This window comes from Anomaloglossus baeobatrachus, chromosome 2, assembly GCF_048569485.1.
Source record: "Anomaloglossus baeobatrachus isolate aAnoBae1 chromosome 2, aAnoBae1.hap1, whole genome shotgun sequence".
NCBI lineage: Eukaryota > Metazoa > Chordata > Amphibia > Anura > Aromobatidae > Anomaloglossus > Anomaloglossus baeobatrachus.
The window spans coordinates 358,979,783-359,123,961 of record NC_134354.1 but is presented as its reverse complement, the minus strand read 5'-3'; the positions used below and the strand labels follow the sequence as shown (position 1 = coordinate 359,123,961).

General features: G+C 43.2%; 32 non-coding genes across 32 annotated transcripts; all 32 read right to left on the bottom strand.

Moving 5' to 3' along the window:
* Positions 1 to 20,013: 20,013 nt before the first annotated feature.
* On the bottom strand, positions 20,014 to 20,086 carry TRNAV-CAC (transfer RNA valine (anticodon CAC)). The gene has a single exon. It is a non-coding gene; the product is annotated as a tRNA-Val (tRNA).
* Positions 20,087 to 21,252: 1,166 nt separating this feature from the next.
* On the bottom strand, positions 21,253 to 21,325 carry TRNAV-AAC (transfer RNA valine (anticodon AAC)). Its single transcript has one exon. It is a non-coding gene; the product is annotated as a tRNA-Val (tRNA).
* A 15,185-nt stretch (positions 21,326 to 36,510) lies between these two features.
* On the bottom strand, positions 36,511 to 36,583 carry TRNAV-AAC (transfer RNA valine (anticodon AAC)). Its single transcript has one exon. It is a non-coding gene; the product is annotated as a tRNA-Val (tRNA).
* Positions 36,584 to 36,999: 416 nt separating this feature from the next.
* Positions 37,000 to 37,072, bottom strand: TRNAV-CAC (transfer RNA valine (anticodon CAC)). Its single transcript has one exon. It is a non-coding gene; the product is annotated as a tRNA-Val (tRNA).
* A 1,905-nt stretch (positions 37,073 to 38,977) lies between these two features.
* Positions 38,978 to 39,050, bottom strand: TRNAV-UAC (transfer RNA valine (anticodon UAC)). Its single transcript has one exon. It is a non-coding gene; the product is annotated as a tRNA-Val (tRNA).
* A 43,469-nt stretch (positions 39,051 to 82,519) lies between these two features.
* On the bottom strand, positions 82,520 to 82,592 carry TRNAV-UAC (transfer RNA valine (anticodon UAC)). Its single transcript has one exon. It is a non-coding gene; the product is annotated as a tRNA-Val (tRNA).
* Positions 82,593 to 85,538: 2,946 nt separating this feature from the next.
* TRNAV-AAC (transfer RNA valine (anticodon AAC)) lies at positions 85,539 to 85,611 on the bottom strand. The gene has a single exon. It is a non-coding gene; the product is annotated as a tRNA-Val (tRNA).
* Positions 85,612 to 86,027: 416 nt separating this feature from the next.
* Positions 86,028 to 86,100, bottom strand: TRNAV-CAC (transfer RNA valine (anticodon CAC)). The gene has a single exon. It is a non-coding gene; the product is annotated as a tRNA-Val (tRNA).
* Positions 86,101 to 100,918: 14,818 nt separating this feature from the next.
* Positions 100,919 to 100,991, bottom strand: TRNAV-UAC (transfer RNA valine (anticodon UAC)). The gene has a single exon. It is a non-coding gene; the product is annotated as a tRNA-Val (tRNA).
* Positions 100,992 to 102,645: 1,654 nt separating this feature from the next.
* TRNAL-CAA (transfer RNA leucine (anticodon CAA)) lies at positions 102,646 to 102,718 on the bottom strand. The gene has a single exon. It is a non-coding gene; the product is annotated as a tRNA-Leu (tRNA).
* Positions 102,719 to 103,634: 916 nt separating this feature from the next.
* TRNAV-AAC (transfer RNA valine (anticodon AAC)) lies at positions 103,635 to 103,707 on the bottom strand. Its single transcript has one exon. It is a non-coding gene; the product is annotated as a tRNA-Val (tRNA).
* Positions 103,708 to 104,123: 416 nt separating this feature from the next.
* On the bottom strand, positions 104,124 to 104,196 carry TRNAV-CAC (transfer RNA valine (anticodon CAC)). The gene has a single exon. It is a non-coding gene; the product is annotated as a tRNA-Val (tRNA).
* A 914-nt stretch (positions 104,197 to 105,110) lies between these two features.
* TRNAL-CAA (transfer RNA leucine (anticodon CAA)) lies at positions 105,111 to 105,183 on the bottom strand. Its single transcript has one exon. It is a non-coding gene; the product is annotated as a tRNA-Leu (tRNA).
* A 425-nt stretch (positions 105,184 to 105,608) lies between these two features.
* Positions 105,609 to 105,681, bottom strand: TRNAV-UAC (transfer RNA valine (anticodon UAC)). Its single transcript has one exon. It is a non-coding gene; the product is annotated as a tRNA-Val (tRNA).
* Positions 105,682 to 106,347: 666 nt separating this feature from the next.
* On the bottom strand, positions 106,348 to 106,420 carry TRNAV-CAC (transfer RNA valine (anticodon CAC)). The gene has a single exon. It is a non-coding gene; the product is annotated as a tRNA-Val (tRNA).
* Positions 106,421 to 107,333: 913 nt separating this feature from the next.
* On the bottom strand, positions 107,334 to 107,406 carry TRNAV-CAC (transfer RNA valine (anticodon CAC)). Its single transcript has one exon. It is a non-coding gene; the product is annotated as a tRNA-Val (tRNA).
* Positions 107,407 to 108,570: 1,164 nt separating this feature from the next.
* On the bottom strand, positions 108,571 to 108,643 carry TRNAV-AAC (transfer RNA valine (anticodon AAC)). Its single transcript has one exon. It is a non-coding gene; the product is annotated as a tRNA-Val (tRNA).
* Positions 108,644 to 109,796: 1,153 nt separating this feature from the next.
* Positions 109,797 to 109,869, bottom strand: TRNAL-CAA (transfer RNA leucine (anticodon CAA)). Its single transcript has one exon. It is a non-coding gene; the product is annotated as a tRNA-Leu (tRNA).
* Positions 109,870 to 110,536: 667 nt separating this feature from the next.
* Positions 110,537 to 110,609, bottom strand: TRNAV-CAC (transfer RNA valine (anticodon CAC)). The gene has a single exon. It is a non-coding gene; the product is annotated as a tRNA-Val (tRNA).
* A 2,030-nt stretch (positions 110,610 to 112,639) lies between these two features.
* On the bottom strand, positions 112,640 to 112,712 carry TRNAV-AAC (transfer RNA valine (anticodon AAC)). The gene has a single exon. It is a non-coding gene; the product is annotated as a tRNA-Val (tRNA).
* Positions 112,713 to 116,754: 4,042 nt separating this feature from the next.
* Positions 116,755 to 116,827, bottom strand: TRNAV-AAC (transfer RNA valine (anticodon AAC)). The gene has a single exon. It is a non-coding gene; the product is annotated as a tRNA-Val (tRNA).
* A 7,431-nt stretch (positions 116,828 to 124,258) lies between these two features.
* Positions 124,259 to 124,331, bottom strand: TRNAL-CAA (transfer RNA leucine (anticodon CAA)). The gene has a single exon. It is a non-coding gene; the product is annotated as a tRNA-Leu (tRNA).
* A 665-nt stretch (positions 124,332 to 124,996) lies between these two features.
* On the bottom strand, positions 124,997 to 125,069 carry TRNAV-CAC (transfer RNA valine (anticodon CAC)). Its single transcript has one exon. It is a non-coding gene; the product is annotated as a tRNA-Val (tRNA).
* A 174-nt stretch (positions 125,070 to 125,243) lies between these two features.
* On the bottom strand, positions 125,244 to 125,316 carry TRNAV-UAC (transfer RNA valine (anticodon UAC)). Its single transcript has one exon. It is a non-coding gene; the product is annotated as a tRNA-Val (tRNA).
* Positions 125,317 to 126,970: 1,654 nt separating this feature from the next.
* On the bottom strand, positions 126,971 to 127,043 carry TRNAV-UAC (transfer RNA valine (anticodon UAC)). Its single transcript has one exon. It is a non-coding gene; the product is annotated as a tRNA-Val (tRNA).
* A 2,386-nt stretch (positions 127,044 to 129,429) lies between these two features.
* Positions 129,430 to 129,502, bottom strand: TRNAV-AAC (transfer RNA valine (anticodon AAC)). The gene has a single exon. It is a non-coding gene; the product is annotated as a tRNA-Val (tRNA).
* Positions 129,503 to 130,168: 666 nt separating this feature from the next.
* Positions 130,169 to 130,241, bottom strand: TRNAV-AAC (transfer RNA valine (anticodon AAC)). Its single transcript has one exon. It is a non-coding gene; the product is annotated as a tRNA-Val (tRNA).
* A 416-nt stretch (positions 130,242 to 130,657) lies between these two features.
* Positions 130,658 to 130,730, bottom strand: TRNAV-CAC (transfer RNA valine (anticodon CAC)). The gene has a single exon. It is a non-coding gene; the product is annotated as a tRNA-Val (tRNA).
* A 176-nt stretch (positions 130,731 to 130,906) lies between these two features.
* Positions 130,907 to 130,979, bottom strand: TRNAV-UAC (transfer RNA valine (anticodon UAC)). Its single transcript has one exon. It is a non-coding gene; the product is annotated as a tRNA-Val (tRNA).
* A 918-nt stretch (positions 130,980 to 131,897) lies between these two features.
* Positions 131,898 to 131,970, bottom strand: TRNAD-AUC (transfer RNA aspartic acid (anticodon AUC)). Its single transcript has one exon. It is a non-coding gene; the product is annotated as a tRNA-Asp (tRNA).
* A 666-nt stretch (positions 131,971 to 132,636) lies between these two features.
* On the bottom strand, positions 132,637 to 132,709 carry TRNAV-AAC (transfer RNA valine (anticodon AAC)). The gene has a single exon. It is a non-coding gene; the product is annotated as a tRNA-Val (tRNA).
* A 1,655-nt stretch (positions 132,710 to 134,364) lies between these two features.
* TRNAV-AAC (transfer RNA valine (anticodon AAC)) lies at positions 134,365 to 134,437 on the bottom strand. The gene has a single exon. It is a non-coding gene; the product is annotated as a tRNA-Val (tRNA).
* Positions 134,438 to 144,179: the final 9,742 nt, after the last annotated feature.

Sequence of the window (144,179 nt, the reverse complement as noted above, 5' to 3'; positions counted from 1 at the left end):
CAAGCTTGAGAGTGACTTTTTATCCTCTTGTCCTATCAGGCCTCTGGCCTACTACCGTTACATTGACGATATTTTAATCATCTGGACAGAGTCTGAGGAGCAGCTGAAGACCTTCCATGAACACTTTAATCAGTTTCATCCCACCATCAACTTAACACTCAGCTACTCCTGCACGGAAATCAACTTCTTGGACACCATCATTAAACTACGGAACAATGAAATAGAGACATCCCTGTACAAGAAGCCAATTGACCGTCCAACATACCTGAAATGGGACAGTTTTCATCCAAAACACATAAAAAACTCTATTGTATACAGCCAGGCTATCAGGTATAATCGGATATGTTCCAACAGTACAGATAGAGACAATCACCTTGAGGGCCTCAGAAAGACCTTTCTGAATCAAGGCTACCACCCAAGAACAATTGAAAACCAGATTACAAGAGCCACCAGAATATCAAGAAACCATCTCCTACATTATAAAACTAAAGAAGAAAACACCCGGGTCCCTCTTGTAGTCACCTACAATCCACATCTGGAGGTGTTTAGAGGAGCTGCACGGAAACTACAACCATTACTGCAAAAAGATGCCCGGTTAAAATCTATTTTTCCAGACCCCCCACTTCTGTGTTTTAGACAGCCCCCAAATCTAAGAAGCATCATTGTCAGAAGCTCCCTGTCCTCTCCAACACCAACAGGAACATTTCCCTGCAACCAGAAAAAATGTAAGACCTGTCCATTAATATTGACAACGGACAAGATAAAGATTCCCAGATCACATCAGGACTACAAGATCCCAGGTACCTTCAGCTGCACCACAACCAATGTGGTGTACTTAATTATATGTACCAAATGTCCCACTGGGGGTCTGTATGTAGGGGAGACAGGACAACAGCTCAGGACAAGGATGAATTCTCACCGCCACACAATTAGAGAAAAAAGGATGGATCTACCTGTGGCCAAACATTTTTGTAACTCAGACCACAGCATCATGGACATGAAATTGCTGGTATTGAAAGGAAACTTCAAGTCCCAGAGAGACAGGAGACTTTGGGAATACAAACTTATGATGACCTTTGACACATTCAGAGCAGGGATGAATGTGTCTCATGGATTCATGTCTTTTTACATCAGTTAAAAGATGTGCTCCTCTGACCATCCGAGCGTGTCACAGCCCGGACTAGACCCTTATCAGAGGACAATAAAACTTTCACACTGAACTGCAGCAAAATTTATGGCCACAACAGTTTGCCCCCTGCCATAGAGACAGTTCTGTTTTATATAACTTGTTTTTTGGTTCTTTTTTTTTTTACTGCCCCATTCTATGTCCTGTTGTGTATAAATATGTGACTCTTCAGATTTTGTGTTATACCATGCCTGATGAAGAGACCTGAGTAGTCTCGAAAGCTTGCAATTATTACCATCTTTTCAGTTAGCCATTAAAAGGTATCAACCACTGAGGACTCTCAGTTCTTTTAAACAAAATTTTTTTATTACATTGAATGTGTTACTTTTTTCCACATAGTTTAGTTGTTTGCTTTTGTATTTAAAGGAACTATATATTTTGAAACAAACAGGATTTTTATAATATGGGATTATGTTTTCTGCTAAAATGGTCAATAAAAAATAAACCCAAAATCGTAGTTCTCTTGGTGATGGAAGCCAAAATATATTATCAGTTGGCAACAAAACGAAGAATTCCATCTGTTACAGGTTGATAGCAAATTACTTCAACAGCGAAAACGACTTGTTTTTACTGGGGATTGAACCCAGGACTTTCTGCGTGTGAAGTAGACGTGATGACGACTCCACTATGAAACCTGTGAAATCCTGCAAAGGAATGGCATTTAGAGACAAGTTTTGACCGCCAGGGGAAAAAAAAAAATAATTTGTAGTTCTGTTTGTGATGGAAGCCAAAACATCCCGTAATTCGGCAACAAAGCCGAGAACTTCATATATTGTAGTTGGATAGCATATTATTTCAACACTAAGAACAGATTGGTTTCACTGGGGTTTGAACCCAGGAACTTCTGCGTGTTAAGCAGACGTGATGACCACTACACTATGAAACCTGACGAAAAGTTACTGTGTATTGGCTAGCAGAGCAGAGGGAAAGGGATTTTGCTTAAATTGAAGTTTATATTGAATGTCTTACTTTTTTCTCCATAGTTTGGTCTTTTGCTTTTGTATTTATGGGAACTATATATTTTGAAACAAATAGGATTTTTATAATATGGGATTATGTTTTCTGCTAAAATGGTCAATAAATAAGAAACCCAAAATCGTAGTTCTCTTTGTGATGGAAGCCAAAATGTATTGTCATTTGGCAACGAAACCAAGAATTTCACATATTACAAGTCGATAGGAAATTACTTCAACACCAAAAACAGATTGGTATCACTGGGGATTGAACCCAGGACTTTCTGCGTGTGAAGCAGACGTGGTGACCACTAGACTATGAAACCTTTGAATTCCTGCAAAGTAATGGCAATTAGAGTCGAGTTTTGACCGCCAGGGGAAAAAAACAAATTCGTAGCTCTGTTGGTGATGGAAGCAAAAACATCCCGTTATTCGGCAACAAAGCCAAGAACTTTATATACTGCAGGTTGATAGGGGATTATTTCAACACCAAGAACACATGGGTTTCACTCGGGATTGAACCCAGGACTTTCTGCGTGTAAAGCAGACGTGATTTCCACTACACTATGAAACCTTTGAAACCCTGCAAAGTAATGGCAATTAGAGACGAGTTTTGACCGCCAGGGAAAAAAAAAAACAAATTCGTAGCTCTGTTATGGAAGGAAGCCAAAACATCCCATCATTCAGCAACAAAGCCAAGAACTTCATATATTGTAGTTTAATTGAGTATTATTTCAACACCAAGAACAGATCGGATTTACTAGGGATTGAACGCAGGACCTTCTGCGTGTTAAGCAGACGTGATGACCACTACTCTATGAAACCTGATGGAAAGTTACTGTGTATTGGCCAGCAGAGCAGAATTGTGACTGACGGGGCCTTTTTATTGCTGAAGGAAAGTATTTTTGGTTAATGAAACATTTACAATTTTTATTACATATTTTACCAGTTTTATTCCTACAAAGGGATTTTGCTTAAAAGGAAGTTTACATTGAATGTGTTACTTTTTTCCACATAGTTTAGTTGTTTGCTTTTGTATTTAAAGGAACTATATATTTTGAAACAAACAGGATTTTTATAATATGGGATTATGTTTTCTGCTAAAATGGTCAATAAAAAAGAAACCCAAAATCGTAGTTCTCTTGGTGATGGAAGCCAAAATATATTATCAGTTGGCAACAAAACAAAGAATTTCATATGTTACAGGTTGATAGAAAATTGCTTGAACAGCGAAAACGGCTTGCTTTTACTGGGGATTGAACCCAGGACTTTCTGCGTGTGAAGCAGATGTGATGACCACTACACTATGAAACCTTTGAAAACCTGCAAAGTAATGGCAATTAGAGACGAGTTTTGACCGCCAGGGGAAAAAAAACAAATTCGTAGCTCTGTTGGTGATGGAAGCTAAAACATCCAGTTATTCAGCAACAAAGCCAAGAACTTTATATACTACAGGTTGATAGGGGATTATTTCAACACCATGAACACATGGGTTTCACTGGAGATTGAACCCAGGACCGTCTGCGTGTTAAGCAGACGTGATTTCCACTACACTATGAAACCTTTGAAAGCCTGCAAAGTAATGGCAATTAGAGACGAGTTTTGACCGCCAGGGAAAAAAAAAACAAATTCGTAGCTCTGTTGGGGATGGAAGCCAAAACATCCCGTCATTCGGCAACAAAGCCGAGAACTTCATATATTGTAGTTGGATAGCGTATTATTTCAACACTAAGAACAGATTGGTTTCACTGGAGATTGAACCCAGGACTAGAGATGAGCGAACCGGTCGCGGTTCGGCTCGAGTCGGTTCGCCGAACGGGGGTCCCGTTCGAGTTCGGTTCGTCGAACGTTCGACGAACCGAACTCGAACCAATAGGCTATAATGGGAGGCAATCACTAACACATAAAAATGAATTATAAATGTACACAAACAGTTAATAAACATTGCCATAACACTTACCGGTCCCCGCGATCCCTCCTGTACTCTGTCTCTTGCCGCTATTCCATCCGATGATCGCTGAATCCTCCCCGTGACCAGCACTGCCAGCAGAGATGCAGGACCTATCATGACGTCAAAATAGCCATGTGACCAGTCACGTGGCTATTATCTCATTGGCTATAGACTGGTCACATGACTATGACGCGTCATGTAGGACCTGCGAGTGCATCTCTCCGGTACACGGTGCACATATGTGTATCGCCGTGTACCGGCGACATGCTCTAGCACACGGTCGACTCCCCGTTCCGTTAGGGACCGGCTGACACAGCCGGTCATTAACGGAGATCAACGTTGCCATAGCAACGCAGTTAGCGGTGACGTCACCGCTAATCGCGGCTCCGAGAGCACCGTTGCTATGGTAACGCGTCTGTCAGTGTTACCGCTGTTACCGGTGACAGCCAGCACTGATCACTCACGGAGTGAAGGCTGCACGCTTCTTCCCGATTGTAGTGAGGATTGTAGTGAGGATGAGGTTTCTCAGCCCAAAGTGATGAGCTGGGTAAACTCATCCTCACTACAATCGTCACTACTACTACACTAGTGAGGATTGTAGTGAGGATGAGGTTCCTCAGCCCCAAGTGATGAGCTGGTGAACCTCATCCTCACTACAGTCGTCACTACTACTACACTAGAAAGAAAGAAGACAGAAGAGCAGGATCATGGAGGGCTGACAGGGGGTAATAAAGATGGAGTCTCTAATGTGTCTGTGTATTTATTTCTATTAAAGTATTTTTTTCTCTGTGTGGTGGTTTTTTTTAACCCTTTATTGGAGATTCTTAATGGCCGGGTCAAACGTGCCTGACATTAAGAATCTCTGGCTTAATACTGGCTAGTAAAACAAAGCCAGTATTAACTCATGATTACCCAACAAGCCACCCGGCTTCAGGGCTGTTGGAAGAGTTGGATACAGCGCCAGATGATGGCGCTTCTATGAGAGCGCCATTTTCTGGGACGACTGCGGACTGAAATTCGCAGCAGAGGCGCCCAGAAACCTCGGGCTAACCTGTGCTGCGGATTCCAATCCCCAGCTGCCTAGTTGTACCCGGCTGGACACAAAAAATGGGGCGAAGCCCACGTCATTTGTTTTTTAATTATTTCATGAAATAAGTGAAATAATTAAAAAAAACGGGCTTCCCTATATTTTTGGTTCCCAGCCGGGTACAAATAGGCAACTGGGGGTTGGAGGCAGCCCGTGGCTGCCTGCTGTACCTTGCTAGCATACAAAAATATGGCGAAGCCCACGTCATTTTTTTGGTGGGCAAAAAAATTCTGCATACAGTCCTGGATGGAGTACGCTGAGCCTTGTAGTTCTGCAGCTGCTGTCTGCTCTTCTTCATACAGACACACAGCAGCTGCAGAACTACAAGGCTCAGCATACTCCATCCAGGACTGTATGCAGAAGTTTTTTGCCCCCTGAAAAAATTATGTGGGCTTCGCCATATTTTTGTATGCTAGCCAGGTACAGCAGGCAGGTACGGCTGCCCCCAACCCCCAGTTGCCTATTTGTACCCGGCTGGGAACCAAAAATAAAGGGAAGCCCTTTTTTTATTATTTCATGAATTTCATTAAATAATTAGAAAACAAATGACGTAGGCTTCGCCCCATTTTTGTGTCCAGCCAGGTACAACTAGGCAGCTGGGGATTGGAATCCGCAGCACATTTTCCATTGCCAGTGAAGGTAACACCAAGCAGTGGGGGTTAGCAGCCAGTAGCTGCTTGGATTACCCTTACCTAGCAATACAAAAAATGCAGCGGGAGCCCATATATATTTTTTTAATTATTTATTTAATTAACTAAAAACAAAATGGGCTTCCCTGTATTTTGTTTGCTGGACATCACAGTGCTGTAAAAATAAATCTTTAAAAAAATGACGTAGCGCTCCGCGGTATTTTTGATTCTCAGCGCAGATAAAGCAGACAGCTATGGGTTGCCACCCCAGTCTGCCTGCCGTTACCTTGGTTGGCAATCAAAATACAGGGAAGCCCATTAATTTTTTCTATTTAAAAAATAGTTAAAAAAAAAATGACGTTGGGTCCCCCCATTTTTGATAGCCAGCTAGGGTAAAGCAGACGGCTGTAGCCTGAAAACCACAGCTGGCAGCTTTACCGTGGTTGGGGATCCAATGTGGAGGTCCCCTCAGGCTCTTTTTTATAATTATTTTATAAATATTAATAATTACACAATAAAAGTAGGGTCCCCCCCAAATTGGATCACCAGCCAAGGTAAAGCGGACAGCTGTGGTCTGGTATTCTCAGGGTGGGAAGGTACATAGTTATTGGGCCTTCACAGCCTAAAAATAGCAGGCCGCAGGCACCCCAGACGTGGCGCATCCACTAGATGCGCCAATCCTGGCGCTTCACCCCAGCTCATCCCGTGCCCTGGTGCAGTGGCAAACGGGGTAATAAATCGGGTTGATACTAGCTGTAAAGTCACCTGAGATCAAGCCCAGCAGTTTGTGATGTTATGGCGTCTATTAGATACCCAACATCATAAACTGTCAAGTGCAAAAGGTACATAATTTTTATTGAATACACAACAAGAAAAAGGTTATAATTAAAATGGTACACTACCAATAATTCCTAGGGATATCAATAATTAGGACTAAACCAGTTTCAATAGCCTATCCAGTGGATCAAAAGATTAACTAGTAGATATCTATATAAAAGGCGGCTATAGGCCTGGGAAGGTCCAGGTAGTTGGTATGAATATTCAGGAAATGGGGGGGCTGCTTTATAAGATATAAGGCATAGTCAGATCAAAACCATGGTTTCCCACCAGGTGTGGGTAGGAACTCATGGTGATCCTGCTGGCAACGCTGTTGCTGAATACCAGTGCACAGCAGAATAGGAGATAACATACAATAACCATGTAACACAAGTGTGCAGGATAAGGGAATTCTCTTACCTAAGGTGCTGAAGTGCAATGCAAGCCAGTACAGGGCAGCCAGCCACGATAAAAAGCAGTCCCAATGAGATTAGGAAAATATCCCTAAGAGAAGCCAAAGGTCTCCATCCGACGCGCGTTTCGCGAGGATAGCTTTATCAAGGTGGAAAACCGAGGTAATAACCCCATGACCTACATGCCTCCTATATATCCCCCTCCTAATGTGGAATCAAACAGCTGGGTGGCTGGGAGTGACGTAGAAACCGGAAGTGACCTATCACACCTTGACAACAAGCTTTGATTAACACCATACCTCAAGGTGGTTAAAACCTGTTCAATCTAATCATCCATGGTGCGTCCAGGCTAATCTCTATTAAGCCACTAGGTATTTAAGCCCAGAAGCCATAAACCAGATAAGCAGTATCACTATCAGAGCTCCAGCCCGGTCTGTATGGTAACTACAGACGCACTTCCTGATAATAACAGGAAGTCGTCATAAGTCCCTGAAGTGGCTTCTCACTAGCGCCGAATGAGTGACGTACAGGTTAGCCAATAGCAATCAAGTTAAAGATTACTCATAATGAGTAGTGCTGGCATCTCCCCTGCTTAATTTTGGCAGGCTTGGTGCCCATAAATTAATGGCTCTTTATGTGAGTTATGTTTTGTTAATATGTGTTCCTGTGCTTCTGACAGATTACTCGCATTCAAGCATGGATTTTCGCGCCCGTGATCGGGCCTGGTCAGTACATTTCGATAATGTTCTGAATGACCACAACAAGGATACCACTAATGATGTCAATTCGCCCAATTGTGATATTTTGATTTTTAAATATAAGGAATTACTGAAAAGGAGATTGAGAATCTGTTGGAACCGTGCATTGCTCTCTAAATACCTTGATAGAGACATGATCCCTCGGGGCCTGCGGGTTCAGATATTCCCATCCTTTCCGGTGGAAGACCCTTCCTTCCGTGAGAGGTGGGAGTGTCTGGCCCAAACATGCTCCTTGGGATTTTTGTCTCTGTTGAAGGAACATAATACAACAACTCTCTCCACTATGGAGGTTGAATCAGAGGAGCTTGAGAAAACCATTAAGAGTAAATGTACAGCTGATGCTGTCCTTGGGATGGAGGCCGAAATTGAAAAAGAGCTGTCCAAACTGGAGAAAGAGGTCTGTGGTCAAAAATTGAAAAAATTCAACAGAGATTTGGGCGACTATGCCGGTTCCACTGCATACAGATGGCAGACCAGATCCAGAACAGGCCCTCGAGGTAGAACCATTTCTCGCGGTCAGTCCGCTTCCCTGTCATCCCTCACTTCGCTTGGCGAGTCATCGGAGGCATCGGGCGGCGGTAGTGAGGCTGAATCAATTGTTGGTGCCCGAGTAAAAACTACCCGCAACAAGCAACAGGCCACCAGACAGGGGGGAAGGAATAGACTCCAGGTGATTAACCTCTCTACACATGTACTCTCCAATGATCAGTTGGAGGTATTATCAAGGGGTCTAACCTTTTCCCTTGTCACCAATTTTGATTTCTTTACAGCTTTAAAAGATACCCACCTTTTTGCACGCAAGCTGATACTTAAGAAACTTCACCACAGACGGGACAACACGGGCTTGGATAGTCCCGCGGAGAGGGAGGCTCTGCAGGTACTGGAGGACCTGCTTGAAGAACAGTCCAGTGCTACAGTAGGTGTGTTTCCCAGATCACTACTGCCCAGATCCACAAGTTTTCCCCCCTTGTCTCTTTGTCCAGCTATTGAGATTTTCACCCGCCTAGTGTCTAGTGACCTTAAACAACTTCCATCGCGGAGACGGCATGATAATCTCACTTATAGACAGAGACTAGCGCTAGAGGAGCTAAACAATATATCGGATATAGTAATAAAACCAGCGGACAAGGGGGGAAACATTGTGATCTGGGCAGTAGAAAATTATGAGAAGGAGGCTTTGAGGCAGCTGCGCGACAGGAGTACTTATTCTAAGTTATCATACAATCCTGTGCAGTCCTTTTCTCTTGACCTATCCAAGATCCTTGAGTCGGCATCTGAGGTCGGCCTAATTACTAACAAAATAGCGTGCAGGCTCTCCACCAAATATCCTAAGATACCCACTTTTTATTTGTTACCGAAAATCCATAAAGATGCCCTCTGCCCTCCGGGGCGCCCCATCGTGTCCGGCATAGGAGGCTTGTGTGACCCCATCTGCAAATTCATCGATTACCATCTGATGCCCCTAGTAGAAACCTTGCCCTCCTATGTCCGCGACACGACTGACGTGCTCCGGCGGATCGACGGCATCTTTATGGATCATAACATGCTGATTGTTACGGCTGATGTGGAGAGCCTGTACACTTGCATTTCCCACCTTGATGGTTTGGAGGCCACCCGCCTTTTTCTGGAGATGGGCAGTCGGGATGGCGAACTCAATAAATTTATCCTTGAGCTGCTCCACTTTGTCCTTACACATAATTTTTTTATTTTTAAGGACCAATTTTATCTGCAGCAGCGCAGCACTGCCATGGGGGCGGCCTGTGCCCCCGCGTATGCCAACCTCTTCCTCGGCATGTGGGAGAGGTTGGTGTTCGGCGAGGGTGGCACCAGGCTTAGCTCCCATGTGCAGTGCTGGCTCAGATATATTGATGACGTTTTGTTTTTTTGGCAGGGCACAGTGGAGCAGCTCGACGAATTTATGGGGCATTTGAATACTAATAAATTTAACATCAAATTAACATACAAGCATAGCAGCAGGTGCATTGACTTTTTGGATATTAACATCGAGGTGGACCCTATGTCGATGATTCAGACTAGTGTCCATCGCAAATCCACTTCAGTCAATGCCCTGCTGCATGCATCATCTGCCCATACATCTTCCACAATACGCGCCATCCCGACTGGCCAGTTCCTAAGAACGAGGCGGATTTGTTCCACTGATGAGACATTTGAGTCACAATCGGCCGACCTCAGAGGTCGATTCAGGGATCGAGGATACAGCAATCGCTGTGTCCGGAAGGGATATTTACGTGCTAAGCGGACCCCCCGTCAGCAGTTGCTTCAGTATACTCCTAAATCTCAAAAAACTGATCCCCCTATTCGTTTTATAGGCACTCACAACGACCACTGGCAGACCATGCGAGAAATTTTAAGCAAGCACTGGCCTGTTCTTCGATCAGATCCTGTCCTGGCTGATGTCCTCCCTCCTGGTCCTCTTATGACGGCTCGTCGTTCTAAAAACCTTCGAGATATTCTGGTAAGGAGCCATTACGTACCACCTATTCGTAACCCTTTCAGTACCCGTGGCCCCTTGGTTGGGTGTTTCCCATGTGGTCGGTGTTTGGCCTGCCAGAATATCATCCGCACTTCCACATTTATGTCATCCAATGGCACTAGGACATTCGACATCAGGTGTTATATTACGTGTGCTACTACATATGTTATCTACTACGCCACGTGTCCGTGCTCCCTCGTGTATGTCGGTCTCACTTCACGTGAGTTAAGGGTACGCACGAGGGAGCATGTGCGGGACATCAGTGCTGCTAAGGATACCATTGATCCTACCACGCTGAAAACACTCCCTAGGCATTTTTATAAGTTCCATGGGAGTAACCCGTCTGGACTTAAGATCCGGGGCATCGATCATGTTCGTGGTGGGTCTCGTGGCGGTGATTTGAAAAAACGATTAGCTCAGGTTGAGGCTCGATGGATCTCCACTTTGGACACCTTGGCCCCTAATGGGCTCAATGAGAACATTAGCTTCGTGTCCTTCCTATAATTTGATATCTTTTTAGCGTCATAATCTCCTCTCGTCTCCCTTTTCTGTAATTCCTATTTTTAACCTTATCGTTTGTGTTTTTCATGAGTGTTGTTTTTAATTGTTTTGTCATCTATATTTTTATCCTTGCACTACTATGAGCAATGCCTTGCTCACCCTTGTAGTGATCTCTGACCTGATATTAATTATTGATACATTACTTTTTAGACCTATCCCTCCTCTATGCTGTTTGGGTGATTAATTGTTGTTTGGCTGGTCTACGACTTGGAATTCCGCCGGACATATCATATTTGGGATACCTGAAGAATCATCATTCCATCCTCTTATGGCGAAAATTTTACGATCTTCAAGCCCCGGTGGTCTTTTTCGCGTTCAAGATTCAGAAAAATCGAAGATTTATCTGCACGTCCTCAAGTGGCTTTTTGAGTAATTTTAATTGTACCACTCTTCCATCTGATCCTCATTTTTTATGTGGTATTATCTACCTGAGCTTTGGCACTTTTCAATTGTACAATAACAATATTGTGATATGTATCGTGAACTACTTTAATTGCTCGGATTTATATTATTCCCCCAGGGCGTTCTTTGGCACCTGTCTGACACACATGCACACTCTGTCTCCGGGGATACGCGTCCCTCGGACCAGGTGGCTGGTGGGGACAGGGCTCAGGACGCAACGGGGGGTTTCCTGGTCCCTTTTGGTTCTGTCGTCCTGATTGGGAATGGTGGGGCGTGGTTGTGGGGTTGACGCGTCCCCAGTAATCACGTGGGACCTTTCCATCAGGTATGAAGGCCGATGATGATATATATTTTTCCTTTTGGACCATCAGTGATTGAATTGTGTAGCATTTAAATCTCGGGAGAAGTACGTTCTAGATCTCATGACTACTTCCGGCCCTACCTATAAATAGCGTCCCTAGTTACCATGCTAATTGGGTGGCATTTTCGTTAGCAGCCCTGATCGTGTAGGTTAGGTCTATATGGTATGATACATCACGAATATTTTTGTGGCTTTTGGTTTTATTCCTATCGACCGGGACTGGTGAGGCGTGTCTGTGGGGCTGACGCGCCCACAGCGTTCATGTGGAATCTTCCCTCTTACCTAGCGGCTTAATAGAGATTAGCCTGGACGCACCATGGATGATTAGATTGAACAGGTTTTAACCACCTTGAGGTATGGTGTTAATCAAAGCTTGTTGTCAAGGTGTGATAGGTCACTTCCGGTTTCTACGTCACTCCCAGCCACCCAGCTGTTTGATTCCACATTAGGAGGGGGATATATAGGAGGCATGTAGGTCATGGGGTTATTACCTCGGTTTTCCACCTTGATAAAGCTATCCTCGCGAAACGCGCGTCGGATGGAGACCTTTGGCTTCTCTTAGGGATATTTTCCTAATCTCATTGGGACTGCTTTTTATCGTGGCTGGCTGCCCTGTACTGGTTTGCATTGCACTTCAGCACCTTAGGTAAGAGAATTCCCTTATCCTGCACACTTGTGTTACATGGTTATTGTATGTTATCTCCTATTCTGCTGTGCACTGGTATTCAGCAACAGCGTTGCCAGCAGGATCACCATGAGTTCCTACCCACACCTGGTGGGAAACCATGGTTTTGATCTGACTATGCCTTATATCTTATAAAGCAGCCCCCCCATTTCCTGAATATTCATACCAACTACCTGGACCTTCCCAGGCCTATAGCCGCCTTTTATATAGATATCTACTAGTTAATCTTTTGATCCACTGGATAGGCTATTGAAACTGGTTTAGTCCTAATTATTGATATCCCTAGGAATTATTGGTAGTGTACCATTTTAATTATAACCTTTTTCTTGTTGTGTATTCAATAAAAATTATGTACCTTTTGCACTTTACTCTTGTTCTCCTATTTATTATTCTCATAATGAGTAGTGCTGGCATCTCCCCTGCTTAATTTTGGCAGGCTTGGTGCCCATAAATTAATGGCTCTTTATGTGAGTTATGTTTTGTTATCATAAACTGTCAGTACTAACAAAAAAAAAAAAATCGACAAAAGAAATTTATTTGAAAAAACAGTCCCCAAAACATTTCCTCTTTCACCAATTTATTGTAAGAAAAAAAATAAAGGGGTCCCACGACGACTCTGGACCGTCTAGAATATGGGGGGGAGACACTCAGGGAACGTATCCCCCATTTTCTAGGAGTGCGGACCCTTCTTGTGAGGAGTGTGGGTGCAATGAATCTGCACTCACTCTCCCCGGGTCCACAGCAGCAGAGTCCATGTCGTAATGGTTGCTACCAAAGCTGCAATGCCCTGCTCATGAGGTAAGGGCATGCCTAATCAGGAGAACTACTGTAGAGGAAGCTCTGCTCACTGGTATATAGGTGCTCAGAGGTAATAATAGATAAAATTAGTGAGTAGCCTCGGCACTCTAAATCTCCCAGACTAAGTCAGTAAGTCACAACGGATAGTAATGCAAAATCACTCTTTATTGGTCCGTATTAAGAAAAAAAATTTTTTCATAAGCATATATGTTTTTGTCCAAAACAAGTTACAAATCACGTTTCGGCCTGAGCCTTCGTCAGATTGGACTTATCTGCATGTAATCATGAAAAATGACAATAATCAGTATCACATAAGAGTGAGAGAACAATAACATAAACTCGAACAATGTAGAGGTACAATTGGGATGTAGCAAAAAAATTGCAACACAGCAAGAAATGAAACACATGATACAAATGTCATAATACAGTACAAGGACAATATAGTAATGACAAATATGGGGTCAGAGTAGGCTTAGACAGCTCTGGTACGAAAAAGATGTCAATCATAAAGTAACATGTGCAGTAGGTGTAGAGCTACAGTATGCATGGCAGAGCTAATGGGTAGACCGATTATAGAAAAAGAACGGAGAAAAAGTGGAGAAAAAGTGGAGAAAAAATGGATAAAAAGTGGAGAAAAAGTGAAGAAAAAGTGGAGAAAAAGTGGAGAAAAAGTGGAGAAAAAAATGGATAAAAAGTGGAGAAAAAAATGGATAAAAAGTGGAGAAAAAGTGGAGAAGAAGTGGAGAAGAAGTGGAGAAGAAGTGGAGAAAAAGTGGAGAAAAAGTGAAGCACCCTTTGGTGCCTTTCATGTGGCACTAAGGGGTGCTTCGCTTTGTATTTAGCCAAAAAAATGAAAACAAAATGACGTAGGGTTCCCCCTAGTTTTGTAGCCAGCTAGGGTAAAGCAGACGGCTGCAGCCTGCAGGCCACAGCTGCCAACCTCACCTTGGCTGGTAATCCAAAACTGAAGGCACCCCACGCTGTTATTTTAAATTAAATAAATAATTAAAAAAAAAAACACGTAGGGGTCCCCCAAAATTGGATCACCAGCCAAGGTAAAGCAGACAGCTGAGGCCTGATATTCTCAGACTAGGGAGGTCCATGGTTATTGGACTCTCCCCAGCCTAAAAATAGCAGGCCGCAGCCTCCCCAGAAGTGGCGCATCCATTAGATGCGCCAATCCTGGTGCTTCGCCCCAGCTCATCCCGCGCCCTGGTGCGGTGGCAAACGGGGTAATATATGGGGTTAATACCAGATGTGTAATGTCACCTGGCATTAAGCCCTGGGGTTGGTGAGGTCAGGCGTCTATCAGATACCCGACATCACCAACCCAGTCAGTAATAAAAAAAAATAGACGACAAACACATTTTTATTTGAAAAAACACTCCCCAAAACATTCCCTCTTTAACCAATTTATTAGAATGAAAAACAAATCCAGGTCTGGTGTAATCCAAGGGGTTGCCATGACGATCCACACTGTCCCAGTTAATGAAGAGCAGGATGTTCCCCATTGGCTGGGAGAGCAGTGCAGTGACCTGAGCTAACATCAATGGGTCAGCCCAGGTCACTGCAGGGGATGACAAGTGCTGCTGTCAGCGAGGTACATTACCTGCGCTGATCTCCAGCACACTGACAGCCCCTGTCACTGAGTTCAATGACCGCCGCCTTCACAGCCAAGAATCGCGAGAGGCCCGTGACGTCACCGTTAGTCAGTCTCGGGTCGGAAGCGAGAGAAGGTGATGTGACAAGCGGCGGCCATGAAGGACAGTGACAGCGCTGAGGTCGGGATGGCGGGACTTCATCACCGCAGGCAGGGCCGGCTCCAGGTTTTTGTGGGCCCCGGGCGGAAGAGTCCCAGTGGGCCCAATAAACACGCAGACACATACACAGATACATACACGTACATATACATATTTAAAGACAAACACACAAAAACACATATAAACAGACAAATCTATACAGTCATATACACTGACATACATAGATACACATCATACATGCATACATACAGAGACACACACTGCTATGCTGCATACATACATACATACAGACACACACATACTGCTCTGCATGCATACATACATATAGACAGACACACACACACTGCTCTGCTACATACATACATATAGACAGACACACACATACTGCTCTGCTGCATACATACATACAGACACACACACACACTGCTCTGCTGCATACATACATACAAACGGACACGCATACTGCTCTTCTGCATACATACATACATACATATAGAAAGACACGCATACTGCTCTGCATGCATACATACAGACACGCATACTGCTCTGCTGCATACATACATGCATACATACAGACAGTCACGCATATTGCTCTGCTGCATATATATATACATACATACAGACACGCATACTATTCTGCTACATATATACATACATATATACAGACACGCATACTGCTCTGCTGCATATATATATATACATGCACGCATACTGCTCTGCTACATATATACATACATACAGACACGTATACTGCTCTGCTGCATACATACATGCATACATACAGACAGACACGCATATTGCTCTGCTGCATATATATATACATACAGACACGCATACTACTCTGCTACATATATACATACATACATACAGACACGCATACTGCTCTGCTGCATATATACATACATACACGCATACTGCTCTGCTGCATATATACATACATACATACATACAGACATGCATACTGCTCTGCTACATATATACATACATACAGACACGTATACCGCTCTGCTGCATACATACATGCATACATACAGACACGCATATTGCTCTGCTGCATATATATATACATACAGACACGCATACTACTCTGCTACATATATACATACATACAGACACGTATACTGCTCTGCTGCATACATACATGCATACATACAGACAGACACGCATATTGCTCTGCTGCATATATATATACATACATACAGACACGCATACTACTCTGCTACATATATACATACATACATACATACAGACACGCATACTGCTCTGCTGCATATATACATACATACAGACACGCATACTGCTCTGCTGCATATATACATACATACATACAGATACGCATACTGCTCTGCTGCATACATACATGCATACATACAGACAGACACGCATATTGCTCTGCTGCATATATATATACATACAGACACGCATACTACTCTGCTACATATATACATACATACAGACACGTATACTGCTCTGCTGCATACATACATACATGCATACATACAGACAGACACGCATATTGCTCTGCTGCATATATATATATATATACATACATACAGACACGCATACTACTCTGCTACATATATACATACATACATACAGACACGCATACTGCTCTGCTGCATATATACATACATACAGACACGCATACTGCTCTGCTGCATATATACATACATACATACAGACACGTATACTGCTCTGCTGCATATATATACATACATACAGACACGTATACTGCTCTGCTGCATATATACATGCGTACATACAGACACGCATACTGCTCTGCTGCATATATACATACATACAGACACGCATACTGCTCTACTGCATATATACATACATACATACATACACGCATACTGCTCTGCTGCATATATACATACATATAGACACGCATACTGCTCTGCTGCATGCATACATACAAACACACACCTTGCTCTGCGGGGCCCACACACGCGGCTCCGGGGGCCACACACACGGCTCTGCGGGGCCCACACACGCAAGGGGGGACAGGGAGGGGCGGGGAGGGAGTGATGTCCCACATACTGATCAGGTCACGGTGCAGATGGGGCCCACACAGCACCGGAGGGAAGCGATGTGCTGGGGGTCGCTGGCTGGCACTGTGACTCCTTCATCTGTGCGACCGAGCAGGACGCCGGGCGGTAGCTCCGCCCACAGATGATGCTCAATGCAGGAGAACACAGTGAACGCTGTGGCCTGTGGGCCTTAAAGGGCCGGCAGCCACAGTTTCCAGTGCCAAGGACTGCTGCCCCCGGGCCGACCGCAGGTAAGCCGAGCAGGACCGTGTGTGTGTGTGTGTATACGTGTGTACGTGTGTACATGCCGCGGGCAGGAGGGGGCGGAGCGAGCTGAGCGGGGAAGTGTGGGCTTCCTGCACGTAACTAGGATAAACATCGGGTTACTAACCAAAGCGCTTTGGTTGGATACCCGATGTATATCTTGGTTACCAGCTTGTGGCAGGCTGCCAGCGATGGCTCCTGCACACTATAGCTGTAAAAAGCCCTGCTTTTTGCTGCTAGAACCGTTCTCGAACGTATCTAGAACTATCGAGCTTTTGCAAAAAGCTTGAGTTCTAGTTCAATCTCGAACAGCCCCCAAAATCACTCGAGCCTAGAACTGGAGAACCTCGAACTGCGCTCAACTCTACCCAGGACCTTCTGCGTGTTAAGCAGAAATGATGACCACTACACTATGAAACCTGACGAAAAGTTACTGTGTATTGGCTAGCAGAGCAGAATTGTGACTGACGGGGACTTTTTATTGCTGAAGGAAAGTATTTTTGGTTAATGAAACATTTACAATTATTATTACATATTTTACCAGTTTTATTCCTACAAACAGATTTTGCTTAAATTGAAGTTTATATTGAATGTGTTACTTTTTTCTCCATAGTTTGGACTTTTGCTTTTGTATTTATGGGAACTATATATTTTGAAACAAATAGGATTTTTATAATATGGGATTATGTTTTCTGCTAAAATGGTCAATAAAAAAGAAACCCAAAATCGTAGTTCTCTTTGTGATGGAAGCTAAAATGTATTGTCATTTGGCAACGAAACCAAGAATTTCACATATTACAAGTCGATAGGAAATTACTTCAACACCAAAAACAGATTGGTTTTACTGGGGATTGAACCTATGACCTTCTGCGTGTGAAGCAGACGTGATGACCACTACACTATGAAACCTTTGAAATCCTGCAAAGTAATGGCAATTAGAGTCGAGTTTTGACCGCCAGGGGAAAAAAACAAATTCGTAGCTCTGTTGGTGATGGAAGCTAAAACATCCCGTTATTCGGCAACAAAGCCAAGAACTTTATATACTGCAGGTTGATAGGGGATTATTTCAACACCAAGAACACATGGGTTTCACTGGGGATTGAACCCAGGACCTTCTGCATGTTAAGCAGACGTGATGACCACTACTCTATGAAACCTGATGGAAAGTTACTGTGTATTGGCTAGCAGAGCAGAATTGTTACTGACGGGGCCTTTTTATTGCTGAAGGAAAGTATTTTTGGTTAATGAAACATTTACAATTTTTATTACATATTTTACCAGTTTTATTCCTACAAAGGGATTTTGCTTAAAAGGAAGTTTACATTGAATGTGTTACTTTTTTCCACATAGTTTAGTTGTTTGATTTTGTATTTAAAGGAACTATATATTTTGAAGCAAACAGGATTTTTATAATATGGGATTATGTTTTCTGCTAAAATGGTCAATAAAAAAGAAACCCAAAATCGTAGTTCTCTTGGTGATGGAAGCCAAAATATATTATCAGTTGGCAACAAACGAAAGAATTTCATATGTTACAGGTTAATAGCAAATTACTTCCCATCATTCGGCAACAAAGCCAAGAACTTCATATATTGTAGTTTAATTGAGTATTGTTTTAACATCAAGAACAGATTGGTTTAACTGGGGATTGAACGCAGGTCTTTCTGCGTGTTAAGCGGACGTGATGACCACTACTCTATGAAACCTGATGGAAAGTTACTGTGTATTGGCTAGCAGAGCAGAAATGTGACTGACGGGGCCTTTTTATTGCTGAAGGAAAGTATTTTTTGTTATTGAAACATTTACAATTTTTATTACAAATTTTACCAGTTTTATTCCTACAAAGGGATTTTGCTTAAAAGGAAGTTTACATTGAATGTGTTACTTTTTTCCACATAGTTTAGTTGTTTGCTTTTGTATTTAAAGGAACTATATATTTTGAAACAAACAGGATTTTTATAATATGGGATTATGTTTTCTGCTAAAATGGTCAATAAAAAAGAAACCCAAAATCGTAGTTCTCTTGGGGATAAAAGCCAAAATATATTATCAGTTGGCAACAAAACAAAGAATTTCATATGTTACAGGTTGATAGCAAATTACTTCAACAGCGAAAACGGCTTGTTTTTACTGGGGATTGAAAACAGGACCTTCTGCGTGTGAAGTAGACGTGATGACGACTTCACTATGAAACCTGTAAAATCCTGCAAAGTAATGGCATTTAGAGACGAGTTTTGACCACCAGGGGAAAAAAAATAATAATTTGTAGTTCTGTTTGTGATGGAAGCCAAAACATCCCGTCATAAGGCAACAAAGCTGAGAACTTCATATATTGTAGTTGGATAGCGTATTATTTCAACACTAAGAACAGATTGGTTTCACTGGGGATTGAACCCAGGACCTTCTGCGTGTTAAGCAGACATGATGACCACTACACTAAGAAACCTGATGAAAAGTTGCTGTGAATTGGCTAGCAGAGCAGAATTGTGACTGACGGGGCCTTTTTATTGCTGAAGGAAAGTATTTTTGGTTAATGAAACATTTACAATTATTATTACACATTTTACCAGTTTTATTCCTACAAAGGGATTTTGCTTAAATTGAAGTTTATATTGAATGTGTTACTTTTTTCTCCATAGTTTGGTCTTTTGCTTTTGTATTTATGGGAACTAAATATTTTGAAACAAATAGGATTTTTATAATATGGGATTATGTTTTCTGCTAAAATGGTCAATAAAAAAGAAACCCAAAATCGTAGTTCTCTTTGTGATGGAAGCCAAAATGTATTGTCATTTGGCAACGAAACCAAGAATTTCACATATTACAAGTCGATAGGAAATTACTTCAACACCAAAAACAGATTGGTTTCACTGGGGATTGAACCCAGGACCTTCTGCGTGTGAAGCAGACGTGATGACCACTACACTATGAAACCTTTGAAATTCTGCAAAGTAATGGCAATTAGAGACGAGTTTTAACCGCCAGGGGAAAAAAAACAAATTCGTAGCTCTGTTGGTGATGGAAGCTAAAACATCCCGTTATTCGGCAACAAAGCCAACAACTTTATATACTGCAGGTTGATAAAGGATTATTTCAACACCAAGAACACATGGGTTTCACTGGGGATTGAACCGAGGACCGTCTGCGTGTAAAGCAGACGTGATTTCCACTACACTATGAAACCTTTGAAAGCCTGCAAAATAATGGCAATTAGAGACGAGTTTTGACCGCCAGGGAAAAAAAAAACAAATTCGTAGCTCTGTTGGGGATGGAAGCCAAAACATCCCATCATTCAGCAACAAAGCCAAGAACTTCATATATTGTAGTTTAATTGAGTATTATTTCAACACCAAGAACAGATTGGTTTTAATGGGGATTGAACGCAGGACCTTCTGCGTGTTAAGCAAACGTGATGACCACTACTCTATGAAACCTGATGGAAAGTTACTGTGTATTGGCTAGCAGAGAAGAATTGTGACTGACGGGGCCTTTTTATTGCTGAAGGAAAGTATTTTTGGTTAATGAAACATTTACAATTTTTATTACATATTTTACCAGTTTTATTCCTACAAGGGGATTTTGCTTAAAAGGAAGCTTACATTGAATGTGTTACTTTTTTCCACATAGTTTAGTTGTTTGCTTTTGTATTTAAAGGAACTATATATTTTGAAACAAACAGGATTTTTTTAAAATGGGATTATGTTTTCTGCTAAAATGGTCAATAAAAAAGAAACCCAAAATCGTAGTTCTCTTGGTGATGGAAGCCAAAATATATTATCAGTTGGCAACAAAACAAAGAATTTCATATGTTACAGGTTGATAGCAAATTACTTCAACAGTGAAAACGGCTTGATTTTACTGGGGATTGAACCCAGGACCTTCTGCGTGTGAAGTAGACGTGATGACGACTTCACTATGAAACCTGTGAAATCCTGCAAAGTAATGGCATTTAGAGACGAGTTTTGACCGCCAGGGGAAAAAAAAAAATAATTTGTAGTTCTGTTTGTGATGGAAGCCAAAACATCCCGTCATTCGGCAACAAAGCCGAGAACTTCATATATTGGAGTTGGATAGCGTATTATTTCAACACTAAGAACTGATTGGTTTCACTGGGGATTGAACCCAGGACCTTCTGCGTGTTAAGCAGACGTGATGACCACTACACTATGAAACCTGACGAAAAGTTACTGTGTATTGGCTAGCAGAGCAGAATTGTGACTGACGGGGCCTTTTTATTGCTGAAGGAAAGTATTTTTGGTTAATGAAACATTTACAATTATTATTACATATTTTACCAGTTTTATTCCTACAAAGGGATTTTGCTTAAATTGAAGTTTATATTGAATGTGTTACTTTTTTCTCCATAGTTTGGTCTTTTGCTTTTGTATTTATGGGAACTATATATTTTGAAACAAATAGGATTTTTATAATATGGGATTATGTTTTCTGCTAAAATGGTCAATAAAAAAGAAACCCAAAATCGTAGTTCTCTTTGTGATGGAAGCCAAAATGTATTGTCATTTGGCAACGAAACCAAGAATTTCACATATTACAAGTCGATAGGAAATTACTTCAACACCAAAAACAAATTGGTTTCACTGGGGATTGAATCCAGGACCTTCTGCGTGTGAAGCAGACGTGATGGCCACTACACTATGAAACCTTTGAAATCCTGCAAAGTAATGGCAATTAGAGACGAGTTTTGACCGCCAGGGGAAAAAAAACAAATTTGTAGCTCTGTTGGTGATGGAAGCTAAAACATCCAGTTATTCGGCAACAAAGCCAAGAACTTTATATACTGCAGGTTGATGGGGGATTATTTCAACACAAGAACACATGGGTTTCACTGGGGATTGAACCCAGGACCTTCTGTGTGTAAAGCAGACGTGATTTCCACTACACTATGAAACCTTTGAAAGCCTGCAAAGTAATGGCAATTAGAGACGAGTTTTGACCGCCAGGGAAAAAAAAAACAAATTCGTAGCTCTGTTGGGGATGGAAGCCAAAACATCCCATCATTCGGCAACAAAGCCAAGAACTTCATATATTGTAGTTTAATTGAGTATTATTTTAACACCAAGAACAGATTGGTTTTACTGGGGATTGAACGCAGGACCTTCTGCGTGTTAAGCAGACGTGATGACCACTACTCTATGAAATCCGATGGAAAGTTTTTGTGTATTGGCTAGCAGAGCAGAATTGTGACTGACGGGGCCTTTTTATTGCTGAAGGAAAGTATTTTTGGTTAATGAAACATTTACAATTTTTATTACATATTTAACCAGTTTTATTCCTACAAAGGGATTTTGCTTAAAAGGAAGCTTACATTGAATGTGTTACTTTTTTTCACATAGTTTAGTTGTTTGCTTTTGTATTTAAAGGAACTATATATTTGGAAACAAACAGGATTTTTATAATATGGGATTATGTTTTCTGCTAAAATGGTCAATAAAAAAGAAACCTAAAATCGTAGTTCTCTTGGTGAGGGAAGCCAAAATATATTATCAGTTGGCAACAAAACCAAGAATTTCATATATTACAGGTTGATAGCAAATTACTTCAACAGCGAAAACGGCTTGTTTTTCCTGGGGATTGAACCCAGAACCTTCTGCATGTGAAGTAGACGTGATGACTAGCGATGAGCGAGTACTAAAAAGCTCGGGTGCTCGAGGCTCGGGCCGAGCATCCCAAGATACTCGTGTACTCGGCCCGAGCAACGAGCCCAATGTTATCCTATGGGAGACCCGAGTATTTTTGTGAAATGACCCCCGGCAGCATGGAGAAACCCTAAAAATAGTCACAAAAGTCTCAGAAGAGTGCTCAAATGACATGGCAACAGCCTGGGGAAGACCCCTTGAAGCATTTATCACTCAAAAGTCACAGCTGTGAACAATTTTGTCCGCGTTTTACGCCATTTTTACGGACTCACCAGAAAACCTTCCAAAATGACCCCAAAATGATTTTTCATGGCAGAAATGTTAAGGGCACATACCCAATAGTGAGATAGAGCTGGTGTATGTTACTTTTTGAGATTAATACATGAAAGATTTTACGTAAAACATTGTGTGGCACTCCGATGTCCCTGAGAAGAGACGTACATGAAGGCCTCTTGAGTCTAATGTGCCCATTTTGAGGAAGTGAGTCTTTGTAGTATTTTCCTTTGGCAGGGCAGCCAAAAATTGGGAGGTTCACCAATGCCCCTGCATACAGACGTGCATGAGGGCCTGTAAACCTGAAGTGCCCATTGTAAGGAAGTGGGTCTATTGTAGTATAGCCCTTTGGCAGGGCAGCCAAAAATTGGGAGGCGCCACATTGTCCCTAGATAGAGACGTGCATGAGGGCCTGTAAACCTGAAGTGCCCATTGTAAGGAAGTGGGTCTATTGTAGTATAGCCCTTTGGCAGGGCAGCCAAAAATTGGGAGGCGCCACGTTGTCCCTAGATAGAGACGTGCATGAGGGCCTGTAAACCTGAAGTGCCCATTGTAAGAAAGTGGGTCTATTGTAGTATAGCCCTTTGGCAGGGCAGCCAAAAATTGGGAGGCGCCACATTGTCCCTAGGTAGAGACGTGCATGAGGGCCTGTAAACCTGAAGTGCCCATTGTAAGGAAGTGGGTCAATTGTAGTATAGCCCTTTGGCAGGGCAGCCAAAAATTGGGAGGCGCCACATTGTCCCTAGATAGAGACGTGCATGAGGGCCTGTAAACCTGAAGTGCCCATTGTAAGGAAGTGGGTCTATTGTAGTATAGCCCTTTGGCAGGGCAGCCAAAAATTGGGAGGCTCCACGTTGTCCCTGGATAGAGACCTGTTAGGTTCTTAGTGCCTCCGTGCTTGCATTTAAAAACCGCACGTGTGTGCCTGTTGGTGGCAGCTTTCCGCTGCACTTGTGTGCGTTTTGCAAAAACTTGGATATAACGCACAAGTCTAGTGAATACACATCAGCACAGCATTGCAAAATGCGCAAGGGCGTTGGCAACGAACAAGGAAGTGGACGTGATGGTGGTGCAGGCGGAGACCGAGGTCGTGTGCAAGCTCTAATTTCGCCACAACAAAGGGCCACATCTACTCGCTCGCACGCCCTGTCTCAAATTCTTGGGGACCGCAGCAGTACACCGCTCTTGAACCAAGACCAGTGTCAACAGGTTGTTAGTTGGATAGCGGATAATGCTTCCAGTCAGATTGGCACCACCACAAACACTCTGTCTTCCACACGGTCAAGTGTCAGTAGCCGTGATACTGCACCGCACATTTTCGAACCTGATCCTCCTTCCTACCACCAGGCCGAGTACACGTCCACGGACATTACTGATCCCACACTTGGACACTCGGAAGAGCTGTTCGTTCACGTTTCCATTCACACATTCTGGCCTCTCGCCAGCTCCTGTTGAAGTGGGCCATGACGAGATTGTATGTACAGATGCCCAAATATTTGAGCAGCCATTTTCTCACGAAGTTGGCAACGTGTCTCAACAAGGGGTGGACGATGATGAGACACAATTGTCAGGAAGTCAGGAGGAGCAGGGTGCGGAAGAGGAAGACGACGTGGTGGATGATCCAGTAACTGACCCAACCTGGCAGGAGGATATGCAGAGCGAGGACAGCAGTGCACAGGGGGAGGGAGGCGTAGCATCCCAACAGGCAGTAAGAAGCAGGGTGGTGGCCCCAGGCAGACGTCAGGCAACTGTTCCCCGGAACAACACGACACAAGGTGCCTGTACAAATGTTAGGTCTTCCCGAGTCTGGCAGTTTTTTAAGTTGGCTCCAGATGATTCTAAAAAGGCCATTTGCAACACCTGCCGTGCCAGCATCAGCAGGGGTACCAAAACTAGCAGCCTGACCACCACCAGAATGATCAGGCACATGTCAGCCAAGCACCCGACTTTGTGGGATGTACAACGGAGTCGAGGAGCAGTGCTTGCTGATGTCACTGCTACATCTTCGCTTGTTGTGCATGCGAGCCAATCCCCTGTCCATGCTGCCCGCAAACAAGCCTCCTCCGGCCCTGCACCTGCAGTTGCCCACGCAGAAATAACACCATCATCAAGCACGTCCTTGTCCCAGCGCAGCGTTCAGTTATCCATTCAGCAAACCTTTGAACGCAGGCGCAAATACACTGCCAACGCCCCACATGCCACACTTCTAAATGCTAACATTTCGCGACTGCTTGCGCTGGAAATGTTGCCTTTTAGGCTGGTTGAGACAGAAGCATTCCGCGACCTGATGGTGGCAGCTGTCCCACGTTACTCGGTCCCCAGCCGCCACTATTTCTCCCGGTGTGCCGTCCCCGCATTGCATAACCACGTGTCACAAAACATCACACGTGCCCTGAACAACGCTGTTTCACCCAAAGTCCACCTAACCACAGGCACGTGGACAAGTGCATGTGGGGAAGGCCGCTACATCTCGTTGACGTCACACTGGGTTAATATTGTGGAAGCTGGGACCCAGTCTGAGCGAGGGACGGAACACGTCCTTCACACACCAAGTTTTGCAGGCCCTACCTCAGTCAGGGTTTCACCCACACTCTACAGCTCCGGAATGGCATGCTCCTCAGCCTCCTCCTCCTCCTGTGCATCCTCATCCACTTTACCCTCCACACCAGTCCCAAGCTGTAAGTGTCGCGGGCGGAGGAGGGGACGCTGCGCTCTCCCACTGCTCGGGTCCGGCTGCCGCTGCTCTACGGCTGCTGCTGCTCGGTGGCTCGAGCGATGGCCGGATCCCGGTGGCTCGAGCGGTGCTCCTCGCCCGTGATTGAAAAGGGGTGGTTTGGGTTTTGGGGATATTGTCCGTGACGCCACCCACGGTTGTGGTGATTGTGTGGACACCACCGCTGCTCTGGACGTGGATCCCGGGAGCCTGTGACAGGGAGCAGCTTTGTTGTTATTTCTCCCCTCCGTGGGTAGGGGGGTTGGTTGTCCCGGGGCCCGGTGATGGGGTAGAGATGGATGACAGGCGGGTTGCGGGGCCTGATGAAGTGCACGGTCGCAGGGGCAGCGCTGTGCCGCACGGCACGGAGGTACTCACTCAGCCCAATGATGATGACACAGTTCACGGTAAAACAAGTGGCTGGATATACGGGTCCCTCGGACGGCTGCGGATGTTCCTCCCTGCAGGTTAGTGATGACTGTCTCTCCCTGCACCTAAGTTCAGTGTTGGTAGTGATGGTTTCCCACCGGTAACCCGCTCCCCGACCTGGATATGGGCCGGAGGAGCCCCTTTTGCCCACAGGCGCTGGCCCTGGGAGACGGTTGCCCTTGGCGGTGGCGGTGTCTCCCCTTCACGGTTGGACGGTTGCCTTCTATCGTGACTTGGCTGTTTGGAAACCCTGAGGTCCCCTTCACTAACGGATTTGGCAAATTCACGGCGACACCAAGCCTTGCCGGGATCCGAAAGGCCCCTGCCAATGGTGCTGTCTTCTCTTTGTATACCGGTCCGGTACGGCCGGGTCACCACCCGTCCACGGTCCTTACGGCAGACTCCAATCGGCCTCCACTGCAGACGGTCACCACATCCTGCCAACCTTGCTATCCTGTCCGGGCCACACACCCGGACCAACTTCAGGCTCTTTGCTGTCACTTTTCTCCTCTCTACTACTTTCCTCCTTCCACTTCCTTAGCTTAACTCTCACTGCCTGTGTTTTCCCTCCTCCTTGGTGGGTGGAGACCAACCGCCTGGCTCCACCCCCTGGTGTGGACAACAGCCCCTGGGGAAGGCAACAAGGATTTGGTGTTTTGACTATGATATGCCTGCAGGGAGTGTGGGGTGTGTAAGTGTTGTGCTCTGTGGCCCCTGGCTTGTCCAGGGCGACACAGAAGCACTGCAGCACTGCCTCGGCGAAGCGGCAACAGGCTGTGCTGAAGCTAATCTGCATAGGTGACAAACCCCACAATGCAGAAGAGGTGTGGACAGCTCTGAAACAGCAGGCAGATCACTGGCTCACACCTCTGAACCTAAAGCCAGGAAAGGTTGTGTGTGACAATGGCCGGAACCTGGTGGCGGCTTTGAGGCGAGGCCAGCTGACACATGTTCCATGCGTGGCCCATGTGCTCAACCTCGTGGTTCAGCGGTTTCTAAAGTCATACCCAGAGCTGTCTGATCTGCTGGTAAACGTTCGACGCCTGTCTGCACATTTTCGAAAGTCACCTACTGCTTCAGCCGGCCTTGCCGGCTTTCAGCGCCATTTGCATCTTCCGGCTCACAGACTGGTGTGTGATGTCCCCACATGTTGGAATTCAACTCTGCACATTTTGGTCATGATATGTGAGCAGAAGAGGGCAGTTGTTGAGTACCTGCATCACCTAAGCTGTCGGGAAATGGGTCAAACTCCACACATAACACCTGAGGAGTGGAGATGGATGTCCGACCTATGTACCATCCGCCAAAAGTTTGAGGACTCCACCAAGATGGTGAGCGGCGATGATGACATTATTAGCGTCACCATACCGCTTCTCTGCCTTCTAAAATGGTCTCTGCTCAAAAAACAACAATGATGCATTGCAGGCGGAGCGCGATGAGTTTGAGCAAGAAACAGTAGTGGGTGTGGGTGATAACACACAGCCCAGCCTCGTCTCATCACAACGTGCAGTGGAGGACTATGACGAGGAGGAGGATGAAGACATGGAGCAACTCTCTGGCCAAATTGAGGATATGACATGCAGTCATATCCTTGGTTCAGCGTGGCTGGCCAGAGGACAGGGTAGATGAGGAGGAGGAGGAGGAGGACAGCATGTTCAGTCATCGTGTTGGTCAGGATACTGAAGTGATGGCTGTTAAGAGTCTGGCACACATGGCTGACTTTATGGTAAGCTGCCTGTCTCGTGACCCTCGTGTTAAGAACATCTTTGCCGACAATCATTACTGGTTGGTAACACTGTTAGACCCACGCTACAAGGAGAACTTTATGTCTCTTATTCCCGAGGTGAAGAGGTCTGGCAAAATGCAGCAGTTCCAGAAGGCCATAGTCACGGAAGTAGGCAAAGCATTACCCTCACAAAACGCTAGCGGCATAGGTCAGGAATCAGTGGACAACCAAGCCGTGAAGCCGAGAGGGGAACAAGTCCAATCCGCCAGAGGTAGGGGAACAGTCTTTAAGATGTGGGACAGTTTTCTCAGGCCCTCACATACCACAGCCCCTGAGGTGCAGGGTAGTGCCACAAAAAATCCTAAGTTTGCCCAGATGCTCAAGGAGTACCTTGCAGATCAAACAACTGTACTCCGACATTCCTCTGTGCCTTACAATTAATGGGTATCCAAGCTGGACACGTGGCATGAATTGGCTCTCTACGCCTTGGAAGTCCTGGCCTGCCCTGCCGCTAGCGTTTTGTCAGAGCGTGTTTTTAGTGCCGCAGGTGGAATCATTACAGATAAACGCACCTGCCTGTCAACTGTAAATGCTGACAGGCTGACTCTGATCAAGATGAACAAGGGTTGGATTGGGCCAGACTTCACCACACCACCAGCAAATGACAGCGAAATTTAAAGTTTGTAACGGGAATTTGCCATGTACCTCCACTCACCCATGGTAACACACTTCTGGACTTTGGCTAATCGCTGGACTGCTCCTCCTTCTCCTCATGCGCCATCATGATGACCGTTACAATAGTTAGGCCGTTGTTTCAGGTATACCCCCAGTGATAAATTTTTTCGACCATTCTTTCAGAATGGGCATTACAACGACAGGAGACCCGCTCCTTTGCAATGGGAACAATGTTTTGAGGCCCTTATGCACATCTCTATCCAGGGACAATGTGGAGCCTCCAAATTTTTGGCTGCCCTGCCTAAGGGCTATACTACACAAGACCCACTGCCTTACAATGGGCACTTCAGGTTTACAGGCCATCATGCACGTCTCTATCCAGGGACAATATGGAGCCTGACACTTCCACCTACTGCCACACACGTGCGTTTTTTAAATGCAAGCACGGACGCACTAAGAACCTAACAGGTTTTTAGGAGCGACAATTACTGAGAAGTCTGACACTATCAGCCACTGCTGACTAGAGTTGAGCGCGGTTCGCGGTTCGAGGTTCTCCAGTTCTAGGCTCGAGTGATTTTGGGGCCTGTTCTAGATCGAACTAGAACTCGAGCTTTTTGCTAAAATTCGATAGTTCTAGAAACGTTCGAGAACGGTTCTAGCAGCAAAAAGCAGGGCTTTTTACGGCTACAGTGTGCAGGAGCCATCGCTGGCAGCCTGCCAGAAGCTGGTAACCAAGATAAACATCAGGTATCCAACCAAAGCACTTTGGTTAGTAACCCGATGTTTATCCTAGTTACGTGCAGGAAGCCCACACTTCCCCGCTCAGCTCGCTCCGCCCCCTCCTGCCCGCGGCATGTACACACGTACGTACACTCACACACACACGTACACACACATACACACACACACACACACACATGGTCCCGCTCGGCTTACCTGCGTTGATGAAGTCCCGCCATCCCGACCTCAGCGCTGTTACTGTCCTCCATGGCCGCCGCTTGTCACATCACCTCTCGCTTCCGAACCGAGACTGACTAGCGGTGACGTCACGGGCCTCTCGCGAGACTTGCTGTGAAGGCTCCGGTCATTGAACACAGTGACAGGGGCTGTCAGCAGTGCTGGAGATCAGCGCAGATAATGTACCTCGCTGACAGCAGCACTTGTCATCCCCTGCAGTGACCTGGGCTGACCCATTGATGTTAGCTCAGGTCACTGCATTGCTCTCCCAGCCAATGGGGAACATCCTGCTCTTCATTGACTGGGACAGTGTGGATCGTCATGGCAACCCCTTGGATTACACCAGACCTGGATTTGTTTTTCATTCTAATAAATTGGTTAAAGAGGGAATGTTTTGGGGAGTGTTTTTTCAAATAAAAATGTGTTTGTCGTCTATTTTTTTTTATTACTGACTGGGTTGGTGATGTCGGGTATCTGATAGACGCTTGACCTCACCAACCCCAGGGCTTGATGCCAGGTGACATTACACATCTGGTATTAACCCCATATATTACCCCGTTTGCCACCGCACCAGGGCGCGGGATGAGCTGGGGCGAAGCACCAGGATTGGCGCATCTAATGGATGCGCCACTTCTGGGGCGGCTGCGGCCTGCTATTTTTAGGCTGGGGAGAGTCCAATAACCATGGACCTCCCTAGTCTGAGAATATCAGGCCCCAGCTGTCTGCTTTACCTTGGCTGGTGATCCAATTTTGGGGGGACCCCTACGTGTTTTTTTTTTTAATTATTTATTTAATTTAAAATAACAGCGTGGGGTGCCCTCAGTTTTGGATTACCAGCTAAGGTGAGGTTGCCAGCTGTGGTCTGCAGGCTGCAGCCGTCTGCTTTACCCTAGCTGGCTACAAAACTAGGGGGAATCCTACGTCATTTTTTTTTTTCATTTTTTTGGCTAAATACAAAGCTAAGCACCCCTTAGTGCCACATGAAAGGCACCAAAGGGTGCTCCACTTTTTCTCCATTTTTTCTCCACTTTTTCTACATTTTTTCTCCACTTTTTCTACATTTTTTTCTCCACTTTTTCTCCACTTTTTCTCCACTTTTTCTACATTTTTTTCTCCATTTTTTCTCCACTTTTTCTCCACTTTTTATCCATTTTTTCTCCACTTTTTCTCCACTTTTTCTCCACTTTTTCTACATTTTTTTCTCCATTTTTTCTCCACTTTTTCTTCATTTTTTTCTCCATTTTTTCTACACTTATTCTCCATTTTTTCTCCACTTATTCTCCACTTTTTCTCCACTTTTTTATCCATTTTTTCTCCACTTATTTTCCACTTTTTCTCTACTTTTCCTTTACTTTTTCTCCACTTTTTATCCATTTTTTCTCCACTTTTTCTCCACTTTTTCTCCACTTTTTCTTCATTTTTTTCTCCATTTTTTCTCCACTTATTCTCCACTTATTCTTCACTTATTCTCCACTTTTTCTCCACTTTTTCTTCATTTTTTTCTCCATTTTTTCTCCACTTATTCTCCATTTTTTCTCCACTTATTCTCCATTTTTTCTCCACTTATTCTCCACTTTTTCTCCATTTTTTCTCCACTTATTCTCCACTTTTTCTCCACTTTTTCTCCACTTTTTCTACATTTTTTCTCCAATTTTTCTACATTTTTTCTCCACTTTTTCTCCACTTTTTCTACATTTTTTCTCCACTTTTTCTTCATTTGTTTCTCCACTTTTTCTACATTTTTTTCTCCATTTTTTCTCCACTTATTCTCCACTTATTCTCCACTTTTTCTCCACTTTTTCTCCATTTTTTCCCCATTTTTTCTCCACTTTTTCTCCATTTTTTCTCCACTTATTCTCCACTTTTTCTCCACTTTTTCTCCACTTTTTCTACATTTTTTCTCCATTTTTTCTCCACTTTTTCTCCACTTTTTCTCCAATTTTTCTCCACTTTTTCTACATTTTTTCTCCACTTTTTCTCCACTTTTTCTACATTTTTTCTCCACTTTTTCTCCACTTTTTCTACATTTTTTCTCCACTTTTTCTTCATTTTTTTCTCCACTTTTTCTACATTTTTTTCTCCACTTATTCTCCACTTATTCTCCACTTATTCTCCACTTTTTCTCCACTTTTTCTCCACTTTTTCTACATTTTTTCTCCACTTTTTCTCCACTTTTTCTACATTTTTTCTCCACTTTTTCTCCACTTTTTCTACATTTTTTCTCCACTTTTTCTTCATTTTTTTCTCCACTTTTTCTACATTTTTTTCTCCATTTTTTCTCCACTTATTCTCCACTTATTCTCCACTTTTTCTCCACTTTTTCTACATTTTTTCTCCATTTTTTCTCCACTTTTTCTCCACTTTTTATCCACTTTTTCTCCACTTTTTCTCCATTTTTTCTCCACTTTTTCTTCATTTTTTTCTCCATTTTTTCTCCACTTATTCTCCATTTTTTCTCCACTTTTCCTTCACTTTTTCTCCACTTTTTATCCATTTTTTCTCCACTTTTTCTCCACTTTTTCTCCACTTTTTCTACATTTTTTCTCCACTTTTTCTCTACTTTTTCTATGGTCGGTCTACCCATTAGCTCTGCCATGCATACTGTAGCTCTACACCTACTGCACATGTTACTTTATGATTGACATCTCTTTCGTACCAGAGCTGTCTAAGCCTACTCTGACCCCATATTTGTCATTACTATATTGTCCTTGTACTGTATTATGACATTTGTATCATGTGTTTCATTTCTTGCTGTGTTGCAATTTTTTTTCTGCATCCCAATTGTACCTCTACATTGTTCGAGTTTATGTTATTGTTCTCTCACTCTTATGTGATACTGAATATTGTCATTTTTCATGATTACATGCAGATAAGTCCAATCTGACGAAGGCTCAGGCCGAAACGTCATTTGTAACTTGTTTTGGACAAAAACATATATGCTTTTGAAAAAAAATGTTTTTCTTAATACGGACCAATAAAGAGTGATTTTGCATTACTATCCGTTGTGACTTACTGACTTAGTCTGGGAGATTTAGAGTGCCGAGGTTACTCACTAATTTTATCTATTATTACCTCTGAGCACCTATATACCAGTGAGCAGAGCTTCCTCTACAGTAGTTCTCCTGATTAGGCATGCCCTTACCTCATGAGCAGGGCATTGCAGCTTTGGTAGCAACCATTACGACATGGACTCTGCTGCTGTGGACCCGAGAAGAGTGAGTGCAGATTCATTGCACCCACACTCCTCACATGAAGGGTCCGCACTCCTAGAAAATGGGGGATACGTTCCCTGAGTGTCTCCCCCCCATATTCTAGACGGTCCAGAGTTGTCGTGGGACCCCTTTATTTTTTTTCTTACAATAAATGGGTGAGAGAGGAAATGTTTTGGGGACTGTTTTTTCAAATAAATTTCTTTTGTCGATTTTTTTTTTTTGTTAGTACTGACAGTTTATGATGTTGGGTATCTAATAGACGCCATGACATCACAAACTGCTGGGCTTGATCTCAGGTGACTTTACAGCTAGTATCAACCCGATTTATTACCCCGTTTGCCACTGCACCAGGGCACGGGATGAGCTGGGGTGAAGCGCCAGGATTGGCGCATCTAGTGGATGCGCCACGTCTGGGGTGCCTGCGGCCTGCTATTTTTAGGCTGTGAAGGCCCAATAACTATGGACCTTCCCACCCTGAGAATACCAGACCACAGCTGTCCGCTTTACCTTGGCTGGTGATCCAATTTGGGGGGGACCCTACTTTTATTGTGTAATTATTAATATTTATAAAATAATTATAAAAAAGAGCCAGAGGGACCTCCACATTGGATCCCCAACCACGGTAAAGCTGCCAGCTGTGGTTTTCAGGCTACAGCCGTCTGCTTTACCCTAGCTGGCTATCAAAAATGGGGGGACCCAACGTCATTTTTTTTTTTAACTATTTTTTAAATAGAAAAAATTAATGGGCTTCCCTGTATTTTGATTGCCAACCAAGGTAACAGCAGGCAGATGGGGGTGGCATCCCGTAGCTGTCTGCTTTATCTGCGCTGAGAATCAAAAATACCGCGGAGCGCTACGTCGTTTTTTTAAAGATTTATTTTTACAGCACTGTGATGTCCAGCAATCAAAATACAGGGAAGCCCATTTTGTTTTTAGTTATTTAAATAAATAATTAAAAAAAATATATATGGGCTCCTGCTACATTTTTTGTATTGCTAGCTAAGGGTAATCCAAGCAGCTACTGGCTGCTAACCCCCACTGCTTGATGTTACCTTCAATGGCAATGGAAAATCCAGGGAAGCATTTTTTATTTTTGTTGCCAAAAAACTACAAAAAAATGACGTGGGCTTCGCCATATTTTTGTATGCTAGCCAGGTACAGCAGGCAGCCACGGGCTGCATCCAACCCCCAGTTGCCTATTTGTACCCGGCTGGGAACCAAAAATATAGGGAAACCCGTTTTTTTAATTATTTCACTTATTTCATGAAATAATTAAAAAACAAAATGACGTGGGCTTCGCCCCATTTTTGTGTCCAGCCGGGTACAACTAGGCAGCTGGGGATTGGAATCCGCAGCACAGGCTAACCCGAGGTTTCCGGGCGCCTCTGCTGCGGATTTCAGTCCGCAGCCGTCCCAGAAAATGGCGCTCTCATAGAAGCGCCATCATCTGGCGCTGTATCCAACTCTTCCAACAGCCCTGGAGCCGGGTGGCTTGTTGGGTAATCATGAGTTAATACTGGCTTTGTTTTACTAGCCAGTATTAAGCCAGAGATTCTTAATGTCAGGCACGTTTGACCCGGCCATTAAGAATCTCCAATAAAGGGTTAAAAAAAAACACCACACAGAGAAAAAATACTTTAATAGAAATAAATACACAGACACATTAGAGACTCCATCTTTATTACCCCCTGTCAGCCCTCCACGATCCTGCTCTTCTGTCTTCTTTCTAGTGTAGTAGTAGTGACGATTGTAGTGAGGAAGGATGAGGTTCACCATCTCATCACTTGGGGCTGGGGAACCTCATCCTCACTACAATGCTCACTACAATCGTGCAGCCTTCACTCCGTGAGTTATCAGTGCTGGCTGTCAGCGGTAACAGCGGTAACGCTGACAGACGCGTTACCATAGCAATGGTGCTCTCGGAGCCGCGGTTAGCGGTGACGTCACCGCTAACTGCGTTGCTATGGCAACTGTGATCTCCGTTAATGACCGGCTGTGTCAGCCGGTCCCTAACGGAACGGGGAGTCGACCGTGTGCTAGAGCATGTCGCCGGTACACGGCGATACACATATGTGCACCGTGTACCGTAGAGATGCTCTCGCAGGTCCTACATGACGTGTCATAGTCATGTGACCAGTCTGTAGCCAATGAGATAATAGCCACGTGACTGGTCACATGGCTATTTTGACGTCACGATAGGTCCTGCATCTCTGCTGGCAGTGCTGGTCACGGGGAGGATTCAGCGATCATCGGATGGAATAGCGGCAGGAGACAGAGTGCAGAAGGGATCGCGGGGACCGGTAAGTGTTATGGCAATGTTTATTAACTGTTTGTGTACATTTATCATGCATTTTTATATGTTTGTGATTGCCTCCCATTATAGCCTAGTGGTTCGAGTTCGGTTCGTCGAACGTTCGACGAACTGAACTCGAACGGGACCCCCGTTCGGCGAACCGACCTCGAGCCGAACCGGGACCAGTTCGCTCATCTCTACTGCTGACTGACGTGTATTATTCACTAGACTTGTGCGTTATATAATAGTTTGTGCAAAACGTGCACCTGTACGCTGCCACCGACAGACACACAGGTGCTGTTTTTAAATGCAAGCACGGACGCAATAAGAACCTAACAGGTTTTTAGGAGCGACAATTACTGAGAAGTCTGACACTATCAGCCACTGCTGACTGACGTGTATTATTCACTAGACTTGTGCGTTATATAATAGTTTGTGCAAAACGTGCACCTGTACGCTTCCACCGACAGACACACACGTGCTGTTTTTAAATGCAAGCACGGACGCAATAAGAACCTAAAAGGTTTTTAGGAGCGACAATTACTGAGAAGTCTGACACTATCTGGACGCTTTTAGACTGTGTACACCAGCCCCAGATATGATGAAGGCTGGTATACGGTCACCACTAGGAATGGCTATATACCCTGCCTGCCTGCCTGCCTGTATACTGCTACAATAGTCCTGACAAGGACTCTTCTGGTCACTAGCCTGTATTCCGACCTGGCTATACCCTGCCTGTATATAGCAACAATAGTCCTGAGAAGGACTCTGCTACTGTACTCCGACCTGGCTATACCCTGCCTGCCTGTATACAACTAGAATAGTCCTGAGAAGGACTTCTGGTCACACTGTTTGCAGCCCTGCTCCGGAACTAACTATAAAGGGCCGCAAACCTTTCCCTGAAGCAGCGACACTCTCCCTGCACTGACTGTCTGGATAGCTGTGAGCAGAGCACAGCGCGCCGGCCGGTATAAAGGCTCGGTCACGCTGTGTAGGCCGGCCAATCACTGCAATTCCACAACTAACAGGGTTGTGGCATTGCAGTGGTCTGCCAGCCAATCCCTGCATGAGGGCTGGCTCTCAAAAGAGCGCCAACATGCAGGGATGAAGACCACGAGTACAGCACGAGTATCGCGAGATTACTCGGTCCCCGCTGAGCAGCCCGAGTACAGTGATACTCGTGCGAGTACCGAGTAGTAACAAGCATGCTCGCTCATCACTAGTGATGACCACTCCACTATGAAACCTGTGAAATCCTGCAAAGTAATGGCATTTAGAGACGAGTTTTGACAGCCAGGGGAAAAAAAAAATAATTTGTAGTTCTGTTTGTGATGGAAGCCAAAACATCCCGTCATACGGCAACAAAGCCGAGAACTTCATATATTGTAGTTGAATAGCGTATTATTTCAACACTAAGAACAGATTGGTTTCACTGGGGATTGAACCCAGGACCTTCTGCGTGTTAAGCAGACGTGATGACCACTACACTATGAAACCTGACAAAAAGTTCCTGTGTATTGGCTAGCAGAGCAGAATTGTGACTCACGGGGCCTTTTTATTGCTGAAGGAAAGTATTTTTGGTTAATGAAACATTTACAATTATTATTACATATTTTACCAGTTTTATTCCTACAAAGGGATTTTGCTTAAATTGAAGTTTATATTGAATGTGTTACTTTTTTCTCCATAGTTTGGTCTTTTGCTTTTGTATTTATGGGAACTATATATTTTGAAACAAATAGGATTTTTATAATATGGGATTATGTTTTCTGCTAAAATGGTCAATAAAAAAGAAACCCAAAATCGTAGTTCTCTTTGTGATGGAAGCCAAAATGTATTGTCATTTGGCAACGAAACCAAGAATTTCACATATTACAAGTCGATAGGAAATTACTTCAACACCAAAAACATACTGGTTTCACTGGGGATTGAACCCAGGACCTTCTGCGTGTGAGGCAGACGTGATGACCACTACACTATGAAACCTTTGAAATCCTGCAAAGTAATGGCAATTAGAGACGAGTTTTGACCGCCAGGGGAAAAAAAACAAATTCGTAGCTCTGTTGGTGATGGAAGCTTAAACATCCCGTTATTCGGCAACAAAGCCAAGAACTTTATATACTGCAGGTTGATAGGGGATTATTTCAACACCAAGAACACATGGGTTTTACTGGGGATTGAACCCATGACCTTCTGCGTGTAAAGCAGACGTGATTTCCACTACACTATGAAACCTTTAAAAGCCTGCAAAGTAATGGCGATTAGAGACGAGTTTTGACCGCCAGGGAAAAAAAAAACAAATTCGTAGCTCTGTTGGGGATGGAAGCCAAAACATCCCATCATTCGGCAACAAAGCCAAAAACTTCATATATTGTAGTTTAATTGAGTATTATTTCAACACCAAGAACAGATTGGTTTTACTGGGGACTGAAAGCAGGACCTTCTGCGTGTTAAGCAGACGTGATGACCACTACTCTATGAAACCTGATGGAAAGTTACTGTGTATTGGCTAGCAGAGCAGAATTGTGACTGACAGGGCCTTTTTATTGCTGAAGGAAAGTATTTTTGGTTAATGAAACATTTACAATTTTTATTACATATTTTACCAGTTTTATTCCTACAAAGGGATTTTGCTTAAAAGGAAGTTTACATTGAATGTGTTACTTTTTTCCACATAGTTTAGTTGTTTGCTTTTGTATTTAAAGGAACTATATATTTTGAAACAAACAGGATTTTTATAATATGGGATTATGTTTTCTGCTAAAATGGTCAATAAAAAAGAAACCCAAAATCGTAGTTCTCTTGGTGATGGAAGCCAAAATAAATTATCAGTTGGCAACACAACCAAGAATTTCATATACTACAGGTTGATAGCAAATTACTTCAACAGCGAAAACAGCTTGTTTTTACTGGGGATTGAACCCAGGACCTTCTGCGTGTGAAGTAGACGTGATGACCACTCCACTATGAAACCTGTGAAATCCTGCAAAGTAATGGCATTTAGAGACGAGTTTTGACCGCCAGGGGAAAAAAAAAAAATAATTTGTAGTTCTGTTTGTGATGGAAGCCAAAACATACCATCATTCGGCAACAATGCCGAGAACTTCATATATTGTAGTTGGATAGCAAATTATTTCAACACTAAGAACAGATTGGTTTCACTGGGGATTGAACCCAGGACTTTCTGCGTGTTAAGCAGACGTGATGACCACTACATTATGAAACCTGACGAAAAGTTACTGTGTATTGACTAGCAGAGCAGAATTGTGACTGACGGGGCCTTTTTATTGCTGAAGGAAAGTATTGTTGGTTAATGAAACATTTACAATTATTATTACAAATTTTACCAGTTTTATTCCTACAAAGGGATTTTGCTTAAATTGAAGTGTACATTAAATGTGTTACTTTTTTTAACATAGTTTAGTTGTTTGCTTTTGTATTTAAAGGAACTATATATTTTGAAACAAATAGGATTTTTATAATATGGGATTATGTTTTCTGCTAAAATGGTCAATAAAAAAGAAACCCAAAATCGTAGTTCTCTTTGTGATGGAAGCCAAAATGTATTGTCATTTGGCAACGAAACCAAGAATTTCACATATTACAGGTCGATAGGAAATTACTTCAACACCAAAAACAGATTGGTTTCACTAGGGATTGAACCCAGGACCTTCTGCGTGTGAAGCAGACGTGATGACCACTACACTATGAAACCTTTGAAATCCTGCAAAGTAATGGCAATTAGAGACGAGTTTTGACCGCCAGGGGAAAAAAACCAAATTCGTAGCTCTGTTGGTGATGGAAGCTAAAACATCCCATTATTCAGCAACAAAGCCAAGAACTTTATATACTGCAGGTTAATGGGGGATTATTTCATCACCAAGAACACATGGGTTTCACTGGGGATTGAACCCAGGACCTTCTGCGTGTAAAGCAGACGTGATTTCCATTACACTATGAAACCTTTGGAAGCCTGCAAAGTAATGGCAATTAGAGACGAGTTTTGACCGCCAGGGAAAAAAAAACCCAATTTCGTAGCTCTGTTGGGGATGGAAGCCAAAACATCCCATCATTCGGCAACAAAGCCAAGAACTTCATATATTGTAGTTTAATTGAGTATTATTTCAACACCAAGAACAGATTGTTTTTACTGGGGATTGAACACAGGACCTTCTGCGTGTTAAGCAGACGTGATGACCACTACTCTATGAAACCTGATGGAAAGTTACTGTGTATTGGCTAACAGAGCAGAATTGTGACTGACAGGGCCTTTTTATTGCTGAAGGAAAGTATTTTTGGTTAATGAAACATTTACAATTTTTATTACATATTTTACCAGTTTTATTCCTACAAAGGGATTTTGCTTAAATTGAAGTTTATATTGAATGTGTTACTTTTTTCCACATAGTTTAGTTGTTTGCTTTTGTATTTAAAGGAACTATATGTTTTGAAACAAACAGGATTTTTATAATATGGGATTATGTTTTCTGCTAAAATGGTCAATAAAAAAGAAACCCAAAATCGTAGTTCTTTTGGTGATGGAAGCCAAAATTTATTATCAGTTGGCAACAAAACATAGAATTTCATGTGTTACAGGTTGATAGCAAATTACTTGAACAGCGAAAATGGCTTGTTTTTACTGGGGATTGAACCCAGGACCTTCTGCGTGTGAAGTAGACGTGATGACGACTCCACTATGAAACCTGTGAAATCCTGCAAAGTAATGGCATTTAGAGACGAGTTTTGACCGCCAGGGGAAAAAAAAAAATAATTTGTAGTTCTGTTTGTGATGGAAGCCAAAACATCCCGTCATTCGGCAACAAAGCCGAGAACTTCATATATTATAGTTGGATAGCGTATTATTTCAACACCAAGAACAGAGTGGTTTTACTGGGGATTGAACGCAGGACCTTCTGCGTGTTAAGCAGACGTGATGACCACTACTCTATAAAACCTGATGGAAAGTTACTGTGTATTGGCTAGCAGAGCAGAATTGTGACTGACGGGGCCTTTTTATTGCTGAAGGAAAGTATTTTTGGTTAATGAAACATTTACAATTTTTATTACATATTTTACCAGTTTTATTCCTACAAAGGGATTTTGCTTAAAAGGAAGTTTATATTGAATGGCAACAAAATAAAGAATTTCATATGTTACAGGTTGATAGCAAATTACTTCAACAGCGAAAACGGCTTGTTTTTACTGGGGATTGAACCCAGGACCTTCTGCGTGTGAAGTAGACGTGTTGACGACTCCACTATGAAACCTGTGAAATCCTGCAAAGTAATGGCATTTAGAGACGAGTTTTGACTGCCAGGGGAAAAAAAAAAATAATTTGTAGTTCTGTTTGTGATGAAAGCCAAAACATCCCGTCATTCGGCAACAAAGCCGAGAACTTCATATATTGTAGTTGGATAGCGTATTATTTCAACATTAAGAACAGATTGGATTCACTGGGGATTGAACCCAGGACCTTCTGCGTGTTAAGCAGACGTGATGACTAGAGATGAGCGAACTGGTCCCGGTTCGGCTCGAGGCGGTTCGCCGAACGGAGGTCCCGTTCGAGTTCAGTTCGTCGAACGTTCGACGAACCGAACTCGAACGTATAGGCTATAATGGGAGGCAATCACAAACATATAAAAATGCATGATAAATGTACACAAAAAGGTAATAAACATTGCCATAACACTTACCGGTCCTCGCGATCCCTTCTGCACTCTGTCTCCTGCCGCTATTCCATCCGATGATCGCTGAATCCTCCCCGTGACCAGCACTGCCAGCAGAGATGCAGGACCTATCGTGACGTCAAAATAGCCATGTGACCAGTCACGTGGCTATTATCTCATTGGCTACAGACTGGTCACATGACTATGACACGTCATGTAGGACCTGCGAGTGCATCTCTCCGGTACACGGTGCACATATGTGTATCGCCGTGTACCAGCGACATGCTCTAGCACACGGTCGACTCCCCGTTCCGTTAGGGACCGGCTGACACAGCCGGTCATTAACGGAGATCACCGTTACAATAGCAACGCAGTTAGCGGTGACGTCACCGCTAACCGCGGCTCCGAGAGCACCATTGCTATGGTAACGCGTCTGGCAGCGTTACCGCTGTTACCGCTGACAGCCAGCACTGATCACTCACGGAGTGAAGGCTGCACGATTGTAGTGAGCATTGTAGTGAGGATGAGGTTCCCCAGCCCCAAGTGATGAGCTGGTGAACCTCATCCTTCCTCACTACAATCGTCACTACTGCTACACTAGAAAGAAGACAGAAGAGCAGGATCGTGGAGGGCTGACAGGGGGTAATAAAGATGGAGTCTCTAATGTGTCTGTGTATTTATTTCTATTAAAGTATTTTTTCTCTGTGTGGTGTCTTTTTTTTAACCCTTTATTGGAGATTCATAATGGCCGGGTCAAACGTGCCTGACATTAAGAATCTCTGGCTTAATACTGGCTCGTAAAAAAAAAGCCAGTATTAACTCATGATTACCCAACAAGCCACCCGGCTCCAGGGCTGTTGGAAGAGTTGGATACAGCGCCAGATGATGGCCCTTCTATGAGAGCGCCATTTTCTGGGACGGCTGCGGACTGAAATCCGCAGCAGAGGCGCCCTGAAACCTCGGGCTAACCTGTGCTGCGGATTCCAATCCCCAGCTGCCTAGTTGTACCCGGCTGGACACAAAAATGGGGCGAAGCCCACGTCATTTGTTTTTTAATTATTTCATGAAATAAGTGAAATAATTAAAAAAAAACGGGCTTCCCTATATTTTTGGTTCCCAGCCGGGTACAAATAGGCAACAGGGGGTTGGAGGCAGCCCGTGGCTGCCTGCTGTACCTGGCTAGCATACAAAAATATGGCGAAGCCCACGTCATTTTTTTGGTGGGCAAAAAAATTCTGCATACAGTCCTGGATGGAAAGAAGAGGGGAGCCAGCACTGCTCATGAATGGCATGCAACAATGAAAAAATAAAAAGTGTAAAATTCACAAATTCATTCCTACTGTAACAATTCCATGAGATTTTTTGCAAATTATTGATCAATGATTTGAGCCCCCCTGCCCCGTCACGGCAAATCTCTATAGGGGGGTCCCTATAGGCATCATTATTTAAGCACCACCTGCCTGAGGCTGTTCCACCCTTCATCCATGCTTGCTGGTCTGGCACTGTGAGGGCCAGTTCTGACATTGTGCTGGGGTGTGTGGTTCTGCCACACACACTGGCACCTGGGCTGCCTTTATTCGCAGTTGTCAGTCCTTGCAGCATGGGAGCTGTTCTGACATTCCCTGGGTAAGTGGTGTTCTTATATGTCCTGTTCAAGTCATTATATGAGACCTTATGGTACGATATTAATTTATGACATAGTGTAGGGACCCCCCTATAGAGATTTGCCGTGACGGGGCAGGGGGGCTCAAATCATTGATCAATAATTTGCAAAAAATCTCATTGAATTGTTACAGTAGGAATGAATTTGTGAATTTTACACTTTTTATTTTTTCATTGTTGCATGCCATTCATGAGCAGTGCTGGCTCCCCTCTTCTTTGCGTTACTGGTCAGGTGGTTGACTGCCACCATGCCGTGCACGCCCAGTGTGGTTTGCAAATTCCTTCTGTTGCCATCAAAATTCATGTTGGTGCCTGTTCACACACAGCCACCGCCCCCTGGTCCATAGGCATCATTATTTAAGCACCACCTGCCTGAGGCTGTTCCGCCCTTCATCCATGCTTGCTGGTCTGGCACTGTGAGGGCCAGTTCTGACATTGTGCTGGGGTGTGTGGTTCTGCCACACACACTGGCACCTGGGCTGCCTTTATTCGCAGTTGTCAGTCCTTGCAGCATGGGAGCGGTTCTGACATTCCCTGGGTAAGTGGTGTTCTTATATGTCCTGTTCAAGTCATTATATGAGACCTTATGGTACGATATTAATTTATGACTAGAGATTAGAGATGAGCGAACCGGTCCCGGTTCGGCTCGAGGCGGTTCGCCGAACGGGGGGTCTGGCTCGAGTTCGGCTCGTCGAACGTTCGACGAACCGAACTCGAGCCCATAGGAAACAATGGCAGGCAATCACAAACACAGTAAAACACCTAGAAAACACCCTGAAAGGTGTCCAAAAGGTGACAAACAACTCACAACATAACACAAACACATGGGAAAGTGACAAGGACATATACTCATGTGAAAACAAAACAGCTGGACAAGGAAAAAGAGGGAGACACACAGATATATGAGTATATGCAAAGAAACATCGATTCCATTATTGTGCAACTTGAGCCCTGCTCATTTTAGGCTTCCAATCTGGATAAATTGCCTGAGCTCGCCACGTACGCCTTGAGGATCTTGTCGTGTCCTGCAGCCAGCGTTCTCTCGGAACCTGTCTTCAGTGCTGCTGGGGGTCTGCTGGCAGATAAGCACACGTGTCTGTCCACTGACAATGTGGACCTGGCTCTCAGAGGACTTTTCTTCCCCTGGGTCAGCCAGGGGAGGCGAAAGGCACGCGTATTTTTGAGAGTGCTTCATGCAAAGCATCTTTTTCTTTGTCAAAAGGGGGGCTCAACCGATGCCAGTCAAGTGGGGTGTGTGTGGCCCAGTTAGTGGCAACGAGGGAGACTGTGGTTGGAGTCCCCTCGCTGTGTCTCTAAAAGAACCAAGATGAACAAGTCATGGCTCTCAGAGGACTTTTCTTCCCCTGGGTCAGCCAGGGGACGGGAAAGGCACGCGTATTTTTGAGAGTGCTTCATGCAAAGCATCTTTTTCTTTTTCAAAAGGGGGCTCAACCGATGCCAGTCAAGTGGGGTGTGTGTGGCCCAGTTAGTGGCAACGAGGGAGACTGTGGTTGGAGTCCCCTCGCTGTGTCTCTAAAAGAACCAAGATGAACAAGTCATGGCTCTCAGAGGACTTTTCTTCCCCTGGGTCAGCCAGGGGACGGGAAAGGCACGCGTATTTTTGAGAGTGCTTCATGCAAAGCATCTTTTTCTTTGTCAAAAGGGGGGCTCAACCGATGCCAGTCAAGTGGGGTGTGTGTGGCCCAGTTAGTGGCAACGAGGGAGACTGTGGTTGGAGTCCCCTCGCTGTGTCTCTAAAAGAACCAAGATGAACAAGTCATGGCTCTCAGAGGACTTTTCTTCCCCTGGGTCAGCCAGGGGACGGGAAAGGCACGCGTATTTTTGAGAGTGCTTCATGCAAAGCATCTTTTTCTTTTTCAAAAGGGGGCTCAACCGATGCCAGTCAAGTGGGGTGTGTGTGGCCCAGTTAGTGGCAACGAGGGAGACTGTGGTTGGAGTCCCCTCGCTGTGTCTCTAAAAGAACCAAGATGAACAAGTCATGGCTCTCAGAGGACTTTTCTTCCCCTGGGTCAGCCAGGGGACGGGAAAGGCACGCGTATTTTTGAGAGTGCTTCATGCAAAGCATCTTTTTCTTTGTCAAAAGGGGGGGTCAACCGATGCCAGTCAAGTGGGGTGTGTGTGGCCCAGTTAGTGGCAACGAGGGAGACTGTGGTTGGAGTCCCCTCGCTGTGTCTCTAAAAGAACCAAGATGAACAAGTCATGGCTCTCAGAGGACTTTTCTTCCCCTGGGTCAGCCAGGGGACGGGAAAGGCACGCGTATTTTTGAGAGTGCTTCATGCAAAGCATCTTTTTCTTTTTCAAAAGGGGGCTCAACCGATGCCAGTCAAGTGGGGTGTGTGTGGCCCAGTTAGTGGCAACGAGGGAGACTGTGGTTGGAGTCCCCTCGCTGTGTCTCTAAAAGAACCAAGATGAACAAGTCATGGCTCTCAGAGGACTTTTCTTCCCCTGGGTCAGCCAGGGGACGGGAAAGGCACGCGTATTTTTGAGAGTGCTTCATGCAAAGCATCTTTTTCTTTGTCAAAAGGGGGGCTCAACCGATGCCAGTCAAGTGGGGTGTGTGTGGCCCAGTTAGTGGCAACGAGGGAGACTGTGGTTGGAGTCCCCTCGCTGTGTCTCTAAAAGAACCAAGATGAACAAGTCATGGCTCTCAGAGGACTTTTCTTCCCCTGGGTCAGCCAGGGGACGGGAAAGGCACGCGTATTTTTGAGAGTGCTTCATGCAAAGCATCTTTTTCTTTTTCAAAAGGGGGCTCAACCGATGCCAGTCAAGTGGGGTGTGTGTGGCCCAGTTAGTGGCAACGAGGGAGACTGTGGTTGGAGTCCCCTCGCTGTGTCTCTAAAAGAACCAAGATGAACAAGTCATGGCTCTCAGAGGACTTTTCTTCCCCTGGGTCAGCCAGGGGACGGGAAAGGCACGCGTATTTTTGAGAGTGCTTCATGCAAAGCATCTTTTTCTTTGTCAAAAGGGGGGGTCAACCGATGCCAGTCAAGTGGGGTGTGTGTGGCCCAGTTAGTGGCAACGAGGGAGACTGTGGTTGGAGTCCCCTCGCTGTGTCTCTAAAAGAACCAAGATGAACAAGTCATGGCTCTCAGAGGACTTTTCTTCCCCTGGGTCAGCCAGGGGACGGGAAAGGCACGCGTATTTTTGAGAGTGCTTCATGCAAAGCATCTTTTTCTTTTTCAAAAGGGGGCTCAACCGATGCCAGTCAAGTGGGGTGTGTGTGGCCCAGTTAGTGGCAACGAGGGAGACTGTGGTTGGAGTCCCCTCGCTGTGTCTCTAAAAGAACCAAGATGAACAAGTCATGGCTCTCAGAGGACTTTTCTTCCCCTGGGTCAGCCAGGGGACGGGAAAGGCACGCGTATTTTTGAGAGTGCTTCATGCAAAGCATCTTTTTCTTTGTCAAAAGGGGGGGTCAACCGATGCCAGTCAAGTGGGGTGTGTGTGGCCCAGTTAGTGGCAACGAGGGAGACTGTGGTTGGAGTCCCCTCGCTGTGTCTCTAAAAGAACCAAGATGAACAAGTCATGGCTCTCAGAGGACTTTTCTTCCCCTGGGTCAGCCAGGGGACGGGAAAGGCACGCGTATTTTTGAGAGTGCTTCATGCAAAGCATCTTTTTCTTTGTCAAAAGGGGGGGTCAACCGATGCCAGTCAAGTGGGGTGTGTGTGGCCCAGTTAGTGGCAACGAGGGAGACTGTGGTTGGAGTCCCCTCGCTGTGTCTCTAAAAGAACCAAGATGAACAAGTCATGGCTCTCAGAGGACTTTTCTTCCCCTGGGTCAGCCAGGGGACGGGAAAGGCACGCGTATTTTTGAGAGTGCTTCATGCAAAGCATCTTTTTCTTTTTCAAAAGGGGGCTCAACCGATGCCAGTCAAGTGGGGTGTGTGTGGCCCAGTTAGTGGCAACGAGGGAGACTGTGGTTGGAGTCCCCTCGCTGTGTCTCTAAAAGAACCAAGATGAACAAGTCATGGCTCTCAGAGGACTTTTCTTCCCCTGGGTCAGCCAGGGGACGGGAAAGGCACGCGTATTTTTGAGAGTGCTTCATGCAAAGCATCTTTTTCTTTGTCAAAAGGGGGGCTCAACCGATGCCAGTCAAGTGGGGTGTGTGTGGCCCAGTTAGTGGCAACGAGGGAGACTGTGGTTGGAGTCCCCTCGCTGTGTCTCTAAAAGAACCAAGATGAACAAGTCATGGCTCTCAGAGGACTTTTCTTCCCCTGGGTCAGCCAGGGGACGGGAAAGGCACGCGTATTTTTGAGAGTGCTTCATGCAAAGCATCTTTTTCTTTTTCAAAAGGGGGCTCAACCGATGCCAGTCAAGTGGGGTGTGTGTGGCCCAGTTAGTGGCAACGAGGGAGACTGTGGTTGGAGTCCCCTCGCTGTGTCTCTAAAAGAACCAAGATGAACAAGTCATGGCTCTCAGAGGACTTTTCTTCCCCTGGGTCAGCCAGGGGACGGGAAAGGCACGCGTATTTTTGAGAGTGCTTCATGCAAAGCATCTTTTTCTTTGTCAAAAGGGGGGGTCAACCGATGCCAGTCAAGTGGGGTGTGTGTGGCCCAGTTAGTGGCAACGAGGGAGACTGTGGTTGGAGTCCCCTCGCTGTGTCTCTAAAAGAACCAAGATGAACAAGTCATGGCTCTCAGAGGACTTTTCTTCCCCTGGGTCAGCCAGGGGACGGGAAAGGCACGCGTATTTTTGAGAGTGCTTCATGCAAAGCATCTTTTTCTTTTTCAAAAGGGGGCTCAACCGATGCCAGTCAAGTGGGGTGTGTGTGGCCCAGTTAGTGGCAACGAGGGAGACTGTGGTTGGAGTCCCCTCGCTGTGTCTCTAAAAGAACCAAGATGAACAAGTCATGGCTCTCAGAGGACTTTTCTTCCCCTGGGTCAGCCAGGGGACGGGAAAGGCACGCGTATTTTTGAGAGTGCTTCATGCAAAGCATCTTTTTCTTTGTCAAAAGGGGGGGTCAACCGATGCCAGTCAAGTGGGGTGTGTGTGGCCCAGTTAGTGGCAACGAGGGAGACTGTGGTTGGAGTCCCCTCGCTGTGTCTCTAAAAGAACCAAGATGAACAAGTCATGGCTCTCAGAGGACTTTTCTTCCCCTGGGTCAGCCAGGGGACGGGAAAGGCACGCGTATTTTTGAGAGTGCTTCATGCAAAGCATCTTTTTCTTTGTCAAAAGGGGGGGTCAACCGATGCCAGTCAAGTGGGGTGTGTGTGGCCCAGTTAGTGGCAACGAGGGAGACTGTGGTTGGAGTCCCCTCGCTGTGTCTCTAAAAGAACCAAGATGAACAAGTCATGGCTCTCAGAGGACTTTTCTTCCCCTGGGTCAGCCAGGGGACGGGAAAGGCACGCGTATTTTTGAGAGTGCTTCATGCAAAGCATCTTTTTCTTTTTCAAAAGGGGGCTCAACCGATGCCAGTCAAGTGGGGTGTGTGTGGCCCAGTTAGGCACGCGTATTTTTGAGAGTGCTTCATGCAAAGCATCTTTTTCTTTGTCAAAAGGGGGGGTCAACCGATGCCAGTCAAGTGGGGTGTGTGTGGCCCAGTTAGTGGCAACGAGGGAGACTGTGGTTGGAGTCCCCTCGCTGTGTCTCTAAAAGAACCAAGATGAACAAGTCATGGCTCTCAGAGGACTTTTCTTCCCCTGGGTCAGCCAGGGGACGGGAAAGGCACGCGTATTTTTGAGAGTGCTTCATGCAAAGCATCTTTTTCTTTGTCAAAAGGGGGGGTCAACCGATGCCAGTCAAGTGGGGTGTGTGTGGCCCAGTTAGTGGCAACGAGGGAGACTGTGGTTGGAGTCCCCTCGCTGTGTCTCTAAAAGAACCAAGATGAACAAGTCATGGCTCTCAGAGGACTTTTCTTCCCCTGGGTCAGCCAGGGGACGGGAAAGGCACGCGTATTTTTGAGAGTGCTTCATGCAAAGCATCTTTTTCTTTTTCAAAAGGGGGCTCAACCGATGCCAGTCAAGTGGGGTGTGTGTGGCCCAGTTAGTGGCAACGAGGGAGACTGTGGTTGGAGTCCCCTCGCTGTGTCTCTAAAAGAACCAAGATGAACAAGTCATGGCTCTCAGAGGACTTTTCTTCCCCTGGGTCAGCCAGGGGACGGGAAAGGCACGCGTATTTTTGAGAGTGCTTCATGCAAAGCATCTTTTTCTTTTTCAAAAGGGGGCTCAACCGATGCCAGTCAAGTGGGGTGTGTGTGGCCCAGTTAGTGGCAACGAGGGAGACTGTGGTTGGAGTCCCCTCGCTGTGTTTTACATGCTTTTAGAAGGGCATGAAATGGCTTGGAGGTTGACTTTCATCATATGCAAACTGTTGGCTACCAAAATGCTGCCTTTCCAACAACTGTGGTTATAGGCAATGAGGAACATACTGATGAAGATGAGACGCAGATACCCGATTGGGATGACAACTTAAATATTCGGTCAGGGCAAGAAGAAACTCGGTCTGAGGGGTAGGGGAGTGCAAACACAACAATTGATGATTAAGTTCTAGATCACACCTACTGTCAACCCACAGTCAGACACTCGAGGAGGTCAACAGAGGCGGTGGAGGAGGATGCAACCGACGTCGAAGTAACCTGGCGCCTTCCTGGACACAGTCGGAGCACTGGTAGCACGTCTACAACTGCATCCTCAGCCACCACTCTGCCTCTGAGCATTATTCGGGGTGGATCAACAGGTCGCATGGCCTCTAAGCCTTGCCTAGCCAGGTCCTTTTTTGACATAGAAAAAGATCGCCCAAATTATGTGATCTGTAAAATTTGTCATGGTTCTCTTAGTAGAGGTCAAAACCTCAGCAGTTTGACAACTTCTTCCATGAATCGTCACATGAATAAATATCATATGGCCCGATGGGAAGCTCACCGTGCTGCAATGCGGCCTAGCGGAGCGAACCATCCACCGCCTGCCCCTTCCAGTGCATCCGCGCGCTCGTCATCTTCTAGGACTGTGGGGACAGCTGTCACACCTGTTTTTCCACCCACAACTTCCACCACTGTAACCGCAACAGGCAGTTTGCTTGGTAGGTCGTCAGTTGGTTTGGAAGGGGAAACAAGTGAGTGTGTACAGCTCTCTCAGACATCGATAGCACCAACTTTGGATGAAGGCAACATCATGTCTCCGCCTGCACTTTCCTCACAAAGCTGCATTTTTCCAGGGACACCCGACTCAACACCGTCTACACACAGCAGCCAGATCTCTGTCCCTCAGATGTGGTCAAATAAAAGGCCACTTCCTGCGACCCATGACAAAGCGAAGAGGTTGACTCTATCCCTCTGTAAGCTGTTGACTACAGAAATGCTGCCTTTCCGCCTAGTGGACACACAGGATTTTAGAGACCTTATGTCTGTCGCTGTGCCCCAGTACCAGATGCCTAGTCGCCACTACTTCTCTAAGAAAGGTGTGCCCGCGCTACACCAGCATGTCGCACACAACATCACCGCTTCCTTGAGAAACTCTGTGTGTGAACGGGTGCATTTCACCACCGATACTTGGACCAGTAAGCATGGACAGGGACGTTACATGTCGCTGACTGGCCACTGGGTAACTATGGTGATAGATGGTGAAGGGTCTGCTGCACAAGTCTTGCCGTCCCCACGACTTGTGTGTCAATCCTCTGTCTGTCCAAGTTCCGCCACTGCTTCTGCATCCTCCACCTCATCTGGGTCCTCCACCTCCGCCCCAAGCCTGCCTGGTCAGGCCACCAGCGTTCTCACTGCGCAGAAGGAATCACGCACCCCTCATTACTATGCTGGTAGCAGAGCGCAACGGCATCAGGCGGTCTTTAGCTTGACATGTCTTTGAAATAGGAGTCACACAGCGACTGAGTTGTGGGCAGCTCTGGAGACTGATTTTGATAAATGGTTGTCTCCACTCAACCTGCAGCCTGGTAAGGCCGTGTGCGACAATGCTGCAAACCTGGGTGCGGCCCTTCGCCTGGGCAAGGTGACACACGTGCCTTGTATGGCTCACGTGTTTAACCTTGTTGTCCAGCAATTTTTAACACACTATCCCGGCCTAGATGGCCTTCTGACCAGGGCACGGAAACTGTCTGCAGTGCTCACTTCCGCCGTTCAACCGCCGCACCTGAGCGACTTGCATCGCTCCAGAAGTCTTTCGGCCTGCCGGTTCATCGCCTGAAATGCGATGTGGCGACACGCTGGAATTCAACTCTCCACATGTTACAGCGACTGTGGCAGCACCGGCGAGCCCTGGTGCAATACGTCATGATGTATAGCCTGGGCCAACGAGATGCAGAAGTGGGGCAGATCACCCTGATGGAGTGATCTCAGATCAAGGACCTATGCACCCTTCTGCACAGTTTCGACATGGCGACGAATATGTTTAGCGCTGACAATGCCATTATCAGCATGACGATTACAGTCATTTACATGCTGGAGCACACGCTAAACACTATTCGTAGTCAGGGGGTGGGACAACAGGAAGGGGAGGAACTACAGGAGGATTCATATGCGCAAGACACAACAACATCACCAAGGTCCAGACGTTCATCATCACCAACGCGGCAGGCATGGGACCATGGGGGACAGGGATCAACAAGGGCGCATGGTAGCAGGTGAGATGTTGAGGAAGGTGCAGGAGGACATGAAGATATGGAGGACGAACTGTCCATGGACATGGAAGACTCAGCAGATGAGGGGGACCTTGGTCAAATTTCAGTTGAAAGAGGTTGGGGGGAGATGACAGAGGAAGAAAGAACGGTTAGCACCTCTATGCCACAAACACAGCGTGGACTTGGTGCGCATGGCTGCGCAAGACACATGAGTGCCTTCTTGTTGCACTACCTCCAACATGACCCTCGTATTGTCAAAATTAGAAGTGATGATGACTACTGGCTTGCCACACTATTAGATCCCCGGGACAAGTCCAAATTTTGTGACATAATTCCACCCATAGAAAGGGACGCACGTATGCAGGAGTATCAGCAGAAGCTGTTACTCGATCTTAGCTCGGCTTTTCAACCAAACAACCGTGCAGGTGAAGGGAGTGATTCTCCCAGTTGTAACTTGACAAACATGGGACGGCCTCGTCATCTTCAACAGTCTACCCGTACCAGTAGGACCGTATCTGGTGCTGGTAACAGCAATTTTATGGAATCTTTTCATAATTTTTTTAGACCCTCCTTTGCAAGGCCACCAGAGACAACAAGTCTGACACATAGTCAACGGATGGAGAGGATGATACAGGAGTATCTCCAAATGAACATCGATGCAATGACTTTGCAAATGGAGCCTTGCTCCTTTTGTGCTTCAAATCTAGAAAAATGTCAAGAGCTCTCCAGTTACGCCTCGAAGATTTTGTCGTGTCCAGCTGCCAGCGTTGTCTCTGAACGTGTCTTCAGTGCTGCTGGGTGTGTGCTGACAGATAAGCGCACGCGTCTGTCCAGTGACAATGTGGACAGACTGACGTTCATCAAAATGAACAAGTCATGGATCCAGAAGGAATTTACTACCCCTGTGTCATCCTGGGGAGAGTAAATGCTTGTGGATTTGGAATGTGCTTGATGCAAATCAAAACATCCTGTTTGCAACTAGGGCACAAGTGCTGCCACTGATAAGGTGTCTGTGTGGGGCCCAATTTTTGGAAAAAAAGGGAGACTCCGCTTGGAGTAACCCTTGCTTGCTGTGTTTTTTAAAAATGATACAAGATGAACAGATCTGAAGGCAAGATGAAGCCAACATCATGTCTCCGCCTGCACTTTTCTCACAAACCTGCATTTTTCCAGGGACACCCTACTCAACACCGTCTACAGACAGCAGCCAGATCTCTGTCCCTCAGATGTGGTCAAATAAAAGGCCACTTACTGCGACCCATGACAAAGCTAAGTGGTTGACTCTATCCCTCTGTAAGCTGTTGGCTACCGAAATGCTGCCTTTACGCGTAGTGGACACACAGGATTTTACAGACCTTATGTCTGTCGCTGTGCCCCAGTACCAGATGCCCAATCACCACTGCTTCTCCAAGAAAAGCATGCCCGCGCTACACCGGCATGTCGCACACAACATCACCACTTCCTTGAGAAAATCTGTGTGCGACAGGGTGCATTTCAACACAGATACTTGGACCAGTAAGCATAGACAGGGTCATTACATGTCACTGACTGGGCACTGGCAAACTATGGTGAGAGATGGAGAAGGGTCTGCTGTACAAGTCTTGCCGTCCCCACGAGTTGTTTCAATCCTTGTTCTGTATGTAGAAGTTAATACACTGCTTCTGCCTCTTCAACCTCGTGTGGGTCCTCTACCTTTGCGCAAACCCTGTGTGGTCAGGCCACCCTTCCTTGCAACTGCGCACAAGGACTACCACACACCTCCTTACTATGCTGGCAGCAGAGCTCAATGCCATCAGGCGGTCAAAGTTTTACTTTGAAATGTATGGGAAATGTGAGTCACACCGCTATTACAGAGAATAGTAGTCAGGCAGGGTCAAAACATTAATTGAGGAACAGGAACAGAATGGGACGGCCAGGACTTAATCAGAAAACAAGCAGAGGTGAAATGCGTATCGGCCAACAAGGTACATAAACAGCAAGCAGGAAAAGTAGTCAGGTAACAAGCACACAAAATCATAAAACTGAACTGGGGGTAAAATTAACCAGAGGTTCATAGCTATGTCTGGCAGTGGTCTGCAGACAGGATGGGCATAAAAAAGGGTGTGGTGTCTTCCCATTGGTTGTAGCTGAATGATGGTATTTCATCTGTGAGATACCCACCAGCTACATTCAGCCAGAGATTCTGCATCTGTCAAGGTAATGCAGCCCAGTGGGTGAGCATAACCTGCGTCCACCTGCGCCGCTGGCATCGACTACTCTCCCATCATCAGCACTATTCATGAAAGGAACACGTTGTCACCTGGCGACCGGAGTACAAATTGACGGAGCGGACTCCGTTGGTGACTTAACAGCCGTGTGCGGCAATGATGCAAACCTGGCTGCGGGCCATCCTCAGGGCAATGTGACACACGTGCCTTTTATGGCTCACGTGTTGATCCGAATTCTCCAGCAATTTTTAAAACACCATCACGGCCTACATGGCCTTGTGCAGCGGGCACGCTCGCTATGTGCTCACTTCCATCGTGCGCACACAGCAGCTCAACAACTTTCATCACTCCGGAAGTCTTAGGGTCTGGCAGTTAAACGCCGGAAATGCGATGTTCCGACACGCAGGAATTGGAATCTGCACATGTTGCAGCGTGTGTGGCAGCACCGCAGAGCCCTGCTGAAATACGGTAAGACATATAGCCTGGGATAAGTTGATCCAGAGGTGGTGCAGATCACGCTGCTGGAGTGGTGTCAGATCAAGGACCTATGCACCCTGCTACACAGTTTTGAAATGTCGACGAAGATGTTTAGCACTGGCAATGTCATTCTCAGCGTGACAATTCTGGTCATCTACATGATGGAGCACACTGTAATTATTATTCGGAGTCAGGTGTTGGGACAAGAGGAAGGGGAGGAAGTACAGGAGGAGTCATATGCGGAAGGGATAACAAGATCTACGAGGTCCAGATGGTCAGCGGCACCTATGCGGCAGTCATGGTGAGGGAGAGGGATTAACAAGGGCGCATAGTATCAGCAAAAAGTGTTGATGAAAGTGCAGGAGCCCATGAAGAAATGGAGGACGAACTGGCGATGGGCATGGAAGACTCAGCAGATGAGTGAGAGCTTGCTCACATTTCGGTTGTGCGAGGTTGTGGGTAGAGGGCAGAGGAAGGATGCACGATTCTCACCTCTCTGCCACCAACACACCAAGGACTTGGTCCTCCTGGATGCACAAGACACATGAGCGCCTTCTTGCTGCACTACCTACATGACCCTCGGATTGTATGAATTTGAAGTAATCCTGAATACTGGGTTGCCACACTGTTAGATCCCCGGTACAAGACAAAATTTGGCGAACTAATTCCTGCCATAGAAATAGACGCACGTATACAGGAGTATCTGCAGAATGTGGTACGCAATCTTAGATCTACTTTTCCACTAAACACCAGTGCTGCACAGAGTGAATCTCAACGCTTTGTCATGGATAGGAGGAAATGGTCTTTTACTTGTCCACATCGGAGGGACCGAGGGATGGCTGCTGTGCTGAGATGGCGTTGAGTACGGTGTCCCTGCACAGTTGCACTTTTGGTCATATCCCAAAATGAGTTGAAAAAGGACAGATGCTGTTGGAAAGGGGAACAGGTGTGTTGGAAAGGGGAAAAAAATTTTGGTCCGTGGATTTGGTGGTTAAACAACTGTAACATTTGCTGAAGAAACAACATCTGTTACAGTGGGACTGGCAGATTTGGATAAAGTGGTATATAATCTGTGACCGCTATATAACAAAAATTAATAAGAAAAGAAAGAGAAAGGTATATATCACCTTCAGCAGTCAGTGTCCACCGTGCTCCCAGTTGGAAAAGGAGAGGTTGGCAACTTGAAGGTTTGGTGGAGGATACAGAGCTGTGTGGCTATGAAACTAATAGTAGCCTGAACCGAGTTAGACGCCATTCGGATCTGGAGACTGTGAGCCCTGTTAGCGTCACAGGGTCCACATGCCCACCCAGCCCAGGAACTCCCTGTTAACAACACAGGGGCCATTGAGTACGCTGACCGTGTGCGTAGGGGCCACACCTGTGGACAGCAGGCGCATCAGCAGCAGCAGGCCTGTTAATGCCACTGGGCTGCACAAGCAGGACTGTTAGGACAGGAGCTGGTCTTAACCGTTCTGCGTTACCAACTGTGGTGGTGGCCTGCATCCACCACCCTATCCCTGCCTACCTCTGGCCTAAAGCCGCAATGGGTTCAACACATGGAGGTGTGCTCTTTCGGAGCATAATAGAAGACTGCGCACCTCCTTGTTGGCTCCAGCCCCTTTTATAACCTGGGTCCGCCCCAAACCAGGGTGAACCACAATGCACCTCCTGGAGACAAAAGCAGAGTGACACGTCATGAGTGGCATAACTAGCGTCCTATTTGGAAACGCAACTTCAATGATGACCTCATGGCTGCCATGACCCAAACACCTCACCAGTCATCGTCTGACCATCAATAATGCGGTGACAAGTCATAGGTGTGGGCCTCTGCAAGCCATTTGGGAGGACACCTGATGCCCTGTGGTCTATATGGGACCCCCACATCAGGGCCAGGGCCAAAGAGTTCATTACCGGACCTAGTCTCTGATGCAGGAAGTGCCTGAGCATGCTCAGTAGCATGAAATACAGTCTCTGAAAAAAGACTATCAGCTTTAGCATGGTGTCTAGGCACAAAACAGGACTTAGACCCGGCACAGAATGCAAGCACCTGTGCAAAGAGGCTTTTCACACTTAGTGTGGGAGCATGCGCTGTATCCCGAAATGAAGACTTAGCGTCAGGAATGGCACAGTCAGGCTGAGCATACTCACTAGGCGAAACACTGTAATTATGCTGCAGCTGGGGTACATCGGCACACGCATGCGCACTAGCTGCCTCTCCACACTTAGACGTGGAGGGGAAATTTGTCTTGGAGATGCTGTCTATGAACAGAAGGAAAAGCTAAAGGAAGCCTGACTTTCTATCCCTCCGAATTATGAAATGCAGCAATGAATTCCATGAGTTTGCTATAACATTAGCGTAGCTAAATGTGCATGAGGGTGTGATGTAGAGGTGCTAGAAATAGCTTGTCACCAGTGGGGCACTAATGGAATACAACAGCCAGTTCTATGATGCCACAAAATGGCAGTATTTTGTGCTATCATTATAGCTTATTAAAAACAGAGCACGAGGTTGTCATGCAGAGGTGCTGCACATAGATTTGCAGTAGTGTGAATAGACAAAAGTACAATAGCCACGTTTAGGATACAACTAGGTACAGTGAGTGTTTGCTAGTATAATGGCTGAGTTTAAAAAAGTTTGAGTGTGCAATGCAGGCAGATGTCCTGCAAATATCGTTCCAATACTGTGAATTGACAAAAGTACAATAGCCACGTTTAGGATACAACTAGGTACAGTGAGTGTTTGCTAGTATAATGGCTGAGTTTAAAAAAGTTTGAGTGTGCAATGCAGGCAGACGTGCTGCAAATAACGTTCCAATACTGTGAATAGACAAAAGTACAATAGCCACGTTTAGGATACAACTAGGTACACTGAGTGTTTGCTACTATAAATGGCTGAGTTTAAAAAAGTTTGAGTGTGCAATGCAGGCAGACGTGCTGCAAATAACGTTCCAATACTGTGAATTGACAAAAGTACAATAGCCACGTTTAGGATACAACTAGGTACACTGAGTGTTTGCTACTATAAATGGCTGAGTTTAAAAAAGTTAGAGTGTGCAATGCAGGCAGACGTGCTGCAAATATCGTTCCAATACTGTGAATAGACAAAAGTACAATAGCCACGTTTAGGATACAACTAGGTACACTGAGTGTTTGCTAGTATAATGGCTTAGTAACAATGAGTTGTAGTGTGCAATGCAGGCAGACGTGCTCTGCAAATGTCTTTGCACTAGTGGGACTATAGCAAAGTCCAATAGCCACGTTTAGGATGCCACTAGGTACACTGAGTGTTTGCTAGTAAAATTGCTTAGTTTAAAAAAGTTGGAGTGTGCAATGCAGGCAGATGTGCTCTGCTAATATCTTTGCACTAGTGGGACTATAGCAAAGTCCAATAGCCACGTATAGGATGCCACTAGGTACACTGAGTGTTTGCTAGTATAATGGCTTAGTTAAAATGAGTTTGAGTGTGCAATGCAGGCAGACGCGCTATGCAAATGTCTTTGCACTAGTGGGACTATAGCAAAGTCCAATAGCCACGTATAGGATGCCACTAGGTACACTGAGTGTTTGCTAGTATAATGGCTTGGTTTTAATGAGTTGGAGTGTGCAATGCAGGCAGACGCGCTCTGCAAATGTCTTTGCACTAGTGGGACTATAGCAAAGTCCAATAGCCACGTATAGGATGCCACTAGGTACACTGAGTGTTTGCTAGTATAATGGCTTGGTTAGAATGAGTTGTAGTGTGCAATGCAGGCAGATGTGCTCTGCTAATGTCTTTGCACTAGTGGGACTATAGCAAAGTCCAATAGCCACGTATAGGATGCCACTAGGTACACTGAGTGTTTGCTAGTATAATGGCTTAGTTAAAATGAGTTTGAGTGTGCAATGCAGGCAGACGCGCTATGCAAATGTCTTTGCACTAGTGGGACTATAGCAAAGTCCAATAGCCACGTATAGGATGCCACTAGGTACACTGAGTGTTTGCTAGTATAATGGCTTGGTTAGAATGAGTTGTAGTGTGCAATGCAGGCAGATGTGCTCTGCTAATGTCTTTGCACTAGTGGGACTATAGCAAAGTCCAATAGCCACGTATAGGATGCCACTAGGTACACTGAGTGTTTGCTAGTATAATGGCTTAGTTAAAATGAGTTTGAGTGTGCAATGCCGGCAGACGCGCTATGCAAATGTCTTTGCACTAGTGGGACTATAGCAAAGTCCAATAGCCACGTATAGGATGCCACTAGGTACACTGAGTGTTTGCTAGTATAATGGCTTGGTTTTAATGAGTTGGAGTGTGCAATGCAGGCAGACGCGCTCTGCAAATGTCTTTGCACTAGTGGGACTATAGCAAAGTCCAATAGCCACGTATAGGATGCCACTAGGTACACTGAGTGTTTGCTAGTATAATGGCTTGGTTAGAATGAGTTGTAGTGTGCAATGCAGGCAGACGCGCTCTGCAAATGTCTTTGCACTAGTGGGACTATAGCAAAGTCCAATAGCCACGTATAGGATGCCACTAGGTACACTGAGTGTTTGCTAGTATAATGGCTTGGTTAGAATGAGTTGTAGTGTGCAATGCAGGCAGACGCGCTCTGCAAATGTCTTTGCACTAGTGGGACTATAGCAAAGTCCAATAGCCACGTATAGGATGCCACTAGGTACACTGAGTGTTTGCTAGTATAATGGCTTAGTTATCAGTTGGAGTGTGCAGAGGACAAGAGGGTACAGTGGCAGGATTGTGGTGCTCTGGGTAGAGGAATGGAAGCCTGCCTTTCTATTCCCTCCTAATGGTGAAATGCAGGTAGGAAATCCCTGACCTGGGCTACACAGACGCTGTTGCTGTTTGCAGGACCTGTCACCTATGGCTCTCTGACCCTGCCGGTTGGAGCCCTTAAAAGGACTGCTATAAAGTGCTCTCCCTAAGCTGTCTAACGCTGTGTATGCAGCGCATACAGCTGTATCGGCTATAGGACTCAGGAAGACGGAGCTGCGACAGTGATGTCTGACACCAAAGACGCAGAAGGCAGATAATGGCGTCCGTGAAGATAATGTCCGGTTTTATAATGCAGGGACATGTGACATGCAGATCCTATCACACATGCCGTTGCTTCTCTGGCTCAAAGTCCACTTAGCTGTGTGTGTGTCTGGGATTGGCTGACATGCTGGCCCGCCCCACAAGACGCGCGCGCTTAGGGAAGGAAGACAAGAAAAAAAAAAAAAAAAATGGCGATCGCCATTATAGAAACAGCAGTGATCTGAAGGCGCTGTTCACGCACACTATACACTGAAATGTGATAATAGTTTGATTCACAGAGTGACTTACACTATTACAGCAGAAACCAAGCTATGATTTAGCTGTTTTTTGGCTGCTAGAACTGTTCTCGAACGTTTCTAGAACTACCGAGCTTTTGCAAAAAGCTCGAGTTCTAGTTCGATCTAGAACATGCCCCAAAATCACTCGAGCCGCGAACTGGAGAACCACGAACCACGAACCGCGCTCAACTCTACTAGAGATGAGCGAACCGGTCCCGGTTCGGCTCGAGGCGGTTCGCCGAACGGGGGGTCTGGCTCGAGTTCGGCTCGTCGAACGTTCGACGAACCGAACTCGAGCCCATAGGAAACAATGGCAGGCAATCACAAACACAGTAAAACACCTAGAAAACACCCTGAAAGGTGTCCAAAAGGTGACAAACAACTCACAACATAACACAAACACATGGGAAAGTGACAAGGACATATACTCATGTGAAAACAAAACAGCTGGACAAGGAAAAAGAGGGAGACACACAGATATATGAGTATATGCAAAGAAACATCGATTCCATTATTGTGCAACTTGAGCCCTGCTCATTTTAGGCTTCCAATCTGGATAAATTGCCTGAGCTCGCCACGTACGCCTTGAGGATCTTGTCGTGTCCTGCAGCCAGCGTTCTCTCGGAACCTGTCTTCAGTGCTGCTGGGGGTCTGCTGGCAGATAAGCACACGTGTCTGTCCACTGACAATGTGGACCTGGCTCTCAGAGGACTTTTCTTCCCCTGGGTCAGCCAGGGGAGGCGAAAGGCACGCGTATTTTTGAGAGTGCTTCATGCAAAGCATCTTTTTCTTTGTCAAAAGGGGGGCTCAACCGATGAAAGTCAAGTGGGGTGTGTGTGGCCCAGTTAGTGGCAACGAGGGAGACTGTGGTTGGAGTCCCCTCGCTGTGTCTCTAAAAGAACCAAGATGAACAAGTCATGGCTCTCAGAGGACTTTTCTTCCCCTGGGTCAGCCAGGGGACGGGAAAGGCACGCGTATTTTTGAGAGTGCTTCATGCAAAGCATCTTTTTCTTTTTCAAAAGGGGGCTCAACCGATGCCAGTCAAGTGGGGTGTGTGTGGCCCAGTTAGTGGCAACGAGGGAGACTGTGGTTGGAGTCCCCTCGCTGTGTCTCTAAAAGAACCAAGATGAACAAGTCATGGCTCTCAGAGGACTTTTCTTCCCCTGGGTCAGCCAGGGGACGGGAAAGGCACGCGTATTTTTGAGAGTGCTTCATGCAAAGCATCTTTTTCTTTGTCAAAAGGGGGGCTCAACCGATGCCAGTCAAGTGGGGTGTGTGTGGCCCAGTTAGTGGCAACGAGGGAGACTGTGGTTGGAGTCCCCTCGCTGTGTCTCTAAAAGAACCAAGATGAACAAGTCATGGCTCTCAGAGGACTTTTCTTCCCCTGGGTCAGCCAGGGGACGGGAAAGGCACGCGTATTTTTGAGAGTGCTTCATGCAAAGCATCTTTTTCTTTTTCAAAAGGGGGCTCAACCGATGCCAGTCAAGTGGGGTGTGTGTGGCCCAGTTAGTGGCAACGAGGGAGACTGTGGTTGGAGTCCCCTCGCTGTGTCTCTAAAAGAACCAAGATGAACAAGTCATGGCTCTCAGAGGACTTTTCTTCCCCTGGGTCAGCCAGGGGACGGGAAAGGCACGCGTATTTTTGAGAGTGCTTCATGCAAAGCATCTTTTTCTTTGTCAAAAGGGGGGGTCAACCGATGCCAGTCAAGTGGGGTGTGTGTGGCCCAGTTAGTGGCAACGAGGGAGACTGTGGTTGGAGTCCCCTCGCTGTGTCTCTAAAAGAACCAAGATGAACAAGTCATGGCTCTCAGAGGACTTTTCTTCCCCTGGGTCAGCCAGGGGACGGGAAAGGCACGCGTATTTTTGAGAGTGCTTCATGCAAAGCATCTTTTTCTTTGTCAAAAGGGGGGCTCAACCGATGCCAGTCAAGTGGGGTGTGTGTGGCCCAGTTAGTGGCAACGAGGGAGACTGTGGTTGGAGTCCCCTCGCTGTGTCTCTAAAAGAACCAAGATGAACAAGTCATGGCTCTCAGAGGACTTTTCTTCCCCTGGGTCAGCCAGGGGACGGGAAAGGCACGCGTATTTTTGAGAGTGCTTCATGCAAAGCATCTTTTTCTTTTTCAAAAGGGGGCTCAACCGATGCCAGTCAAGTGGGGTGTGTGTGGCCCAGTTAGTGGCAACGAGGGAGACTGTGGTTGGAGTCCCCTCGCTGTGTCTCTAAAAGAACCAAGATGAACAAGTCATGGCTCTCAGAGGACTTTTCTTCCCCTGGGTCAGCCAGGGGACGGGAAAGGCACGCGTATTTTTGAGAGTGCTTCATGCAAAGCATCTTTTTCTTTGTCAAAAGGGGGGGTCAACCGATGCCAGTCAAGTGGGGTGTGTGTGGCCCAGTTAGTGGCAACGAGGGAGACTGTGGTTGGAGTCCCCTCGCTGTGTCTCTAAAAGAACCAAGATGAACAAGTCATGGCTCTCAGAGGACTTTTCTTCCCCTGGGTCAGCCAGGGGACGGGAAAGGCACGCGTATTTTTGAGAGTGCTTCATGCAAAGCATCTTTTTCTTTTTCAAAAGGGGGCTCAACCGATGCCAGTCAAGTGGGGTGTGTGTGGCCCAGTTAGTGGCAACGAGGGAGACTGTGGTTGGAGTCCCCTCGCTGTGTCTCTAAAAGAACCAAGATGAACAAGTCATGGCTCTCAGAGGACTTTTCTTCCCCTGGGTCAGCCAGGGGACGGGAAAGGCACGCGTATTTTTGAGAGTGCTTCATGCAAAGCATCTTTTTCTTTGTCAAAAGGGGGGGTCAACCGATGCCAGTCAAGTGGGGTGTGTGTGGCCCAGTTAGTGGCAACGAGGGAGACTGTGGTTGGAGTCCCCTCGCTGTGTCTCTAAAAGAACCAAGATGAACAAGTCATGGCTCTCAGAGGACTTTTCTTCCCCTGGGTCAGCCAGGGGACGGGAAAGGCACGCGTATTTTTGAGAGTGCTTCATGCAAAGCATCTTTTTCTTTGTCAAAAGGGGGGGTCAACCGATGCCAGTCAAGTGGGGTGTGTGTGGCCCAGTTAGTGGCAACGAGGGAGACTGTGGTTGGAGTCCCCTCGCTGTGTCTCTAAAAGAACCAAGATGAACAAGTCATGGCTCTCAGAGGACTTTTCTTCCCCTGGGTCAGCCAGGGGACGGGAAAGGCACGCGTATTTTTGAGAGTGCTTCATGCAAAGCATCTTTTTCTTTTTCAAAAGGGGGCTCAACCGATGCCAGTCAAGTGGGGTGTGTGTGGCCCAGTTAGTGGCAACGAGGGAGACTGTGGTTGGAGTCCCCTCGCTGTGTCTCTAAAAGAACCAAGATGAACAAGTCATGGCTCTCAGAGGACTTTTCTTCCCCTGGGTCAGCCAGGGGACGGGAAAGGCACGCGTATTTTTGAGAGTGCTTCATGCAAAGCATCTTTTTCTTTTTCAAAAGGGGGCTCAACCGATGCCAGTCAAGTGGGGTGTGTGTGGCCCAGTTAGTGGCAACGAGGGAGACTGTGGTTGGAGTCCCCTCGCTGTGTCTCTAAAAGAACCAAGATGAACAAGTCATGGCTCTCAGAGGACTTTTCTTCCCCTGGGTCAGCCAGGGGACGGGAAAGGCACGCGTATTTTTGAGAGTGCTTCATGCAAAGCATCTTTTTCTTTGTCAAAAGGGGGGGTCAACCGATGCCAGTCAAGTGGGGTGTGTGTGGCCCAGTTAGTGGCAACGAGGGAGACTGTGGTTGGAGTCCCCTCGCTGTGTCTCTAAAAGAACCAAGATGAACAAGTCATGGCTCTCAGAGGACTTTTCTTCCCCTGGGTCAGCCAGGGGACGGGAAAGGCACGCGTATTTTTGAGAGTGCTTCATGCAAAGCATCTTTTTCTTTTTCAAAAGGGGGCTCAACCGATGCCAGTCAAGTGGGGTGTGTGTGGCCCAGTTAGTGGCAACGAGGGAGACTGTGGTTGGAGTCCCCTCGCTGTGTCTCTAAAAGAACCAAGATGAACAAGTCATGGCTCTCAGAGGACTTTTCTTCCCCTGGGTCAGCCAGGGGACGGGAAAGGCACGCGTATTTTTGAGAGTGCTTCATGCAAAGCATCTTTTTCTTTGTCAAAAGGGGGGGTCAACCGATGCCAGTCAAGTGGGGTGTGTGTGGCCCAGTTAGTGGCAACGAGGGAGACTGTGGTTGGAGTCCCCTCGCTGTGTCTCTAAAAGAACCAAGATGAACAAGTCATGGCTCTCAGAGGACTTTTCTTCCCCTGGGTCAGCCAGGGGACGGGAAAGGCACGCGTATTTTTGAGAGTGCTTCATGCAAAGCATCTTTTTCTTTGTCAAAAGGGGGGGTCAACCGATGCCAGTCAAGTGGGGTGTGTGTGGCCCAGTTAGTGGCAACGAGGGAGACTGTGGTTGGAGTCCCCTCGCTGTGTCTCTAAAAGAACCAAGATGAACAAGTCATGGCTCTCAGAGGACTTTTCTTCCCCTGGGTCAGCCAGGGGACGGGAAAGGCACGCGTATTTTTGAGAGTGCTTCATGCAAAGCATCTTTTTCTTTTTCAAAAGGGGGCTCAACCGATGCCAGTCAAGTGGGGTGTGTGTGGCCCAGTTAGTGGCAACGAGGGAGACTGTGGTTGGAGTCCCCTCGCTGTGTCTCTAAAAGAACCAAGATGAACAAGTCATGGCTCTCAGAGGACTTTTCTTCCCCTGGGTCAGCCAGGGGACGGGAAAGGCACGCGTATTTTTGAGAGTGCTTCATGCAAAGCATCTTTTTCTTTGTCAAAAGGGGGGCTCAACCGATGCCAGTCAAGTGGGGTGTGTGTGGCCCAGTTAGTGGCAACGAGGGAGACTGTGGTTGGAGTCCCCTCGCTGTGTCTCTAAAAGAACCAAGATGAACAAGTCATGGCTCTCAGAGGACTTTTCTTCCCCTGGGTCAGCCAGGGGACGGGAAAGGCACGCGTATTTTTGAGAGTGCTTCATGCAAAGCATCTTTTTCTTTTTCAAAAGGGGGCTCAACCGATGCCAGTCAAGTGGGGTGTGTGTGGCCCAGTTAGTGGCAACGAGGGAGACTGTGGTTGGAGTCCCCTCGCTGTGTCTCTAAAAGAACCAAGATGAACAAGTCATGGCTCTCAGAGGACTTTTCTTCCCCTGGGTCAGCCAGGGGACGGGAAAGGCACGCGTATTTTTGAGAGTGCTTCATGCAAAGCATCTTTTTCTTTGTCAAAAGGGGGGGTCAACCGATGCCAGTCAAGTGGGGTGTGTGTGGCCCAGTTAGTGGCAACGAGGGAGACTGTGGTTGGAGTCCCCTCGCTGTGTCTCTAAAAGAACCAAGATGAACAAGTCATGGCTCTCAGAGGACTTTTCTTCCCCTGGGTCAGCCAGGGGACGGGAAAGGCACGCGTATTTTTGAGAGTGCTTCATGCAAAGCATCTTTTTCTTTTTCAAAAGGGGGCTCAACCGATGCCAGTCAAGTGGGGTGTGTGTGGCCCAGTTAGTGGCAACGAGGGAGACTGTGGTTGGAGTCCCCTCGCTGTGTCTCTAAAAGAACCAAGATGAACAAGTCATGGCTCTCAGAGGACTTTTCTTCCCCTGGGTCAGCCAGGGGACGGGAAAGGCACGCGTATTTTTGAGAGTGCTTCATGCAAAGCATCTTTTTCTTTGTCAAAAGGGGGGGTCAACCGATGCCAGTCAAGTGGGGTGTGTGTGGCCCAGTTAGTGGCAACGAGGGAGACTGTGGTTGGAGTCCCCTCGCTGTGTCTCTAAAAGAACCAAGATGAACAAGTCATGGCTCTCAGAGGACTTTTCTTCCCCTGGGTCAGCCAGGGGACGGGAAAGGCACGCGTATTTTTGAGAGTGCTTCATGCAAAGCATCTTTTTCTTTGTCAAAAGGGGGGGTCAACCGATGCCAGTCAAGTGGGGTGTGTGTGGCCCAGTTAGTGGCAACGAGGGAGACTGTGGTTGGAGTCCCCTCGCTGTGTCTCTAAAAGAACCAAGATGAACAAGTCATGGCTCTCAGAGGACTTTTCTTCCCCTGGGTCAGCCAGGGGACGGGAAAGGCACGCGTATTTTTGAGAGTGCTTCATGCAAAGCATCTTTTTCTTTTTCAAAAGGGGGCTCAACCGATGCCAGTCAAGTGGGGTGTGTGTGGCCCAGTTAGTGGCAACGAGGGAGACTGTGGTTGGAGTCCCCTCGCTGTGTCTCTAAAAGAACCAAGATGAACAAGTCATGGCTCTCAGAGGACTTTTCTTCCCCTGGGTCAGCCAGGGGACGGGAAAGGCACGCGTATTTTTGAGAGTGCTTCATGCAAAGCATCTTTTTCTTTGTCAAAAGGGGGGGTCAACCGATGCCAGTCAAGTGGGGTGTGTGTGGCCCAGTTAGTGGCAACGAGGGAGACTGTGGTTGGAGTCCCCTCGCTGTGTCTCTAAAAGAACCAAGATGAACAAGTCATGGCTCTCAGAGGACTTTTCTTCCCCTGGGTCAGCCAGGGGACGGGAAAGGCACGCGTATTTTTGAGAGTGCTTCATGCAAAGCATCTTTTTCTTTGTCAAAAGGGGGGGTCAACCGATGCCAGTCAAGTGGGGTGTGTGTGGCCCAGTTAGTGGCAACGAGGGAGACTGTGGTTGGAGTCCCCTCGCTGTGTCTCTAAAAGAACCAAGATGAACAAGTCATGGCTCTCAGAGGACTTTTCTTCCCCTGGGTCAGCCAGGGGACGGGAAAGGCACGCGTATTTTTGAGAGTGCTTCATGCAAAGCATCTTTTTCTTTTTCAAAAGGGGGCTCAACCGATGCCAGTCAAGTGGGGTGTGTGTGGCCCAGTTAGTGGCAACGAGGGAGACTGTGGTTGGAGTCCCCTCGCTGTGTCTCTAAAAGAACCAAGATGAACAAGTCATGGCTCTCAGAGGACTTTTCTTCCCCTGGGTCAGCCAGGGGACGGGAAAGGCACGCGTATTTTTGAGAGTGCTTCATGCAAAGCATCTTTTTCTTTTTCAAAAGGGGGCTCAACCGATGCCAGTCAAGTGGGGTGTGTGTGGCCCAGTTAGTGGCAACGAGGGAGACTGTGGTTGGAGTCCCCTCGCTGTGTTTTACATGCTTTTAGAAGGGCATGAAATGGCTTGGAGGTTGACTTTCATCATATGCAAACTGTTGGCTACCAAAATGCTGCCTTTCCAACAACTGTGGTTATAGGCAATGAGGAACATACTGATGAAGATGAGACGCAGATACCCGATTGGGATGACAACTTAAATATTCGGTCAGGGCAAGAAGAAACTCGGTCTGAGGGGTAGGGGAGTGCAAACACAACAATTGATGATTAAGTTCTAGATCACACCTACTGTCAACCCACAGTCAGACACTCGAGGAGGTCAACAGAGGCGGTGGAGGAGGATGCAACCGACGTCGAAGTAACCTGGCGCCTTCCTGGACACAGTCGGAGCACTGGTAGCACGTCTACAACTGCATCCTCAGCCACCACTCTGCCTCTGAGCATTATTCGGGGTGGATCAACAGGTCGCATGGCCTCTAAGCCTTGCCTAGCCAGGTCCTTTTTTGACATAGAAAAAGATCGCCCAAATTATGTGATCTGTAAAATTTGTCATGGTTCTCTTAGTAGAGGTCAAAACCTCAGCAGTTTGACAACTTCTTCCATGAATCGTCACATGAATAAATATCATATGGCCCGATGGGAAGCTCACCGTGCTGCAATGCGGCCTAGCGGAGCGAACCATCCACCGCCTGCCCCTTCCAGTGCATCCGCGCGCTCGTCATCTTCTAGGACTGTGGGGACAGCTGTCACACCTGTTTTTCCACCCACAACTTCCACCACTGTAACCGCAACAGGCAGTTTGCTTGGTAGGTCGTCAGTTGGTTTGGAAGGGGAAACAAGTGAGTGTGTACAGCTCTCTCAGACATCGATAGCACCAACTTTGGATGAAGGCAACATCATGTCTCCGCCTGCACTTTCCTCACAAAGCTGCATTTTTCCAGGGACACCCGACTCAACACCGTCTACACACAGCAGCCAGATCTCTGTCCCTCAGATGTGGTCAAATAAAAGGCCACTTCCTGCGACCCATGACAAAGCGAAGAGGTTGACTCTATCCCTCTGTAAGCTGTTGACTACAGAAATGCTGCCTTTCCGCCTAGTGGACACACAGGATTTTAGAGACCTTATGTCTGTCGCTGTGCCCCAGTACCAGATGCCTAGTCGCCACTACTTCTCTAAGAAAGGTGTGCCCGCGCTACACCAGCATGTCGCACACAACATCACCGCTTCCTTGAGAAACTCTGTGTGTGAACGGGTGCATTTCACCACCGATACTTGGACCAGTAAGCATGGACAGGGACGTTACATGTCGCTGACTGGCCACTGGGTAACTATGGTGATAGATGGTGAAGGGTCTGCTGCACAAGTCTTGCCGTCCCCACGACTTGTGTGTCAATCCTCTGTCTGTCCAAGTTCCGCCACTGCTTCTGCATCCTCCACCTCATCTGGGTCCTCCACCTCCGCCCCAAGCCTGCCTGGTCAGGCCACCAGCGTTCTCACTGCGCAGAAGGAATCACGCACCCCTCATTACTATGCTGGTAGCAGAGCGCAACGGCATCAGGCGGTCTTTAGCTTGACATGTCTTTGAAATAGGAGTCACACAGCGACTGAGTTGTGGGCAGCTCTGGAGACTGATTTTGATAAATGGTTGTCTCCACTCAACCTGCAGCCTGGTAAGGCCGTGTGCGACAATGCTGCAAACCTGGGTGCGGCCCTTCGCCTGGGCAAGGTGACACACGTGCCTTGTATGGCTCACGTGTTTAACCTTGTTGTCCAGCAATTTTTAACACACTATCCCGGCCTAGATGGCCTTCTGACCAGGGCACGGAAACTGTCTGCAGTGCTCACTTCCGCCGTTCAACCGCCGCACCTGAGCGACTTGCATCACTCCAGAAGTCTTTCGGCCTGCCGGTTCATCGCCTGAAATGCGATGTGGCGACACGCTGGAATTCAACTCTCCACATGTTACAGCGACTGTGGCAGCACCGGCGAGCCCTGGTGTAATACGTCATGATGTATAGCCTGGGCCAACGAGATGCAGAAGTGGGGCAGATCACCCTGATGGAGTGATCTCAGATCAAGGACCTATGCACCCTTCTGCACAGTTTCGACATGGCGACGAATATGTTTAGCGCTGACAATGCCATTATCAGCATGACGATTACAGTCATTTACATGCTGGAGCACACGCTAAACACTATTCGTAGTCAGGGGGTGGGACAACAGGAAGGGGAGGAACTACAGGAGGATTCATATGCGCAAGACACAACAACATCACCAAGGTCCAGACGTTCATCATCACCAACGCGGCAGGCATGGGACCATGGGGGACAGGGATCAACAAGGGCGCATGGTAGCAGGTGAGATGTTGAGGAAGGTGCAGGAGGACATGAAGATATGGAGGACGAACTGTCCATGGACATGGAAGACTCAGCAGATGAGGGGGACCTTGGTCAAATTTCAGTTGAAAGAGGTTGGGGGGAGATGACAGAGATGACAGAGGAAGAAAGAACGGTTAGCACCTCTATGCCACAAACACAGCGTGGACTTGCTCGGCTTTTCAACCAAACAACCGTGCAGGTGAAGGGAGTGATTCTCCCAGTTGTAACTTGACAAACATGGGACGGCCTCGTCATCTTCAACAGTCTACCCGTACCAGTAGGACCGTATCTGGTGCTGGTAACAGCAATTTTATGGAATCTTTTCATAATTTTTTTAGACCCTCCTTTGCAAGGCCACCAGAGACAACAAGTCTGACACATAGTCAACGGATGGAGAGGATGATACAGGAGTATCTCCAAATGAACATCGATGCAATGACTTTGCAAATGGAGCCTTGCTCCTTTTGTGCTTCAAATCTAGAAAAATGTCAAGAGCTCTCCAGTTACGCCTCGAAGATTTTGTCGTGTCCAGCTGCCAGCGTTGTCTCTGAACGTGTCTTCAGTGCTGCTGGGTGTGTGCTGAAGATAAGCGCACGCGTCTGTCCAGTGACAATGTGGACAGACTGACGTTCATCAAAATGAACAAGTCATGGATCCAGAAGGAATTTACTACCCCTGTGTCATCCTGGGGAGAGTAAATGCTTGTGGATTTGGAATGTGCTTGATGCAAATCAAAACATCCTGTTTGCAACTAGGGCACAAGTGCTGCCACTGATAAGGTGTCTGTGTGGGGCCCAATTTTTGGAAAAAAAGGGAGACTCCGCTTGGAGTAACCCTTGCTTGCTGTGTTTTTTAAAAATGATACAAGATGAACAGATCTGAAGGCAAGATGAAGCCAACATCATGTCTCCGCCTGCACTTTTCTCACAAACCTGCATTTTTCCAGGGACACCCTACTCAACACCGTCTACAGACAGCAGCCAGATCTCTGTCTCTCAGATGTGGTCAAATAAAAGGCCACTTACTGCGACCCATGACAAAGCTAAGTGGTTGACTCTATCCCTCTGTAAGCTGTTGGCTACCGAAATGCTGCCTTTACGCGTAGTGGACACACAGGATTTTACAGACCTTATGTCTGTCGCTGTGCCCCAGTACCAGATGCCCAATCACCACTGCTTCTCCAAGAAAAGCATGCCCGCGCTACACCGGCATGTCGCACACAACATCACCACTTCCTTGAGAAAATCTGTGTGCGACAGGGTGCATTTCAACACAGATACTTGGACCAGTAAGCATAGACAGGGTCATTACATGTCACTGACTGGGCACTGGCAAACTATGGTGAGAGATGGAGAAGGGTCTGCTGTACAAGTCTTGCCGTCCCCACGAGTTGTTTCAATCCTTGTTCTGTATGTAGAAGTTAATACACTGCTTCTGCCTCTTCAACCTCGTGTGGGTCCTCTACCTTTGCGCAAACCCTGTGTGGTCAGGCCACCCTTCCTTGCAACTGCGCACAAGGACTACCACACACCTCCTTACTATGCTGGCAGCAGAGCTCAATGCCATCAGGCGGTCAAAGTTTTACTTTGAAATGTATGGGAAATGTGAGTCACACCGCTATTACAGAGAATAGTAGTCAGGCAGGGTCAAAACATTAATTGAGGAACAGGAACAGAATGGGACGGCCAGGACTTAATCAGAAAACAAGCAGAGGTGAAATGCGTATCGGCCAACAAGGTACATAAACAGCAAGCAGGAAAAGTAGTCAGGTAACAAGCACACAAAATCATAAAACTGAACTGGGGGTAAAATTAACCAGAGGTTCATAGCTATGTCTGGCAGTGGTCTGCAGACAGGATGGGCATAAAAAAGGGTGTGGTGTCTTCCCATTGGTTGTAGCTGAATGATGGTATTTCATCTGTGAGATACCCACCAGCTACATTCAGCCAGAGATTCTGCATCTGTCAAGGTAATGCAGCCCAGTGGGTGAGCATAACCTGCGTCCACCTGCGCCGCTGGCATCGACTACTCTCCCATCATCAGCACTATTCATGAAAGGAACACGTTGTCACCTGGCGACCGGAGTACAAATTGACGGAGCGGACTCCGTTGGTGACTTAACAGCCGTGTGCGGCAATGATGCAAACCTGGCTGCGGGCCATCCTCAGGGCAATGTGACACACGTGCCTTTTATGGCTCACGTGTTGATCCGAATTCTCCAGCAATTTTTAAAACACCATCACGGCCTACATGGCCTTGTGCAGCGGGCACGCTCGCTATGTGCTCACTTCCATCGTGCGCACACAGCAGCTCAACAACTTTCATCACTCCGGAAGTCTTAGGGTCTGGCAGTTAAACGCCGGAAATGCGATGTTCCGACACGCAGGAATTGGAATCTGCACATGTTGCAGCGTGTGTGGCAGCACCGCAGAGCCCTGCTGAAATACGGTAAGACATATAGCCTGGGATAAGTTGATCCAGAGGTGGTGCAGATCACGCTGCTGGAGTGGTGTCAGATCAAGGACCTATGCACCCTGCTACACAGTTTTGAAATGTCGACGAAGATGTTTAGCACTGGCAATGTCATTCTCAGCGTGACAATTCTGGTCATCTACATGATGGAGCACACTGTAATTATTATTCGGAGTCAGGTGTTGGGACAAGAGGAAGGGGAGGAAGTACAGGAGGAGTCATATGCGGAAGGGATAACAAGATCTACGAGGTCCAGATGGTCAGCGGCACCTATGCGGCAGTCATGGTGAGGGAGAGGGATTAACAAGGGCGCATAGTATCAGCAAAAAGTGTTGATGAAAGTGCAGGAGCCCATGAAGAAATGGAGGACGAACTGGCGATGGGCATGGAAGACTCAGCAGATGAGTGAGAGCTTGCTCACATTTCGGTTGTGCGAGGTTGTGGGTAGAGGGCAGAGGAAGGATGCACGATTCTCACCTCTCTGCCACCAACACACCAAGGACTTGGTCCTCCTGGATGCACAAGACACATGAGCGCCTTCTTGCTGCACTACCTACATGACCCTCGGATTGTATGAATTTGAAGTAATCCTGAATACTGGGTTGCCACACTGTTAGATCCCCGGTACAAGACAAAATTTGGCGAACTAATTCCTGCCATAGAAATAGACGCACGTATACAGGAGTATCTGCAGAATGTGGTACGCAATCTTAGATCTACTTTTCCACTAAACACCAGTGCTGCACAGAGTGAATCTCAACGCTTTGTCATGGATAGGAGGAAATGGTCTTTTACTTGTCCACATCGGAGGGACCGAGGGATGGCTGCTGTGCTGAGATGGCGTTGAGTACGGTGTCCCTGCACAGTTGCACTTTTGGTCATATCCCAAAATGAGTTGAAAAAGGACAGATGCTGTTGGAAAGGGGAACAGGTGTGTTGGAAAGGGGAAAAAAATTTTGGTCCGTGGATTTGGTGGTTAAACAACTGTAACATTTGCTGAAGAAACAACATCTGTTACAGTGGGACTGGCAGATTTGGATAAAGTGGTATATAATCTGTGACCGCTATATAACAAAAATTAATAAGAAAAGAAAGAGAAAGGTATATATCACCTTCAGCAGTCAGTGTCCACCGTGCTCCCAGTTGGAAAAGGAGAGGTTGGCAACTTGAAGGTTTGGTGGAGGATACAGAGCTGTGTGGCTATGAAACTAATAGTAGCCTGAACCGAGTTAGACGCCATTCGGATCTGGAGACTGTGAGCCCTGTTAGCGTCACAGGGTCCACATGCCCACCCAGCCCAGGAACTCCCTGTTAACAACACAGGGGCCATTGAGTACGCTGACCGTGTGCGTAGGGGCCACACCTGTGGACAGCAGGCGCATCAGCAGCAGCAGGCCTGTTAATGCCACTGGGCTGCACAAGCAGGACTGTTAGGACAGGAGCTGGTCTTAACCGTTCTGCGTTACCAACTGTGGTGGTGGCCTGCATCCACCACCCTATCCCTGCCTACCTCTGGCCTAAAGCCGCAATGGGTTCAACACATGGAGGTGTGCTCTTTCGGAGCATAATAGAAGACTGCGCACCTCCTTGTTGGCTCCAGCCCCTTTTATAACCTGGGTCCGCCCCAAACCAGGGTGAACCACAATGCACCTCCTGGAGACAAAAGCAGAGTGACACGTCATGAGTGGCATAACTAGCGTCCTATTTGGAAACGCAACTTCAATGATGACCTCATGGCTGCCATGACCCAAACACCTCACCAGTCATCGTCTGACCATCAATAATGCGGTGACAAGTCATAGGTGTGGGCCTCTGCAAGCCATTTGGGAGGACACCTGATGCCCTGTGGTCTATATGGGACCCCCACATCAGGGCCAGGGCCAAAGAGTTCATTACCGGACCTAGTCTCTGATGCAGGAAGTGCCTGAGCATGCTCAGTAGCATGAAATACAGTCTCTGAAAAAAGACTATCAGCTTTAGCATGGTGTCTAGGCACAAAACAGGACTTAGACCCGGCACAGAATGCAAGCACCTGTGCAAAGAGGCTTTTCACACTTAGTGTGGGAGCATGCGCTGTATCCCGAAATGAAGACTTAGCGTCAGGAATGGCACAGTCAGGCTGAGCATACTCACTAGGCGAAACACTGTAATTATGCTGCAGCTGGGGTACATCGGCACACGCATGCGCACTAGCTGCCTCTCCACACTTAGACGTGGAGGGGAAATTTGTCTTGGAGATGCTGTCTATGAACAGAAGGAAAAGCTAAAGGAAGCCTGACTTTCTATCCCTCCGAATTATGAAATGCAGCAATGAATTCCATGAGTTTGCTATAACATTAGCGTAGCTAAATGTGCATGAGGGTGTGATGTAGAGGTGCTAGAAATAGCTTGTCACCAGTGGGGCACTAATGGAATACAACAGCCAGTTCTATGATGCCACAAAATGGCAGTATTTTGTGCTATCATTATAGCTTATTAAAAACAGAGCACGAGGTTGTCATGCAGAGGTGCTGCACATAGATTTGCAGTAGTGTGAATAGACAAAAGTACAATAGCCACGTTTAGGATACAACTAGGTACAGTGAGTGTTTGCTAGTATAATGGCTGAGTTTAAAAAAGTTTGAGTGTGCAATGCAGGCAGATGTCCTGCAAATATCGTTCCAATACTGTGAATTGACAAAAGTACAATAGCCACGTTTAGGATACAACTAGGTACAGTGAGTGTTTGCTAGTATAATGGCTGAGTTTAAAAAAGTTTGAGTGTGCAATGCAGGCAGACGTGCTGCAAATAACGTTCCAATACTGTGAATAGACAAAAGTACAATAGCCACGTTTAGGATACAACTAGGTACACTGAGTGTTTGCTACTATAAATGGCTGAGTTTAAAAAAGTTTGAGTGTGCAATGCAGGCAGACGTGCTGCAAATATCGTTCCAATACTGTGAATTGACAAAAGTACAATAGCCACGTTTAGGATACAACTAGGTACACTGAGTGTTTGCTACTATAAATGGCTGAGTTTAAAAAAGTTAGAGTGTGCAATGCAGGCAGACGTGCTGCAAATATCGTTCCAATACTGTGAATAGACAAAAGTACAATAGCCACGTTTAGGATACAACTAGGTACACTGAGTGTTTGCTAGTATAATGGCTTAGTAACAATGAGTTGTAGTGTGCAATGCAGGCAGACGTGCTCTGCAAATGTCTTTGCACTAGTGGGACTATAGCAAAGTCCAATAGCCACGTTTAGGATGCCACTAGGTACACTGAGTGTTTGCTAGTAAAATTGCTTAGTTTAAAAAAGTTGGAGTGTGCAATGCAGGCAGATGTGCTCTGCTAATATCTTTGCACTAGTGGGACTATAGCAAAGTCCAATAGCCACGTATAGGATGCCACTAGGTACACTGAGTGTTTGCTAGTATAATGGCTTAGTTAAAATGAGTTTGAGTGTGCAATGCAGGCAGACGCGCTATGCAAATGTCTTTGCACTAGTGGGACTATAGCAAAGTCCAATAGCCACGTATAGGATGCCACTAGGTACACTGAGTGTTTGCTAGTATAATGGCTTGGTTTTAATGAGTTGGAGTGTGCAATGCAGGCAGACGCGCTCTGCAAATGTCTTTGCACTAGTGGGACTATAGCAAAGTCCAATAGCCACGTATAGGATGCCACTAGGTACACTGAGTGTTTGCTAGTATAATGGCTTGGTTAGAATGAGTTGTAGTGTGCAATGCAGGCAGATGTGCTCTGCTAATGTCTTTGCACTAGTGGGACTATAGCAAAGTCCAATAGCCACGTATAGGATGCCACTAGGTACACTGAGTGTTTGCTAGTATAATGGCTTAGTTAAAATGAGTTTGAGTGTGCAATGCAGGCAGACGCGCTATGCAAATGTCTTTGCACTAGTGGGACTATAGCAAAGTCCAATAGCCACGTATAGGATGCCACTAGGTACACTGAGTGTTTGCTAGTATAATGGCTTGGTTAGAATGAGTTGTAGTGTGCAATGCAGGCAGATGTGCTCTGCTAATGTCTTTGCACTAGTGGGACTATAGCAAAGTCCAATAGCCACGTATAGGATGCCACTAGGTACACTGAGTGTTTGCTAGTATAATGGCTTAGTTAAAATGAGTTTGAGTGTGCAATGCCGGCAGACGCGCTATGCAAATGTCTTTGCACTAGTGGGACTATAGCAAAGTCCAATAGCCACGTATAGGATGCCACTAGGTACACTGAGTGTTTGCTAGTATAATGGCTTGGTTTTAATGAGTTGGAGTGTGCAATGCAGGCAGACGCGCTCTGCAAATGTCTTTGCACTAGTGGGACTATAGCAAAGTCCAATAGCCACGTATAGGATGCCACTAGGTACACTGAGTGTTTGCTAGTATAATGGCTTGGTTAGAATGAGTTGTAGTGTGCAATGCAGGCAGACGCGCTCTGCAAATGTCTTTGCACTAGTGGGACTATAGCAAAGTCCAATAGCCACGTATAGGATGCCACTAGGTACACTGAGTGTTTGCTAGTATAATGGCTTGGTTAGAATGAGTTGTAGTGTGCAATGCAGGCAGACGCGCTCTGCAAATGTCTTTGCACTAGTGGGACTATAGCAAAGTCCAATAGCCACGTATAGGATGCCACTAGGTACACTGAGTGTTTGCTAGTATAATGGCTTAGTTATCAGTTGGAGTGTGCAGAGGACAAGAGGGTACAGTGGCAGGATTGTGGTGCTCTGGGTAGAGGAATGGAAGCCTGCCTTTCTATTCCCTCCTAATGGTGAAATGCAGGTAGGAAATCCCTGACCTGGGCTACACAGACGCTGTTGCTGTTTGCAGGACCTGTCACCTATGGCTCTCTGACCCTGCCGGTTGGAGCCCTTAAAAGGACTGCTATAAAGTGCTCTCCCTAAGCTGTCTAACGCTGTGTATGCAGCGCATACAGCTGTATCGGCTATAGGACTCAGGAAGACGGAGCTGCGACAGTGATGTCTGACACCAAAGACGCAGAAGGCAGATAATGGCGTCCGTGAAGAAAATGTCCGGTTTTATAATGCAGGGACATGTGACATGCAGATCCTATCACACATGCCGTTGCTTCTCTGGCTCAAAGTCCACTTAGCTGTGTGTGTGTCTGGGATTGGCTGACATGCTGGCCCGCCCCACAAGACGCGCGCGCTTAGGGAAGGAAGACAAGAAAAAAAAAAAAAAAAAATGGCGATCGCCATTATAGAAACAGCAGTGATCTGAAGGCGCTGTTCACGCACACTATACACTGAAATGTGATAATAGTTTGATTCACAGAGTGACTTACACTATTACAGCAGAAACCAAGCTATGATTTAGCTGTTTTTTGGCTGCTAGAACCGTTCTCGAACGTTTCTAGAACTACCGAGCTTTTGCAAAAAGCTCGAGTTCTAGTTCGATCTAGAACATGCCCCAAAATCACTCGAGCCGCGAACTGGAGAACCACGAACCACGAACCGCGCTCAACTCTATTTATGACATAGTGTAGGGACCCCCCTATAGAGATTTGCCGTGACGGGGCAGGGGGGCTCAAATCATTGATCAATAATTTGCAAAAAATCTCATTGAATTGTTACAGTAGGAATGAATTTGTGAATTTTACACTTTTTATTTTTTCATTGTTGCATGCCATTCATGAGCAGTGCTGGCTCCCCTCTTCTTTGCGTTACTGGTCAGGTGGTTGACTGCCACCATGCCGTGCACGCCCAGTGTGGTTTGCAAATTCCTTCTGTTGCCATCAAAATTCATGTTGGTGCCTGTTCACACACAGCCACCGCCCCCTGGTCCATAGGCATCATTATTTAAGCACCACCTGCCTGAGGCTGTTCCGCCCTTCATCCATGCTTGCTGGTCTGGCACTGTGAGGGCCAGTTCTGACATTGTGCTGGGGTGTGTGGTTCTGCCACACACACTGGCACCTGGGCTGCCTTTATTCACAGTTGTCAGTCCTTGCAGCATGGGAGCGGTTCTGACATTCCCTGGGTAAGTGGTGTTCTTATATGTCCTGTTCAAGTCATTATATGAGACCTTATGGTACGATATTAATTTATGACATAGTGTAGGGACCCCCCTATAGAGATTTGCCGTGACGGGGCAGGGGGGCTCAAATCATTGATCAATAATTTGCAAAAAATCTCATTGAATTGTTACAGTAGGAATGAATTTGTGAATTTTACACTTTTTATTTTTTCATTGTTGCATGCCATTCATGAGCAGTGCTGGCTCCCCTCTTCTTTGAGTCCTGGATGGAGTATGCTGAGCCTTCTAGTTCTGCAGCTGCTGTCTGCTCTTCTCCATACAGACAGACAGCAGCTGCAGAACTACAAGGATCAGCATACTCCATCCAGGACTGTATGCAGAAGTTTTTTGCCCCCTGAAAAAATTATGTGGGCTTCGCCATATTTTTGTATGCTAGCCAGGTACAGGAGGCAGGTACGGCTGCCCCAACCCCCAGTTGCCTATTTGTACCCGGCTGGGAACCAAAAATAAAGGGAAGCCCTTTTTTATTATTTCATGAATTTCATGAAATAATTAGAAAACAAATGGCGTAGGCTTCGCCCCATTTTTGTGTCCAGCCAGGTACAACTAGGCAGCTGGGGATTGGAATCCGCAGCACAGGTTGGCCTGAGCTTTCTGGGCCCCACTGCTGCGAATTGCAGTCTGCAGCCGCCTCAGAAAATGGCATTTTCATAGAAGCGCCATCTTCTGGCGCTGTATCCAACTCTTCCAGCACCTGCCTGCTATACCTGGCTAGCATACAAAAATATGGCGAAGCTCACGTCCTTTTTTTGTAGTTTTTTGGCAAAAAAAATAAAAAATGCTTCCCTGGATTTTCCATTGCCAGTGAAGGTAACACCAAGCAGTGGGGGTTAGCAGCCAGTAGCTGCTTGGATTACCCTTAGCTAGCAATACAAAAAATGCAGCGGGAGCCCATATATATTTTTTTTAATTATTTATTTAAATAACTAAAAATAAAATGAGCTTCCCTGTATTTTGATTGCTGGACATCACAGTGCTGTAAAAATAAATCTTTAAAAAAATGACATAGCGCTCCGCGGTATTTTTGATTCTCAGCGCAGATAAAGCAGACAGCTATGGGTTGCCACCCCAATCTGCCTGCCGTTACCTTGGTTGGCAATCAAAATACAGGGAAGCCCATTAATTTTTTCTATTTAAAAAATAGTTAAAAAAAAAATGACGTTGGGTCCCCCCATTTTTGATAGCCAGCTAGGGTAAAGCAGACGGCTGTAGCCTGAAAACCACAGCTGGCAGCTTTAGCGTGGTTGGGGATCCAATGTGGAGGTCCCCTCAGGCTCTTTTTTATAATTATTTTATAAATATTAATAATTACACAATAAAAGTAGGGTCCCCCCCAAATCGGATCACCAGCCAAGGTAAAGCGGACAGCTGTGGTCTGGTATTCTCAGGGTGGGAAGGTCCATAGTTATTGGGCCTTCACAGCCTAAAAATAGCAGGCCGCAGGCACCCCAGACGTGGCGCATCCACTAGATGCGCCAATCCTGGCTCTTCACCCCAGCTCATCCCGTGCCCCGGTGCAGTGGCAAACGGGGTAATAAATCGGGTTGATACTAGCTGTAAAGTCACCTGAGATCAAGCCCAGCAGTTTGTGATGTCATGGCGTCTATTAGATACCCAACATCATAAACTGTCAGTACTAACAAAAAAAAAAAAATCGACAAAAGAAATTTATTTGAAAAAACAGTCCCCAAAACATTTCCTCTTTCACCAATTTATTGTAAGAAACAAAATAAAGGGGTCCCACGACGACTCTGGACCATCTAGAATATGGGGGGGAGACACTCAGGGAACGTATCCCCCATTTTCTAGGAGTGCGGACCCTTCATGTGAGGAGTGTGGGTGCAATGAATCTGCACTCACTCTTCTCGGGTCCACAGCAGCAGAGTCCATGTCGTAATGGTTGCTACCAAAGCTGCAATGCCCTGCTCATGAGGTAAGGGCATGCCTAATCAGGAGAACTACTGTAGAAGAAGCTCTGCTCACTGGTATATAGGTGCTCAGAGGTAATAATAGATAAAATTAGTGAGTAACCTCGGCACTCTAAATCTCCCAGACTAAGTCAGTAAGTCACAACGGATAGTAATGCAAAATCACTCTTTATTGGTCCGTATTAAGAAAAAAAATGTTTTCATAAGCATATATGTTTTTGTCCAAAACAAGTTACAAATGACGTTTCGGTCTGAGCCTTCGTCAGATTGGACTTATCTGCATGTAATCATGAAAAATGACAATAATCAGTATCACATAAGAGTGAGAGAACAATAACATAAACTCGAACAATGTAGAGGTACAATTGGGATGCAGCAAAAAAATTGCAACACAGCAAGAAATGAAACACATGATACAAATGTCATAATACAGTACAAGGACAATATAGTAATGACAAATATGGGGTCAGAGTAGGCTTAGACAGCTCTGGTACGAAAGAGATGTCAATCATAAAGTAACATGTGCAGTAGGTGTAGAGCTACAGTATGCATGGCAGAGCTAATGGGTAGACCGACCATAGAAAAAGAACAGAGAAAAAGTGGAGAAAAAAGTGGAGAAAAAGTGGAGAAAAAAGTGGAGAAAAAAGTGGAGAAAAAAGTGGAGAAAAAAGTGGAGAAAAAAGTGGAGAAAAAAGTGGAGAAAAAGTGGAGAAAAAGTGGAGAAAAAATGTAGAAAAAGTGGAGAAAAAATGTAGAAAAAGTGGAGAAAAAGTGGAGAAAAAATGTAGAAAAAGTGGAGAAAAAATGGAGAAAAAGTGGAGCACCCTTTGGTGCCTTTCATGTGGCACTAAGGGGTGCTTAGCTTTTTATTTAGCCAAAAAAATGAAAAAAAAAATGACGTAGGGTTCCCCCTAGTTTTGTAGCCAGCTAGGGTAAAGCAGACGGCTGCAGCCTGCAGGCCACAGCTGGCAACCTCACCTTGGCTGGTAATCCAAAACTGAGGGCACCCCACGCTGTTTTTTTAAATTAAATAAATAATAAAAAAAAAACACGTAGGGGTCCCCCAAAACTGGATCACCAGCCAAGGTAAAGCAGACAGCTGGGGCCTGATATTCTCAGACTAGGGAGGTCCATGGTTATTGGACTCTCCCCAGCCTAAAAATAGCAGGCCGCAGCCGCCCCAGAAGTGGCGCATCCATTAGATGCGCCAATCCTGGTGCTTCGCCCCAGCTCATCCCGCGCCCTGGTGCGGTGGCAAATGGGGTAATATATGGGGTTAATACCAGATGTGTAATGTCACCTGGCATTAAGCCCTGGGGTTGGTGAGGTCAGGCGTCTATCAGATACCCGACATCACCAACCCAGTCAGTAATACAAAAAAATAGACGACAAACACATTTTTATTTGAAAAAACACTCCCCAAAACATTCCCTCTTTAACCAATTTATTAGAATGAAAAACAAATCCAGGTCTGGTGTAATCCAAGGGGTTGCCATGACGATCCACACTGTCCCAGTCAATGAAGAACAGAATGTTCCCCATTGGCTGGGAGAGCAGTGCAGTGACCTGAGCTAACATCAATGGGTCAGCCCAGGTCACTGCAGGGCATGACAAGTGCTGCTGTCAGCGAGGTACATTACCTGCGCTGATCTCCAGCACTGCCGACAGCCCCTGTCACTGAGTTCAATGACCGGAGCCTTCACACCAAGTCTCGCGAGAGGCCCGTGACGTCACCGCTAGTCAGTCTCGGGTCGGAAGCGAGAGGTGATGTGACAAGCGGCGGCCATGGAGGACAGTGACAGCGCTGAGGTCGGGATGGCGGGACTTCATCACCGCAGGTAAGCCGAGCGGGAACATGTGTGTGTGTGTGTGTGTGAGTGTATGAGTACATGCCGCGGGCAGGAGGGGGCGGAGCGAGCTGAGCGGGGAAGTGTGGGCTTCCTGCACGTAACTAGGATAAACATCGGGTTACTAACCAAAGCGCTTTGGTTGGATACCCGATGTTTATCTTGGTTACCAGCTTGTGGCAGGCTGCCAGCGATGGCTCCTGCACACTGTAGTCGTAAAAAGCCCTGCTTTTTACTGCTAGAACCGCTCTCGAACGTTTCTAGAACTATCGAGCTTTTGCAAAAAAGCTCGAGTTCTAGTTCGATCTAGAACAGCCCCCAAAATCACTCGAGCCCCGAACTGGAGAACCTCGAACCGCAAACCGCGCTCAACTCTAGTGATGACCACTACTCTATGAAACCTGATGGAAAGCTACTGTGTATTGGCCAGCAGAGCAGAATTGTTACTGACAGGGCCTTTTTATTGCTGAAGGAAAGTATTTTTGGTTAATGAAACATTTACAATTTTTATTACATATTTTACCAGTTTTATTCCTACAAAGGGATTTTGCTTAAAAGGAAGTTTACATTGAATGTGTTACTTTTTTCCACATAGTTTAGTTGCTTGCTTTTGTATTTAAAGGAACTATATATTTTGAAACAAACAGGATTTTTATAATATGGGATTATGTTTTCTGCTAAAATGGTCAATAAAAAAGAAACCCAAAATCGTAGTTCTCTTGGTGATAAAAGCCAAAAAATATTATCAGTTGGCAACAAAACAAAGAATTTCATATGTTACAGGTTGATAGCAAATTACTTCAACAGCGAAAACGGCTTGTTTTTACTGGGGATTGAACCCAAGAACGTCTGCGTGTGAAGTAGACGTGATGACCACTCCACTATGAAACCTGTGAAATCCTGCAAAGTAATGGCATTTAGAGACGAGTTTTGACCGCCAGGGGAAAAAAAAAAAATAATTTGTAGTTCTGTTTGTGATGGAAGCCAAAACATCCCATCATACGGCAACAAAACCGAGAACTTCATATATTGTGGTTGGCTAGCTATTATTTCAACACTAAGAACAGATTGGTTTCACTGGGGATTGAACCCAGGACCTTCTGCGTGTTAAGCAGACGTGATGACCACTACACTATCAAAAACCTGACGATAAGTTACTGTGTATTGGCTAGCGGAGCAGAATTGTGACTGACGGGGCCTTTTTATTGCTGAAGGAAAGTATTTTTGGTTAATGAAACATTTACAATTATTATTACATATTTTACCAGTTTTATTCCTACAAAGGGATTTTGCTTAAATTGAAGTTTATATTGAATGTGTTACTTTTTTCTCCATAGTTTGGTCTTTTGCTTTTGTATTTATGGGAACTATATATTTTGAAACAAATAGGATTTTTATAATATGGGATTATGTTTTCTTCTAAAATGGTCAATAAAAAAGAAACCCAAAATCGTAGTTCTCTTTGTGATGGAAGCCAAAATGTATTGTCATTTGGCAACGAAACCAAGAATTTCACATATTACAAGTCGATAGGAAATTACTTCAACACCAAAAACAGATTGGTTTCACTTGGGATTGAACCCAGGACCTTCTGCGTGTGAAGCAGACGTGATGACCACTACACTATGAAACCTTAGAAATCCTGCAAAGTAATGGCAATTAGAGACGAGTTTTGACCGCCAGGGGAAAAAAAAAACAAATTCGTAGCTCTGTTGGTGATGGAAGCTAAAACATCCCATTATTCGGCAACAAAGCCAAGAACTTTATATACTGCAGGTTGATAGGGGATTATTTCAACACCAAGAACACATGGGTTTCACTGGGGATTGAACCCAGGACCTTCTGCGTGTAAAGCAGACGTGATTTCCATTACACTATGAAACCTTTCGAAGCCTGCAAAGTAATGGCAATTAGAGACGAGTTTTGACCGCCAGGGAAAAAAAAACCAAATTCGTAGCTCTGTTGGGGATGGAAGCCAAAACATCCCATCATTCGGCAACAAAGCCAAGAACTTCATATTTTGTAGTTTAATTGAGTATTATTTCAACACCAAGAACAGATTGGTTTTACTGGGGATTGAACGCAGGACCTTCTGCGTGTTAAGCAGACGTGATGACCACTACTCTATGAAACCTGATGGAAAGTTACTGTGTATTGGCTAACAGAGCAGAATTGTGACTGACGGGGCCTTTTTATTGCTGAAGGAAATTATTTTTGGTTAATGAAACATTTACAATTTTTATTACATATTTTACCAGTTTTATTCCTACAAAGGGATTTTGCTTAAAAGGAAGTTTACATTGAATGTGTTACTTTTTTCCACATAGTTTAGTTGTTTGCTTTTGTATTTAAAGGAACTATATGTTTTGAAACAAACAGGATTTTTATAATATGGGATTATGTTTTCTGCTAAAATGGTCAATAAAAAAGAAACCCAAAATCGAAGTTCTCTTGGTGATGGAAGCCAAAATATATTATCAGTTGGCAACAAAAGAAAGAATTTCATATGTTACAGGTTGATAGCAAATTACTTCCCATCATTCGGCAACAAAGCCAAGAACTTCATATATTGTAGTTTAATTGAATATTATTTCAACACCAAGAACAGATTGGTTTTACTGGGGATTGAACGCTGGACCTTCTGCGTGTTAAGCAGACGTGATGACCACTACTCTATGAAACCTGATGGAAAGTTACTGTGTATTGGCTAGCAGAGCAGAAATGTGACTGACGGGGCCTTTTTATTGCTGAAGGAAAGTATTTTTTGTTATTGAAACATTTACAATTTTTATTACATATTTTACCAGTTTTATTCCTACAAAGGGATTTTGCTTAAAAGGAAGTTTACATTGAATGTGTTACTTTTTTCCACATAGTTTAGTTGTTTGCTTTTGTATTTAAAGGAACTATATATTTTGAAACAAACAGGATTTTTATAATATGGGATTATGTTTTCTGCTAAAATGGTCAATAAAAAAGAAACCCAAAATCGTAGTTCTCTTGGTGATGGAAGCCAAAATATATTATCAGTTGGCAACAAAACAAAGAATTTCATATGTTACAGGTTGATAGAAAATTACTTCAACAGCGAAAACGGCTTGTTTTTATTGGGGATTGAACCCAGGACCTTCTGCGTGTGAAGTAGACGTGATGACGACTCCACTATGAAACCTGTGAAATCCTGCAAAGTAATGGCATTTAGAGACGAGTTTTGACCGCCAGGGGAAAAAAAAAAAAATAATTTGTAGTTCTGTTTGTGATGGAAGCCAAAACATCCCGTCATTCGGCAACAAAGCCGAGAACTTCATATATTGGAGTTGGATAGCGTGTTATTTCAACACTAAGAACAGATTGGTTTCACTGGGGATTGAACCCAGGACTGTCTGCGTGTTAAGCAGACGTGATGACCACTACACTATGAAACCTGACGAAAAGTTACTGTGTATTGGCTAGCAGAGCAGAATTGTGACTGACGGGGCCTTTTTATTGCTGAAGGAAAGTATTTTTGGTTAATGAAACATTTACAATTATTATTACATATTTTACCAGTTTTATTCCTACAAAGGGATTTTGCTTAAATTGAAGTTTATATTGAATGTGTTACTTTTTTCTCCATAGTTTGGTCTTTTGCTTTTGTATTTATGGGAACTAGATATTTTGAAACAAATAGGATTTTTATAATATGGGATTATGTTTTCTTCTAAAATGGTCAATAAAAAAGAAACCCAAAATCGTAGTTCTCTTGGTGATAAAAGCCAAAATATATTATCAGTTGGCAACAAAACAAAGAATTTCATATGTTACAGGTTGATAGCAAATTACTTCACCAGCGAAAACGGCTTGTTTTTACTGGGGATTTTACCCAGGACCTTCTGCGTGTGAAGTAGACGTGATGACGACTCCAGTATGAAACCTGTGAAATCCTGCAAAGTAATGGCATTTAGAGACGAGTTTTGACCGCCAGGGGAAAAAAAACAAATTTGTAGCTCTGTTGGTGATGGAAGCTAAAACATCCCGTTATTCGGCAACAAAGCCAAGAACTTCAAATATTGTAGTTTAATTGAGTATTATTTCAACACCAAGAACAGGTTGATTTTACTGGGGATTGAACGCAGGACCGTCTGCGTGTTAAGCAGACGTGATGACCACTACTCTATGAAACCTGAAGTAAAGTTACGGTGTATTGGCTAGCAGAGCAGAATTGTGACTGACGGGGCCTTTTTATTGCTGAAGGAAAGTATTTTTTGTTAATGAAACATTTACAATTTTTATTACATATTTTACCAGTTTTATTCCTACAAAGGGATTTTGCTTAAAAGGAAGTTTACATTGAATGTGTTACTTTTTTCCACATAGTTTAGTTGTTTGCTTTTGTATTTAAAGGAACTATATATTTTGAAACAAACAGGATTTTTATAATATGGGATTATGTTTTCTGCTAAAATGGTCAATAAAAAAGAAACCCAAAATCGTAGTTCTCTTGGTGATAAAAGCCAAAATATATTATCAGTTGGCAACAAAACAAAGAATTTCATATGTTACAGGTTGATAGCAAATTACTTCAACAGCGAAAACAGCTTGTTTTTACTGGGGATTGAACCCAGGACCTTCTGCATGTGAAGTAGACGTGATGACGACTACACTATGAAACCTGTGAAATCCTGCAAAGTAATGGCATTTAGAGATGAGTTTTGACCGCCAGGGGAAAAAAAATAATAATTTGTAGTTCTGTTTGTGATGGAAGCCAAAACATCCCGTCATACGGCAACAAAGCCGAGAACATCATATATTGTAGTTGGATAGCGTATTATTTCAACACTAAGAACAGATTGGTTTCACTGGGGATTGAACCCAGGACCTTCTGCGTGTTAAGCAGACGTGATGACCACTACACTATGAAACCTGACAATAAGTTACTGTGTATTGGCTAGCAGAGCAGAATTGTGACTGACAGGGCCTTTTTATTGCTGAAGGAAAGTATTTTTGGTTAATGAAACATTTACAATTATTATTACATATTTTACCAGTTTTATTCCTACAAAGGGATTTTGCTTAAATTGAAGTTTATATTGAATGTGTTACTTTTTTCTCCATAGTTTGGTCTTTTGTTTTTGTATTTATGGGAATTATATATTTTGAAACAAATAGGATTTTTATAATATGGGATTATGTTTTCTGCTAAAGTGGTCAATAAAAAAGAAACCCAAAATCGTAGTTCTCTTTGTGATGGAAGCCAAAATGTATTGTCATTTGGCAACGAAACCAAGAATTTCACATATTACAAGTCAATAGGAAATTACTTCAACACCAAAAACAAAATGGTTTCACTGGGGATTGAACCCAGGACCTTCTGCGTGTGAAGCAGACGTGATGACCACTACACTATGAAACCTTTGAAATCCTGCAAAGTAATGGCAATTAGAGACGAGTTTTGACCGCCAGGGGAAAAAAAACAAATTCGTAGCTCTGTTGGTGATGGAAGCTAAAACATCCTGTTATTCGGCAACAAAGCCTAGAACTTTATATACTGCAGGTTGATAGGGGATTATTTCAACACCAAGAACTCATGGGTTTCACTGGGGATTGAACCCAGGACCTTCTGCGTGTGAAGTAGACGTGATGACCACTCCACTGGTCATCACGTCTACGTGCCGGGTCTAAGTCCTGTGTTGTGCCTAGACACCATGCTAAAGCTGATAGTCTTTTATCAGAGACTGTATTTTATGCAACTGACCATGGTCAGGCACTTACTGCATCAGAAACTAGGTCCGGTAATGAACTCTTTGGCCCTGCCCCTGATGTGGGGATCCCATATAGACCACAGGGCATCAGGTGTCCTGACGATGTGGCCAGGACACTCCCAAATGGCTTGCAGAGGCCCGCCCCTATGACTTGTCACCTCATTATTGATGGTCAGACGATGACTGGTGAGGTGTTTGGGTCATGGCAGCCATGAGGTCATCATTGAAGTTGCGGTTCCAAATAGGACGCTAGTTATGCCACTCATGACGTGTCACTCTACTTTTGTCTCCAGGAGGTGCATTGTGGTTCACCCTGATTTGGGGCGGACCCAGGTTATAAAAGGGGCTGGAGCCAACAAGGAGGTGCGCAGTCTTCTATTATACTCCGAAAGAGCACACCTCCATGTGTTGAACCCATTGCGGCTTTAGGCCACAGGTAGGCAGGGATAGGGTGTCGATGCAGGCCACCACCACAGTTGGTAACGCAGAACGGTTAAGACCAGCTCCTGTCCTACCAGTCCTGCTTGTGCAGCCCAGTGGCTTTACCAGGCCTGCTGCTGCTGATGCGCCTGCTGTCCACAGGTGTGCCCCTACGCACACGGTCAGCGTACTCAATGGCCACTGTGTTGTTAACAGGGAGTTCCTGGGCTGGGTGGGCATGTGGACCCTGTGACGCTAACAGGGCTCCCAGTCTCCAGATCCGAATGGCGTCTAACTCGGTTCAGGCTACTATTAGTTTCATAGCCACACAGCTCTGTATCCTCCACCAAACCTTCCAGTTGCCAACCTCTCCTTTTCCAACTGGGAGCACGGTGGACACTGACTGCTGATGGGGATATATACCTTTCTCTTTCTTTTCTTATTAATTTTCGTTATATAGCGGTAACATAGTATATACCACTTTATCCAAATCTGCCAGTCCCACTGTAACAGATGGTGTTTCTTCAGCAAATGTTACTGTTGCTTAACCACCAAATCCACGGACCAAAACTTTTTTCCCCTTTCCAACACACCTGTTCCCCTTTCCACCAGCATCGGTCCTTTTTCAACTCATTTTGGTATATGACCAAAAGTGCAACTCTGCTGGGACACCGTACTCAACGCCATCTCAGCACAGCAGCCAGCCCTCGGTCCCTCAGATGTGGACAAGTAAAAGACCATTTCCTCCTATCCATGACAAAGCGTTGAGATTCACTCTGTGCAGCACTGGTGTTTAATGGAAAAGCAGATCTAAGATTGCGTACCACATTCTGCAGATACTCCTGTATACGTGCGTCCATTTCGATGGCAGGAATTATTTCGCCAAATTTTGTCTTGTACCGGGGATCTAACAGTGTGGCAACCCAGTATTCTGGATTACTTTGAATTCGTACAATCCGAGGGTCATGTTGTAGGTAGTGCAGCAAGAAGGCGCTCATGTGTCTTGTGCATCCAGGAGGACCAAGTCCTTGGTGTGTTGGTGGCAGAGAGGTGAGAATCGTGCCTCCTTCCTCTGCCCTCTCCCCACAACCTCGCACAACCGAAATGTGAGCAAGCTCTCACTCATCTGCTGAGTCTTCCATGCCCATCGCCAGTTCGTCCTCCATTTTTTCATGGGCTCCTGCACCTTCCTCAACACTTTTTGCTGATACTATGCGCCCTTGTTAATCCCTCTCCCTCACCATGACTGCCGCATAGGTGCCGCTGACCATCTGGACCTCGTAGATCTTGTTATCCCTTCCGCATATGACTCCTCCTGTACTTCCTCCCCTTCCTCTTGTCCCAACACCTGACTCCGAATAATAATTACAGTGTGCTCCATCATGTAGATGACCAGAATTTTCACGCTGAGAATGACATTGCCAGTGCTAAACATCTTCGTCGACATTTGTAAACTGTGTAGCAGGGTGCATAGGTCCTTGATCTGACACCACTCCAGCAGCGTGATCTGCACCACCTCTGGATCAAGTTATCCCAGGCTATAGGTCATAACGTATTGCAGCAGGGTTCGGCGGTGCTGCCACAAACGCTGCAACATGTGCAGATTCAAATTCCTGCGTGTGGGCACATCGCATTTCAGGCGTTTAACCACCAGACCTAAAGACTTCTGTAGCGACGATAGTTGTTGAGCTGCTGTGTGCGCATGATGGAAGTGAGCACATAGCGAGCGTGCCCGCTGCACAAGGCCATGTAGGCCGGGATGGTGTTTTAAAAATTGCTGGAAAATTAGGTTCAACACGTGAGCCATACAAGGCACGTGTGTCACATTGCCCTGACGATGGCCCGCAGCCAGGTTTGCATCATTGCCGCACACGGCTGTTAAGTCACCAACGGAGTACGCTCCGTCAATTTGTACTCCGGTCGCCAGGTGACAACGTGTTCCTTTCATGCATAGTGCTGATGATGGGAGAGGAGTCGATGCCAGCGGCGCAGGTGGACGCAGGTTATGCTCACCCACTGGGCTGCATTACCTTGACAGATGCAGAATCTCTGGCTGAATGTAGCTGGTGGGTATCTCACAGATGAAATACCATCATTCAGCTACAACCAATGGGAAGACACCACACCTTTTTTTTTATGCCCATCCTGTCTGCAGACCACTGCCAGACATAGCTATGAACCTCTGGTTAATTTTACCCCCAGTTCAGTTTTATGATTTTGTGTGCTTGTTACCTGACTACTTTTCCTGCTTGCTGTTTATGTACCTTGTTGGCCGATCCGCATTTCACCTCTGCTTGTTTTCTGATTAAGTCCTGGCCGTCCCATTCTGTTCCTGTTCCTCAATTAATGTTTTGACCCTGCCAGTCTACTATTCTCTGGAACTGCAGCCTTCCACAGGTATTAATCACCTTGGGCCCTGTGTAATTCCTAATCCCTGTATAGGGGTTAAAGGGTTTCAGGGTTCTAGGGGTCCTGCTTGGTGAGTGGCTTCCCTCTAGCCTATCATTTACAGCCCATCTGAGTGTGTGGATCAAGGAAGGCATTACACCGTGCTCTCTGCAGAAGGCCATGTGGGCCAGGATAGTGCTTTAAAAATTGCTGGACAACCAGGTTCAACACGTGAACCACACAAGGCATGTGTGTCACATTGTCACAGCGAAGGGCCGCATCCATGTTTGCATCATTGTCGCACCCGGCCTTCCCTGGCTGCTGGTTGAGTGGAGACAACCATTGATGAAACTCGGTCTCCAGAGCTAACCGTCCACAACTTCTCAGCGGTGTGACTCACATTTCCCATACATTTCAAAGTAAACCTTTGACCGCCTGATGGCATTGAGCTCTGCTGCCAGCATAGTAAGCAGGTGTGTGGTATTCCTTGTGCGCAGTTACAAGGAAGGGTGGCCTGACCACACAGGGTTTGTGCCAAGGTGGAGGACCCACACGAGGTTGAAGAGGCAGAAGCAGTGTATTAACTTCTACATACAGAAGAAGGATTGAAACAACTCGTGGAGACGGCAAGACTTGTACAGCAGACCCTTCTCCATCTCTCCCCACAGTAACCCATTGCCCAGTCAGCGACATGTAACGCCCCTGTCCATGCTTACTGGGCCAATTATCTGTGGTGAAATGCACCCTGTCACACAGAGTTTCTCAAGGAATCATTGCTGTTTAGTGCGACATGCTGGTGTAGCGCGTGCACGCCTTTGTTGGAGAAGGAGTGGCGCCTGGGCATCGGCTCTTGGGGCACTGCGATGGGCATAAGGTCTCAAAAATCATCGGTTAAAAAGGTTGGAAAGGCAGCATTTTGGTAGCCAACAGTTTCCAGATGCTGAAAGTCAACCTCTAAGCCATGTCATGCCCTTCTAAAAGCATGTAAAACACAGCGAGGGGACTCCAACCACAGTCTCCCTCATTGCCACTAACTGTGCCACACACACCCCACTTGACTGGCATCGGTTGAGCCCCCTTTTGAAAAACAAAAAGATGCTTTGCATGAAGCACTCTCAAAAATACGCGTGCCTTTCCCATCCCCTGGCTGACCCAGGGGAAGAAAAGTAGTCTGAGAGCCATGACTTGTTCATCTTGGTTCTTTTAGAAACACAGCGAGGGGACTCCAACCACAGTCTCCCTCGTTGCCACTAAGTGGGCCACACACACCCCACTTGACTGGCATCGGTTGACCCGCATTTTCAAGATGAAAAAGATGCTTTGCATGAAGCACTCTCAAAAATACGCGTGCCTTTCCCGTCCCCTGGCTGACCCAGGGGAAGAAAAGTCCTCTGAGAGCCATGACTTGTTCATCTTGGTTCTTTTAGAAACACAGCGAGGGGACTCCAACCACAGTCTCCCTCGTTGTCACTAACTGGGCCACACATACCCCACTTGACTGGCATCGGTTGAGCCCCCTTTTGAAAAAGAAAAAGATGCTTTGCATGAAGCACTCTCAAAAATACGCGTGCCTTTCCCGTCCCCTGGCTGACCCAGGGGAAGAAAAGTCCTCTGAGAGCCATGACTTGTTCATCTTGGTTCTTTTAGAAACACAGCGAGGGGACTCCAACCACAGTCTCCCTCGTTGCCACTAAGTGGGCCACACACACCCCACTTGACTGGCATCGGTTGACCCGCATTTTCAAGATGAAAAAGATGCTTTGCATGAAGCACTCTCAAAAATACGCGTGCCTTTCCCGTCCCCTGGCTGACCCAGGGGAAGAAAAGTCCTCTGAGAGCCATGACTTGTTCATCTTGGTTCTTTTAGAAACACAGCGAGGGGACTCCAACCACAGTCTCCCTCGTTGTCACTAACTGGGCCACACATACCCCACTTGACTGGCATCGGTTGAGCCCCGTTTTGAAAAAGAAAAAGATGCTTTGCATGAAGCACTCTCAAAAATACGCGTGCCTTTCCCGTCCCCTGGCTGACCCAGGGGAAGAAAAGTCCTCTGAGAGCCATGACTTGTTCATCTTGGTTCTTTTAGAAACACAGCGAGGGGACTCCAACCACAGTCTCCCTCGTTTCCACTAACTGGGCCACACACACCCCACTTGACTGGCATCGGTTGAGCCTCCTTTTGAAAAAGAAAAAGATGCTTTGCATGAAGCACTCTCAAAAATACGTGTGCCTTTCCCGTCCCCTGGCTGACCCAGGGGAAGAAAAGTCCTCTGAGAGCCATGACTTGTTCATCTTGGTTCTTTTAGAAACACAGCGAGGGGACTCCAACCACAGTCTCCTTCGTTGCCACTAATTGGGCCACACACACCCCACTTGACTGGCATCACTTGACCCCCCTTTTGAAAAAGAAAAAGATGCTTTTCATGAAGCACTCTCAAAAATACGCGTGCCTTTCCCGTCCCCTGGCTGACCCAGGGGAAGAAAAGTCCTCTGAGAGCCATGTCCACATTGTCAGTGGACAGACACGTGTTCTTATCTGCCAGCAGACCCCCAGCAGCACTGAAGACAGTTTCCGAGAGAACCCTGGCTGCAGGACACGACAAGATCCCCAAGGCGTACGTGGCGAGCTCAGGCAATTTATCCAGATTGGAAGCCTAAAATGAGCAGGGCTCAAGTTGTACAATAATGGAATCGATGTTTCCTTGCATATACTCATATATCTGTGTGTCCTCCTCTCTTTCCTTGTCCAGCTCTTTTGTTTTCGCATGAGTATATGTCCTTGTCACTTTCCCATGTGTTTGAGTTGTTTGTCACCTTTTGGACACCTTTGAGGGTGTTTTCATGTGTTTGTGAACACCTGCCATTGTTTCCTATGCAGTTCGAGTTCGGTTCGTCGAACGTTCGACGAACCGAACTCGAACGGGACTTCCGTTCGGCGAACCGACCTCGAGCTCAACCGGGACCGGTTCGCTCATCTCTAGTGATGACCACTACACTATGAAACCTGACGAAAAATTTACTGTGTATTGGCTAGCAGAGCAGAATTGTGACTGACGGGGCCTTTTTATTGCTGAAGGAAAGCATTTTTGGTTAATGAAACATTTACAATTTTTATTACATATTTTACCAGTTTTATTCCTACAAAGGGATTTTGGTTAAATTGAAGTTTATATTGAATGTGTTACTTTTTTCTCCATAGTTTGGTCTTTTGCTTTTGTATTTATGGGAACTATATATTTTGAAACAAACAGGATTTTTATAATATGGGATTATGTTTTCTGCTAAAATGGTCAATAAAAAAGAAACCCAAAATCGTAGTTCTCTTGGTGATGGAAGCCAAAATGTATTGTCATTTGGCAACGAAACCAAGAATTTCATATATTACAAGTCGATAGGAAAATACTTCAACACCAAAAATGGATTGTTTTCACTGGGGTTGAACCCAGGACCTGCGGCGTATGAAGCAGACGTGATGACCTCTACACTATGAAACCTTTGAAATCCTGCAAAGTAATGTCAATTAGAGACGAGTTTTCACCGCCGGGGAAAAAAAACAAATTCGTAGCTCTGTTGGTGATGGAAGCCAAAACATCCCGTCATTCGGCAACAAAGCCAAGAACTTCATATATGGCAGGTTGATACCACTACACTATGAAACCTGATGGAAAGTTACTGTGTATTGGCTAGCAGAGCAGAATTGTGACTGACGGGGCCTTTTTATTGCTGAAGGAAAGTATTTTTGGTTAATGAAACATTTATAATTTTTATTATATATTTTACCAGTTTTATTCCTACAAAGGGATTTTGCTTAAATTGAAGTTTACATTGAATGTGTTACTTTTTTCTACATAGTTTAGTCGTTTGCTTTTGTATTTAAAGAAACTATATATTTTGAAACAAACAGGATTTTTATAATATGGGATTATGTTTTCTGCTAAAATGGTCAATTAAAAAGAAACCTAAAATCGTAGTTCTCTTGGTGATGGAAGCCAAAATATATTATCAGTAGAGTTGAGCGCGGTTCGCGGTTCGTGGTTCTCCAGTTCTAGGCTCGAGTGATTTTTGGGCTGTTCGAGATCGAACTAGAACTCGAGCTTTTTGCTAAAAGCTCGATAGTTCTAGAAACGTTCGAGAACGGTTCTAGCAGCAAAAAGCAGGGCTTTTTACAGCTGCAGTGTGCAGGAGCCATCGCTGGCAGCCTGCCAGAAGCTGGTAACCAAGATAAACATCGGGTATCCAAGCAAAGCGCTTGGTTAGTAACCCGATGTTTATCTTAGTTACGTGCAGGAAGCCCACACTTCCCGCTCAGCTCGCTCCGCCCCCTCCTGCCCGCGGCATGTATACATACATATACACACACACACACACACACTCTCACACACGCACCCCCCCTCCCCCCCCCCCGCTCGGCTTACCTGCGGTGGTGAAGTCCCGCCATCCAGACCTCAGCGCTGTCACTGTCCTCCATGGCCGCCGCTTGTCACATCACCTCTCGCTTCCCACCCGAGACGTCACGGACCTCTCGCGATACTTGATGTGAAGGCGCCGGTCATTGACCTCAGTGACAGGGGCTGTCGGCAGTGCTGGAGATCAGCGCAGGTAATGTACCTCGCTGACAGCAGCACTTGTCATGCCCTGCAGTGACCTGGGCTGACCCATTGATGTTAGCTCAGGTCACTGCATTGCTCTCCCAGCCAATGGGGAACATCCTGCTCTTCATTGACTGGGACAGTGTGGATCGTCATGGCAACCCCTTGGATTACACCAGACCTGGATTTGTTTTTCATTCTAATAAATTGGTTAAAGAGGGAATGTTTTGGGGAGTGTTTTTTCAAATAAAAATGTGTTTGTCGTCTATTTTTGTTTATTACTGACTGGGTTGGTGATGTCGGGTATCTGATAGACGCCTGACCTCACCAACCCCAGGGCTTGATGCCAGGTGACATTACACATCTGGTATTAACCCCATATATTACCCCGTTTGCCACCGCACCAGGGCGCGGGATGAGCTGGGGCGAAGCACCAGGATTGGCGCATCTAATGGATGCGCCACTTCTGGGGCGGCTGCGGCCTGCTATTTTTAGGCTGGGGAGATTCCAATAACCATGGACCTCCCTAGTCTGAGAATATCAGGCCCCAGCTGTCTGCTTTACCTTGGCTGGTGATCCAATTTTGGGGGACCCCTACGTGTTTTTTTTTTTAATTATTTATTTAATTTAAAATAACAGCGTGGGGTGCCCTCAGTTTTGGATTACCAGCCAAGGTGAGGTTGCCAGCTGTGGTCTGCAGGCTGCAGCCGTCTGCTTTACCCTAGCTGGCTACAAAACTAGGGGGAACCCTACGTCATTTTTTTTTCATTTTTTTGGCTAAATACAAAGCTAAGCATCCCTTAGTGCCACATGAAAGGTACCAAAGGGTGTTCCACTTTTTCTCCATTTTTTTCTCCACTTTTTCTCCATTTTTTTCTCCACTTATTCTCCACTTTTTCTCCTCTTATTCTCCACTTTTTCTCCACTTTTTCTCCTCTTATTCTCCACTTTTTCTCCACTTTTTCTCCACTTTTTCTCCATTTTTTTCTCCACTTTTTCTCCACTTTTTCTCCACTTTTTCTCCACTTTTTCTCCACTTTTTCTCCTCTTATGCTCCACTTTTTCTCCACTTTTTCTCCACTTTTTCTCCACTTTTTCTCCACTTTTTCTCCTCTTATGCTCCACTTTTTCTCCACTTTTTCTCCACTTTTTTCTCCACTTTTTCTCCTCTTATGCTCCACTTTTTCTCCACTTTTTCTCCTCTTATGCTCCACTTTTTCTCCACTTTTTCTCCTCTTATGCTCCACTTTTTCTCCACTTTTTCTCCACTTTTTCTCCACTTTTTTCTCCACTTTTTCTTCTCTTATGCTCCACTTTTTCTCCACTTTTTCTCCTCTTAATCTCCACTTTTTCTCCACTTTTTCTCCACTTTTTCTCCACTTTTTCTCCACTTTTTTCTCCACTTTTTCTCCTCTTATGCTCCACTTTTTCTCCACTTTTTCTCCACTTGTTCTCCACTTTTTCTCCACTTTTTTCTCCACTTTTTCTCCTCTTATGCTCCACTTTTTCTCCACTTTTTCTCCACTTTTTCACCGTTCTTTTTCTATGGTCAGTCTACCCATTAGCTCTGCCATGCATACTGTAGCTCTACACCTACTGCACATGTTACTTTATGATTGACATCTCTTTCGTACCAGAGCTGTCTAAGCCTACTCTGACCCCATATTTGTCATTACTATATTGTCCTTGTACTGTATTATGACATTTGTATCATGTGTTTCATTTCTTGCTGTGTTGCAATTTTTTTGCTGCATCCCAATTGTACCTCTACATTGTTCGAGTTTATGTTATTGTTCTCTCACTCTTATGTGATACTGATTATTGTCATTTTTCATGATTACATGCAGATAAGTCCAATCTGACGAAGGCTCAGGCCGAAACGTCATTTGTAACTTGTTTTGGACAAAAACATATATGCTTATGAAAAAAAAAATGTTCTTAATACGGACCAATAAAGAGTGATTTTGCATTACTATCCATTGGGACTTACTGACTTAGTCTGGGAGATTTAGAGTGCCGAGGTTACTCACTAATTTTATCTATTATTACCTCTGAGCACCTATATACCAGTGAGCAGAGCTTCCTCTACAGTAGTTCTCCTGATTAGGCATGCCCTTACCTCATGAGCAGGGCATTGCAGCTTTGGTAGCAACCATTATGACATGGACTCTGCTGCTGTGGACCCGGGGAGAGTGAGTGCAGATTCATTGCACCCACACTCCTCACATGAAGGGTCCGCACTCCTAGAAAATGGGGGATACGTTCCCTGAGTGTCTCCCCCCCATATTCTAGACGGTCCAGAGTCGTCGTGGGACCCCTTTATTTTTTTTCTTACAATAAATTGGTGAAAGAGGAAATGTTTTGGGGACTGTTTTTTCAAATAAATTTCTTTTGTCGATTTTTTGTTTTTGTTAGTACTGACAGTTTATGATGTTGGGTATCTAATAGACGCCATGACATCACAAACTGCTGGGCTTGATCTCAGGTGACTTTACAGCTAGTATCAACCCGATTTATTACCCCGTTTGCCACTGCACCAGGGCACGGGATGAGCTGGGGTGAAGCGCCAGGATTGGCGCATCTAGTGGATGCGCCACGTCTGGGGTGCCTGCGGCCTGCTATTTTTAGGCTGTGAAGGCCCAATAACTATGGACCTTCCCACCCTGAGAATACCAGACCACAGCTGTCCGCTTTACCTTGGCTGGTGATCCAATTTGGGGGGGACCCTACTTTTATTGTGTAATTATTAATATTTATAAAATAATTATAAAAAAGAGCCTGAGGGGACCTCCACATTGGATCCCCAACCACGGTAAAGCTGCCAGCTGTGGTTTTCAGGCTACAGCCGTCTGCTTTACCCTAGCTGGCTATCAAAAATGGGGGGACCCAACGTAATTTTTTTTTTTAACTATTTTTTAAATAGAAAAAATTAATGGGCTTCCCTGTATTTTGATTGACAACCAAGGTAACGGCAGGCAGATGGGGGTGGCAACCCATAGCTGTCTGTTTTATCTGCGCTGAGAATCAAAAATACCGCGGAGCGCTACGTCATTTTTTTAAAGATTTATTTTTACAGCACTGTGATGTCCAGCAATCAAAATACAGGGAAGCCCATTTTATTTTTAGTTATTTAAATAAATAATTAAAAAAAATATATATGGGCTCCCGCTGCATTTTTTGTATTGCTAGCTAAGGGTAATCCAAGCAGCTACTGGCTGCTAACCCCCACTGCTTGGTGTTACCTTCACTGGCAATGGAAAATCCAGGGAAGCATTTTTTATTTTTTTTGCCAAAAAACTACAAAAAAAGGACGTGAGCTTCGCCATATTTTTGTATGCTAGCCAGGTATAGCAGGCAGGTGCTGGAAGAGTTGGATACAGCGCCAGAAGATGGCGCTTCTATGAAAATGCCATTTTCTGAGGTGGCTGCAGACTGCAATTCGCAGCAGTGGGGCCCAGAAAGCTCAGGCCAACCGGTGGTGCGGATTCCAATCCCCAGCTGCCTAGTTGTACCTGGCTGGACACAAAAATGGGGCAAAGCCTACGTCATTTGTTTTCTAATTATTTCATGAAATTCATGAAATAATAAAAAAAGGGCTTCCCTTTATTTTTGGTTCCCAGACGGGTACAAATAGGCAACTGGGGGTTGGGGGCAGCCGTACCTGCCTGCTGTACCTGGCTAGCATACAAAAATATGGCGAAGCCCACATAATTTTTTCAGGGGGCAAAAAAATTCTGCATACAGTCCTGGATGGAGTATGCTGAGCCTTGTAGTTCTGCAGCTGCTGTCTGTCTGTATGGAGAAGAGCAGACAGCAGCTGCAGAACTACAAGGCTCAGCATACTCCATCCAGGACTGTATGCAGAAGTTTTTTGCCCACCAAAAAAATGACGTGGGCTTCGCCATATTTTTGTATGCTAGCCAGGTACAGCTGGCAGCCACGGGCTGCCTCCAACCCCCAGTTGCCTATTTGTACCCGGCTGGGAACCAAAAATATAGGGAAGCCCGTTTTTTTTAATTATTTCACTTATTTCATGAAATAATTAAAAAACAAATGACGTGGGCTTCGCCCTATTTTTGTGTCCAGCCGGGTACAACTAGGCAGCTGGGGATTGGAATACGCAGCACAGGTTAGCCCGAGGTTTGTGGGCGCCTCTGCTGCGGATTTCAGTCCGCAGCCGTCCCAGAAAATGGCGCTCTCATAGAAGCGCCATCATCTGGCGCTGTATCCAACTCTTCCAACAGCCCTGGAGCCGGGTGGCTTGTTGGGTAATCATGAGTTAATACTGGCTTTGTTTTACTAGCCAGTATTAAGCCAGAGATTCTTAATGTCAGGCACGTTTGACCCGGCCATTAAGAATCTCCAATAAAGGGTTAAAAAAAAGACACCACACAGAGGAAAAATACTTTAATAGAAATAAATAGACAGACACATTAGAGACTCCATCTTTATTACCCCCTGTCAGCCCTCCACGACCCTGCTCTTCTGTCTTCTTTCTTTCTAGTGTAGTAGTAGTGACGATTGTAGTGAGGAAGGATGAGATTCACCAGCTCATCACTTGGGGCTGGGGAACCTCCATCCTCACTACAATGCTCACTACAATCGTGCAGCAGCGTGCAGCCTTCACTCCGTGAGTGATCACTGCTGGCTGCTAGCGGTAACGCTGACAGACGCGTTACCATAGCAACGGTGCTCTCGGAGCCGCGGTTAGCGGTGACGTCACCGCTAACTGCGTTGCTATGGCAACGGTGATCTCCATTAATGACCGGCTGTGTCAGCCGGTCCCTAACGGAACGGGGAGTCGACCGTGTGCTAGAGCATGTCGCCGGTACACGGCGATACACATATGTGCACCGTGTACCGGAGAGATGCACTCGCAGGTCCTACATGACGTGTCATAGTCATGTGACCAGTCTGTAGCCAATGAGATAATAGCCACATGACTGGTCACATGGCTATTTTGACGTCACGATAGGTCCTGCATCTCTGCTGGCAGTGCAGGTCACCGGGAGGATTCAGCGATCATCGGATGGAATAGCGGCAGGAGACAGAGTGCAGAAGGGATCGCGAGGACCGGTAAGTGTTATGGCAATGTTTATTAACTGTTTGTGTACATTTATAATGCATTTTTATGTGTTTGTGATTGCCTCCCATTATAGCCTATACGTTCGAGTTCGGTTCGTCGAACGTTCGACGAACTGAACTCGAACGAGACCTCCGTTCGGCGAACCACCTCGAGCCGAACCGCGACCGGTTCGCTCATCTCTAATTATCAGTTGTCAACAAAACCAAGAATTTCATATATTACAGGTTGATAGCAAATTACTTCAACAGCGATAACAGCTTGTTCTTACTGGGGATTGAACCCAGGACCTTCTGCATGTGAAGTTGACGTGATGACCACTACACTATGAAACCTTTGAAATCCTGCAAAGTAATGGCAATTAGAGACGAGTTTTGACCGCCAGGGGAAAAAAAACAAATTTGTAGCTCTGTTAGTGATGGAAGCTAAAACATCCCGTCATTCTGCAACAAAGCCAAGAACATCATATACTGCAGGTTGATAGGGTTTTATTTCAACACCATGAACAGATAGGTTTTACTGGGGATTCAACCTAGAACCTTCTGTGTGTTAAGCAGACGTGATGAACACTACACTATGAAACCTGATGATAAGTTACTGTGTATTGGCTAGCAGAGCAGAATTGTGACTGACGGGGCCTTTTTATTGCTGAAGGAAAGTATTTTTGGTTAATGAAACATTTACAATTATTATTACATATTTTACCAGTTTTATTCCTACAAAGTGATTTTGCTTAAATTGAAGTTTACATTGAATGTGTTATTTTTTCTACATAGTTTAGTCGTTTGCTTTTGTATTTATGGGAACTATATATTTTAAAACAAATAGGATTTTTATAATATGGGATTATGTTTTCTGCTAAAATGTTCAATAAAAAAGAAACCCAAAATCGTAGTTCTCTTTGTGATGAAAGCCAAAATGTATTGTCATTTGGCAACGAAACCAAGAATTTCACATATTACAAGTCGATAGGAAATTACTTCAACACCAAAACAGATTGGTTTCACTGGGGTTTGAACCCAGGACTTTCTGCGTGTGAAGCAGACGTGATAAAAACCACACTATGAAACCTTTGAAATCCTGCAAAGTAATGGCAATTAGAGACGAGTTTTGACTGCCAGGGGAAAAAAGAAACAAATTCGTAGCTCTGTTGGTGATGGAAGCCAAAACATCCCATCATTCGGCAACAAAGCCAAGAACTTCATATATTGTAGTTTAATTGGGTATTATTTCAACACCAAGAACAGATTGGTTTTACTGGGGATTGAACAGAGGACCTTCTACGTGTTAAGCAGACGTGATGACGACTACTCTATGAAACCTGATGGAACTTTGCTGTGTATTGGCTAGCAGAGCAGAATTGTGACTGACGGGCCTTTTTATTGCTGAAGGAAAGTATTTTTGGTTAATGAAACATTTACAATTTTTATTACATATTTTACCAGTTTTATTCCTACATAGGGATTTTGCTTAAATGGAAGTTTACATTGAATGTGTTACTTTTTTCTACATAGTTTAGTCGTTTGCTTTTGTATTTAAAGGAACTATATATTTTGAAACAAACAGGATTTTTATAATATGGGATTATGTTTTCTGCTAAAATGGTCAATAAAAAAGAAACCCAAAATCGTAGTTCTTTTGGTGATGGAAGCCAAAATATATTATCAGTTGGCAACAAAACCAAGAATTTCATATATTACAGGTGTATAGCATATTAATTCAACAGCGAAAACGGCTTGTTTTTACTGGGGATTGAACCCAGTGACTTTCTGCGTGTGAAGCAGACGTGATGAAAACTACACTATGAAACCTTTGAAATCCTGCAAAGTAATGGCAATTACAGACGAGTTTTGACCGCCAGGGGAAAAAAAAACAAATTTGTAGCTCTGTTGGTGATGGAAGCTAAAACATCCCATTATTCGGCAACAAAGCCAAGAACTTTATAGATTGCAGGTTGATAGGATATTATTTCAACACCAAGAACACATGGGTTTCACTGGGGATTGAACCCAGGGCCTTCTGCGTGTAAAGCAAACGTGATTTCCACTACACTATGAAACCTTTGAAAGCCTGCAAAGTAATGGCAATTAGAGACGAGTTTTGACCACCAGGGAAAAAAAAAAACAAATTCGTAGCTCTGTTGGTGATGGAAGCCAAAACATCCCATCATTCGGCAACAAAGCCAAGAACTTCATATATTGTATTTTAATTGGGTATTATTTCAACACCAAGAACAGATTGGTTTCACTGGGGATTGAACGCAGGACCTTCTGCGTGTTAAGCAGACATGATGACCACTACTCTATGAAACCTGATGGAAAGTTACTGTGTATTGGCTAGCAGAGCAGAATTGTGACTGACGGGGCCTTTTTATTGCTGAAGGAAAGTATTTTTGGTTAATGAAACATTTACAATTGTTATTACATATTTTACCAGTTTTATTCCTACAAAGGGAATTTGCTTAAATTGAAGTTTATATTGAATGTGTTACTTTTTTCTCCATAGCTTGGTCTTTTGCTTTTGTATTTATGGGAACTATATATTTTGAAAAAAACAGGATTTTTATAACATGGGATTATGTTTTCTGCTAAAATGGTCAATAAAAAAGAAACCCAAAATCGTAGTTCTCTTGGTGATGGAAGCCAAAATATATTATCAGTTGGCAACAAAACCAAGAATTTCATAAATTACAGGTTGATAGCAAATTACTTCAACAGCGAAAACGAATTGTTTTTACTGGTGATTGAACCCAGGACCTACTGCGTGTGAAGTAGACGTGATGACCACTCCACTATGAAAGCTGTGAAATCCTGCAAAGTAATGGCATTTAGAGGCGAGTTTTGACCACCAGGGGAAAAAAAATAATTTGTAGTTCTGTTTGTGATGGAAGCCAAAACATACCATCATTCGGCAACAAAGCCGAGAACTTCATATATTGTAGTTGGATAGCGTATTATTTCAACACTAAGAACAGATTGGTTTCACTGGTGATTGAAGCCAGGACCTTCTGCGTGTTAAGCAGACGTGATGACCACTACACTGTGAAACCTGACGAAAAGTTACTGTGTATTGGCTAGCAGAGCAGAATTGTGACTGACGGGGCCTTTTTCTTGCTGAAGGAAAGTATTTTTGGTTAATGAAACATTTACAATTTTTATTATATATTTTACTAGTTTTATTCCTACAAAGGGATTTTGCTTAAATTGAAGTTTTTATTGAATGTGTTTCTTTTTTCTACATAGTTTAGTCGTTTGCTTTTGTATTTATGGGAACTATATATTTTAAAACAAATAGGATTTTTATAATATGGGATTATGTTTTCTGCTAAAATGGTCAATAAAAAAGAAACCCAAAATCGTAGTTCTCTTTGTGATGGAAGCCAAAATGTATTGTCATTTGGCAACGAAACCAAGAATTTCACATATTACAAGTCGATAGGAAATTACTTCAACACCAAAAACAGATTGGTTTCACTAGGAAATGAACCCAGGACCTTCTGCGTGTGAAGTAGACGTGATGACCACTACACTAAGAAACCTTTGAAATCCTGCAAAGTAATGGCAATTAGAGACGAGTTTTGACCGCCAGGTGGAAAAAAAACAAATTCGTAGCTCTGTTGGTGATGGAAGCTAAAACAACCCATTATTCTGCAACAAAGCCAAGAACTTTATATATTGCAGGTTGATATGAAATTATTACAACACCATGAACACATGGGTTTCACTGGAGATTGAACCCAGGACCTTCTGCATTTGAAGCAGACGTGATGACCACTACACTATGAAACCTTTGAAATCCTGCAAAGTAATGGCAATTAGAGACGAGTTTTGACCGCCAGGGAAAAAAAAAACAAATTCGTAGCTCTGTTGGTGATGGAAGCCAAAACATCTCATCATTCGGCAACACAGCCTAGAACTTCATATATTGTAGTTTAATTGGGTATTATTTCAACACCAAGAACAGATTGGTTTTACTGGGGATTGAACGCAGGACCTTCTGCGTGTTAAGCAGACGTGATGACCACTACTCTATGAAACCTGATGGAAAGTTACTGTGTATTGGCTAGCAGAGCAGAATTGTGACTGACGGGGCCTTTTTATTGCTTAAGGAAAGTATTTTTGGTTAATGAAACATTTACAATTTTTATTACATATTTTACCAGTTTTATTCTTACAAAGGGATTTTGCTTAAAAGGAAGTTTACATTGAATGTGTTACTTTTTTCCACATAGTTTAGTTGTTTGCTTTTGTATTTAAAGGAACTATATATTTTGAAACAAACAGGATTTTTATAATATGGGATTATGTTTTCTGCTAAAATGGTCAATAAAAAAGAAACCCAAAATCGTAGTTCTCTTGGTGATGGAAGCCAAAATATATTATCAGTTGGCAACAAAACAAAGAATTTCATATGTTACAGGTTGATAGAAAATTACTTCAACAGCGAAAACGGCTTGTTTTTACTGGGGATTGAACCCAGGACCTTCTGCGTGTGAAGTAGACGTGATGACGACTCCACTATGAAACCTGTGAAATCCTGCAAAGTAATGGCATTTAGAGACGAGTTTTGACCGCCAGGGGAAAAAAAAAATAGTTTGTAGTTCTGTTTGTGATGGAAGCCAAAACATTCCATCATTCGGCAACAATGCCGAGAACTTCATATATTGTAGTTGGATAGCTTATTATTTCAACACTAAGAACAGATTGGTTTCACTGGGGATTGAACCCAGGACCTTCTGCGTGTTAAGCAGACGTGATGACCACTACACTATGAAACCTAATGAAAAGTTACTGTGTATTGGCTAGCAGAGCAGAATTGTGACTGACGGGGCCTTTTTATTGCTGAAGGAAAGTATTTTTGGTTAATGAAACATTTACAATTATTATTACATATTTTACCAGTTTTATTCCTACAAAGGGATTTTGCTTAAATTGAAGTTTATATTGAATGTGTTACTTTTTTCTCCATAGTTTGGTCTTTTGCTTTTGTATTTATGGGAACTATATATTTTGAAACAAATAGGATTTTTATAATATGGGATTATGTTTTCTGCTAAAATGGTCAATAAAAACGAAACCCAAAATCGTAGTTCTCTTTGTGATGGAAGCAAAAATGTATTGTCATTTGGCAACAAAACCAAGAATTTCACATATTACAAGTCGATAGGAAATTACTTCAACACCAAAAACAGATTGGTTTCACTGGGGATTGAACCCAGGACCTTCTGCGTGTGAAGCAGACGTGATGACCACTACACTATGAAACCTTTGAAATCCTGCAAAGTAATGGCAATTAGAGATGAGTTTTGACTGCCAGGGGAAAAAAACCAAATTCGTAGCTCTGTTGGTGATGGAAGCTAAAACATCCCGTTATTCGGCAACAAAGCCAAGAGCTTTATATACTGCAGGTTGATAGGGGATTATTTCAACGCCAAAAACACATGGGTTTCACTGTGGATTGATTCCAGGACCTTCTGCGTGTAAAGCAGACGTGATTTCCACAAGACTATGAAACCTTTGAAAGCCTGCAAAGTAATGGCAATTAGAGACGAGTTTTGACCGCCAGGAAAAACAAAACAAATTCGTAGCTCTGTTGGGGATGGAAGCCAAAACTTCCCATCATTCGGCAACAAAGCCAAGAACTTCATATATTGTAGTTTAATTGAGTATTATTTCAACACCAAGAACAGATTGGTTTTACTGGGGATTGAACGCAGGACCTTCTGCATGTTAAGCAGACGTGATGACCACTATTCTATGAAACCTGATGGAAAGTTACTGTGTATTGGCTAGCAGAGCAGAATTGTGACTGACGGGGCCTTTTTATTGCTGAAGGAAAGTATTTTTGGTTAATGAAACATTTACAATTTTTATTACATATTTTACCAGTTTTATTCCTACAAAGGGATTTTGCTTAAAAGGAAGTTTACATTGAATGTGTTACTTTTTTCCACATAGTTTAGTTGTTTGCTTTTGTATTTAAAGGAACTATATATTTTGAAACAAACAGGATTTTTATAATATGGGATTATGTTTTCTGCTAAAATGGTCAATAAAAAAGAAACCCAAAATCGTAGTTCTCTTGGTGATGGAAGCCAAAATATATTATCAGTTGGCAACAAAACAAAGAATTTCATATGTTACAGGTTGATAGCAAATTACTTCAACAGCGAAAATTGCTTGTTTTTACTGGGGATTGAACCCAGGACCTTCTGCGTTTGAGGTAGACATGATGACCACTCCACTATGAAACCTGTGAAATCCTGCAAAGTAATGGCATTTAGAGATGAGTTTTGACCGCCAGGGGAAAAAAAATAATAATTTGTAGTTCTGTTTGTGATGGAAGCCAAAACATACCGTCATTCGGCAACAATGCCGAGAACTTCATATATTGTAGTTGGATAGCTTATTATTTCAACACTAAGAACAGATTGGTTTCACTGGGGATTGAACCCAGGACCGTCTGCGTGTGAAGCAGACGTGATGACCACTACACTATGAAACCTTTGAAATCCTGCAAAGTAATGGCAATTAGAGACGAGTTTTGACCGCCAGGGGAAAAAAAACAAATTCGTAGCTCTGTTGGTGATGGAGCTAAAACATCCAGTTATTCGGCAACAAAGCCAAGAACTTTATATACTGCAGGTTGATAGGGTATTATTTAAACACAAGAACACATGGGTTTCACTGGGGATTGAACCCAGGACCTTCTGCGTGTAAAGCAGACGTGATTTCCACTACACTATGAAACCTTTGAAAGCCTGCAAAGTAATGGCAATTAGAGACGAGTTTTGACCGCCAGGGAAAAAAAAAACAAATTCGTAGCTCTGTTTGGGATGGAAGCCAAAACATCCCATCATTCGGCAACAAAGCCAAGAACTTCATATATTGTAGTTTAATTGAGTATTATTTCAACATCAAGAACAGATGGGTTTTACTGGGGATTGAACGCAGGACCTTCTGCGTGTTAAGCAGACGTGATGACCACTACTCTATGTAACCTGATGGAAAGTTACTGTGTATTGGCTAGCAGAGCAGAATTGTGACTGACGGGGCCTTTTTATTGCTGAAAGAAATTATTTTTGGTTAATGAAACATTTACAATTTTTATTACATATTTTACCAGTTTTATTCCTACAAAGGGATTTTGCTTAAAAGGAAGTTTACATTGAATGTGTTACTTTTTTCCACATAGTTTAGTTGTTTGCTTTTGTATTTAAAGGAACTATATATTTTGAGACAAACAGGATTTTTATAATATGGGATTATGTTTTCTGCTAAAATGGTCAATAAAAAAGAAACCCAAAATCGTAGTTCTCTTTGTGATGGAAGCCAAAATGTATAGTCATTTGGCAACGAAACCAAGAATTTCACATATTACAAGTCGATATTAAATTACTTCAACACCAAAAACAGATTGGTTTCACTGGGGATTGAACCCAGGACCTTCTGCGTGTGAAGCAGACGTGATGACCACTACACTATGAAACCTTTGAAATCCTGCAAAGTAATGGCAATTAGAGACGAGTTTTGACCGCCAGGGGAAAAAAAACAAATTCGTAGCTCTGTTGGTGATGGAGCTAAAACATCCAGTTATTCGGCAACAAAGCCAAGAACTTAATATACTGCAGGTTGATAGGGTATTATTTACACACAGGAACACATGGGTTTCACTGGGGATTGAACCCAGGACCTTCTGCGTGTAAAGCAGACGTGATTTCAACTACACTATGAAACCTTTGAAAGCCTGCAAAGTAATGGCAATTAGAGACGAGTTTTGACCGCCAGGGAAAAAAAAAACAAATTCGTAGCTCTGTTTGGGATGGAAGCCAAAACATCCCATCATTCGGCAACAAAGCCAAGAACTTCATATATTGTAGTTTAATTGAGTATTATTTCAACATCAAGAACAGATTGGTTTTACTGGGGATTGAACGCAGGACCTTCTGCGTGTTAAGCAGACGTGATGACCACTACTCTATGTAACCTGATGGAAAGTTACTGTGTATTGGCTAGCAGAGCAGAATTGTGACTGACGGGGCCTTTTTATTGCTGAAGGAAAGTATTTTTGGTTAATGAAACATTTACAATTTTTATTACATATTTTACCAGTTTTATTCCTACAAAGGGATTTTGCTTAAAAGGAAGTTTACATTGAATGTGTTACTTTTTTCCACATAGTTTAGTTGTTTGCTTTTGTATTTAAAGGAACTATATATTTTGAGACAAACAGGATTTTTATAATATGGGATTATGTTTTCTGCTAAAATGGTCAATAAAAAAGAAACCCAAAATCGTAGTTCTCTTTGTGATGGAAGCCAAAATGTATAGTCATTTGGCAACGAAACCAAGAATTTCACATATTACAAGTCGATATTAAATTACTTCAACACCAAAAACAGATTGGTTTCACTGGGGATTGAACCCAGGACCTTCTGCGTGTGAAGCAGACGTGATGACCACTACACTATGAAACCTTTGAAATCCTGCAAAGTAATGGCAATTAGAGACGAGTTTTGACCGCCAGGGGAAAAAAAACAAATTCGTAGCTCTGTTGGTGATGGAGCTAAAACATCCAGTTATTCGGCAACAAAGCCAAGAACTTAATATACTGCAGGTTGATAGGGTATTATTTACACACAGGAACACATGGGTTTCACTGGGGATTGAACCCAGGACCTTCTGCGTGTAAAGCAGACGTGATTTCAACTACACTATGAAACCTTTGAAAGCCTGCAAAGTAATGGCAATTAGAGACGAGTTTTGACCGCCAGGGAAAAAAAAAAACAAATTCGTAGCTCTGTTTGGGATGGAAGCCAAAACATCCCATCATTCGGCAACAAAGCCAAGAACTTCATATATTGTAGTTTAATTGAGTATTATTTCAACATCAAGAACAGATTGGTTTTACTGGGGATTGAACGCAGGACCTTCTGCGTGTTAAGCAGACGTGATGACCACTACTCTATGTAACCTGATGGAAAGTTACTGTGTATTGGCTAGCAGAGCAGAATTGTGACTGACGGGGCCTTTTTATTGCTGAAGGAAAGTATTTTTGGTTAATGAAACATTTACAATTTTTATTACATTTTTAACCAGTTTTATTCCTACAAAGGGATTTTGCTTAAAAGGAAGTTTACATTGAATGTGTTACTTTTTTCCACATAGTTTAGTTGTTTGCTTTTGTATTTAAAGGAACTAAATATTTTGAAACAAACAGGATTTTTATAATATGGGATTATGTTTTCTGCTAAAATGGTCAATAAAAAAGAAACCCAAAATCGTAGTTCTCTTGGTTATGGAAGCCAAAATATATTATCAGTTGGCAACAAAACAAAGAATTTCATATGTTACAGGTTGATAGCAAATTACTTCAACAGCGAAAACGGCTTGTTTTTACTGGGGATTGAACCCAGGTCCTTCTGCGTGTGAAGTAGACGTGATGACGACTCCACTATGAAACCTGTGAAATCCTGCAAAGTAATGGCATTTAGAGACGAGTTTTGACCGCCAGGGGAAAAAAAAAATAATTTGTAGTTCTGTTTGTGATGGAAGCCAAAACATCCCGTCATTCGGCAACAAAGCCGAGAACTTCATATTTTGGAGTTAGATAGCGAATTATTTCAACACTAAGAACAGATTGGTTTCACTGGGGATTGAACCCAGGACCTTCTGCGTGTTAAGCAGACGTGATGACCATTACACTATGAAACCTGACGAAAAGTTACTGTGTATTGGCTAGCAGAGCAGAATTGTGACTGACGGGGCCTTTTTATTGCTGAAGGAAAGTATTTTTGGTTAATGAAACATTTACAATTATTATTACATATTTTACCAGTTTTATTCCTAGAAAGGGATTTGCTTAAATTGAAGTTTATATTGAATGTGTTACTTTTTTCTCCATAATTTGGTCTTTTGCTTTTGTATTTATGGGAACTATATATTTTGAAACAAATAGGATTTTTATAATATGGGATTATGTTTTCTGCTAAAATGGTCAATAAAAAAGAAACCCAAAATCGTAGTTCTCTTTGTGATGGAAGCCAAAATGTATTGTCATTTGGCAACGAAACCAAGAATTTCACATATTACAAGTCGATAGGAAATTACTTCAACACCAAAAACACATGGGTTTCACTGGGGATAGAACCCAGGACCTTCTGCGTGTAAAGCAAACGTGATTTCCACTACACTATGAAACCTTTGAAAGCCTGCAAAGTAATGGCAATTAGAGACGAGTTTTGACCGCCAGGAAAAACAAAACAAATTCGTAGCTCTGTTAGGGATGGAAGCCAAAACATCCCATCATTCGGCAACAAAGCCAAGAACTTCATATATTGTAGTTTAATTGAGTATTATTTCAACACCAAGAACAGATTGGTTTTACTGGGGATTGAACGCAGGACCTTCTGCATGTTAAGCAGACGTGATGACCACTATTCTAGGAAACCTGATGGAAAGTTACTGTGTATTGGCTAGCAGAGCAGAATTGTGACTGATGGGGCCTTTTTATTGCTGAAGGAAAGTATTTTTGGTTAATGAAACATTTACAATTTTTATTACATATTTTACCAGTTTTATTCCTACAAAGGGATTTTGCTTAAAAGGAAGTTTACATTGAATGTGTTACTTTTTTCCACATAGTTTAGTTGTTTGCTTTTGTATTTAAAGGAACTATATATTTTGAAACAAACAGGATTTTTATAATATGGGATTATGTTTTCTGCTAAAATGGTCAATAAAAAAGAAACCCAAAATCGTAGTTCTCTTGGTGATGGAAGCCAAAATATATTATCAGTTGGCAACAAAAAAAAGAATTTCATATGTTACAGGTTGATAGCAAATTACTTCAACAGCGAAAATGGCTTGTTTTTACTGGGGATTGAACCCAGGGCCTTCTGCATTTGAAGTAGACGTGATGACCACTCCACTATGAAACCTGTGAAATCCTGCAAAGTAATGGCATTTAGAGACGAGTTTTGACCGCCAGGGGAAAAAAAATAATAATTTGTAGTTCTGTTTGTGATGGAAGCCAAAACATACCGTCATTCGGCAACAATGCCGAGAACTTCATATATTGTAGTTGGATAGCTTATTATTTCAACACTAAGAACAGATTGGTTTCACTGGGGATTGAACCCAGGACCTTCTGCGTGTTAAGCAGACGTGATGACCACTACCCTATGAAACCTGACAAAAAGTTACTGTGTATTGGCTAGCAGAGCAGAATTGTGACTGACGGGGCCTTTTTATTGCTGAAGGAAAGTATTTTTGGTTAATGAAACATTTACAATTATTATTACATATTTTACCAGTTTTATTCCTACAAAGGGATTTTGCTTAAATTGAAGTTTATATTGAATGTGTTACTTTTTTCTCCATAGTTTGGTCTTTTGCTTTTGTATTTATGGGAACTATATATTTTGAAACAAATAGGATTTTTATAATATGGGATTATGTTTTCTGCTAAAATGGTCAATAAAAAAGAAACCCAAAATCGTAGTTCTCTTTGTGATGGAAGCCAAAATGTATAGTCATTTGGCAACGAAACCAAGAATTTCACATATTACAAGTCAATAGGAAATTACTTCAACACCAAAAACAGATTGGTTTCACTGGGGATTGAACCCAGGACCTTCTGCTTGTGAAGCAGACGTGATGACCACTACACTATGAAACCTTTGAAATCCTGCAAAGTAATGGCAATTAGAGTCGAGTTTTGACCGCCAGGGGAAAAAAAACAAATTCGTAGCTCTGTTGGTGAAGGAAGCTAAAACATCCCGTTATTCGGCAACAAAGCCAAGAACTTTATATACTGCAGGTTGATAGGGGATTATTTCAACACCAAGAACACATAAGTTTCACTGGGGATTGAACCCAGGACCTTCTGTGTGTAAAGCAGGCGTGATTTCCACTATACTATGAAACCTTTGAAAGCCTGAAAAATAATGGCAATTAGAGACGAGTTTTGACCGCCAGGGAAAGAAAAAACAAATTCGTAGCTCTGTTGGGGATGAAAGCCAAAACATCCCATCATTCGGCAACAAAGCCAAGAACTTCATATATTGTAGTTTATTTGAGTATTATTTCAACACCAAGAACAGATTGGTTTTACTGGGGATTGAACGCAGGACCTTGAAATGAAACATTTACAATTATTACTACATATTTTACCAGATTTATTCCTACAAAGGGATTTTGCTTAAAAGGAAGTTTACATTGAATGTGTTACTTTTTTCCACATAGTTTAGCTGTTTGCTTTTGTATTTAAAGGAACTATATATTTTGAAACAAACAGGATTTTTATAATATGGGATTATGTTTTCTGCTAAAATGGTCAATAAAAAAGAAACCCAAAATCGTAGTTCTCTTGGTGATGGATGCCAAAATATATTATCAGTTGGCAACAAAACAAAGAATTTCATATGTTACAGGTTGATAGCAAATTACTTCAACAGTGAAAACGGCTTGATTTTACTGGGGATTGAACCCAGGACCTTCTGCGTGTGAAGTAGACGTGATGACGACTCCACTATGAAACCTGTGAAATCCTGCAAAGTAATGGCATTTAGAGACGAGTTTTGACCGCCAGGGGAAAAAAAAAAATAATTTGTAGTTCTGTTTGTGATGGAAGCCAAAACATCCCGTCATTCGGCAACAAAGCCGAGATTTTCAAATATTGTAGTTAGATAGCGTATTATTTCAACACCAAGAACACATGGGTTTCACTGGGGATTGAACCCAGGACCTTCTGCGTGTAAAGGAGACGTGATTTCCACTACACTATGAAACCTTTGAAAGCCTGCAAAGTAATGGCAATTAGAGACGAGTTTTGACCGCCAGGGAAAAAAAAAAACAAATTCGTAGCTCTGTTGGGGATGGAAGCTAAAACATCCCATCATTCGGCATCAAAGCCAAGAACTTCATAGATTGTAGTTTAATTGAGTATTATTTCAACACCAAGAACAGATTGGTTTTACTGGGGATTGAACGCAGGACCTTCTGCGTGTTAAGCAGACGTGATGACCACTACTCTATGAAACCTGATGGAAAGTTACTGTGTATTGGCTAGCAGAGCAGAATTGTGACTGACGGGGCCTTTTTATTGCTGAAGGAAAGTATTTTTGGTTAATGAAACATTTACAATTTTTATTACATATTTAACCAGTTTTATTCCTACAAAGGGATTTTGCTTAAAAGGAAGTTTACATTGAATGTGTTACTTTTTTCCAAATAGTTTAGTTGTTTGCTTTTGCATTTAAAGGAACTATATATTTTGAAACAAACAGGATTTTTATAATATGGTATTATGTTTTCTGCTAAAATGGTCAATAACAAAGAAACCCAAAATCGTAGTTCTCTTGGTGATACAAGCCAAAATATATTATCAGTTGGCAACAAAACAAAGAATTTCATATCTTACAGGTTGATAGCAAATTACTTCAACAGCGAAAACAGCTTGTTTTTACTGGGGATTGAACCCAGGACCTTCTGCGTGTGAAGTAGACGTGATGACGACTCCACTATGAAACCTGTGAAATCCTGCAAAGTAATGGCATTTAGAGACGAGTTTTGACCGCCAGGGAAAAAATATAATAATTTGTAGTTCTGTTTGTGATGGAAGCCAAAACATCCCGTCATACGGCAACAAAGCCGAGAACTTCATATATTGTAGTTGGATAGCGCATTATTTCAACACTAAGAATAGATTGGTTTCACTGGGGATTGAACCCAGGACCTTCTGCGTGTTAAGCAGACGTGATGACCACTACACTATGAAACCTGACAAAAAGTTACTGTGTATTGGCTAGCAGAGCAGAATTGTGACTGACGGGGCCTTTTTATTGCTGAAGGAAAGTATTTTTGGTTAATGAAACATTTACAATTATTATTACATATTTTACCAGTTTTATTCCTACAAAGGGATTTTGCTTAAATTGAAGTTTATATTGAATGTGTTACTTTTTTCTCCATAGTTTGGTCTTTTGCTTTTGTATTTATGGGAACTATATATTTTGAAGCAAACAGGATTTTTATAATATGGGATTATGTTTTCTGCTAAAATGGTCAATAAAAAAGAAACCCAAAATCGTAGTTCTCTTTGTGATGGAAGCCAAAATATATTATCAGTTGGCAACAAAAGGAAGAAATTTCATATGTTACAGGTTGATAGCAAATTACTTCCCATCATTCGGCAACAAAGCCAAGAACTTCATAAACTGTAGTTTAATTGCGTATTATTTCAACTCCAAGAACAGATTGGTTTTACTGGGGATTGAACACAGGACCTTCTGCGTGTTAAGCAGACGTGATGACCACTACTCTATGAAACCTGGTAGAAAGTTACTGTGTATTGGCTAGCGGAGCAGAATTGTGACTGACGGAGCCTTTTTATTGCTGAAGGAAAGTATTTTTTGGTAATTTAACATTTACAATTTTTATTACATATTTTACCAGTTTTATTCCTACAAAGGGATTTTGCTTAAAAGGAAATTTACATTGAATGTGTTACTTTTTTCCACATAGTTTAGTTGTTTGCTTTTGTATTTAAAGGAACTATATATTTTGAAACAAACAGGATTTTTATAATATGGGATTATGTTTTCTGCTAAAATGGTCAATAAAAAAGAAACCCAAAATCGTATTTCTCTTGGTGATAAAAGCCAAAATATATTATCAGTTGGCAACAAAACAAAGAATTTAATATGTTACAGGTTGATAGCAAATTACTTCAACAGCGAAAACGGCTTGTTTTTACTGGGGATTGAACCCAGGACCTTCTGCGTGTGAAGTAGACGTGATGACGACTCCACTATGAAACCTGTGAAATCCTGCAAAGTAATGGCATTTAGAGACGAGTTTTGACCGCCAGGGGAAAAAAAAAATAATTTGTAGTTCTGTTTGTGATGGAAGCCAAAACATCCCGTCATACGGCAACAAAGCCGAGAACTTCATATATTGTAGTTGGATAGCGAATTATTTCAACACTAAGAACAGATTGGTTTCACTAGGGATTGAACTCAGGACCTTCTGCGTGTTAAGCAGACGTGATGACCACTACACTATGAAACCTGACGATAAGTTACTGTGTATTGGCTAGCAGAGCAGAATTGTGACTGACGGGGCCTTTTTATTGCTGAAGGAAAGTATTTTTGGTTAATGAAACATTTACAATTTTTATTACATATTTTACCAGTTTTATTCCTACAAAGGGATTTTGCTTAAAAGGAAGTTTACATTGAATGTGTTACATTTTTCCACATTGTTTAGTTGTTTGCTTTTGAATTTAAAGGAACTATATATTTTGAAACAAACAGGATTTTTATAATATGGGATTATGTTTTCTGCAAAAATGGTCAAAAAAAAAGAAACGCAAAATCGTAGTTCTCTTGGTGAGGGAAGCCAAAATATATTATCAGCTGGCAACAAAATCAAGAATTTCATATGTTACAGGTTGATAGCAAATTACTTCCCATCATTCGGCAACAAAGCCAAGAACTTCATATATTGTAGTTTAATTGAGTATTATTTCAACACCAAGAACAGATTGGTTTTACTGGGGATTGAACGCAGGACCTTCTGCGTGTTAAGCAGACGTGATGACCATTACTCTATGAAACCTGATGGAAAGTTACTGTGTATTGGCTAGCAGAGCAGAATTGTGACTGACGGGGCCTTTTTATTGCTGAAGGAAAGTATTTTTGGTTAATGAAACATTTACAATTTTTATTACATATTTTACCAGTTTTATTCCTACAAAGGGATTTTGCTTAAAAGGAAGTTTACATTGAATGTGTTACATTTTTCCACATTGTTTAGTTGTTTGCTTTTGAATTTAAAGGAACTATATATTTTGAAACAAACAGGATTTTTATAATATGGGATTATGTTTTCTGCAAAAATGGTCAATAAAAAAGAAACGCAAAATCGTAGTTCTCTTGGTGAGGGAAGCCAAAATATATTATCAGCTGGCAACAAAACCAAGAATTTCATATGTTACAGGTTGATAGCAAATTACTTCCCATCATTCGGCAACAAAGCCAAGAACTTCATATATTGTAGTTTAATTGAGTATTATTTCAACACCAAGAACAGATTGGTTTTACTGGGGATTGAACGCAGGACCTTCTGCGTGTTAAGCAGACGTGATGACCACTACTCTATGAAACCTGATGAAAAGTTACTGTGTATTGGCTAGCAGAGCAGAATTGTGACTGACGGGGCCTTTTTATTGCTGAAGGAAAGTATTTTTGGTTAATGAAACATCTACAATTTTTATTACATATTTTACCAGTTTTATTCCTACAAACGGATTTTGCTTAAAAGGAAGTTTACATTGAATGTGTTACTTTTTTCCACATAGTTTAGTTGTTTGCTTCTGTATTTAAAGGAACTATATATTTTGAAACAAATAGGATTTTTATAACATGGGATTATGTTTTCTGCTAAAATGGTCAATAAAAAAGAAACCCAAAATCGTAGTTCTCTTTGTGATGGAAGCCAAAATGTATTGTCATTTGGCAACGAAACCAAGAATTTCACATATTACAAGTCGATAGGAAATTACTTCAACACAAAAAACAGATTGGTTTCACTGGGGATTGAACCCAGGACCTTCTGCGTGTGAAGCAGATGTGATGATTACTACACTATGAATCCTTTGAAATCCTGCAAAGTAATGGCAATTTGAAACGAGTTTTGACCGCCAGGGGGAAAAAACAAATTCGTAGCTCTGTTGGTGATGGAAGCTAAAACATCCCGTTATTCAGCAACAAAGCCAAGAATTTTATATACTGCAGGTTGATAGGGGATTATTTCAACACCAATAACACATGTGTTTCACTGGGGATTGAACCCAGGACCTTCAGCGTGTAAAGCAGACGTGATTTCCACTACACTATGAAACCTTTGAAAGCCTGCAAAGTAATGGCAATTAGAGACGAGTTTTGACCGCCAGGAAAAAAAAAAAAACAAATTCGTAGCTCTGTTGGGGATGGAAGCTAAAACATCCCATCATTCGGCATCAAAGCCAAGAACTTCATATATTGTAGTTTAATTGAGTATTATTTCAACACCAAGAACAGATTGGTTTTACTGGGGATTGAACGCAGGACCTTCTGCGTGTTAAGCAGACGTGATGACCACTACTCTATGAAACCTGATGGAAAGCTACTGTGTATTGGCTAGCAGAGCAGAATTGTGACTGACGGGGCCTTTTTATTGCTGAAGGAAAGTATTTTTGGTTAATGAAACATTTACAATTTTTATTACATATTTAACCAGTTTTATTCCTACAAAGGGATTTTGCTTAAAAGGAAGTTTACATTGAATGTGCTACTTTTTTCCAAATAGTTTAGTTGTTTGCTTTTGCATTTAAAGGAACTATATATTTTGAAACAAACAGGATTTTTATAATATGGTATTATGTTTTCTGCTAAAATGGTCAATAACAAAGAAACCCAAAATCGTAGTTCTCTTGGTGATACAAGCCAAAATATATTATCAGTTGGCAACAAAACAAAGAATTTCATATCTTACAGGTTGATAGCAAATTACTTCAACAGCGAAAACAGCTTGTTTTTACTGGGGATTGAACCCAGGACCTTCTGCGTGTGAAGTAGACGTGATGACGACTCCACTATGAAACCTGTGAAATCCTGCAAAGTAATGGCATTTAGAGACGAGTTTTGACCGCCAGGGAAAAAATATAATAATTTGTAGTTCTGTTTGTGATGGAAGCCAAAACATCCCGTCATACGGCAACAAAGCCGAGAACTTCATATATTGTAGTTGGATAGCGTATTATTTCAACACTAAGAATAGATTGGTTTCACTGGGGATTGAACCCAGGACCTTCTGCGTGTTAAGCAGACGTGATGACCACTACACTATGAAACCTGACAAAAAGTTACTGTGTATTGGCTAGCAGAGCAGAATTGTGACTGACGGGGCCTTTTTATTGCTGAAGGAAAGTATTTTTGGTTAATGAAACATTTACAATTATTATTACATATTTTACCAGTTTTATTCCTACAAAGGGATTTTGCTTAAATTGAAGTTTATATTGAATGTGTTACTTTTTTCTCCATAGTTTGGTCTTTTGCTTTTGTATTTATGGGAACTATATATTTTGAAGCAAACAGGATTTTTATAATATGGGATTATGTTTTCTGCTAAAATGGTCAATAAAAAAGAAACCCAAAATCGTAGTTCTCTTTGTGATGGAAGCCAAAATATATTATCAGTTGGCAACAAAAGGAAAAATTTCATATGTTACAGGTTGATAGCAAATTACTTCCCATCATTCGGCAACAAAGCCAAGAACTTCATAAACTGTAGTTTAATTGAGTATTATTTCAACTCCAAGAACAGATTGGTTTTACTGGGGATTGAACACAGGACCTTCTGCGTGTTAAGCAGACGTGATGACCACTACTCTATGAAACCTGGTAGAATTTACTGTGTATTGGCTAGTGGAGCAGAATTGTGACTGACGGAGCCTTTTTATTGCTGAAGGAAAGTATTTTTTGTTAATTTAACATTTACAATTTTTATTACATATTTTACCAGTTTTATTCCTACAAAGGGATTTTGCTTAAAAGGAAATTTACATTGAATGTGTTACTTTTTTCCACATAGTTTAGTTGTTTGCTTTTGTATTTAAAGGAACTATATATTTTGAAACAAACAGGATTTTTATAATATGGGATTATGTTTTCTGCTAAAATGGTCAATAAAAAAGAAACCCAAAATCGTATTTCTCTTGGTGATAAAAGCCAAAATATATTATCAGTTGGCAACAAAACAAAGAATTTAATATGTTACAGGTTGATAGCAAATTACTTCAACAGCGAAAACGGCTTGTTTTTACTGGGGATTGAACCCAGGACCTTCTGCGTGTGAAGTAGACGTGATGATGACTCCACTATGAAACCTGTGAAATCCTGCAAAGTAATGGCATTTAGAGACGAGTTTTGACCGCCAGGGGAAAAAAAAAAATAATTTGTAGTTCTGTTTGTGATGGAAGCCAAAACATCCCGTCATACGGCAACAAAGCCGAGAACTTCATATATTGTAGTTGGATAGCGAATTATTTCAACACTAAGAACAGATTGGTTTCACTAGGGATTGAACTCTGGACTTTCTGCGTGTTAAGCAGACGTGATGACCACTACACTATGAAACCTGACGATAAGTTACTGTGTATTGGCTAGCAGAGCAGAATTGTGACTGACGGGGCCTTTTTATTGCTGAAGGAAAGTATTTTTGGTTAATGAAACATTTACAATTTTTATTACATATTTTACCAGTTTTATTCCTACAAAGGGATTTTGCTTAAAAGGAAGTTTACATTGAATGTGTTACATTTTTCCACATAGTTTAGTTGTTTGCTTTTGAATTTAAAGGAACTATATATTTTGAAACAAACAGGATTTTTATAATATGGGATTATGTTTTCTGCAAAAATGGTCAATAAAAAAGAAACCCAAAATCGTAGTTCTCTTGGTGAGGGAAGCCAAAATATATTATCAGCTGGCAACAAAACCAAGAATTTCATATGTTACAGGTTGATAGCAAATTACTTCCCATCATTCGGCAACAAAGCCAAGAACTTCATATATTGTAGTTTAATTGAGTATTATTTCAACACCAAGAACAGATTGGTTTTACTGGGGATTGAACGCAGGACCTTCTGCGTGTTAAGCAGACGTGATGACCACTACTCTATGAAACCTGATGGAAAGTTCCTGTGTATTGGCTAGCAGAGCAGAATTGTGACTGACGGGGCCTTTTTATTGCTGAAGGAAAGTATTTTTGGTTAATGAAACATTTACAATTTTTATTACATATTTTACCAGTTTTATTCCTACAAACGGATTTTGCTTAAAAGGAAGTTTACCTTGAATGTGTTACTTTTTTCCACATAGTTTAGTTGTTTGCTTCTGTATTTAAAGGAACTATATATTTTGAAACAAATAGGATTTTTATAACATGGGATTATGTTTTCTGCTAAAATGGTCAATAAAAAAGAAACCCAAAATCGTAGTTCTCTTTGTGATGGAAGCCAAAATGTATTGTCATTTGGCAACGAAACCAAGAATTTCACATATTACAAGTCGATAGGAAATTACTTCAACACAAAAAACAGATTGGTTTCACTGGGGATTGAACCCAGGACCTTCTGCGTGTGAAGCAGATGTGATGACCACTACACTATGAATCCTTTGATATCCTGCAAAGTAATGGCAATTTGAAACGAGTTTTGACCGCCAGGGGGAAAAAACAAATTCGTAGCTCTGTTGGTGATGGAAGCTAAAACATCCCGTTATTCAGCAACAAAGCCAAGAATTTTATATACTGCAGGTTGATAGGGGATTATTTCAACACCAAGAACACATGTGTTTCACTGGGGATTGAACCCAGGACCTTCAGCGTGTAAAGCAGATGTGATTTCCACTACACTATGAAACCTTTGAAAGCCTGCAAAGTAATGGCAATTAGAGACGAGTTTTGACCGCCAGGGAAAAAAAAAACAAATTCGTAGCTCTGTTGGGGATGGAAGCCAAAACATCCCATCATTCGGCAACAAAGCCAAGAACTTCATATATTGTAGTTTAATTGAGTATTATTTCAACACCAAGAACAGATTGGTTTTACTGGGGATTGAACGCAGGACCTTCTGCGTGTTAAGCAGACGTGATGCCCACTACTCTATGAAACCTGATGGAAAGTTACTGTGTATTGGCTAGCAGAGCAGAATTGTGACTGACGGGGCCTTTTTATTGCTGAAGGAAAGTATTTTTGGTTAATGAAACATTCACAATTTTTATTACATATTTTACCAGTTTTATTCCTACAAAGGGATTTTGCTTAAAAGGAAGTTTACATTGAATGTGTCACTTTTTTCCACATAGTTTAGTTGTTTGCTTCTGTATTTAAAGGAACTTTATATTTTGAAACAAATAGGATTTTTATAATATGGGATTATGTTTTCTGCTAAAATGGTCAATAAAAAAGAAACCCAAAATCGTAGTTCTCTTGGTGATGGAAGCTAAAATTTATTATCAGTTGGCAACAAAACATAAAATTTCATATGTTACAGGTTGATAGCAAATTACTTGAACAGCGAAAACGGCTTGTTTTTACTGGGGATTGAACCCAGGTCCTTCTGCGTGTGAAGTAGACGTGATGACGACTCCACTATGAAACCTGTGAAATCCTGCAAAGTAATGGCATTTAGAGACGAGTTTTGACCGCCAGGGGAAAAAAAAAAATAATTTGTAGTTCTGTTTGTGATGGAAGCCAAAACATTCCGTCATTCGGCAACAAAGCCGAGAACTTCACATATTGTAGTTGGATAGCGTATTATTTCAACACTAAGAACAGATCGGTTTCACTGGCGATTGAACCCAGGACCTTCTGCGTGTTAAGCAGACGTGATGACCACTACACTATGAAACCTGACGAAAAGTTACTGTGTATTGGCTAGCAGAGCAGAATTGTGACTGACGGGGCCTTTTTATTGCTGAAGGAAAGTATTTTTGGTTAATGAAACATTTACAATTATTATTACATATTTTACCAGTTTTATTCCTACAAAGTGATTTTGCTTAAATTGAAGTTTACATTGAATGTGTTATTTTTTCTACATAGTTTAGTCGTTTGCTTTTGTATTTATGGGAACTATATATTTTAAAACAAATAGGATTTTTATAATATGGGATTATGTTTTCTGCTAAAATGTTCAATAAAAAAGAAACCCAAAATCGTAGTTCTCTTTGTGATGGAAGCCAAAATGTATTGTCATTTGGCAACGAAACCAAGAATTTCACATATTACAAGTCGATAGGAAATTACTTCAACACCAAAACAGATTGGTTTCACTGGGGATTGAACCCAGGACCTTCTGCGTGTGAAGCAGACGTGATAAAAACCACCCTATGAAACCTTTGAAATCCTGCAAAGTAATGGCAATTAGAGACGAGTTTTGACTGCCAGGGGAAAAAAGAAACAAATTCGTAGCTCTGTTGGTGATGGAAGCCAAAACATCCCATCATTCGGCAACAAAGCCAAGAACTTCATATATTGTAGTTTAATTGGGTATTATTTCAACACCAAGAACAGATTGGTTTTACTGGGGATTGAACAGAGGACCTTCTGCGTGTTAAGCAGACGTGATGACCACTACTCTATGAAACCTGATGGAACTTTGCTGTGTATTGGCTAGCAGAGCAGAATTGTGACTGACGGGCCTTTTTATTGCTGAAGGAAAGTATTTTTGGTTAATGAAACATTTACAATTTTTATTACATATTTTACCAGTTTTATTCCTACATAGGGATTTTGCTTAAATGGAAGTTTACATTGAATGTGTTACTTTTTTCTACATAGTTTAGTCGTTTGCTTTTGTATTTAAAGGAACTATATATTTTGAAACAAACAGGATTTTTATAATATGGGATTATGTTTTCTGCTAAAATGGTCAATAAAAAAGAAACCCAAAATCGTAGTTCTTTTGGTGATGGAAGCCAAAATATATTATCAGTTGGCAACAAAACCAAGAATTTCATATATTACAGGTTTATAGCATATTAATTCAACAGCGAAAACGGCTTGTTTTTACTGGGGATTGAACCCAGTGACTTTCTGCGTGTGAAGCAGACGTGATGAAAACTACACTATGAAACCTTTGAAATCCTGCAAAGTAATGGCAATTACAGACGAGTTTTGACCGCCAGGGGAAAAAAAACAAATTTGTAGCTCTGTTGGTGATGGAAGCTAAAACATCCCATTATTCGGCAACAAAGCCAAGAACTTTATAGATTGCAGGTTGATAGGATATTATTTCAACACCAAGAACACATGGGTTTCGCTGGGGATTGAACCAAGGGCCTTCTGCGTGTAAAGCAAACGTGATTTCCACTACACTATGAAACCTTTGAAAGCCTGCAAAGTAATGGCAATTAGAGACGAGTTTTGACCACCAGGGAAAAAAAAAACAAATTCGTAGCTCTGTTGGTGATGGAAGCCAAAACATCCCATCATTCGGCAACAAAGCCAAGAACTTCATATATTGTATTTTAATTGGGTATTATTTCAACACCAAGAACAGATTGGTTTCACTGGGGATTGAACGCAGGACCTTCTGCGTGTTAAGCAGACATGATGACCACTACTCTATGAAACCTGATGGAAAGTTACTGTGTATTGGCTAGCAGAGCAGAATTGTGACTGACGGGGCCTTTTTATTGCTGAAGGAAAGTATTTTTGGTTAATGAAACATTTACAATTGTTATTACATATTTTACCAGTTTTATTCCTACAAAGGGAATTTGCTTAAATTGAAGTTTATATTGAATGTGTTACTTTTTTCTCCATAGCTTGGTCTTTTGCTTTTGTATTTATGGGAACTATATATTTTGAAAAAAACAGGATTTTTATAACATGGGATTATGTTTTCTGCTAAAATGGTCAATAAAAAAGAAACCCAAAATCGTAGTTCTCTTGGTGATGGAAGCCAAAATATATTATCAGTTGGCAACAAAAGCAAGAATTTCATATATTACAGGTTGATAGCAAATTACTTCAACAGCGAAAACGAATTGTTTTTACTGGTGATTGAACCCAGGACCTACTGCGTGTGAAGTAGACGTGATGACCACTCCACTATGAAAGCTGTGAAATCCTGCAAAGTAATGGCATTTAGAGGCGAGTTTTGACCACCAGGGGAAAAAAAATAATTTGTAGTTCTGTTTGTGATGGAAGCCAAAACATACCATCATTCGGCAACAAAGCCTAGAACTTCATATATTGTAGTTGGATAGCGTATTATTTCAACACTAAGAACAGATTGGTTTCACTGGTGATTGAAGCCAGGACCTTCTGCGTGTTAAGCAGACGTGATGACCACTACACTGTGAAACCTGACGAAAAGTTACTGTGTATTGGCTAGCAGAGCAGAATTGTGACTGACGGGGCCTTTTTCTTGCTGAAGGAAAGTATTTTTGGTTAATGAAACATTTACAATTTTTATTATATATTTTACTAGTTTTATTCCTACAAAGGGATTTTGCTTAAATTGAAGTTTTTATTGAATGTGTTACTTTTTTCTACATAGTTTAGTCGTTTGCTTTTGTATTTATGGGAACTATATATTTTAAAACAAATAGGATTTTTATAATATGGGATTATGTTTTCTGCTAAAATGGTCAATAAAAAAGAAACCCAAAATCGTAGTTCTCTTTGTGATGGAAGCCAAAATGTATTGTCATTTGGCAACGAAACCAAGAATTTCACATATTACAAGTCGATAGGAAATTACTTCAACACCAAAAACAGATTGGTTTCACTAGGAAACAAACCCAGGACCTTCTGCGTGTGAAGTAGACGTGATGACCACTACACTATGAAACCTTTGAAATCCTGCAAAGTAATGGCAATTAGAGACGAGTTTTGACCGCCAGGTGGAAAAAAAACAAATTCGTAGCTCTGTTGGTGATGGAAGCTAAAACAACCCATTATTCTGCAACAAAGCCAAGAACTTTATATATTGCAGGTTGATATGGAATTATTACAACACCATGAACACATGGGTTTCACTGGAGATTGAACCCAGGACCTTCTGCGTGTAAAGCAGACGTGATTTCCACAAGACTATGAAACCTTTGAAAGCCTGCAAAGTAATGGCAATTAGAGACGAGTTTTGACCGCCAGGAAAAACAAAACAAATTCGTAGCTCTGTTGGGGATGGAAGCCAAAACTTCCCATCATTCGGCAACAAAGCCAAGAACTTCATATATTGTAGTTTAATTGAGTATTATTTCAACACCAAGAACAGATTGGTTTTATTGGGGATTGAACGCAGGACCTTCTGCATGTTAAGCAGACGTGATGACCACTATTCTATGAAACCTGATGGAAAGTTACTGTGTATTGGCTAGCAGAGCAGAATTGTGACTGACGGGGCCTTTTTATTGCTGAAGGAAAGTATTTTTGGTTAATGAAACATTTACAATTTTTATTACATATTTTACCAGTTTTATTCCTACAAAGGGATTTTGCTTAAAAGGAAGTTTACATTGAATGTGTTACTTTTTTCCACATAGTTTAGTTGTTTGCTTTTGTATTTAAAGGAACTATATATTTTGAAACAAACAGGATTTTTATAATATGGGATTATGTTTTCTGCTAAAATGGTCAATAAAAAAGAAACCCAAAATCGTAGTTCTCTTGGTGATGGAAGCCAAAATATATTATCAGTTGGCAACAAAACAAAGAATTTCATATGTTACAGGTTGATAGAAAATTACTTCAACAGCGAAAATTGCTTGTTTTTACTGGGGATTGAACCCAGGACCTTCTGCGTTTGAGGTAGACATGATGACCACTCCACTATGAAACCTGTGAAATCCTGCAAAGTAATGGCATTTAGAGACGAGTTTTGACCGCCAGGGGAAAAAAAAAAATAATTTGTAGTTCTGTTTGTGATGGAAGCCAAAACATTCCGTCATTCGGCAACAAAGCCGAGAACTTCATATATTGTAGTTGGATAGCGTATTATTTCAACACTAAGAACAGATCGGTTTCACTGGCGATTGAACCCAGGACCTTCTGCGTGTTAAGCAGACGTGATGACCACTACACTATGAAACCTGACGAAAAGTTACTGTGTATTGGCTAGCAGAGCAGAATTGTGACTGACGGGGCCTTTTTATTGCTGAAGGAAAGTATTTTTGGTTAATGAAACATTTACAATTATTATTACATATTTTACCAGTTTTATTCCTACAAAGTGATTTTGCTTAAATTGAAGTTTACATTGAATGTGTTATTTTTTCTACATAGTTTAGTCGTTTGCTTTTGTATTTATGGGAACTATATATTTTAAAACAAATAGGATTTTTATAATATGGGATTATGTTTTCTGCTAAAATGTTCAATAAAAAAGAAACCCAAAATCGTAGTTCTCTTTGTGATGGAAGCCAAAATGTATTGTCATTTGGCAACGAAACCAAGAATTTCACATATTACAAGTCGATAGGAAATTACTTCAACACCAAAACAGATTGGTTTCACTGGGGATTGAACCCAGGACCTTCTGCGTGTGAAGCAGACGTGATGACCACTACACTATGAAACCTTTGAAATCCTGCAAAGTAATGGCAATTAGAGACGAGTTTTGACCGCCAGGGGAAAAAAAACAAATTCGTAGCTCTGTTGGTGATGGAGCTAAAACATCCAGTTATTCGGCAACAAAGCCAAGAACTTTATATACTGCAGGTTGATAGGGTATTATTTAAACACAAGAACACATGGGTTTCACTGGGGATTGAACCCAGGACCTTCTGCGTGTAAAGCAGACGTGATTTCCACTACACTATGAAACCTTTGAAAGCCTGCAAAGTAATGGCAATTAGAGACGAGTTTTGACCGCCAGGGAAAAAAAAAAACAAATTCGTAGCTCTGTTTGGGATGGAAGCCAAAACATCCCATCATTCGGCAACAAAGCCAAGAACTTCATATATTGTAGTTTAATTGAGTATTATTTCAACATCAAGAACAGATTGGTTTTACTGGGGATTGAACGCAGGACCTTCTGCGTGTTAAGCAGACGTGATGACCACTACTCTATGTAACCTGATGGAAAGTTACTGTGTATTGGCTAGCAGAGCAGAATTGTGACTGACGGGGCCTTTTTATTGCTGAAGGAAATTATTTTTGGTTAATGAAACATTTACAATTTTTATTACATATTTTACCAGTTTTATTCCTACAAAGGGATTTTGCTTAAAAGGAAGTTTACATTGAATGTGTTACTTTTTTCCACATAGTTTAGTTGTTTGCTTTTGTATTTAAAGGAACTATATATTTTGAAACAAACAGGATTTTTATAATATGGGATTATGTTTTCTGCTAAAATGGTCAATAAAAAAGAAACCCAAAATCGTAGTTCTCTTGGTGATGGAAGCCAAAATATATTATCAGTTGGCAACAAAACAAAGAATTTCATATGTTACAGGTTGATAGCAAATTACTTCAACAGCGAAAATGGCTTGTTTTTACTAGGGATTGAACCTAGGTCCTTCTGCGTGTGAAGTAGACGTGATGACGACTCCACTATGAAACCTGTGAAATCCTGCAAAGTAATGGCATTTAGAGACGAGTTTTGACCGCCAGGGGAAAAAAAATAATAATTTGTAGTTCTGTTTGTGATGGAAGCCAAAACATACCGTCATTCGGCAACAAAGCCGAGAACTTCATATTTTGGAGTTGGATAGCTTATTATTTCAACACTAAGAACAGATTGGTTTCACTGGGGATTGAACCCAGAACCTTCTGCGTGTTAAGCAGACATGATGACCACTACACTATGAAACCTGATGAAAAGTTACTGTGTATTGGCTAGCAGAGCAGAATTGTGACTGACGGGGCCTTTTTATTGCTGAAGGAAAGTATTTTTGGTTAATGAAACATTTACAATTATTATTACATATTTTACCAGTTTTATTCCTACAAAGGGATTTTGCTTAAATTGAAGTTTATATTGAATGTGTTACTTTTTTCTCCATAGTTTGGTCTTTTGCTTTTGTATTTATGGGAACTATATATTTTGAAACAAATAGGATTTTTATAATATGGGATTATGTTTTCTGCTAAAATGGTCAATAAAAAATTAACCCAAAATCGTAGTTCTCTTTGTGATGGAAGCCAAAATGTATAGTCATTTGGCAACGAAACCAAGAATTTCACATATTACAAGTCGATAGGAAATTACTTCAACACCAAAAACAGATTGGTTTCACTGGGGATTGAACCCAGGACCTTCTGCGTGTGAAGCAGACGTGATGACCACAACACTATGAAACCTTTGAAATCCTGCAAAGTAATGGCAATTAGAGACGAGTTTTGACCGCCAGGGGAAAAAAAACAAATTCGTAGCTCTGTTGGTGATGGAGCTAAAACATCCAGTTATTCGGCAACAATGCCAAGAACTTAATATACTGCAGGTTGATAGGGTATTATTTAAACACAGGAACACATGGGTTTCACTGGGGATTGAACCCAGGACCTTCTGCGTGTAAGGCAGACGTGATTTCCACTACACTATGAAACCTTTGAAAGCCTGCAAAGTAATGGCAATTAGAGACGAGTTTTGACCGCCAGGGAAAAAAAAAACAAATTCATAGCTCTGTTTGGGATGGAAGCCAAAACATCCCATCATTCGGCAACAAAGCCAAGAACTTCATATATTGTAGTTTAATTGAGTATTATTTCAACACCAAGAACAGATTGGTTTTACTGGGGATTGAACGCAGGACCTTCTGCGTGTTAAGCAGACGTGATGCCCACTACTCTATGAAACCTGATGGAAAGTTACTGTGTATTGGCTAGCAGAGCAGAATTGTGACTGACGGGGCCTTTTTATTGCTGAAGGAAAGTATTTTTGGTTAATGAAACATTCACAATTTTTATTACATATTTTACCAGTTTTATTCCTACAAAGGGATTTTGCTTAAAAGGAAGTTTACATTGAATGTGTCACTTTTTTCCACATAGTTTAGTTGTTTGCTTCTGTATTTAAAGGAACTTTATATTTTGAAACAAATAGGATTTTTATAATATGGGATTATGTTTTCTGCTAAAATGGTCAATAAAAAAGAAACCCAAAATCGTAGTTCTCTTGGTGATGGAAGCCAAAATTTATTATCAGTTGGCAACAAAACATAGAATTTCATATGTTACAGGTTGATAGCAAATTACTTGAACAGCGAAAACGGCTTGTTTTTACTGGGGATTGAACCCAGGACCTTCTGCGTGTGAAGTAGACGTGATGACGACTCCACTATGAAACCTGTGAAATTCTGCAAAGTAATGGCATTTAGAGACGAGTTTTGACCGCCAGGGGAAAAAAAAAAATAATTTGTAGTTCTGTTTGTGATGGAAGCCAAAACATCCCGTCATTCGGCAACAAAGCCGAGAACTTCATATATTGTAGTTGGATAGCGTATTATTTCAACACTAAGAACAGATTGGTATCACTGGCGATTGAACCCAGGACCTTCTGCGTGTTAAGCAGACGTGATGACCACTACACTATGAAACCTGACGAAAAGTTACTGTGTATTGGCTAGCAGAGCAGAATTGTGACTGACGGGGCCTTTTTATTGCTGAAGGAAAGTATTTTTGGTTAATGAAACATTTACAATTATTATTACATATTTTACCAGTTTTATTCCTACAAAGGGATTTTGCTTAAATTGAAGTTTATATTGAATGTGTTACTTTTTTCTCCATAGTTTGGTCTTTTGCTTTTGTATTTATGGGAACTATATATTTTGAAACAAATAGGATTTTTATAATATGGGATTATGTTTTCTGCTAAAATGGTCAATAAAAAAGAAACACAAAATCGTAGTTCTCTTGGTGATGGAAGCCAAAATATATTATCAGTTGGCAACAAAACGAAGAATTTCATATGTTACAGGTTGATAGCAAATTACTTCAACAGCGAGAACGGCTTGTTTTTACTGGGGATTGAACCCAGGACCTTCTGTGTGTGAAGTAGACGTGATGACGACTCCACTATGAAACCTGTGAAATCCTGCAAAGTAATGACATTTAGAGACGAGTTTTGACCGTCAGGGGAAAAAATAAATAATTTGTAGCTCTGTTGGTGATGGAAGCCAAAACATCCCGTCATCCGTCAACTTCATATATTGTAGTTGGATTGCGTATTATTTCAACACTAAGAACTGATTGGTTTCACTGGGGATTGAACCCAGGACCTTCTGCGTGTTAAGCAGACCTGATGACCACTACTCTATGAAACCTGATGGAAAGTTACTGTGTATTGGCTAGCAGAGCAGAATTGTGACTGACGGGGCCTTTTTATTGCTGAAGGAAAGTATTTTTGGTTAATGAAACATTCACAATTTTTATTACATATTTTACCAGTTTTATTCCTACAAAGGGATTTTGCTTAAAAGGAAGTTTACATTGAATGTGTCACTTTTTTCCACATAGTTTAGTTGTTTGCTTCTGTATTTAAAGGAACTATATATTTTGAAACAAATAGGATTTTTATAATATGGGATTATGTTTTCTGCTAAAATGGTCAATAAAAAAGAAACCCAAAATCGTAGTTCTCTTGGTGATGGAAGCCAAAATTTATTATCAGTTGGCAACAAAACATAGAATTTCATGTGTTACAGGTTGATAGCAAATTACTTGAACAGCGAAAACGGCTTGTTTTTACTGGGGATTGAACCCAGGACCTTCTGCGTGTGAAGTAGACGTGATGACTACTCCACTATGAAACCTGTGGAATCCTGCAAAGTAATGGCATTTAGAGACGAGTTTTGAACGCCAGGGGAAAAAAAAAAAAATAATTTGTAGTTCTGTTTGTGATGGAAGCCAAAACATCCCGTCATTCGGCAACAAAGCCGAGAACTTCATATATTGTAGTTGGATAGCGTATTATTTCAACACTAAGAACTGATTGGTTTCACTGGGGATTGAACCCAGGACCTTCTGCGTGTTAAGCAGACGTGATGACCACTACACTATGAAACCTGACGAAAAGTTACTGTGTATTGGCTAGCAGAGCAGAATTGTGACTGACGGGGCCTTTTTATTGCTGAAGGAAAGTATTTTTGGTTAATGAAACATTTACAATTATTATTACATATTTTACCAGTTTTATTCCTACAAAGGGATTTTGCTTAAATTGATGTTTATATTGAATGTGTTACTTTTTTCTCCATAGTTCGGTCTTTTGCTTTTGTATTTATGGGAACTATATATTTTGAAACAAATAGGATTTTTATAATATGGGATTATGTTTTCTGCTAAAATGGTCAATAAAAAAGAAACACAAAATCGTAGTTCTCTTGGTGATGGAAGCCAAAATATATTATCAGTTGGCAACAAAACAAAGAATTTCATATGTTACAGGTTGATAGCAAATTACTTCAACAGCGAAAACGGCTTGTTTTTACTGGGGATTGAACCCAGGACCTTCTGCCTGTGAAGTAGACGTGATGACGACTCCACTATGAAACCTGTGAAATCCTGCAAAGTAATGACATTTAGAGACGAGTTTTGACCGTCAGGGGAAAAAATAAATAATTTGTAGCTCTGTTGGTGATGGAAGCCAAAACATCCCGTCATCCGTCAACAAAGCCGAGAACTTCATATATTGTAGTTGGATTGCGTATTATTTCAACACTAAGAACTGACTGGTTTCACTGGGGATTGAACCCAGGACCTTCTGCGTGTTAAGCAGACGTGATGACCACTACACTATGAAACCTGACGAAAAGTTACTGTGTATTGGCTAGCAGAGCAGAATTGTGACTGACGGGGCCTTTTTATTGCTGAAGGAAAGTATTTTTGGTTAATGAAACATTTACAATTATTATTACATATTTTACCAGTTTTATTCCTACAAAGGGATTTTGCTTAAATTGATGTTTATATTGAATGTGTTACTTTTTTCTCCATAGTTTGGTCTTTTGCTTTTGTATTTATGGGAACTATATATTTTGAAACAAATAGGATTTTTATAATATGGGATTATGTTTTCTGCTAAAATGGTCAATAAAAAAGAAACCCAAAATCGTAGTTCTCTTTGTGATGGAAGCCAAAATGTATTGTCATTTGGCAACGAAACCAAGAATTTCACATATTACAAGTCGATAGGAAATTACTTCAACACCAAAAACAGATTGGTTTCACTGGGGATTGAACCCAGGACCTTCTGCGTGTGAAGCAGATGTGATGACCACTACACTATGAAACCTTTGAAATCCTGCAAAGTAATGGCAATTTGAAACGAGTTTTGACCGCCAGGGGGAAAAAAACAAATTCGTAGCTCTGTTGGTGATGGAAGCTAAAACATCCCGTTATTCAGCAACAAAGCCAAGAATTTTATATACTGCAGGTTGATAGGGGATTATTTCAACACCAAGAACACATGGGTTTCACTGGGGATTGAACCCAGGACCTTCTGCGTGTAAAGCAGACGTGATTTCCACTACACTATGAAACCTTTGAAAGCCTGCAAAGTAATGGCAATTAGGGACGAGTTTTGACCGCCAGGGAAAAAAACAAACAAATTCGTAGCTCTGTTGGGGATGGAAGCCAAAACATCCCATCATTCGGCAACAAAGCCAAGAACTTCATATATTGTAGTTTAATTGAGTATTATTTCAACACCAAGAACAGATTGGTTTTACTGGGGATTGAACGCAGGACCTTCTGCGTGTTAAGCAGACGTGATGACCACTACTCTATGAAACCTGATGGAAAGTTACTGTGTATTGGCTAGCAGAGCAGAATTGTGACTGACGGGGCCTTTTTATTGCTGAAGGAAAGTATTTTTGGTTAATGAAACATTCACAATTTTTATTACATATTTTACCAGTTTTATTCCTACAAAGGGATTTTGCTTAAAAGGAAGTTTACATTGAATGTGTCACTTTTTTCCACATAGTTTAGTTGTTTGCTTCTGTATTTAAAGGAACTATATATTTTGAAACAAATAGGATTTTTATAATATGGGATTATGTTTTCTGCTAAAATGGTCAATAAAAAAGAAACCCAAAATCGTAGTTCTCTTGGTGATGGAAGCCAAAATTTATTATCAGTTGGCAACAAAACATAAAATTTCATGTGTTACAGGTTGATAGCAAATTACTTGAACAGCGAAAACGGCTTGTTTTTACTGGGGATTGAACCCAGGACCTTCTGCGTGTGAAGTAGACGTGATGACGACTCCACTATGAAACCTGTGAAATCCTGCAAAGTAATGGCATTTAGAGACGAGTTTTGACCGCCAGGGGAAAAAAAAAAATAATTTGTAGTTCTGTTTGTGATGGAAGCCAAAACATCCCGTCATTCGGCAACAAAGCCGAGAACTTCATATATTGTAGTTGGATAGCGTATTATTTCAACACTAAGAACAGATTGGTTTCACTGGCGATTGAACCCAGGACCTTCTGCGTGATATGCAGACGTGATGCCCACTACACTATGAAACCTGACGAAAAGTTACTGTGTATTGGCTAGCAGAGCAGAATTGTGACTGACGGGGCCTTTTTATTGCTGAAGGAAAGTATTTTTGGTTAATGAAACATTTACAATTATTATTACATATTTTACCAGTTTTATTCCTACAAAGGGATTTTGCTTAAATTGAAGTTTATATTGAATGTGTTACTTTTTTCTCCATAGTTTGGTCTTTTGCTTTTGTATTTATGGGAACTATATATTTTGAAACAAATAAGATTTTTATAATATGGGATTATGTTTTCTGCTAAAATGGTCAATAAAAAAGAAACCCAAAATCGTAGTTCTCTTGGTGATGGAAGCCAAAATATATTATCAGTTGGCAACAAAACAAAGAATTTCATATGTTACAGGTTGATAGCAAATTACTTCAACAGCGAAAACGGCTTGTTTTTACTGGGGATTGAACCCAGGACCTTCTGCGTGTGAAGTAGACGTGATGACGACTCCACTATGAAACCTGTGAAATCCTGCAAAGTAATGACATTTAGAGACGAGTTTTGACCGTCAGGGGAAAAAATAAATAATTTGTAGCTCTGTTGGTGATGGAAGCCAAAACATCCCATCATCCGTCAACAAAGCCGAGAACTTCATATATTGTAGTTGGATTGCGTATTATTTCAACACTAAGAACTGATTGGTTTCACTGGGGATTGAACCCAGGACCTTCTGCGTGTTAAGCAGACGTGATGACCACTACACTATGAAACCTGACGAAAAGTTACTGTGTATTGGCTAGCAGAGCAGAATTGTGACTGACGGGGCCTTTTTATTGCTGAAGGAAAGTATTTTTGGTTAATGAAACATTTACAATTATTATTACATATTTTACCAGTTTTATTCCTACAAAGGGATTTTGCTTAAATTGATGTTTATATTGAATGTGTTACTTTTTTCTCCATAGTTTGGTCTTTTGCTTTTGTATTTATGGGAACTATATATTTTGAAACAAATAGGATTTTTATAATATGGGATTATGTTTTCTGCTAAAATGGTCAATAAAAAAGAAACCCAAAATCGTAGTTCTCTTTGTGATGGAAGCCAAAATGTATTGTCATTTGGCAACGAAACCAAGAATTTCACATATTACAAGTCGATAGGAAATTACTTCAACACCAAAAACAGATTGGTTTCACTGGGGATTGAACCCAGGACCTTCTGCATGTGAAGCAAATGTGATGACCACTACACTATGAAACCTTCGAAATCCTGCAAAGTAATGGCAATTTGAAACGAGTTTTGACCGCCAGGGGGAAAAAACAAATTCGTAGCTCTGTTGGTGATGGAAGCTAAAACATCCCGTTATTCAGCAACAAAGCCAAGAATTTTATATACTGCAGGTTGATAGGTGATTTTTTCAACACCAAGAACACATGGGTTTCACTGGGGATTAAACCCAGGACCTTCTGCGTGTAAAGAAGACGTGATTTCCACTACACTATGAAACCTTTGAAAGCCTGCAAAGTAATGGCAATTAGAGACGAGTTTTGACCGCCAGGGAAAAAAAAAACAAATTCGTAGCTCTGTTGGGGATGGAAGCCAAAACATCCCATCATTCGGCAACAAAACCAAGAACTTCATATATTGTAGTTTAATTGAGCATTATTTCAACACCAAGAACAGATTGGTTTTACTGGGGATTGAACGCAGGACCTTCTGCGTGTTAAGCAGACGTGATGACCACTACTCTATGAAACCTGATGGAAAGTTACTGTGTATTGGCTAGCAGAGCAGAATTGTGACTGACGGGGCCTTTTTATTGCTGAAGGAAAGTATTTTTGGTTAATGAAACATTCACAATTTTTATTACATATTTTACCAGTTTTATTCCTACAAAGGGATTTTGCTTAAAAGGAAGTTTACATTGAATGTGTTACTTTTTTCCACATAGTTTAGTTGTTTGCTTCTGTATTTAAAGGAACTATATATTTTGAAACAAATAGGATTTTTATAATATGGGATTATGTTTTCTGCTAAAATGGTCAATAAAAAAGAAACCCAAAATCGTAGTTCTCTTGGTGATGAAAGCCAAAATATATTATCAGTTGGCAACAAAACAAAGAATTTCATATGTTACAGGTTGATAGCAAATTACTTGAACAGCAAAAACGGCTTGTTTTTACTGGGGATTGAACCCAGGACCTTCTGCGTGTGAAGTAGACGTGATGACGACTCCACTATGAAACCTGTGAAATCCTGCAAAGTAATGGCATTTAGAGACGAGTTTTGACCGCCAGGGGAAAAAAAAAAAATAATTTGTAGTTCTGTTTGTGATGGAAGCCAAAACATCCCGTCATTCGGCAACAAAGCCGAGAACTTCATATATTGTAGTTGGATAGCGTATTATTTCAACACTAAGAACAGATTGGTTTCACTGGGGATTGAACCCAGGACCTTCTGCGTGTTAAACAGACGTGATGACCACTACACTATGAAACCTGATGAAAAGTTACTGTGTATTGGCTAGCAGAGCAGAATTGTGACTGACGGGGCCTTTTTATTGCTGAAGGAAAGTATTTTTGGTTAATGAAACATTTACAATTATTATTACATATTTTACCAGTTTTATTTCTACAAAGGGATTTTGCTTAAATTGAAGTTTATATTGAATGTGTTACTTTTTTCTCCATAGTTTGGTCTTTTGCTTTTGTATTTATGGGAACTATATATTTTGAAACAAATAGGATTTTTATAATATGGGATTATGTTTTCTGCTAAAATGGTCAATAAAAAAGAAACCCAAAATCGTAGTTCTCTTGGTGATGGAAGCCAAAATATATTATCAGTTGGCAACAAAACAAAGAATTTCATATGTTACAGGTTGATAGCAAATTACTTCAACAGCAAAAACGGCTTGTTTTTACTGGGGATTGAACCCAGGACCTTCTGCGTGTGAAGTAGACGTGATGACGACTCCACTATGAAACCTGTGAAATCCTGCAAAGTAATGGCATTTAGAGACGAGTTTTGACCGCCAGGGGAAAAAAAAAAAATAATTTGTAGTTCTGTTTGTGATGGAAGCCAAAACATCTCGTCATTCGGCAACAAAGCCGAGAACTTCATATATTAAAGTTGGATAGCGTATTATTTCAACACTAAGAACAGATTGGTTTCACTGGGGATTGAACCCAGGACTAGAGATGAGCGAACCGGTCGCGGTTCGGCTCGAGTCGATTCGCCGAACGGGGGTCCCGTTCGAGTTCGGTTCGTCGAACGTTCGACGAACCGAACTCGAACCAATAGGCTATAATGGGAGGCAATCACAAACACATAAAAATGCATTATAAATGTACACAAACAGTTAATAAACATTGCCATAACACTTACCGGTCCCCGCGATCCCTCCTGTACTCTGTCTCCTGCCGCTATTCCATCCGATGATCGCTGAATCCTCCCCGTGACCAGCACTGCCAGCAGAGATGCAGGACCTATCATGACGTCAAAATAGCCATGTGACCAGTCACGTAGCTATTATCTCATTGGCTACAGACTGGTCACATGACTATGACGCGTCATGTAGGACCTGCGAGTGCATCTCTCCGGTATACGGTGCACATATGTGTATCGCCGTGTACCGGCGACATGCTCTAGCACACGGTCGACTCCCCATTCCGTTGGGGACCGGCTGACATAGCCGGTCATTAACGGAGATCACCGTTGCCATAGCAACGCAGTTAGTGGTGACGTCACCGCTAACCGCGGCTCCGAGAGCACCGTTGCTATGGTAACGCGTCTGTCAGCGTTACCGCTGTTACCGCTGACAGCCAGCACTGATCACTCACCGAGTGAAGGCTGCACGCTGCTTCCCGATTGTAGTGAGGATTGTAGTGAGGATGAGGTTCCTCAGCCCCAAGTGATGAGCTGGGTAAACTCATCCTCACTACAATCGTCACTACTACTACACTAGTGAGGATTGTAGTGAGGATGAGGTTCCTCAGCCCCAAGTGATGAGCTGGGTAAACTCATCCTCACTACAATCGTCACTACTACTACACTAGTGATGATTGTAGTGAGGATGAGGTTCCTCAGCCCCAAGTGATGAGCTGGGTAAACTCATCCTCACTACAATCGTCACTACTACTACACTAGTGATGATTGTAGTGAGGATGAGGTTCCTCAGCCCCAAGTGATGAGCTGGGTAAACTCATCCTCACTACAATCGTCACTACTACTACACTAGTGAGGATTGTAGTGAGGATGAGGTTCCTCAGCCCCAAGTGATGAGCTGGGTAAACTCATCCTCACTACAATCGTCACTACTACTACACTAGTGAGGATTGTAGTGAGGATGAGGTTCCTCAGCCCCAAGTGATGAGCTGGTGAACCTCATCCTCACTACAATCGTCACTACTACTACACTAGAAAGAAAGAAGACAGAAGAGCAGGATCGTGGAGGGCTGACAGGGGGTAATAAAGATGGAGTCTCTAATGTGTCTGTGTATTTATTTCTATTAAAGTATTTTTTTCTCTGTGTGGTGTTTTTTTAACCCTTTATTGGAGATTCTTAATGGCCGGGTCAAACGTGCTTGACATTAAGAATCTCTGGCTTAATTCTGGCTAGTAAAACAAAGCCAGTATTAACTCATGATTACCCAACAAGCCACCCGGCTTCAGGGCTGTTGGAAGAGTTGGATACAGCGCCAGATGATGGCGCTTCTATGAGAGCGCCATTTTCTGGGACGGCTGCGGACTGAAATTCGCAGCAGAGGCGCCCAGAAACCTCGGGCTAACCTGTGCTGCGGATTCCAATCCCCAGCTGCCTAGTTGTACCCGGCTGGACATAAAAAATGGGGCGAAGCCCACGTCATTTGTTTTTTAATTATTTCATGAAATAAGTGAAATAATTAAAAAAAACGGGCTTCCCTATATTTTTGGTTCCCAGCCGGGTACAAATAGGCAACTGGGGGTTGGAGGCAGCCCGTGGGTGCCTGCTGTACCTGGCTAGCATACAAAAATATGGCGAAGCCCACGTCATTTTTTTGGTGGGCAAAAAAATTCTGCATACAGTCCTGGATGGAGTATGCTGAGCCTTGTAGTTCTGCAGCTGCTGTCTGCTCTTCTCCATACAGACACACAGCAGCTGCAGAATTACAAGGATCAGCATACTCCATCCAGGACTGTATGCAGAAGTTTTTTGCCCCCTGAAAAAATTATGTGGGCTTCGCCATATTTTTGTATGCTAGCCAGGTACAGCAGGCAGGTACGGCTGCCCCCAACCCCCAGTTGCCTATTTGTACCCGGCTGGGAACCAAAAATAAAGGGAAGCCCTTTTTTTATTATTTCATGAATTTCATTAAATAATTAGAAAACAAATGACGTAGGCTTCACCCCATTTTTGTGTCCAGCCAGGTACAACTAGGCAGCTGGGGATTGGAATCCGCAGCACAGGTTGGCCTGAGCTTTCTGGGCCCCACTGCTGCGAATTGCAGTCTGCAGCCGCCTCAGAAAATGGCATTTTCATAGAAGCGCCATCTTCTGGCGCTGTATCCAACTCTTCCAGCACCTGCCTGCTATACCTGGCTAGCATACAAAAATATGGCGAAGCTCACATCCTTTTTTTGTAGTTTTTTGGCAAAAAAAATAAAAAATGCTTCCCTGGATTTTCCATTGCCAGTGAAGGTAACACCAAGCAGTGGGGGTTAGCAGCCAGTAGCTGCTTGGATTACCCTTACCTAGAAATACAAAAAATGCAGCGGGAGCCCATATATATTTTTTTTAATTATTTATTTAAATAACTAAAAACAAAATGGGCTTCCCTGTATTTTGATTGCTGGACATTACAGTGCTGTAAAAATAAATCTTTAAAAAAATGACGTAGCGCTCCGCGGTATTTTTGATTCTCAGCGCAGATAAAGCAGACAGCTATGGGTTGCCACCCCAGTCTGCCTGCCGTTACCTTGGTTGGCAATCAAAATACAGGGAAGCCCATTAATTTTTTCTATTTAAAAAATAGTTAAACAAAAAAAATGACGTTGGGTCCCCCCATTTTTGATAGCCAGCTAGGGTAAAGCAGATGGCTGTAGCCTGAAAACCACAGCTGGCAGCTTTACCGTGGTTGGGGATCCAATGTGGAGGTCCCCTCAGGCTCTTTTTTATAATTATTTTATAAATATTAATAATTACACAATAAAAGTAGGGTCCCCCCCAAATTGGATCACCAGCCAAGGTAAAGCGGACAGCTGTGGTCTGGTATTCTCAGGGTGGGAAGGTACATAGTTATTGGGCCTTCACAGCCTAAAAATAGCAGGCCGCAGGCACCCCAGATGTGGCGCATCCACTAGATGCGCCAATCCTGGCGCTTCACCCCAGCTCATCCCGTGCCCTGGTGCAGTGGCAAACGGGGTAATAAATCGGGATGATACTAGCTGTAAAGTCACCTGAGATCAAGCCCAGCAGTTTGTGATGTTATGGCGTCTATTAGATACCCAACATCATAAACTGTCAGTACTAACAAAAAAAAAAAATCGACAAAAGAAATTTATTTGAAAAAACAGTCCCCAAAACATTTCCTCTTTCACCAATTTATTGTAAGAAAAAAAATAAAGGGGTCCCACGACGACTCTGGACCGTCTAGAATATGGGGGGGAGACACTCAGGGAACGTATCCCCCATTTTCTAGGAGTGCGGACCCTTCATGTGAGGAGTGTGGGTGCAATGAATCTGCACTCACTCTCCCCGGGTCCACAGCAGCAGAGTCCATGTCGTAATGGTTGCTACCAAAGCTGCAATGCCCTGCTCATGAGGTAAGGGCATGCCTAATCAGGAGAACTACTGTAGAGGAAGCTCTGCTCACTGGTATATAGGTGCTCAGAGGTAATAATAGATAAAATTAGTGAGTAGCCTCGGCACTCTAAATCTCCCAGACTAAGTCAGTAAGTCACAGCGGATAGTAATGCAAAATCACTCTTTATTGGTCCGTATTAAGAAAAAAAAAATTTTCATAAGCATATATGTTTTTGTCCAAAACAAGTTACAAATGACGTTTCGGCCTGAGCCTTCGTCAGATTGGACTTATCTGCATGTAATCATGAAAAATGACAATAATCAGTATCACATAAGAGTGAGAGAACAATAACATAAACTCGAACAATGTAGAGGTACAATTGGGATGCAGCAAAAAAATTGCAACACAGCAAGAAATGAAACACATGATACAAATGTCATAATACAGTACAAGGACAATATAGTAATGACAAATATGGGGTCAGAGTAGGCTTAGACAGCTCTGGTACGAAAAAGATGTCAATCATAAAGTAACATGTGCAGTAGGTGTAGAGCTACAGTATGCATGGCAGAGCTAATGGGTAGACCGACCATAGAAAAAGAACAGAGAAAAAGTGGAGAAAAAGTGGAGAAAAAATGGATAAAAAGTGGAGAAAAAGTGAAGAAAAAGTGGAGAAAAAGTGGAGAAAAAGTGGATAAAAAGTGGAGAAAAAAATGGAGAAAAAGTGGAGAAAAAGTGGAGAAAAAGTGGAGAAAAAGTGGAGTAAAAGTGGAGAAAAAGTGGAGCACCCTTTGGTGCCTTTCATGTGGCACTAAGGGGTGCTTAGCTTTGTATTTAGCCAAAAAAATGAAAACAAAATGACGTAGGGTTCCCCCTAGTTTTGTAGCCAGCTAGGGTAAAGCAGGCAGCTGCAGCCTGCAGGCCACAGCTGGCAACCTCACCTTGGCTGGTAATCCAAAACTGAGGGCACCCCACGCTGTTATTGTAAATTAAATAAATAATTAAAAAAAAAACCACGTAGGGGTCCCCCAAAATTGGATCACCAGCCAAGGTAAAGCAGACAGCTGAGGCCTGATATTCTCAGACTAGGGAGGTCCATGGTTATTGGACTCTCCCCAGCCTAAAAATAGCAGGCCGCAGCCGCCCCAGAAGTGGCGCCCCAGCTCATCCCGCGCCCTGGTGCGGTGGCAAACGGGGTAATATATGGGGTTAATACCAGATGTGTAATGTCACCTGGCATTAAGCCCTGGGGTTGGTGAGGTCAGGCATCTATCAGATACCTGACATCACCAACCCAGTCAGTAATAAAAAAAAATAGACGACAAACACATTTTTATTTGAAAAAACACTCCCCAAAACATTCCCTCTTTAACCAATTTATTAGAATGAAAAACAAATCCAGGTCTGGTGTAATCCAAGGGTTGCCATGACGATCCACACTGTCCCAGTCAATGAAGAGCAGGATGTTCCCCATTGGCTGGGAGAGCAGTGCAGTGACCTGAGCTAACATCAATGGGTCAGCCCAGGTCACTGCAGGGGATGACAAGTGCTGCTGTCAGCGAGGTACATTACCTGCGCTGATCTCCAGCACACTGACAGCCCCTGTCACTGAGTTCAATGACCGCCGCCTTCACAGCCAAGAATCGCGAGAGGCCCGTGACGTCACCGCTAGTCAGTCTCAGGTCAGAAGCGAGAGAAGGTGATGTGACAAGCGGCGGCCATGAAGGACAGTGACAGCGCTGAGGTCGGGATGGCGGAACTTCATCACCGCAGGCAGGGCCGGCTCCAGGTTTTTGTGGGCCCCAGGCGGAAGAGTCCCAGTGGGCCCCATAAACACGCAGACACACACACATACACAGATACATACACGTACATATACATATTTAAAGACAAACTCACAAAAATACATATAAACAGACAAATCTATACAGTCATATACACTGACATACATAGATACACATCATACATGCATACATACAGAGACACACACTGCTATGCTGCATACATACATAAATACATACATACAGACACACACATACTGCTCTGCATGCATGCATACATATAGACAGACACACACACACTGCTCTGCTACATACATACATATAGGCAGACACACACATACTGCTCTGCTGCATACATACATACATACAGACACACACACACACACTGCTCTGCTGCATACATACATACAGACAGACACGCATACTGCTCTGCTGCATACATACATGCATACATACATACAAACAGACACACATACTGCTCTTCTGCATACATACATACATACAGACAGACACGCATACTGCTCTGCATGCATACATACAGACATGCATACTGCTCTGCTGCATACATACATGCATACATACAGACAGACACGCATATTGCTCTGCTGCATATATATATACATACATACATAGACACGCATACTACTCTGCTACATATATACATACATACATAGACACGCATACTGCTCTGCTGCATATATACATACATACAGACACGCATACTACTCTGCTACATATATACATACATACATAGACACGCATACTGCTCTGCTGCATATATACATACATACATACAGACATGCATACTACTCTGCTACATATATACATAGATACATACATAGACACGCATACTGCTCTGCTTCATATATACATACATACATATAGACACGCATACTGCTCTGCTGCATATATACATACATACATACAGACACGTATACTGCTCTGCTGCATACATACATGCATACATACAGACACGCATACTGCTCTGCTGCATACATACAAGCATACATACAGACACGCATACTGCTCTGCTGCATACATACATGCATACATAGGAGGAAAATGAGTAACTTGCTTCAAAAAATATGTATTTTATTATTATTTATTATATATTATTTTTTGAAGCAAGTTACTCATTTTCCTCCTGTTTTATATTGCTATTTGAGTAGCTCTGCACAGTGTGTGATATCCCCGGTGGGATTCACACATCTGTGTTTTCTGTTAGTGTTGGATCCTATGTATTATGCATACATACAGACAGACACGCATATTGCTCTGCTGCATATATATATACATACATACAGACACGCATACTACTCTGCTACATATATACATACATACATACAGACACGCATACTGCTCTGCTGCATATATATATACATACACGCATACTGCTCTGCTGCATATATACATACATACATACATACAGACATGCATACTGCTCTGCTACATATATACATACATACAGACACGTATACTGCTCTGCTGCATACATACATGCATACATACAGACAGACACGCATACTACTCTGCTACATATATACATACATACATACAGACACGCATACTGCTCTGCTGCATATATACATACATACATACACGCATACTGCTCTGCTGCATATATACATACATACAGACACGCATACTGCTCTGCTGCATACATACATACATACATACAGACACATATATTGCTCTGCTGCATACATACATACATAAATACAGACACGCATACTGCTCTGCTGCATATATACATACATACACGCATACTGCTCTGCTGCATATATACATGCATACATACAGTCACGCATACTGCTCTGCTGCATATATACATACATACATACAGACACGCATACTGCTCTGCTGCATATATACATACATACATACAGACACGTATACTGCTCTGCTGCATATATATATACATACAGACACGCATACTACTCTGCTACATATATACATACATACATACAGACACGCATACTGCTCTGCTGCATATATACATACATACATACACGCATACTGCTCTGCTGCATATATACATACATACAGACACGCATACTGCTCTGCTGCATACATACATACATTCATACAGACACATATATTGCTCTGCTGCATACATACATACATAAATACAGACACGCATACTGCTCTGCTGCATATATACATACATACACGCATACTGCTCTGCTGCATATATACATGCATACATACAGTCACGCATACTGCTCTGCTGCATATATACATACATACATACAGACACGCATACTGCTCTGCTGCATATATACATGCATACATATAGACACGCATATTGCTCTGCTGCATATATATATACATACAGACACGCATACTACTCTGCTACATATATACATACATACAGACACATATACTGCTCTGCTGCATACATACATGCATACATACAGACAGACACGCATATTGCTCTGCTGCATATATATATATACATACATACAGACACGCATACTACTCTGCTACATATATACATACATACATACATACATACATACAGACACGCATACTGCTCTGCTGCATATATGCATACATACAGACACGCATACTGATCTGCTGCATATATACATACATACATACAGACACGCATACTGCTCTGCTGCATACATACATGCATACATACAGACAGACACGCATATTGCTCTGCTGCATATATATATACATACAGACACGCATACTACTCTGCTACATATATACAGACACGTATACTGCTCTGCTGCATACATACATACATGCATACATACAGACAGACACGCATATTGCTCTGCTGCATATATATATACATACATACAGACACGCATACTACTCTGCTACATATATACATACATACATACAGACACGCATACTGCTCTGCTGCATATATACATACATACAGAAACGCATACTGCTCTGCTGCATATATACATACATACATACAGACACGTATACTGCTCTGCTGCATATATATATACATACATACAGACACGTATACTGCTCTGCTGCATATATACATGCATACATACAGACACGCATACTGCTCCGCTGCATATATACATACATACAGACACGCATACTGCTCTGCTGCATATATACATACATACATACAGACACGCATACTGCTCTGCTGCATATATACATACATTTAGACACGCATACTGCTCTGCTGCATGCATACATACAAACACACACCTTGCTCTACGGGGCCCACACATGCGGCTCCGGGGGCCACACACACGGCTCTGCGGGGCCCACACACGCACGGGGGGACAGGGAGGGGTGGGGAGGGAGTGATGTCCCACATACTGATCAGGTCACAGTGCAGATGGGGCCCACACAGCGCCGGAGGGAAGCGATGTGCTGGGGGTCGCTGGCTGGCACTGTGACTCCTTCATCTGTGCGACCGAGCAGGACGCCGGGCGGTAGCTCCGCCCACAGATGATGCTCAATGCAGGAGAACACAGTGAACGCTGTGTTCTGCGGGCCTTAAAGGGCCGGCAGCCACAGTTTCCAGTGCCAAGGACTGCTGCCCCTGGGCCGACCGCAGGAAAGCCGAGCGGGACCGTGTGTGTGTGTGTGTGTGTGTGTGTGTATACGTGTGTACATGCCGCGGGCAGGAGGGGGCGGAGCGAGCTGAGCGGGGAAGTGTGGGCTTCCTGCACGTAACTAGGATAAACAT